This window comes from Macaca mulatta, chromosome 1 (genome assembly GCF_049350105.2).
Source record: "Macaca mulatta isolate MMU2019108-1 chromosome 1, T2T-MMU8v2.0, whole genome shotgun sequence".
NCBI classification, from domain to species: domain Eukaryota; kingdom Metazoa; phylum Chordata; class Mammalia; order Primates; family Cercopithecidae; genus Macaca; species Macaca mulatta.
The window spans coordinates 48,923,719-49,067,897 of NC_133406.1; positions in this window are offsets into that span (position 1 = coordinate 48,923,719).

Consider the following 144,179-nt stretch of genomic DNA (forward strand, 5'->3'; position numbering starts at 1 on the left):
GATTTTACTTCTTTGTCCATAAACTGCTTGCTTAGTGATTCAAATGGATTTTGGACATTGGAAATTTAAGGGTGAAATAACGACTGTCACTCACTAGGTGAAATTCTCATTCGAAGTCTCAGCTTATGTATAAAATTGGAAAACAATATTCACCACATAGTAGTGATGTGTGGATCACATGGAATTTTATGTGAAAATGTTTAAAATATTAAAATTGTGTATGTATGTTGTTAAAAAAAAAAAAGGTTATGTGATAGAAATAGTAGTATACACTTCAGTTATAAAATTTAAAAATGTAGTCAACTATAAAATGTCTTACCAGTTATTTTGTGTGAGTACCTGTCCTGGGTTAATTCTACTCCCTTTCCCAAGTCACGTATTGATATCCTATTCCCTATACACGAGAATGGGACCTTATTTGGGAACACATTTGTTCCAGATACATTTAGTTAATGTAAGGTCAAACTGCAGTAGAGTGAGCCCTACTCAAATATGACTTATGACCTCATAAAAGAGGGAAATTTGAACACAGATAAAGACACGAGGTGACCAGCATGTAAAGGTGAAGATAAAGATTTGGGTGAAACTTCTACAAGCTAAGGAATGCCAAAGGTTACCAGCAAACCACCGGAATCCCTCAGAGGCAACCAACCTTGCCAACATTTTAATCTTTGACTTATAGCCCCCAGAAGGGTGAGGCAAAACATTTCTGTTATTTATGCCAACCTGTGTTGTGCTACTTTGTTAGGGTAGCCATAGGAAACTAATACGGTGCCTATTACCAATGCATTGTCTTCTGTAGAGCTGGACAAGCCTTACTTGAAATTTCCATACTTTGCTAAAATTTACCTAATCCATCCTTCAACAATTTAAATTACTGCTATACTGTGATTGTTTTCTTAACATTTTTGACTTTATCTTTGTAAATAGTTGGTTTCTATGATATAATCCTCTCTGACCTCTACTACAAATTTATTTTTCTTATAACTTAATTATTAGAACAAAGTTAATCTTTAGTACAATCTTTGCTAACTTATAACTCCTTTCTCAAAATCCTCTCTAATTATATATTCCCTCAGGATGTTTTATTTTCCTAAAAAGCTTCTCTAATTACCACTCCATGTAATCATCATCATTATTTATTCATTCAGCAGTCATTATAATTCTTTTAAAAACAATAATGGGATTACGCTACTCTCCAAATCAAAAAAGTTTCAATAATTTCTTTCACACTAGGACTAAAATTAGGCCTTAAAGTTGTCCTCAAGACCCTGCCTATTCTGATCACTGTAACTCTCTCCAGTTTTCTCTCTTGCATTTTTTTACATCCGTCTAAGGCTCCGACTCACTGTGCTATATTTTAAATGCACAAAGCTCACTTTGCCTCAGTGTGGAGTTGCCAGATTGAGCAAAGAAAAAACAGGATGCCCTGTTACATTTGAATTTCAGAAAAACAATGAAAACTTCTTTAGTCTAATTATGCCCCATGAAATATTTGGGACATTCTTCTCTTAAAACAAATGTTGTTTTTCTGAATTTCAAATATAACTGGGTGTCCTGTATTTGATTTGGCAACTCTAGCATCAGGATTTTTGCACCTGTTTTTTTCAACCATAAGCTGCCTTTCTCAGATCCCCACGTGACTTGCTTTCTTATTTTGCTTAGGTCTCTTCTCAATCATTGTCTTTTCCAAGAGGTGTTGTTTTGATCACCCTGCTTAAAATAGAATTGCAGTGAAGCAATAGCCTATCATGCTTTATTTTTTCTTTACAGGACAGATATTTAATATTCATGTGTTCACTTTTTGTGTCATCCCACTATTGAAGCTTTCAAAAGATAAGGATTTTCGTTTCTTTAGTTTTATCACCAGCAGCTATAATCATGGGTGCTCCCCTTCAATATTATATCCTTAGCCCAAACATATATGAACTCTAAAAAACCTTCAGTAAGTTATTTTATAATAAATGCATGAATGATTGTCAGTACTCATTGAATAACAGACATTATGCAGATATAATGCATATGACAAAGAAATAAACATGGGTATGATTTATAGCACCATACTCTGGTGGGGAAGATACACGTTGGTTCAAGTAATTTCAAAATAAATACATAAAATTATAATTGACATAAATGCTAAATAGAAGACTTATCATGTTTTATAAAAGAAGATAAAACCAGTAATTTCATCTTTTCAGGGTGAGTAAAAAAGTCTTTTCTAATGTAAAAGATTTTGAATTTAGGCCTAGCGTGGTACCTCACGCCTGTGATCCCAGCACTTTGGAAGGCCGAGGCAGGTGGATCATGCGGTCAGGAAATCAAGACCGTCCTGGCTAACACGGTGAAACCCTGTTTCCACTAAAGAATACAAAAAATAAAAATAAAAAATAAAAAATAAATTAGCCGGGCGTGGTGGCGGACGCCTGTAGTCCCAGCTACTTAGCAGGCTGAGGCTGGAGAATGGCATGAACCCAGGAGGTGGAGCTTGCAGTGAGCCAAGATTGCACCACTGCACTCCAGCCTGAGTGACAGAGCCAGACACCGTCTCATAATAATAATAATAATAATAATAATAAATAATAATAATAATAATAATAATAATAAAAGTTTTGAACTTAAATGTGTCTGAGGAATCCACATTAAAAAAGGACGTAATTGTGTTTCAGTATGAGTGAAAACTATAAGCAGTTTTCCATGGTAGAGGACTGAAAAAAGTTCAGAATGGCTGGAATAGGGAAAAATAAAAAGTACAATACAATTAAAAAGTTAACATTAGATGGAGAATTTGTAAACCATGTTATAAAGATTTGTTTTTATCCTAACAATGATTAAAATTTTTTAATGTATTTGAAGTCCTTGGAGAAGCTTATATAATCAGATTTTAGAGGTGGAGGGAGGGAGAAAGATAACTGGACCTGCAGTGTCAAGAGCAGATGGCAGAGTGAATGCAGATGAAAACGTTGAGAAGGATGTTGTAAATGTACCAATGGGAACTGTTAGTTTGAACTAGGTGACAGAGAGAGAAAGAAGTAGGTTAGATTTGATAAATGTAGAGGAAGAAAAGCAGAGAGGACTCAGTGATAAATTAACTATTGTGGGTGAAGGGGGTGGACATGCCATGGTTTATTGCTAGTTCTCTGGCTTGCAATAATGAATTGAATTGGGCCACTAAGAAATCAAACAGGAAATGTAACAGTTAAGGAGAAGAGGAAGGGAAGTGATCAGTTTGGAATTTTTATATGTTAGATTTGAGTTTCCTTGAACATGTGTAAAATTTCAATTAGACTGTTAGATGAATGGGTAGTACTCAGTGGAAAAACAGGAGTTAGGAATAAAAGTAACGACACAGTTGAGTATAGGTGATGATTGCATTTTTGTGAAGAGATACAATGCTTATGGGTAGACTATAGTATAAAAGAGATCAGATCAGATCAGATCGCTTAACATCCAATCTTGAGTAATTCCAACTAGAAATGGCTTGGTAGGGGAAGATAAATAAGCAAAAACAGAGAAGGAAAAATGACAAAGTAGGCAAGATGACCACTTAAGAGTATCATTGGTATCAAGACAAAAAGTTTTCCAACAAGAAAATATCCTCCACAGGCTGGAAGTTGCTACAGATTAAAATTACACAAGCCAATTAAAATTACTCAAGGTCTATATCTGATCACTGTATGTTAGCTGTGAGTCTCACCCATTGAAATCCCTTGTTTTTGTTGCCATTGCTTTTGGTGCTTTAAACATGAAATCCTTGCCCATACCTATGTCCTGAATGGTATTACCTAGGTTTTCCTCTAGGGTTTTTATGTTATTAGGTCTATATTTAAGTTTCTAATTCATCTTGAATTAATTTTCGTATAAGGAGTAAGGAAAGGATCCAGTTTCAGCTTTCTACTTATGGCTAGTCAATTTTCCCGGCACCGTTTATTAAATAGGGAATCCTTTCCCCATTTCTTGTTTTTCTCAGGTTTGTCAAAGATCAGATGGCTGTAGATGTGTGGAAATGGGATGTAATTAAAATAAAGAGCTTCCTCACAGCAAAAGAAACTACCATCAGAGTGAACAGACAACCTACAGAATGGGAGAAAATATTTGCAATCTACTCATCTGACAAAGGGCTAATATCCACAACTACAAAAAACTCAAACAAATTTACAAGAAAAAAAACGAACAACCCCATCAAAAAGTGGGCAAAGGATATGAACAGACATTTCTCAAAAGAAGATATTCATACAGCCAACAGACACATGAAAAAATGCTCATCATCACTGGCCATCAGAGAAATGCAAATCAAAACCACAATGAGATACCATCTCACACCAGTTAGAATGGCGATCATTAAAAAGTCAGGAAACAACAGGTGCTGGAGAGGATGTGGAGAAATAGGAACACTTTTACACTGTTGGTGGGATTGTAAACTAGTTCAAATATTGTGGAAAACAGTGTGGTGATTCCTCAAGGATCTAGAACTAGAAATACCATATGACCCAGCCATCCCATTACTGGGTATATACCCAAAGGACTATAAATCATGCTGCTATAAAGACATATGCACACATATGTTTACTGCGGCACTATTCACAATAGCAAAGACTTGGAATCAACCCAAATGTCCATCAGTGACAGACTGGATTAAGAAAATGTGGCACATATACACCATGGAATACTATGTAGCCATAAAAAGGGATGAGTTTGTGTCCTTTGTATGGGGTGGGAGAAAAGCATGAAACATGAACTCTTAATAGGGACATGGATGCAGCTGGAAACCATCATTCTCAGCAAACTATCGCAAGAACAGAAAACCAAACACCGCATGTTCTCACTCGTAAGTGGAAATTGAACAATGAGATCACTTGGACTCGGGAAGGGGAACATCACACACCAGGGCCTATTATGGGGAGGGGGAATGGGGGAGGGATGGCATTGGGAGTTATACCTGATGTAAATGATGAGTTGATGGGTGCTGACGAGTTGATGGGTGCAGCACACCAACATGGCACAAGCATACATATGTAACATACCTGCACATTGTGCACATGTACCCTTGAACTTAAAGTATATTAATAAAAAGAAAAGTCGAAAAAAAAGAAATCCCTTGTTTTACAAATTCTTAGAAGTTGTTAAACTCTATGATTAATATATTATTTTATTAGAAAAAATTGCTAATTATTATTTATCTATATCATGAAATTCTTGGGAAAAGCAAGTTCATTTGCATTATCACAGTGAAAATTTGTTTCCTACAGAAAACATTGTATATATTCTGTGTGTGTGTGTGTGTATATATATATTTCAAATATAAAAGTATCTATTAAAACAGATATTTTGAGACAGGTGCATTTCTGCATAATTGCATGGTTTACTCATACGTGTACAGTTTCAATTGAACAGAATCTCTTAAGCTTTGAATTCAAAACCAGGCAAGGCAGAAAAGTATGATCAATTTCATTTCATTCATTTCAGAATCTAGAAATGTGAGAATAAGTGACCTACACAAGACATCATGGCACACAATATGAGTAACAGCTATGCCCTAGGAATAGAAACAAGACTAAAACAAAAAAGACCTGAAAACTGAAATACAACCTCTGAGAAAATTGAGGTGATCTAACATTCTATCCATCTTACAGAAGGAAAACTTAACCTGAACAACACGACTTACTTTAATGACATTTTCTCAGCTACTAAATACCCACTGTTCTTTTTTTTTTTTTATAATAATTATTATTATTATTTTTAATTTATTTATTATTATTATACTTCAAGTTGTAGGGTACATGTGCATAACGTGCAGGTTTGTTACATATGTATACTTGTGCCATGTTGGTGTGCTGCACCCATCAACTCATCATTTACATCAGGTATAACTCCCAATGCAATCTCTCCCCCCTCCCCCCTCCCCATGATAGGCCCCTGTGTGTGATGTTCCCCTTCCTGAGTCCAAGTGATCTCATTGTTCAGTTCCCACCTATGAGTGAGAACATGCGGTGTTTGGTTTTCTGTTCTTGTGATAGTTTGCTAAGAATGATGGTTTCCAGCTGCATCCATGTCCCTACAAAGGACGCAAACTCATCCTTTTTGATGGCTGCATAGTATTCCATGGTGTATATGTGCCACATTTTCTTAATCCAATCTGTCACTGATGGACATTTGGGTTGATTCCAAGTCTTTGCTATTGTGAATAGTGCTGCAATAAACATACGTGTGCATGTGTCTTTATAGCAGCATAATTTATAATCCTTTGGGTATATACCCAGTAATGGGATGGCTGGGTCATATGGTACATCTAGTTCTAGATCCTTGAGGAATCGCCATACTGTTTTCCATAATGGTTGAACTAGTTTACAATCCCACCAACAGTGTAAAAGTGTTCCTATTTCTCCACATCCTTTCCAGCACCTGTTGTTTCCTGACTTTTTAATGATCGCCATTCTAACTGGTGTGAGATGGTATCTCATTGTGGTTTTGATTTGCATTTCTCTGATGGCCAGTGATGATGAGCATTTTTTCATGTGTCTGTTGGCTGTATGAATGTCTTCTTTTGAGAAATGTCTGTTCATATCCTTTGCCCACTTTTTGATGGGGTTGTTTGTTTTTTTCTTGTAAATTTGTTTGAGTTCTTTGTAGGTTCTGGATATTAGCCCTTTGTCAGATGAGTAGATTGCAAATATTTTCTCCCATTCTGTAGGTTGCCTGTTCACTCTGATGGTAGTTTCTTTTGCTGTGCAGAAGCTCTTTAATTTAATGAGATCCCATTTGTAAATTTTGGCTTTTGCTGCCGTTGCATTTGGTGTTTTAGACATGAAGTCTTTGCCCATGCCTATGTCCTGAATGGTACTACCTAGGTTTTCCTCTAGGATTTTTATGGTATTAGGTCTAACATTTAAGTCTCTAATCCATCTTGAATTAATTTTCGTATAAGGAGTAAAGAAAGGATCCAGTTTCAGCTTTCTACTTATGGCTAGACAATTTTCCCAGCACCATTTATTAAATAGGGAATCCTTTCCCCATTTCTTGTTTCTCTCAGGTTTGTCAAAGATCAGATGGCTGTAGATGTGTGGTATTATTTCTGAGGACTCTGTTCTGTTCCATTGGTCTATATCTCTGTTTTGGTACCAGTACCATGCTGTTTTGGTTACTGTAGCCTTGTAGTATAGTTTGAAGTCAGCTAGCGTGATGCCTCCAGCTTTGTTCTTTTGACTTAGGATTGTCTTGGAGATGCGGGCTCTTTTTTGGTTCCATATGAACTTTAAAGCAGTTTTTTCCAATTCTGTGAAGAAACTCATTGGTAGCTTGATGGGGATGGCATTGAATCTATAAATTACCTTGGGCAGTATGGCCATTTTCACGATATTGATTCTTCCTATCCATGAGCATGGTATGTTCTTCCATTTGTTTGTGTCCTCTTTTATTTCACTGAGCAGTGGTTTGTAGTTCTCCTTGAAGAGGTCCTTTACATCCCTTGTAAGTTGGATTCCTAGGTATTTTATTCTCTTTGAAGCAATTGTGAATGGAAGTTCATTCCTGATTTGGCTCTCTGTTTGTCTGTTACTGGTGTATAAGAATGCTTGTGATTTTTGCACATTAATTTTGTATCCTGAGACTTTGCTGAAGTTGCTTATCAGCTTAAGGAGATTTTGGGCTGAGACAATGGGGTTTTCTAAATATACAATCATGTCATCTGCAAACAGGGACAGTTTGACTTCTTCTTTTCCTAACTGAATACCCTTGATTTCTTTCTCTTGCCTAATTGCCCTAGCCAGAACTTTCAACACTATGTTGAATAGGAGTGGTGACAGAGGGCATCCCTGTCTTGTGCCAGTTTTCAAAGGGAATTTTTCCAGTTTTTGCCCATTCAGTATGATATTGGCTGTGGGTTTGTCATAAATAGCTCTTATGATTTTGAGGTACGTTCCATCACTACCAAATTTATTGAGCGTTTTTAGCATGAAGGGCTGTTGAATTTTGTCAAAAGCCTTTTCTGCATCTATTGAGATAATCATGTGGTTCTTGTCTTTGGTTCTGTTTATATGCTGGATTATGTTTATTGATTTGTGAATGTTGAACCAGCCTTGCATCCCAGGGATGAAGCCCACTTGATCATGGTGGATAAGCTTTTTGATGTGTTGCTGAATCCGGTTTGCCAGTATTTTGTTGAGGATTTTTGCTTCGATGTTCATCAGGGATATTGGTCTAAAATTCTCTTTTTTTGTTGTGTCTCTGCCAGGCTTTGGTATCAGGATGATGCTGGCCTCATAAAATGAGTTAGGGAGGATTCCCTCTTTTTCTATTGATTGGAATAGTTTCAGAAGGAATGGTACCAACTCGTCCTTGTACCTCTGGTAGAATTCAGCTGTGAATCCATCTGGTCCTGGACTTTTTTTGGTTGGTAGGCTATTAATTATTGCCTCAATTTCAGAGCCTGCTATTGGTCTATTCAGGGATTCAACTTCTTCCTGGTTTAGTCTTGGAAGAGTGTAAGTGTCCAGGAAATTATCCATTTCTTCTAGATTTTCCAGTTTATTTGCGTAGAGGTGTTTATAGTATTCTCTGATGGTAGTTTGTATTTCTGTGGGGTTGGTGGTGATATCCCCTTTATCATTTTTAATTGCGTCGATTTGATTCTTCTCTCTTTTCTTCTTTATTAGTCTTGCTAGTGGTCTGTCAATTTTGTTGATCTTTTCAAAAAACCAACTCCTGGATTCATTGATTTTTTGGAGAGTTTTTTGTGTCTCTATCTCCTTCAGTTCTGCTCTGATATTAGTTATTTCTTGCCTTCTGCTAGCTTTCGAATGTGTTTGCTCTTGCTTCTCTAGTTCTTTTAATTGTGATGTTAGAGTGTCAATTTTAGATCTTTCCTGCTTTCTCTTGTGGGCATTTAGTGCTATAAATTTCCCTCTACACACTGCTTTAAATGTGTCCCAGAGATTCTGGTATGTTGTATCTTTGTTCTCATTGGTTTCAAAGAACATCCTTATTTCTGCCTTCATTTCATTATGTACCCAGTAGTCATTCAGGAGCAGGTTGTTCAGTTTCCATGTAGTTAAGCGGTTTTGATTGAGTTTCTTAGTCCTGAGTTCTAGTTTGATTGCACTGTGGTCTGAGAGACAGTTTGTTATAATTTCTGTTCTTGTACATTTGCTGAGGAGTGCTTTACTTCCAATTATGTGGTCGATTTTGGAGTAAGTACGATGTGGTGCTGAGAAGAATGTATATTCTGTTGATTTGGGGTGGAGAGTTCTATAGATGTCTATTAGGTCTGCTTGCTGCAGAGATGAGTTCAATTCCTGGATATCCTTGTTAACTTTCTGTCTCGTTGATCTGTCTAATGTTGACAGTGGAGTGTTGAAGTCTCCCATTATTATTGTATGGGAGTCTAAGTCTCTTTGTAAGTCTCTAAGGACTTGCTTGATGAATCTGGGTGCTCCTGTATTGGGTGCATATATATTTAGGATAGTTAGCTCTTCCTGTTGAATTGATCCCTTTACCATTATGTAATGGCCTTCTTTGTCTCTTTTGATCTTTGATGGTTTAAAGTCTGTTTTATCAGAGACTAGTATTGCAACCCCCGCTTTTGTTTGTTCTCCATTTGCTTGGTAATTCTTCCTCCATCCCTTTATTTTGAGCCTATGTATGTCTCTGCGTGTGAGATGGGTCTCCTGAATACAGCAGACTGATGGGTCTTGACTCTTTATCCAGTTTGCCAGTCTGTGTCTTTTAATTGGAGCATTTAGTCCATTTACATTTAAGGTTAAGATTGTTATGTGTGAACTTGATCCTGCCATTATGATATTAACTGGTTATTTTGCTCGTTAGTTGATGCAGTTTCTTCCTAGCCTCGATGGTCTTTACATTTTGGCATGTTTTTGCAATGGCTGGTACCGGTTGTTCCTTTCCATGTTTAGTGCTTCCTTCAGGGTCTCTTGTAAGGCAGGCCTAGTGGTGACAAAATCTCTAAGCATTTGCTTATCTGTAAAGGATTTTATTTCTCCTTCACTTATGAAACTTAGTTTGGCTGGATATGAAATTCTGGGTTGAAAATTCTTTTCTTTAAGAATGTTGAATATTGGCCCCCACTCTCTTCTGGCTTGGAGAGTTTCTGCCGAGAGATCTGCTGTTAGTCTGATGGGCTTCCCTTTGTGGGTAACCCGACCTTTCTCTCTGGCTGCCCTTAAGATTTTTTCCTTCATTTCAACTTTGGTGAATCTGGCAATTATGTGTCTTGGAGTTGCTCTTCTCGAGGAGTATCTTTGTGGCGTTCTCTGTATTTCCTGGATTTGAATGTTGGCCTGCCCTACTAGGTTGGGGAAGTTCTCCTGGATGATATCCTGAAGAGTGTTTTCCAACTTGGTTCCATTTTCCCCCTCACTTTCAGGCACCCCAATCAGACGTAGATTTGGTCTTTTTACATAATCCCATACTTCTTGCAGGCTTTGTTCATTTCTTTTTCTTCTTTTTTCTTTTGGTTTCTCTTCTCGCTTCATTTCATTCATTTGATCCTCAATCGCAGATACTCTTTCTTCCAGTTGATCGAGTCGGTTACTGAAGCTTGTGCATTTGTCACGTATTTCTCGTGTCATGGTTTTCATCTCTTTCATTTCGTTTATGACCTTCTCTGCATTAATTACTCTAGCCATCAATTCTTCCACTTTTTTTTCAAGATTTTTCGTTTCTTTGCGCTGGGTACGTAATTCCTCCTTTAGCTCTGAGAAATTTGATGGACTGAAGCCTTCTTCTCTCATCTCATCAAAGTCATTCTCCGTCCAGCTTTGATCCATTGCTGGCGATGAGCTGCGCTCCTTTGCCGGGGGAGATGCACTCTTATTTTTTGAATTTCCAGCTTTTCTGCCCTGCTTTTTCCCCATCTTTGTCGTTTTATCTGCTTCTGGTCTTTGATGATGGTGAAGTACTGATGGGGTTTTGGTGTAGGTGTCCTTCCTGTTTGATAGTTTTCCTTCTAACAGTCAGGACCCTCAGCTGTAGGTCTGTTGGAGATTGCTTGAGGTCCACTCCAGACCCTGTTTGCCTGGGTATCAGCAGCAGAGGCTGCAGAAGATAGAATATTTCTGAACAGTGAGTGTACCTGTCTGATTCTTGCTTTGGAAGCTTCCTTTCAGGGGTGTACTCCACCCTGTGAGGTGTGGGGTGTCAGACTGCCCCTAGTGGGGGATGTCTCCCAGTTAGGCTACTCAGGGGTCAGGGACCCACTTGAGCAGGGAGTCTGTCCCTTCTCAGATCTCAACCTCCGTGTTGGGAGATCCACTGCTCTCTTCAAAGCTGTCAGACAGAGTCGTTTGCGTCTGCAGCGGTTTCGGCTGTGTTTGTTATTGCCCTGTCCCCAGAGGTGGAGTCTACAGAGACAGGCAGGTTTCCTTGAGCTGCTGTGAGCTCCACCCAGTTCGAGCTTCCCAGCGGCTTTGTTTACCTACTTAAGCCTCAGCAATGGCGGGCGCCCCTCCCCCAGCCTCGCTGCTGCCTTGCCGGTAGATCACAGACTGCTGTGCTAGCAATGAGGGAAGCTCCGTGGGTGTGGGACCCTCCCGGCCAGGTGTGGGATATGATCTCCTGGTGTGCCTGTTTGCTTAAAGCGCAGTATTGGGGTGGGAGTTACCTGATTTTCCAGGTGTTGTGTGTCTCAGTTCCCCTGGCTAGGAAAAGGGATTCCCTTCCCCCTTGCGCTTCCCAGGTGAGGCAGTGCCTCGCCCTGCTTCAGCTCTCGCTGGTCGGGCTGCAGCAGCTGACCAGCACCGATCGTCCAGCACTCCCCAGTGAGATGAACCCAGTACCTCAGTTGAAAATGCAGAAATCACCGGTCTTCTGTGTCGCTCGCGCTGGGAGTTGGAGACTGGAGCTGTTCCTATTCGGCCATCTTGCTCCGCCCCCCATACCCACTGTTCTTAAGTTCACATGGAAATTTTTTCCAAAATCGGTCATAAGCTGAGTCCAAAAACAAGCCACAACATAATATAAGTAATTGGAATAAGACAGACTATAGTAAATAGGAAAGAAAAGTTATCAGAAAAATAAACAAGAAATTAAGCAAAATAGTTTTAGATAATTCATGGGTAGGAAAAAAGTAAATTAGAAAATACTCTGAGTGAAATAAAAATAAAATTGCAACATATCAAATTTTGTAGTATAGCTAAACCACAACTTAAAATAAAATTATAGCTTTGAATACACATAAGGTGACAAAAGATAGGTTGAAAATATTCTAAACCTTCTAACTCAAGAGCTAGAAAAGTAATGACAAATCAAGCTCCTTACAATTATGAGGTAAAATTCTATGGATTAGAACAAAAAGATAGGAATGAAAAATATGGGGTGGGAGAAAAGCATGAAACATGAACTCTTAATACAGCATTTACCTCATTTGATTTATGTAGATGCTGGAAAATTGATCTTACCGATTCATATACAGTGAAAAATTTTCACCCATAGCTGCACTCTGGATAACAAGATTCCTAAACCTAAAAGGAACTGAAATCTCCTACTTCAAGTAAGCAAAGGCTACTGACATGTATATGTAACTGGCACCAGAGTCTTATACAACATTGAAACATAATTTCACAAATATTATAATATATAATAACATATGATATTTAATACCATATTAAAATTGTGATGCATGATTTTCATCAAAATGAGGGAAATACTCTGAATCTGAATTTATATGCAGTAATATTCTCAATTCAAGTTTGGCAGTAGGCTAAATATAAAAAAGGCAAGAACTCAAAAGTTGTACGTTGCTTATACTCTTTCTAAAGAAAACAAATCTAAAAGCTTTGAATGAGAGAATATTTTAACACCACATAAAAATATAGTAAAATGGTATCTAATAAGCTGAGAATCTACAAAGTATCATAATAAGAAATAGTAGGCTGTTACACCATAGGAATTCAAAGAAATTAGGGAAAGTATCTTCAAGCAAACCACCTTAATAAACAGTAAGAATCTGGAAAATATTATTGGATGCAAGTTGCCAGTGTACAAACTAAAGAATAATGAGCAATTAAAATCCTTGGAATGAAGTCCCATTTCTAGTAGCATGGTTGTTTATGTATCAACTCTAACCAAAAGTCAAAACATAAAAAATGAGCCTTCAGAAATATAAAAGTTCTTGAAAGAGAATAGGGAAGCAGCAAGTTATAATCTCAGTGAAACAGGAACTCACAGAAACATATTTTTATTTTGACAGTATTTTCTAAGTCTTATAATTTGAACTTTAGTTTTCATGGCTTTGTTGAAAATCGGAGCGTACATAAAGTTCCGTGCTGCTACAAGGTGGGTGACTCTTCCAAATAAAACAGAAACACCAAAAGCAAACACCCTTGGTGTGTGGTGGAAACAGAAATATATTTTTTCTAGCCCTTATACCAAGAAGACTGATGTGAGGCTTACCATGGCAGTGAGCAAAGGTGGAGGATTATAAGTTATAGCACAAAGTTATAGCACAAAGCTCACCTTTGCCTGCATTTACAGATCAAATTTATGTGATCTGTGTTCAAAAATACAAATTTTTGTATTTTTGTATTTTGTGTAGCACAAAGTTATAGCACAAAGGAGATTATAAGTTATAGCACAAAGCTCACCTTTGCCTGCATTTACAGGTCAAATTTATGTGATCTATGTTCAAAAATACAAATTTTTAATTAAATATAAAATATCAGGTAGGTAATGTTCCCCAGTGCCTGGCATAGCATTGGGTCCTCCTCTATATTGGAAATGATCTTAAAATTAGAATCTAAATATAAAGATTTTCCAAAATAATTTCCCAAGAGAGCACATGGCTCATATTTTTAAAAAAGAAAGAAAGCACTACATGCTATCATCCACAGGGTATAGCAACAGACCTGGAATATACATATACTGTGATAATCAGATACAGAAAGAAAATAAAAACTATGCTGACTGTACTTAGACAGACAGATAGACACACACACACACTCACAATACATAAATTTAAAAATATTTTCAGGAAATCATTTAATATATAAACACATAAATTCTAAATGTATAAGAATGTAAGAATCTGGGAAACATTAGTGATAAAACAGATATACTTTTCAAGGAACAAACTAAAGAAAGATAGCAATTAAAATCCCGACAATGCAAATCCACATTTACAGTTTGAGATATCAACATTCATATCTCAGTTATTAATAGAATAAATGAAAGAAATCAGAAAAATAGAAAAGACCTAAATACCATTAACAGTCTACCTTAGGTGTTTGTTTATAAAACCTTTAACCAACAAAAGAATACAGAAATAACAGTCATAACAATAGATCATATACTGTGACAGAAAACAAAAATAGCCCCAATGATACATAATATAATATTGTATCATAACAGTATTAAACATGAAGGAATTATTAGAAATATATCTGCAATTTGCCTATATTTTGAAAATTAAAGAACACACATCTGAATAACCCCAAGGGCAAAGAAGAAAGTGTGTTAAATTAGAAATATTTTGAATTGAACAAAAATGAAAATATACTGATACTTGTTATATGCAAACAAACAGTGTTTAGAGAGTGATTTATCACATTAAATACTGATATTAGGCAGGAAGAAATATGTTAAACTAATGATTTATGTTGCCACTTTAAGAAATAAGCAACTAAAAAATTGAGGAGCAAAAAAAGCAAATTAAAACAAAGAGGTAGTAAAAACACATGGTCAGTAGTAGGGATAAAATGGTGTGCATATGGGAAAATAATTATGATCTTGAGAACAGAAAGATAATGAAGAAGAGGCGGATTACACCCAAATCTGATCTTCGTAAAGATCAGTGTAGTAGACAGAATCTTAAGATGTCTTCCTTCCTTCAAGTTTCTATTTTGGTTATTCAACCAGGCACTAATCTATATAGTGCTATGAAGGAACTTTGCAGATATAATTAAGGTTAATAATCAGGGAACTATAAAATAAGGAGACTATCCTGAATTATCCAGGTGGTCTCAGTCTAATTCCTGAGCCAATTAAAACAAAACATGAGGCTGAAAGAGTCAGTCAAAGACATGCAGCAACAGGAGAAATCAGAGGAACTCAAATATGTAGCACACCATCGGGGCTCTGAAATAAGGGCCAACATGCAATGATCAGAAAGAGTCATTTAAGGAGCTAATGTCACCTCCCAGTTGAGAGCTAGCCAACAAGGGAATGGAGATCTTAGTCCGAAAACCACAAAGAATTGGATTCTGCCAACAACCTGAACATGCTTGGATGGGGATTTTTCTCAGAGCCTCCTGATAAGAGCTCAGCTGGTTGACAACTTGAGTTTAGCCCTGTGAAACCCAGAACAGAGAAAGCAATCCAAGCTAAGCCAATTTAGACTTCTGATCATCAGACCCGTGAGAAAATAAATGTGATGTTTTCAACTGCTCAACTGTGTAATTTTTAAGGCGTCAATAGGAAGCTAATATGATGAATATAATCATTAAACTTCCTGCAGGATGACAAAGAAAGAGAACAGAAAGAAATTTCAAATACGAATTCCAAAAAAAAAAAAATGGATATTACAATAGAGCCCACAGAATTTATTGGAAAATAGGAAATGCCATGAGAAGTTCTTTGCCCTTAAATTTAACAACTTCGATGAAATAAATGAGTCCTTTAAAAAACATAAATATCCGGGCCAATGTAAAAGAAATACATAATTTAAGATGTATTATATCTATTAAATAATTATTTTTATAATTAAAAACTTCCAAACTAGGAAAGGAGGAAAATGTCAAATCCCAACAATTTTACTGGTGAATTCTACCCGACATTTAAGAAAGAAGTTGTTCCAAATGTACAGAATTTCTTCCAGAATATAGAAGCGAAGGGAATGCTTTCAAATTAATTTTAAGAGGCTAGCATTATTATGACTCCATAAACAAATTATTATAAAAATTGTAATCTGCATGTTAATATTTCTCAAGAACATAGACATGAAAAATTCAAATTTAGTGCAACAAGATTTAAAAGTAGATCATAGAAAATAAGTTTACCCTGGAAATAAAAACTGCTTCAGTGGCAAGAATTAATTAATAAAACTCACTGTATCTACAAACAAAAAAATAAAAACCATATGATCACCACAATAGATGCGTAAAATAATTTGATAAAATTCAACATTTATGATAAAAAATCTAAGCAAACTGAAAAGAAAATACAATTTCTTAGGCCTTTTAAGGTAGACTAAAAATGCCTGCAGATAAAAATATACTTAATAAAGAAAGATTTTCTTCTAAGAGCACAAAGAAAGTAAATTTATCATATGTCATTATTGTCCTGAAGATCTTAGCCGGTGAAATTAGTCAAGAAAAAGATAGGAAATGCATAAAATGTGAACATAAATAACTTGTTTATATGCAAAAGTGACATAAAGATTTACAAAGAATTAACCGATCTATTTGTAAATACCTTCTAGATCAAATAAGTTTACCAACATTGCAGAATATGAGGTACACACACACACATATATATATACACACACACACACACACATATGCTGTATATGTGTGTGTATATATACACATTCTGTATATGTGTATATATATGAAATACATAATACATATATTATAGACATATGTACAATACATTATACACACATATTATATACGTATGTGTATGTATCTATAAAGCTATGCTGTGACATAAAACCAAAAAACCCAAAAGATACATAATACAATATTAAACATGAACATATAAACATGAAAATATATTTATTACATATACATACTATATATCTGTTTGTGTGTGTATATATGTATGTACATATATATGTCATATATATGTATGTACATATATGTCATATATATGTATATATGTACATACATATATGTGTGTGTATATGTGTATATATATACATACATACATATATACATATACACACAAACACATGCATATATGCATGTATAATGTATTACAGCAATGAGTAATTGAAATTAAAATTTAAAGTACACATTTTCAAAGGTAACAGAAAGCATGAAAAATGTAGGTATAAAACTAACGCAATATTTTTAGTACCTGTATGTTGAAAACTACAAAACACTGCTGAAACTAATCAAAGAAGACCTAAATAAATGGGTAATTATGTAAATAAAATGGAAAACTGTTTATGTCTCAGAATGCATAGTATTTTAAGATGTCAATTGTAAATAATTGTATTGATTCAATAAATGTATTGATTCAAATTTATAGTTAAAATTCTACTAGAACTTTACTGAAATTAACAAATTGATTCTTAAATTTACGTGGAAATGAAAACAAATAAGAATATCCAAAACAAGTTTGATAAAGTACAAGATTAGAGGTATCACACTACCTACTTTCAAGATTTTCTGTAAAGTTACAATCATCAAGACAGTGTAAGATTACAGATATATACACAGATGACTAGAACAGAGTAGTGTGTTCAGAAATAGGCTCATTCTTTATGATTTATTCATTTTAAGTACATTTAAATAATAATAGATAACATTTTTAACAATGGTGTTGAAAGTTTTTGACATTGACAAACAGTAAAATAAAGAATCTTGATCCATACCTTGCATCATATAAAAATTACTCACAAAAGGACATGAACTTAAATTTGAATACTAAAATTATAAGCTACTAGAAGAACACAGAAGAAAATATATTTGTGATCTTTAATATGACAAATATTCCTTAGATATGTCACCAGAAACACGTACCATAAAAGCAACAGCCAAGGTAAGAATCTCTGCGCTTGAAATGTACTGTTAAATGATTAGAAAGACCATATAAACTGAGAAATACTGTGCAATCACTTCTCCAGTAAAGGGCTTGTATATATAAAGAACTCCCAAAACTCAATAAAAAACAAACAATTCAATAAAGAAAGGTAATAGAGTTGAACATATGAAAATATCCCCAACATCATTAGTTGTTACGGAAGAAACAACATAATCTGGCAATAAGATATCATTATATACTTAATAAAATGGTTAACGTTCAAAACAAACAAGCAAATCATCACCACAACAGTAACAATGAACTAAAAAGACCATATGTTTGCAATTAGGAAAGGCAAATGAAACTCTCATACATTGATTGTGGGAATGCAAAATGGTACAGCTATGTTAGAAAAAAAAGATTTGGCAGTTTCTTACAATGTTAAATATACATTTACTAAAATATCCAGCAGTCTCACTTCTAGGTATCGAACTAAGTGAAATGAAAGCTTATGTTTATGCTAAAACATGTATGTGAATATTTATAGAAGCTTTACTTGTGATTGCCCAAAACTATAAATAATTCAAAATGCCTTTCTCTTGGGTGATGGATAACAAACTGAGGTGCATCCACACAATGGAATTCTGCCTATCAATTTAAAAGTATGACACATTGATAAGTGTTAGATCATATATGGATCCCAAATGAAAATTGCTAAATGAAGGGAGTCTGACTGAAAAGGCAGTGAGCCATGTGAATTCATTTTTTTGACATTCTAGAAAAGGCAAATACATAGGAAGAAAACAGATCGATGGTGATGGGGCTGTGGAGGAGGTAGCTGACTAAAAAGTGGCATGAAGAAATTTTCTCTGGAAGTCTTCCATATTTTGATTGTGATTCTGTTCACTCAACACCCTCAGAAATGTAAACTAAAATGTAATTTATTGTTTGTAAAAAATTGAAAAGAATATAATAGTATTTTTTTCTTGCTGTTATTAACCTTAATGTTAATATGGGACTATAATTGTATATAAAAATATCTTAAATGCTGGATTGTTTGATTTAAACAATATTTGCATTAATTTAAAAATTACAAGAAAACCAATCCTGTAATATACAAAGCAATATTTTTAAAAGATGTTAATTTATATCATTGATTATAGAGATCAAATAAACTTGTTACATTTAAGCATTATTCTTTGCCCTTGGTTTCTATTCTAGTCAAAATACAGTAGATCCTCATGTTTGCAGATTAAGTATTCGAGAATTCACCTGCTTGCTATAATTTGTTACTTCAAAATAAATGCTCATGGGCTTTTGTGATCATTTGCAGGCAGGGTGGTAAAGTATTTGAGTCACATGATGCATACTTTCCCAGCCAAGATAGATTAAGAGCACACGCTACCTTTCTGTTGTTTTTTGTTTTGTTTTGTTTTGTTTTGTTTTTTTAGCTATTATATTGGGGGAAAAAAAAAGTCTTATTTGAAATCTATTCAGCCTTTTAGGTTTGTGTGTGTGCGTGTGTGTGTGTGTGTGTGTGTGTTTGTTTGTTTGTTTTGTTTGATTTTGTGAAAAAAAATGGCCCCCAAACATAGTGCTCGATATGGTTTGGCTGTGTGTCCCCACACAAGTCTCACCTTTAACTGTAATAATCCTCACATATTAAGGGCAGAACCAGGTGGAGGTAATTGAATCATGGGGGTGGTTTTTCCCATGCTGTTCTCATGACAGTGAGTGAGTCTCATGAGATCTGATGCTTTATAAAGGGCTTTCCCCCTTTTTGCTAGGCACTTCTCCTTCCCGCCATCATGTGAAGAAGGACATGTTTGCTTCTCCTTCCACCACGATTGTAAGTTTCTTTAAGCCTCCCCAGCCATCCAAAACTGTGAGTCAATTATACCTCTTTTCTTTATAAACTACCCAGTCTAATACAGTGCTGAAACACTGCCTAGTGTTCCTAAGCACAAGAAGACTGCAATGTGCTTTAAGGAGAAAATAACATATGCTACAGAAGCTTCCTTTGGATATAAGTTATAGTGCCGTTGGCCATAAGTTTAATGTTAATGAATCAACAATGCCATACATCAAGAAAAAGGTGGAAAAAAATTTGTTGATCTATTTATGAGGCTACTGAAGAAACTGCTAACATAACATCCCTAGTATATGCTGAAGCTATGGAAAACATGGAAAAGTGACTGCATTTATGAATTAACAAATGGTGCAAATTTTTAAAAAACATACCAGACGGCATTCTTCTGAGGCCGAAAGCCAAATAAATTTATGGTTATGTTACTCAGGAGCAGGAGAATATGAAGTCCTTCTTGGCTAGTGCTGGCTGGTTCACATGTTTCAAAATGTGATATGGCCTTTCTTTTTAGTGTCACTATTACTTATGCTGTATAACACCCTTTAGTACAAAAGCCAACAGAGCCAAACTCAGAATAAATCATGAGTTTGAGTAGATTTTGTAAATTGAGAGTAAACTAAAAAATAATACCTAAATGAGAAAATATTGCATTATGTGCTATAGCCTGAAGGGAAAAACAAGTGCCCTACCTTGATAAATTTATCAACTCTAAATATTTGAATGTGTCAGTTGTCAGGAATACATCATGTTTCTTAATTTTTAAAAATAGACTCAAATATTACTTTAACCAGTGGAGGAACCCATCTCTAAATTTTTTATCATACGTCTTAAAATTAAACAACAATAACAACAATAAAACATCTATAGAAAAAGAACTCAGTATACTAACTCTTTATCATTTTATTGTAATCAATACATAATGATACCATAAGTACTTCTAGAGTACTTGATCTATTCATACTTCACGTAATATAAAAGGCAAGGCTAATAACTCCATAGTATTTAAACAGTGCAAATATTCTTATGAAACTATACTTGTACACAATTGTGATTTGAGGTTATTGTGAAGATTGTCAAGCATTTCCTCTTCATTATAATCTTCCCAATAGTCTTTTCTATGTGAAATAAGATAGATCTCAGGTTTTATTAAGTATACTCAAGTTATTTCAAAATAAATGCTCACAAATTTTTGTGATCACTTGAGGACAGGGTGGCAAAATATTTGTGTCACATGATGCACCCATTCCCAGCTGAGATAAAATAAGATCACATTCTACTTTTTTTCACCTCTTACATTGGGAAAAAAAAAAAAAAATGTCCGATTCATAATCTATTCAATGCTGTGCTTTCAGCAACTTTGAGCTTTAAATATATGTAGTAAAACCTAGGACATATCTTATTTCATTTATGTAACAATAGCATTGTATTGATAGTTGTTAGATAATTATCCATGGACCCCACTGTCTTTTTCTGTTTTTCTGCGTTAGTTGTTTTTACCTCTCTTATGCTTTATTTTATATAATGTTCTAATTTATCCTACATGTACTTAGAATTATACATCTAAGAACTTTGATTATAATCCGCATTTAAAAGGGTCATGTAAAGCTTTGAATTAGTAAACTGATTCAACAACGGAAGAGCAGAATATTGGAAAAAACAATGCTTTTATAGCCATTTGATTGAGTATCTACATGTTTCTGTAGGATTTTAAAAATCTATGCTCAGTAGAACTCCATGTTGTAAACCTTTGCATTGGAATTGAGCTGTGAGAGGATATTTACTCTTAAAAATTGGTGCACAATAAGAAAATCAGTATATACACTGATGTATGAAGACTGGGCAAGGATAAAAACAGCATTACAGGAAAAGAGGGAGTAATCATTTGCTTTTTATAAAGGATTAGTTTGGAAACCCCTCATCATTTGTATAATCTTCTTTGTATGCCTAAGTGACATAGAAAATTCCATATAGATTTTTATCTAAGAGAAAAAAATACAGTAAAAGCTAAGATGTTTTTGAGATTTTTATTTAACGTAATCAATTTGAAATCCCTTCAAAAATTTAAACAAAATGCTGAGTTCTTCACTGTAGTGATAGTGTGAGAATTATCTTAGCAAACCATCTTCTTTCCAGGTAATCTGTTAATTTTTCACCCATTAAAAGATAAAAGTTCTGCTGCATTTGTGTGCTGTGTTAGACAATTTGCAAAGTTCAACCTGATTTTTTTTGTGGATTCTTTTATTTTGTATTTGACATCAGTTAATGCTCTAGCTGTTTTTCTAAAGACCTGTCATTAACAAAATAATGAATTTTTGTTATACTTCAAACTACTTAATAATTTCATGCATATCACAAACCTGAAGATTAGTTAAGAATCAATAATGCTTAACTTTTTTCTCAATGCATCTGCATGTAATTGTCATTCTTTCCAAAACATTAACAACCTCAAGCTATTTTATTCATCAACAATTTGTGTCTATAAACTCTGCTTTACTGAAGAAAAATGTTTATTTTATTTCAATTATTTAAACAATACAGATGCACAAGACATGGTCAAAAGGTTGGGCTACAGGGCAATCTCCTGTGCCTCACACTCAGTGGAAGGGGGAGTGACATATTAAGTACACTTCTCAAGTATTTCACCATAAAAAATGATAGGTAAGTGAGGTACTGGATATGTTAATTGGCTTGATTTAATCATGTCACATTGTATACATATATTAAAATACTCCATAAATGTACAGAACTATGATTTGTCAAGAAAAACATAGGCACAAATGCCCTGGATAGAGGTGATCCTTGCAGGTGTCTGTAGATCTATTCTGAGGAGCAACTGTCACCCAGTACTTCCATCTCAGATATTCAGCAGAAATAAACATTTCAAAATTGTATTATATGTTGGGGCTAGTCCTATTAATATTCTAACTGGCTCTCCTCTCATTAGTTTCAGAAGACGGGCAGGGCAGCCTGAAGGTTATTAGGTGCTCATTAAGAAAAAGCTTTAATGTGATAAACCAGGAGCATAAAATAATAGTACTCCGATGTTGTGACACAATATTTAATGATCTTAGTCTACAAGCTGATGTTAAGCAAGAGTTTTTAAATTATCATGCTTCATCAGGGCATCAGAAAGTAATTAAAAGGCTGTTAATGTGCTGCCATTTTTCATTTCTCAATAGATACAGAGAGAAATTAAAAAGCAGAAATAAAATAATTTTTAGTCTTATTTAAGCTTCGACTACATAAATCAAGAACTAAATTTGCAATCCCTAGGCTTTCTCACTAGCAGTTAATATTCTGTTTCTAAAATATCCCACATATCACTGATTTCCTAAAAGTTCAAAATTTATTTGGTCCTGATTTTACTGCAAGACTTGGTTGTAAGAGTGCAGCAAAAGAATCACAATATCAACTAGTATTCTCTTAAATTATCATGTGTAAAACCATAGAAAATAAAACAACATCCTCATCCTTTGCCTTCTACCTTTCAAACTTAAGAAAAAGAAGGTAGCATATAGACCAATATATATCCCAACATGGGCTAAAAGATTCAAGCTTAAAAAGAATGATCCTTTGCAGGGGGTAGGATGAGGGCGAAATATATAAATCACACCATATTTAGAAGACTTCATTGGTTGTTCTCCAGGTAATGATCAGAGTGGACACCCTCATGAGCACCCTCCCTCAACATAGACCAAACCCACCACCTCAGAGTCCATTTATTCTTCAAAAGGATGACAATTAGCACAAAACTGGACCTCTGGTGTCCATTTATTCTGAATGCATATTTAACGTGACTTTATTTCAGTTTCTGGTTTACTATTTGATCCCCAGCTTAGATACAGCTTCTGTTATTTGTATATTTCCTAAATTAACTTTTTGAGATATTTATTATTATTGAGACTATTATAACATTCTCTATTCAAGGAGCATAACGGAAGACTACAGTTTAAAAATCCCCAGACATTTTGGATGCATACATAATCAGAGAGTAAAGTTTTCACTAGTTGAAGAATTTCTGAAAGAATACAGCTGTAAAATGCAATTACGTACTGTTCTATAAATTAGTGATAAATAATTAAGGATAAAAAATAGAATAATAGTCACCAATGATTATCTGTACATGTCACATGTGGCTTCAGCAAATTAACTGATGATTAGATCAACATTTTCTTCCTAAGGTAAAAATAAATTAAGGTGCTTGTAATATATACCCATAGCAGTGTTAAAGACAAATCTTAATTTGATTTATAATTTGCTGAAAGCACCTTCTTTCTATAACTAATCTGATGTCTTCTATCTATGCACTTTGTCTGAAATTCAATATATTTTTTAGCTTCTGGGATCGATAAGCCAAAATTGGATCATCCAGGATGGAAAATCAGCGTTCTATTAACAGACTGTAGAAACATTTCTTACATAAGAACAATTTAGTGAGTTACAAAGATTCTTCACTTTTAATGCATTATATGGTTTACCTTTCAATCACATACATGAGAATTGTTTTGATAAATTTTTAAAAATATTTTCTGAAATTAATCTCATCATGTTATTGCAAAAAAATCAATGGAAGAAACATGACCATGTTTAAATAGTGCAAACTGCTGCTGCTTCATGAAAGTGAATTACAAGTCTTATATTGTTTCTTTAGTAAAGATACTTAATATTAATCACATAAGAGGACGGATGTAAAAATGCAAGCCCCTGTTGAAATGCAAAGCATAAGTGTTTCATTTCCTGTCTTAGTAGAGCAGTGGATTGAATAGTGCTTTTTCAAAATTCATCTTCACCCAGAACCTCAGAATATGACTGTATTTGGAAATAGGGCCTTTACAGGTGCACTTAAGGTAAGGATTGAGATAAAGTTGTCGTGGTTTAGGGTTGGCCATAAATCTAATGAGTATCCCTTATAAGAGACAGAAGAGTACACAAAGAAACTGTATAGGGAAAGGAAGGCAATGTGAAGACAGAAGTAGAGATTGGGATTATGCTGCCACAAGCAGAGACACACCTGGGACCACCAGAAGACAGAAGAGGCAAGTAGTGATATTGCCCTAGAGTTTTCTGAGGGAGTATGACCCTGCTGACACCTTGAATTCAGACTTCTAGCTTCTAGTCTCTAGTAATGTGAGGGAATAAACTTCTGTTTTTGTTTGTTTGTTTGCATAGATTCGCTGGAGTGCAGTGGTGCCATCTCAGCTCACTTCAACCTCCACTTTCTGGGTTCAAGCGATTCTTGCCTCAACCTCCTGATTCTCAATCTCCACGCCTAGCTATTTTTTTATTATTATTTTTTATTTTTGGTAGAGACACGGTTTCACCATATTGGCCAGGCTGGACTCAAACTCTTGGCCTCAAGTGATCCTCCCATTTCTGCCTCCCAAATATTTCTGTTGTTTTAAGCCACCAGATTAGTGAAAATTTGTCTGTGGGGTCTGTGAAACTAACACAAGTTGAAATTTACAGTGGGGTCTCCACTCCCTCTAAACTAAGGGTGGTTGTTAGTTTGGAGAAGTTTCAGAAGACCAGTTTTGGAAAAAAAAAAATGTTGATTCTAATATAAAGTCATTAAGATGAGATTAATTTAGACTATAACCAAAAATCTGAGCCGTAAATTATACATTTATAAAGATATAAAAAGTTATATAAATACTATGCAAAATATAAACCGTATGATAAATGCAGACATCCCTTAGCTTATGAGAAATAAGAATAGAGTTTATGAAGACAACAGTGAATTTACTAGATTGTTTCCATAAAGTTAGAGAGTGTCTTGATTAGAAGGAAGCTTTAAGGTTACGTAGTTTTTACCTAGTTTTCTATTTCAGTATCTCATCAGATAGTTGAATCTCCTCTTTAAAATTATTTCTAAAGTTCCTTCAGCTTCTTCTTGAAGTTTAGGGGCAGAAAAAAATCATTCCATTTTAAGACAACCTTGTCAGTATCTTCTTCATTATAATAAGCCCAAATCCCTGTTCTGCATAGGAGACCTTCAAATACTTACGTCTTATTCAGGCAAAAATGCACACTTCTTCATAAAATTTCTTATATGATATGATTCATTTTCTAGTCTTCTTGTCATCCAAATCAAAATCCTAAGGAAACAGTATGACTCATTTATGGATTTCTTAAAATAAGAATATCAAAATTAAAAACTATTCTTCTGGTGATTCTAATCAAGATAATAGAATCATATTGTCTTCACTATGTGTATCTTTATATTAATTCACTTTAGATTGCATTAGCATTGTTGACAGTCAACTTACTCCTTTAGTGCAAAAACCACCATTAGTGTTTATTGCTTTATATTTCTGCTTCTAAGTTATGTTTTCATGAAGTATTATTTTCTGCACTTGAGGACAAAATTTTACATTTTTCTTATTTTTTATCTTGTTAACTTATAAGGGCTCTCTGTCTGTATTCTAACTTTTCAGCTTACCAATTTTGTAATGCAACATGTCTGTTGCTCTCTCTCCCAATTTAATTCATGAAAAGGTAGAAGTGCATCTTTTATTTTAACATATGGTTATATTTATAATGTTATTAACTTTTACTGAAATTTTAATTAAGCTGGAAGCTGAATTAATGTAAATATATTAATGAGGGTGAAAATTCAAACCATCTTTTAGTGCAAAGCAGTCCTGAAAATAAAATGATTGAAAGCTAGTGCTCCTGCACAACCTCCAAATATTACTTTGCCCCCAGAGTCTGGATTTCATCTTTTTGTTTTCCCCTTTTGGCTTATTAGTCCCTAATGCTTAGAAGTTTCAAAATAAATTGCTAAGTTAATAAATGAATTTGACTTATCTTAATGGTTCTCTTCTGATTTTTGTTTTTAGGCCTAATACCTTTTTTCCCTTGTGATTATAATTCCATTTATCCTGGAAAGTCAATTCCTCATTCAAATAATTAGCATACAGCATTATTTCTGGATGTACAGAGAGTGGCTCATCCACATAATTTATATGGGACTTTATCAACAATAATTTTGGTCATGTAATATGTAAAAGAAAAATTGAACAGATTGCTGCATATTAATTAAATAATAAAGTTATTAAGTAACCTCTCTCAAAAATGTAAAATTTACCTCTATTGATGAAGATTTACCTAATGATGTTTGCCAAGCTATACAGGATGAAGTATTTCTTAGGAAGACTACCCGGCTGGTCAGAGGATAGACATTTTCTTAAAATATTCGCTATAGAATAATGTCTTATTAGAACTGTAAGGAGGAAAACAGTTATTTTTTGTTGTTGTTTAGGTCTCCAGCTGATTGAAACCAAGAAGACTCTCCCACAATTATCCACTACATAAGAAATTGATATATAAACTAGATTGCACTATTTATTAAACTTATAAAAAATAAACTGGATTAACAGGTCTTTTCCTCAACATTTTCTCTTCCACTGTCTATTTGTGAGTTTAAATTATAGTCACTGAGATATAAATGAGCCTTAAGTAAGAGTGAGAAGTCAGCTGAATAATTTATATAGCTAGAAAGTATAGTTATAAAATATGAATTATTACTAGTATAAAATTATTTTGGCCTTCTAAATTTGGCAATGGTGATCTAGACAATTTGGGCCAAAATTTCTGATAAGGAATTAGAAAAAATTTCCAATATAATAAGATAATTCTATAATAAAAACATAAAATCAAGAACTTAATAATGGTTTAATAACATGTAAGACACAGGTTGAGATACAAATGAGGAACTTGTACATAGGTTAGGAAAACAAATCAAGAGTGGTCAAAGAGGAACAAGAATTCAGACAAAGGAGAAAGAGATAAGATTAATGGAGGACATTCAATTGGAGTCAGAGAAATAGGACTCAGGCAATAGGACACAAGTCACATTTTAATACCTAATAGGTAAGACAGATTCAGAATTACGAAAATTCTTTAACTATACTTTTTCAACAGTCACTATGAATCTTAAACAGGACAAATAAAGAGACAAACGTACCAGGTATTGTCATAGTAACAACTATTAAAAAAACTGTATGCCTATATAAAAATATCACATGTACCTCATAAATTTACTATTACTCATAATATTTAAAAATAAAACAATTTTTAAAAGGTAAAATCTTGAAATTACATAGTGATTAAGGCAGATGATGTTCAAAGTAGAAACATTCAATAGATAACTGACTCCTAAGAGAGAAAATGAAAGTAATAAGAAAATGGAATGGAATTTTCAATAATAGAAATAAACAGAAATCGTAAAGATATCAATACAATAATAAGGAAATATTATGCAAAACTCTATGTCAGTCAATTCAACAACATAGATAAAATTGTCAGACCCTGTAAAACACAAATATTACCAAAAATATTACAAAAATAAAATAAAAATTTGATTAGTTTTATCTGTATTGAAAAAAAATTATAAAAATTTAAAATCTTTCCACAAACACAACACCAGCCTCATACAAATCCACTGATTTATTCTGTTATATTTATGGAAAAAATAACACTAACTCTCCACAGAATTGCTCAGGAAATACAGAAGGTGGGGCCATTCTCAACTCATTTTATGAGGACAGTAAGTCCCTAATACCAATATCAGTGTCTTTTTTCCCCTCCCACCTTCAAGGACTATCTTATATAAAAAAGTAAATCTATCAGTCAATATCCCTCATAAACATTGATGTCCAAAAGTATGAATAGCAATAGGATAGTCGTTAGAGCCCATCAATTATAAAGTGAATGATGTGTTATAAGATAAGGAGTTTATCTATGGAATGCAGTTTTCTTTTTATTTAAAATCGATCAATTAATCAATGTTAACTTACCATACTAATAGGAAAAGGAGAAATATCAAGCAATAATTTCAGGAGATTCATTTTGAAACTTTTACACCTATTTATGATAAATTAAACGGAAACTTTCAGCAAATTGCAATAAGAAGGGAACTTTCTCAACTGATAAAGACACCTATAAAAAAAACTAAAGATAACATCATGCTCCCATCACACTCCCAATATTTGGCCCAAGACAGGAATGGGTATTTTCACTGCTTCTGTATTGCATTATAATAGAGGTCTTACCCGTTTCAAAAAATTAAAAATACCTAAATAAATGAAATATACCAATTTGAAAAAAAAGTTAAAGCTATTATTATTTGAGCCCTTCTGATTCTGTTCATAGACAATTATAAGGAATCTACAAAAAAAGCTATTTGAAATAAGTATTTAGCAGGTTGTAAAACACACAGTCAGTTGCATTTCAAAGTTGTTAAAATACACTTGGAAATAAAAATGATTCAATTTACAATGGCATGAAGATATATAAAATATTCACAGATTTAACAACATCTGTGCCAGATCTCTACACTGAAAACATCAGAGCGTCATAGAAAGAAGGGTGAACACCTTAATATTTGCCTAGATATATCATGTTCATGCACTGAAAGGACTTAATTTTATAAGTTATTGATTTTCCTTTAATTAATTGGCAAATTTAGCCAAGTATCACTCAAATTTCCATCAGGTTGTCTGCAGAGTTCAATAAGCTCATTCTAAAATGTATACTGGAATGCACATTATCAAAATAATCAAAACAATAATTAAAAAGTTATAGGATTTACACTACCCAATTTTAAGACTTACAATAAAACAAATTAACACAGTGTGATACCAGGGCATGTGTGTGTGTTTTTAAAGATGCCAGAAAGTTCAATGAGAAATGATAACCTTTTCAACAAATTTTCTGAAACATATAGACACTTATATGGGATAAAAATGGCATCTCTCCCCATTAATTGCTCCAGAAACGTGGAGGCTTACTCAATTAAGAAAGGTGAGTCCTGCTTCTTAATGCCCAAAGGCAAAACACAAGCTCCCACGTACCTGCTGATATCAACTCTAATACTATCCCTACTGACTGTTATCCTGAGTCTCCTGTTGGTCTTGTAGTAATGTTTTACAGTCTTAAAAGATAAGGAAACAAGTCTTATTCACAGTGTAACACTCATCTGTGGTAGTTAAAAATCCCCATGGTCTTAGGCTTTATTAAATATTTTTAACTACAGGTATTAATGAAGCATTCTACCTAGACCAGGGTACTACTTTGAGAGAAATTTTCCCAAATTTCTCAGTCTTATTCAAGGACAGGTATACTCTGTGTTTACAGTTCCAAATTATTACTTGCATTACAATAATATCCTCTGACATTTTCCCCCGGAACATGACTACATATGTAAACTAATGAACCTGTGGATCTTGGTGTAGGAAACATCTCAACAAATTAGAAGTTCTAATAGTCCGGGACCCCAAAAATTGAGAGGCTGGAGTCAGATTATCCATGTTTTCTGGAAAATTTCATGTAAAATTATTAATTTTCGTTAACCAGGTCCAACTAATAATAAGCATTTATTGATTTCTTACTATATGCCAGACCTGTTTTAAGCCTGCTTTATAGATTATCTTCTTTAATTTTTAAAGAAACTCCATGCCATGGTTCTTATTATTTCATTTTACCAAATCACATGAAAGTTTAAATAATTTGCCCAAGATCACACAGCACATATTCAACAATACACTAAATTTATCTTCTACCAAGAAGAAGGGAATCAATCCATCCTTAAACACAAATAGAAATTTTTACAATTTTCTTCTCAAGAGAGTGTTTACTTGCTATAGTTTATTCAATTTCCCTTGTGTCCATACCCTTTTAACCGCTTTTTTAAGCTTCCCCTTTTAAGAAACAGAAAATATCTCCATCAGCCTTAAGTCCATTTGTCTTTGTGACATGCTTTGGCTAATATGACATTAGCAGATGTGATGCAAGCAGAGATTTGACAACGTAGCTGTACTCTTTGATATGCTCTCTTGCACTCCTGTCACTGCCGTTAAAAGGATGTGTTCACACTGGCCAGGTGGTTTCAGAAGAGGATGAAACCCAAATAGAGCCAAGATACCCTATGAAGTTTTCCTGGTCAAACCCAACCTACAGCAGAGCCCCAAACCTTGCCTGAGTGAGCCCAGCAGAAAACAGCCTGGCCTAGAGAAGTCACTCCAGCCCATCCAACTAACCACAGATCCATGAGCTATCATACCTGATGGTTTTTTTCAGTTTACTCAGTCACATGGCAAAAAGTAACTGAAAAACTTGATTTGTGTGTAAATCATAAGGGCCATTTCATATATTTAAAAAATAAGTTCGTATTCCTGAGTTTACCTCCATTCTGATAATAAACTTAGCAACTTTCAATTGGCATTTATTTTCATTAAGATGCTATCTAATGTAGACATATAATTTACATAAAAAAGTAAGAATAATAAATATTTTGTACTCTTTTTATATGTGTCAAGGAGTTCACATGTGTTTTCTATCATCAACCTCTCACAATGCTCACAACTAGGTTTAAAGTTTAAGGTAAGCTCTATCATCCTCAATTTACAAAAGCAAGAAAATTCAGGTGTTGAAGGATTGAGTTTCTTGCATACAGTAAATAACCAGTAAGTAATGAAGTTAAGATTTAAAACTAGGACAGTTAGACTCAACAATTACTTTGCTGTACAGAAAGGTGAGATTTTTATTCACAGGGTGTGGATTTGGAATTCTAGTTCATGGACTCAAATAACTGAAAAACATATTTTATCCCAGAGAGCTTCATTTTCACTGTCTGTAACATGGACATTATCACAGGCACCTGACGAGTTAGAGTGAGTATTTTCCATTTCTTGAGCTGGCTTTGAAAATTTGCTTTACAAATAGCATCCTTGTGTTTGCCCAGCACATCCTCTCCAGGGAGGCAGTATGTCATGATGTCCTGATTAGGAGTATGATATATAACTTTCAGTTGGATTTCAAGCTTTGTAAAGAGGGAGAAAGATGTTTATCATCACCCTCACCTGGAATTCCTATCTCTGACACATCATCAGATAATTTGTCCTGGAAAATCACGTACACTTGACCCCTTAGACCGGGGATATTTATACTGAGATCACAGATCACAGATAGGGCTCCCAACCCCCCTCTTCTATCCCCATTTTGCAACTGCCCTGCATCACTATCATTTTATGCACCAAAATCTCCTCTCTCTCTTTGTGTGTGTTTTGTTATTGCTGTTGTTTGGTGTCTCTCTCTCTCTCTGTGTGTGTGTGTGTGTGTGTGTGTGTGTGTGTGTGTGTGTGTGTGTGTGTTTAAAAAAACCAAGCCCTGGGCCGGGCACGGTGGCTCATGCCTGTAGTCCCAGCACCTTGGGAGGCCGAGATGGGCGGATCACGAGGTCAGGAGATCGAGACCATCCTGGCTAACACGGTGAAACCCCGTCTCTACTAAAAAAAAAATACAAAAAAACTAGCCTGGCGAGGTGGCGGGCGCCTGTAGTCCCAGCTACTCGGGAGGCTGAGGCAGCAGAATGGCATGAACCCGGGAGGCGGAGATTGCAGTAAGCTGAGATCCGGCCACTGCACTCCAGCCTGGGCGAGGAGCGAGACTCCGTCTCAAAAAAAACCAAAACAAAACACCAAGCCCTGCTTGAGGGCCAGGAGACTGAGAGTCAAGGGCTTAGGAGAATTTCTATGTCTTCATAAAGAAAAAGGAAGACGATAACAACAACAAACACATACGTACACACACAGACACACACAGACACACACACACACACAAACCTCTAATGGCACTCCTGCTACTTTCCTCCGAGAACTGATCTTTTAGTGAAAGTTTACCATTAAGTAGGGGAGACAAGAGGTGCTGAAAAGGGAAATCTATGTGGAAAGAACTAGGAGAGCTTAGAAAGAGATAAAGAAATAATGATGAGGAAGTAGCAATGGCAAGGCCATGAGGAAATAAGATGTGGAGGAAAATGGTGTGATGGAAGGAAACTGCTAGAGTGTGTACTGTGGGTGGAGGTGACAGGACAGGGAGGTGGTTATGCCATCATTTATTTCTCAAAAGCAGAAAGGCGTCCTAATGACTATTAAAAAAAATTATATTTTCCTATTTAGATGGTTAACATGCACATTCTTATTTTCTACATGTCTCCCAGACATGTGTTAGCTACTTTAATTTAGCTGATGTTTATTTCTAAGTCATTCTTTCTTTTCTAGAGAATAACCAAAAGTAAAATCAGTTTCTTGTTGATTGTGGAGAGTGTTGTCTCAGAAGTAGAGCCTCAGTCTCCAGATATCTGCTTAGATCCTACCTCCTCACACAGTCCTACTTTGTGCTACTTTATTTTCTTTTAGATACTTAATGGTGTCTGAACTTTATGTATTTATTGACAATTTTCTTCATTAGGATACTGTATAAGTTCTTTGAGACCAAGAGCTTTGCTAAGGTTAATGCTGTTCTGATTCAGAGAAGACATTCAGTAACTATTGACAAATCAACTGACTTACAAGACACCATGAGGAGTAACTACTTACACAAAGACACACGTTTTTCTTCTCTCTGTTCTCTTCCTAGTCCAATTTATCCATGTATAATTGAGAAAAAAACACAAGGTGCAATTGGGTGGAAATCTTATTTTCCCTTTGGAGTTTGAGGAAACATTTTGTTCAGGATATGTGGGAGAGGTATCAGTAAAACTAATTTTGACAGAGATGTAAACAGTATTTTGTGTAATTATTAGATTGCACTGAGACACACAAGATCACTGTGTATCGTTTACCAAAGTGAGGCTCTTCAATCATTGCAATAATGGAAATTGCTTGAAAATTGACAGAACAATCCCTATGTGGATCTCAGAACACATCCAATAGAGAATCAAACAATAAAATAGTATTATCCAAGTTTCTTGGACTGTGTCTCTTCTCCCTGACATCTCATCAATACCAAAGTTAATGTTGCTTTAGATAATAATATCAGTTCCTTTTTACTTATTTGTATTTTTATGTTGGCTTGAATAGCCTGAGGTTGAAACCGTGTATTATAATAAACACTCCAGATTTCAGCTGCCTTTCTGACTAAAGGCCCATGACACTTCTCCATAATCAGCTTAATTGGTAGCAATTCTTTGAACAAAAGGAGCAATATTGGTTAATTAAAAAATAGAAATATATTAATGGATTGGTGTCGTTGAATGTTCACTTTTATCTAACAAAACAAATTATTTTGTTAAAACTCAGGCCATTATTGCAACATCCATGAAACCAAACAGAACACAGAACGTTAGAAATCTAGGTTAAGAAAGAGGAACAAAAAAAATAAAATAATTTTGATAAAGTGCTCGTTGAGTTCAATTTGCTCTGAAATTGTATTTAACATATCTCTTGCACCAACAGGAAGGGCACATGATGTCAAAGTCTATGTTCTGACTAGTAACTCGCACCTATTTTGTGAATTAGAATATATAAACATAATATTATGGATTATAAAGTTAGCAACCTAATATTATTAATTGTATAAAGTCTTTACTTAAAAGGTGTTCACATAACAGTCACTATTGTATGATAAATTCTGTGTTCTCAGAATATCTAGCTATTTACCAAGCCCATTTTGTCTTTGTCATGGAGAGTGGGACTTCATTTTCCAGCCTCCTTTGTGGTTAGTTGTGGCCAAATGACTGAATCCTCCCCAATGGGAAGTGAGCAGAAGTAATGTGTACTAAAACTAGTTATGCTCTTCCTACCTCTGACTCACTAATAACCATTTAAATGTAAAAACATATGTTAAAGATAAAAGATAAGGGCTGTTCTCGAAACACATTGGATGTGTTCTGAGATCCACATAAAGATTGGTCTTGGTGGCTAATACCTGTAATCCCAACACTTTTGGAGTCTGAGGTGGGATGTTTGCTTGAGCCCAGGAGTTCAAGGTTACGGTAAGCTATGATTGTGCCACAGCACTCCAGCCTAGGTGACAGAGCAAGACCCTACCTCTAACAATAACAATAACAAAAAGATAAAAGCCCCACAGATGAAAAACCCAATGTCTCTGAATTGTTACATTGCCTGACAACTAGAAATGCCTATACTTTTACTTTAGGTAAGTCAGAATTGGACTTCTATTGTCCTGAGTCATTATATGATATATATTTTATTTTCCATGAATGTTAAGTTTAACATTATTTGATAATTAGATTAAACTATATGTGATACTATTTCTATAATAATTTATTAGACAAATATGAAAAAGAAGATGGCTAAATAAACTGAACGAATGGAAATAAATTTGTTTAAATTGCTGATTTTAATAATTGACAGGAATATTCATTCACTTTCCACATGTAAGAGCTGCAAATCACATTGATTTCTATCTTCACAATATCACCATTGTGATAGAGAGAAAGTAAGGGAAGTACCTGGGAAGTCATAGATAAACATATCAAAATAACTACCATTATATGAAAGGCCATTATATAAAGGACTCCATTTAAAGTATTTCAGGACTGTTAACTTTGCATATGTTATGCACATATGCAATTCTTATTCTGTAAGTGAAAACAAAGATTATAGTAAATATCCTTTCTTGCTTATGCAACTCTTATTCTGTAAGTGAAAACAAAGATTATAGTAAATGTCCTTTACTGCTTCCTAAAGAAAGATATAAAAAATAAGAGTTGTGGCTCAGAGAAGAGAGCTGTGTAACATAGAACATAGTGTATAAGCTTTACATTTCCTCCAAAGACTACTAGTAAGATTCTATTTCAAAACCTTAGACAAGTCTCCATGCAATGACTCATCAAAGGGGGCAAAGATTGGTGAAAATTGGGATGATAATTTAAAAAATAAAAACAGAGTCTTACTGAGAAAGAGAAAAGATCATCTTATAGTAAGAATTCTTTAAAAGCATTTCAGTTGGTATATATTTTGCATGTTACTATTTATATCTCGCTCTGTTGCTCAGGCTGGAGTGCAACGGCATGAACACGGCTCACTGCAGACTTGACTTCATGAGCTCAAGATTCTCCCACCTCAGTCTCCTCAGTAGATGGAACCACAGGTGTGTGCTGCCACTGTTGGCTAATTTTTAAACTATTTTGTAAAGAAGGGGTCTTGCCATATTTCCCAGGCTGGTCTCGAAACCCTGGGCTAAAGCTGTCCTCCTGCCTTGATCTCCCAAAGTGCTAGGATTACATGTGTGAGCCTCTGCACATAGCAGAAATATCATTCTGGCTAGACTAATCCATTGACTGTATAATTGACTCACTGAATGTATTTAGTAAATGCTTATGGATGTAAATGTATATATTATTTTATAATTCTAACAGATATGCAAGAAGAAAAATATTTGATATATAGCAACTAGAACCTACATAAGTTATGAATTCTAGTATTTGGCATTCAATTTAGGCAAAATTAATAAATGTTATATATTTTTAAAGAGAAAAGCATATTGATTTAAAAACTGATAAAATCTCACAGGAAAACAAATCCATAAACCTTTGAATTGCCAGAAAAAGACAAAGAAAAGATAAAACCTGTAATCCTATATTCTACAATAATTTCTATAAACATTTGGTGAAATTCATAAGAATATAATCATCATATATACTATTTTCTTCTATGTATCAACTTCACTTATAAAATAATTTTCTATTGATATGCAAATATAAGTTTTTTATTTTGGTAAAATTGCCCAGTATTACATCCTCAGGACTTTTCCTCTTTAGTTTGTTTGATTCTGTACTTCAGAGGTCAGCACACTAAGGTCCATGGGCCAACCCCAGCCTCTGCCTATTTTGGAAATAGTTTTATTGGAACAAAGTCAATGTTACTCATTTATATATTGTCTGTGGTTGCTTTCTTGCTGCAAGGAGAAAACTCCAGTAGTTGTGACCAATGCATATTTTTGCAATAGAACTAAAATTATTTGCTATTTAGCCCTTAACAGAAAAATATTTCTTACCACTCAAGAGGTAAATAATGGACAGGAGACAGGACTAACATGCAGCTCCCACTTGGATGGGCAGAACAGTATGTGGAGACTCACATCATGAGCTTTTGCTCCAAGAACCACCACAGGAACATACCAAGAATACCAAAATAATTCACAGACTCTTCAAAAGAAATGGCTTGCTACTGCAAACTCTTGTCTGTGAGACAGTTGAAAAATTGAGTTCCCAAAGTGCGAGAGGGGGAAAAGTCTGCCTCTGAACACATATCCCTACTGGGGAACCTGAAAATTCAGATCATAGCAGAGGAATTTAATCTTACCTAGAGCTGAAATGGATTTAGGGAGCCAAGCAAAATATAAAATTAGAAGAAGCAGCGAGAAGAGCCCTGTAGGCACTCCCAGTACCCAGCTTGAACCAAGGGAAACCATCTCTGAGTTTATCTCAAAGGGGTCCTAAGGGAAGTACCCAGCAGAACTGTGGAGAAGACATAGGGTAAAGGAAGCTTCTAGCTGAACTTGTAATATTTTGATTGAGCATGAATTTTCCTGAGCAGAATCCAGGGGGATGAATGGCAAGTGCAGATACGAGCACAGAAGCTGCAGTCAGGAGTGAGGTCTGAGCGCCTGCTTGCTTTCTCAGTGGAGAGGCTTGTAGCCTGGAGCAAGATCTCAGCCTTTTGTGCAGGCTGCCTGGATATAAACTCAAGGTAGTTGGCAGAATACAGCAGGAGTGAGACTGGATTGTTGGCTGCGTGGGAGCTGGGTGAGGTTTGTCACTGCTTGCTTTCTCCCACTTCCATGGTGACCTGTATGACACATCAGAGGCAGCCATAATCCCCCTTGGAACATAACCCCATTGACCTGAGGACCAAACCCATCCTCCACAGTGGGCACAGCAAGCCCTGCCTAAGGAGTGTCTGAGCTCAGACCTGCCTAACCCTGCCCCGACCTGATGGTTTTTCTTTACCGGCCCTGGTAGCCCTAGACAAAAGACATAAACTCTTGAGAGCTCTATGGCCATTCCTTTCGCCTGAGAAACCTGAATACTTATCCCAGGTAACATAAGGCAAGCTTACATCCATCTTCTACTATTGCAGCTGGTGATCTCTTGAAAGTACCACCTCTGGACTGGAGGCCAACCAACTCAAGCCATTACAGAAACTCATAACAAAACAAACCGTATCCAAAGAATGAGAAAACAACAGCTAATTCCACTGCCTGCAACATCTTGACTAGCCAGAGGTCCTGAGTCTGTCCGTGTGACAATTTCACTGCTAGCATAAGAAGCATTCAAGAAAACCATTACACTCAACAAAACTACTACAATCAAGGACTCTAACAAAGTCCACTTAACTCCCCGGATATCTCCACTGGAGCAGGTACTGGTATCCACATCTGGGAGACTTGAAGACAGATCACATAACAGGACTAGTTGCAGACATTCCCCAGCAACAGCCCAGAGCCTGGTAGCCATGCTGGGTGGTAAGACCCAGAAGGGTAATAACAATCACTGTAGTCTAGCTTTCAGGAATCCCCATCCATAGGGGAAGAAGAAGAGAACCACATCAAGGGATCACTCCATGGGACAAAATAACAGCAGCTCTTGAGTTCCAGATATTTCCACTGAAACCGTCCACCCAATTAAGAAGAAACCAGATGAATAATTCTGGTTGTATGCCAAAAGAAGGTTCTATAAAACCACCAAAAGATCACACTAGCTCTCCAGCAATGGATCCAAACCAGGAAGAAATCTCTGAATTTCCAAATGAAGAGTTCAGAGGGTTAATTATTAAGCTACTCAAGATGATACCAGAGAAAGGTAAAAATGAACTTAAGGAAATTAAAAAGGAAAAACAATACAGGATATGGATACAAAAGTCTCCATAGAAATAATTATCATAAAGAAAAGACAATCACAACTTCTGGAAATGAAAGACATACTTAAAGAAATAAAAAATACACTGTAATGTTTCAACAATAGACTCGAACAAGTAGAAGAGAAAACATAAGAGCTAGAAACAGGCTTTCTAATTAACCCAATCTGACAAATACAAAGAAAACAAAGAATAAAAAGAAATGAACAAAACCACCAAGAAATTTGGGATTATGTAAAATGAACAAATATAAGAATAATTGGTGTTCCTAGAAAAAAGAGAAATCTGAAAGTTTGGAAAATGTATTTGAGGAAATAATCAAGGAAATTGTCTCTGGATTGCTAGAGATCTAACATCCAAATAAAACAAGCTCAAAGAATACCTGGGAAATTAATTACAAAAAAAAACACAAAATCACCTAGGTACATAGTCATCAGTTTATCTAAAGTCAAGACAAAGAAAATAATCTTAAGAGCTGGGAGGTGAAAGCATCAGGTAACTTATAAAGAAAAACCTATAAGATTAATAGCAGATTTTTCAGCTGACACCTTATAAGCCAGAAGGAATTGCAGTTCTATATTTAGCCTCCTTAAACAAATTATCAGCCAATAATTTTGTATCCAGCAATGCTAAGCTTCATAAATGAAGGATAGATGAAATCTTTTTCAGACAAACAAATGTTGAATTTGCCACTACCAAGTCAGCACCATAAGAACTACTAAAAGGAATTCTAAATCTTGAAACAAAACTTGGAATACACCAAAATAGAACCTTTTTAAACCATAAGTCTCATAGGGCCTATACAACTATAACACAATTAAGAAAACAAAAACAAAAACAAAAACAAATAAACAAACAAAAAAACCCCAAAATATTCAGGCAACAGCTAACATGATGAATGGAATAGTATCTGACATCTTAATACTAGCATTGAATGTAAATGGCGTAAATGCTCCACTTAAAAAATACAGAATAGCAGAATGGATAAAAATCTACCAACCAAATATTTGTTGTCTTCAAGAGACTCACCTAACACATAAGGACTCATATAAACGTAATGTAAAGGGATAGAAAAATATTTTCTATGCAAATTGAAAAAAGTAAGCAAAAGTAACTATTCTTATATGAGACAAAACAGACTTTAAAGAAACAACAGTTAGAAGAGACAAAGAGAGACATTATATAATGATAACAAGATTTTCCCAAAAGGAAAATATCACAATCCTAAATATATATGCACCTAACACTGGGGATCCCAAATTTCTAAACAATTGCTACTGGACCTGAGAAATGAGATAGAAGTCAACACAGTAATAGAGGGGGACTTCAATACTCCACTGACAGCACTACACAGGTCATCAAGACAGAAAGTCAACAAAGAAACAATAGATCTACACAGCCAGATACGATGGCTCACTCCAAAGTGCTGGTAATCCCAGCACTTTGGGAGGCTGAGGCAGGTGGATCATGAAGTCAGGAGATCGAGACCATCCTGGCTAACATGGTGAAACCCTGTCTCTACTAAAAATACAAAAACAAAATTATCTGGGCATGGTGGTGGGCACCTGTAGTCCCAGCTACTCAGGAGGTTGAGGCAGGAGAATGGTGTGAACTTGGGAGACAGAGCTTGTGGTGAGCCAAGATTGCACCACTGCACTCCAGACTGGGCAACAGAGTGAGACTCCATCTCAAAAAAAAAAAAAAAAAAAAAAAAAAAGAAGCAATGGATCTACACTATACACTGGAACCAATGGCCTTAACAGACATTTACAGAACATTCTACCCCCAAACTGCGGAATATACATTGTTTTTATCAGCACTTGGAACATTCTCCAAGATAGACCATATGATAGACTACAAAAGAAGTCTCAATACATTTTAAAACACTGAAATTATACCAAGTACTCTCTCAGACCACAGTGGAATAAAATTAGCAATTAACTCCAAAAGGAACCCACAAAATTATACAATTACATGGAAATTAAGTAATCTGCTCCTGATTGATCTTTGGGTCAACAATGAAGTAAAGATGGAAATTTAAACATTATTTGTACTAAAAGATAATAGTGACACAACCTAAAAAAACCTCTGGGATACAGCAAAAGCAGTGCTAAGAGGAAAGTTCATAGCATTAAATGTCTACATCAAAAAATCTGAAAGCAAACAAATAGAAAATCTAAGCTCAAACCTCAAGGAAACAGAGAAGCAAGAGGAAACCAAACAGATACCCAGCAGAAGAAAATTAACATATCTCAGAGCAGAATTAATGAAATTGAAACAAAAAAATATAAAAGGTAAGTGGTGCCAAAAGCTGGTTCTTTGAAGAGATGAACAAAATAGATAGACAAATAGCGAGATTAACCGAGTAAGGAAGAGAGAAGATCCAAATAAAATCAATTAAAAACAAAATGGAAGTTATTATCATCAATACCACATAAATACAAAGGATAATTTAAGGCTATTATAAGCACCTTATTTATACAAACTAGAAAACCTAGAAGAGATGGATAAATTCCTGATACTATACAACCCTCCAAGATTAAATCAGAAGAAATAAAAACTCTGAACAGACCAATAACAAGATTAAAACAGTAAAAAAGAAAAAAAAAAGAAAAGAAAAAGAAAAGAAAAAAAAATGTCAACAACAAAGTCCAGGACCAAAGGGATTCATAGCTGAATTATATCAGACATCCAAAGATGAACTGGTACCAATGCTACTGAAACTCTTCCAAAAGATAGAGTAAGGGGGAATCTCTCATAAATCATTCTATGAATCCAGTATCACCCTAATACAAAAACCAGGAAAGGACATTAAAAAAAGAAAACTACAAACTAATAGTACTGATGAACAGAGAAGCAAGAATCCTCAACAAAAAAAATAGCTAAGTAAATTCAGCAGCATACCAAAATGATTATCCACCATGATCAAGTGGGTTTCATAACAGGGATGCAGGGATTATTTAACATATGCAAGTCAATACATGTGATACACCACATGAACACAATTAATAACAAAAATTATGTTCATCTCAATAGTGTACAAAAAGCATCTGACAAAATCCAGCATCCCTTTATGATTAAAACTCTTAGCAAAATCGGCATACAAGGGACATATTTTAAGGCAATAAAAGTCATCTATGACAAACCCACACTCATTATATTAAGTGGAGAAAAGTTGATAGCACTCCCCCCAAGAACTGAAACAAGCCAAGGATGCCCACTTTCATTACTTCTATTCAACATAGTACTGGAAGTATTAGCTAGAGCAATCAGACAAGAGAAGGAAAAAACAGCATCTAAATCAGTAAAGGGAAATTCAAACTGTTGCTGTTTGCCAATCATATGATGGTATACCTAGAAAACCCTAAAGACTCATCTGAAAAGCTTCTAGATCTGTTAAATGAATTTGGTAAAGTATCAGAATACAAAATCACTGTACATAAATCAGTAGCAATGTCATATAGCAACAGTGACAAAGCTGAGAATCAAATCAATAACTCAACTACTTTTACAATAGCTGCAAGAAAAATAAAATACTTAGGAATATATATACTTAACCAAAGAGGTGAAAGATCTCTATAAGGAAAACTACAAAACACTGCTGAAATAAATCATTAATGACACAAACAAATGGAAACAGCTCATGCTCATGGATGACTAGAATCAGCATTGTGAAAATTACCCCACTGCCAAAAGGAATCTACAAATTTAACGGAATCCCCATCAAAATACCATCATCATTCTTCATAGAACTAGAAAATGTAATCCTAAAATACATACAGAACCAAAAAAGAGTCTGCATAGTCAAACAAAGACTAAGAGAACAAATCTGGAGGCATCGCATCATCTAACTTCAAACTATATTACAAGGCTATAGTTACCAAAACATCATGGTACTGATATAAAAACAGGCACATAGACAAATGGAATACAATAGAAAACCTAGAAACAAATCCAGATAATTAAAGCCAACTGATCTTTGACAAAGCAAAGCAAACAAAAACATAGAGTAGGGAAAGAACAACAAATAGTGCTGGGATAATTGACAAGCCACATTGTGAAGAATGAAACTGGATCCCCTCTCTCATCTCATACAAAAATCAACTCAAGATGGATCAAAGACTTAAAGACCGGAAGCCATAAAAACTTTAGAAGATAACATTAGAAAAAACTGTTCTAGACATTGGCTTAGGCAAAGAGTTTATGACCAAGAACCCAAAAGCAAATGTAACAAACACAAAGAAAAATAGATGGGATTTAATTAAACTGAAAAGCTTTTGCACAGCAAAAGAAATAATCAGCAGAGTAAACAGGCAACCCACAGAGTGGGAAAATATATCTTCACAAACTATGCTTCTTACAAATGGCTAATATTTAGAATCTACAAGGAAATCAAACAAATCAGCAGGAAAAAAAATAATCCCTTCAAAAAGTGAGCTAAGGACACGAATAGACAATTCTCAAAAGAAGATACACAAATGGCCAACAAACACGTGAAAAAAAATGCTCAACATCCATAGTGATCAAGGAAATGGAAATCAAAACCACAATGCAATACCACCTTACTCCTGCAAAAATGGCCATAGTTTAAAAAAAAAAAAAAATTGAAATACTACTCAGTCAAAAAACAGAATGAAATAATGGCATTCGCAGCACCCTGGATGGAGTTGGAGACCATTATTCTAAGTGAAGTAATTCAAGAATAGAAAACCAAACATAATATGTTCTCAGTTATAAGTGGGAGCTAATCTATGAGGATGCAAAGGCCTAAAAATAATAGAATAAACTCTGGGGACTTGAAGGAAAGGGTGGGAAGGGGGTGAGAGATAAAAGACTACAGATTGGGTACAGTGTACACTGCTCAGGTGATGGGTGCATCAAAATCTCATAAATCACCACTAAAGAACTTAGGTATGAAACCAAACACCACCTGTTTTTCCAAAGCTATTGAAATAATAACAATAAAAAAATTTTTAGGAATTTAAAAAAATGAAAATATTGCTTACCTTGCCTAAAAAGACCTAAAAATTACACTATCATTTTTATCTTTCTAATTCTTTTTAAACATATTTCATAAAAGTAAAATGCATAGCAGAAATAGAAATATATCCATAGTGAAGTAAAATACATAGTATAACTATAAAGATACTTTTAAAATAAATCCTTTTTTAAAAACCTTTACTTGACAACTAGATCAAAAATATATATTACATTCAGAAACCCATTTGTTATTCAATAAATGTCTGGTACATTTTTCTGTAATAAGACTGATCCGAGTTGCAACATAGTAATCCATAATACGGTCATTTCATGATTTATTTAATTATCTGTTAATGATCTTTCTTTCTTTCTTTCTTTCTTTCTTTCTTTCTTTCTTTCTTTCTTTCTTTCTTTCTTTCTTTCTTTTTCTTTCTTTCTTTCTCTCTTTCTTTCTCTCTTTCTTTCTTTCTTTTTCTTTCTTCTTTCTCTTTCTTTCTTCTTCCTTTCTTTTCCTTCTTTATTTTCTTTCTTCAGTTCTTTTTGTTCTTTCTTTTCTTTCTTATTTTCTAAGTTGCAACTAATGGTGCAATAAATATGTAACAGTTTGGTTCACATTAAAGGAGGGTTTTTGTGGGAGGGTAATTATTAAGGAATGGAACTACAGATAGAGTAGATATCCATCATTACATTTAACTACTCAATATGTCTATCCTAAACCTGTGTTTGGAAATCCTCCACCTCTTAAGATAGATCCTACCTTCCATTAAACAATCTGTAAAGTTTAGATAGAAGCTTTTTCTGCCATTCCTGAATGTGGGGCTTGGGAAATCAAGTGGTTGCTTAGACTTTGAATTAAACAAGGAAGAAGACAATGAAGAGAAAGAAAGAGAAAGAGGAAGAGGAGGAAGAATAAAGGGAGAAGAAACAGGAGGAGAAAATGAAGAAAAAATGAAAAGAAGTAAGTGAAAACAGAGGAGGAGGAGAAAGAGAAGGAAAAAAGGTAAAAACAAAATACCTCCACATATACAGAAAAGAGGAACCACGTAGTACATTTTATGATAGAAGAAGGAGGGCAACTGAGGCAAACACATACAAATTCCCTAGTCCTATTTGTGGAAGTGCACAGACTTGGCATTGATGGTTTTGTTGGAGCAAGGCCCACCGTTACTCTCTTATGGTAGCAGCCAGTGAGAACTTCAAATAGTTGTGAGGGAAAATGTGAACATTTTTTTCCTGCTTGTTTGGCCTCCAAGACTGGTTTTCAGAAGCTGGCTGGGATTCCCAGAGGCACTTAGTATATTTTTACTGAATTGTACTATGCAGATATGGTTTTTGTTTCTTGAAATTAGGAACTATGGATCATAGAGATATTTTACCAGAAATGATTGTAGGCAACTGACTCTCAGGGTAATGGGTAGAATTTTGGATTGCTTCTCTGTCCTGAAAAGACTAATAGCAGTGAGTACAATTAAGGGCCTATAGCTCATGACATGCAATGTCCACATAATTAAACAATTGCCTGGATCCATTGTGATAACTGTAGGAGTCATTAAAGCCAAGTGTTTTCACACTATCAGCAAAGTGCTTGAGTTTTGCAGAACTGGTGTGCCTTCCCTATCCTTCCAACTACAACATACCCAATTCCAAAGATAAGTTTAACTGCAAAGAACAGAGTCTATATAATAATTTGTGATCCTCTGTTAGCATTTCTGTGAAAAAAATCCTATATTATACTATTTACTTACATTTGCTTCTTGAGATTGTGGGGCTAGTTTGGGTGTGTGTGGCTGAACATATTTTGCCAGTAGCTAGACTTATGGATTATCTCTATTCCTTTTGGGTATAAGTCATTTTCTATCTCACTTTTCCTGTCTCCCTAATGCAAACATACCTATTCTAAGTTCTCAACTGAAAGCAAACATCTCTGCTGATCAGATTTTCTCATAAGCGAGACAGAAAATAACAAATTTGCCAGTTTTGTTCTTATTGGCAGAATCCCAAATATTTGTCCCGATAGTGACCCTGGAAGTCTTCCATATTCCACGAACATTTGTAGCAAACCTACTTTATCTTAACCAAGGACTATGACTTCATTATCAAATACAATTAAATCTGTCTTTAATCTTTCTGTGATTTCTAGACATGTGTATGATATTTCAAAATTGTTAGTTAACACAACTGCTCTCTGAGAGTTGGAGCAGAACAGCAACACAAGGCCATGGGCAGCATCTGTATCTTGATCCAGTGAAGCTGGATTATGAGCTGTTTGGACAAAGCGATGTAGTTTTTTTTTTTTTTTCCTGTCTTGTAATATTTGCAGATACAGACCTCAGCTACTTTTGTTTCTTACAGATATATATTTTTGTCATTGTTATTTCCAGAGAAAATATTATTTTCATATGAATAATTTAGCATCATTTTTATGATGTACATTCTATACTTACAATCATGAAAGTGCTTATTTGACCTCCATGTGGTAGAATTAATACACTCTGTATGTTTTCAACTGTCCTGCTTCAATTTTAATTTCATCAACAAGTACTGAATCTTTAGTGAGCACTTGTTTTAAATTATAATTTAAAAATTTATATTGTAATACATATAGAAATACGTATGTATACATATTGATATAATACATTACATACATATACATAATACATATACAATTATAATTATAACCAATCAACACAGTAAAACTTCAATTCACTCTAACTTTTGGCTTAACTGGCTATGTAAAATGTCAAAATGTAGTTTACCACAATGTATTCTAAACTAGACAAATTTATATATGGAGCATCCAGAAAAACATAAAATATATCAATAAAACATTAGAGGACCAAGATATTTAATCAGAGGCAATGAGGAATGATATTTCATTGAGGCACTGGTATTATTGCTTCTGGGCAAATAGGCTAGGTAACATGATGTATATACCTTCTGTAAAATAAAATTACACTTACATAACTTGCCAGACTTCTTGAGGAAAAAATACTGAATATAAGTTTTTTGTCTTTTGAAAGTTTAGTTTTAAGTCAATCTTTTTCTTCTCTTTATAGTTTAACAAAACTTAAAATAATTGTACCTATAATTGAATCAGCTTAGAAATACAAGAACACCATCATTTAATTTTCCATGCAGTATAATCTTTGTTATGAAGATTATCTTGCAAATTTCTGTTATTAAATAATGTTAAATTATAGCATGTATGCTCTAGATAAGAAAATAAGCTATGTTCTATGCTTAACTAAAATAATACTCCCCATAATAAATTTATTTCATCTATTTTTGAATAATGCATTCACATAATAACATATACTTCTAAAGAACAATTCTGATATAAATATGTATTTACCACTCTTCAAGTTTGAAATACAGAGTGTTAAATACTTTTAGAAGTTCCGCTTTTTCTGTCTAATGTGTCAGCATTTTCACTCCACCTACAATATATTTGTTCAATTTGTATCGAAGTATTTTTTCTCATCCTTTTATCTCCAATTGTTAAAAATATTACTGCATACTATATAAGCAAGGTAGCAAATATTATGTATCTAAAATCTAATTTTGTTGAAATAAAAAATTCAAGATAAGCATGTACCATACTAAACTGTAAAAAGTATGGCTTCTCTAACAGTCAATATTTTTAAATGTGCATCCATATTTTTTTTAACTAATGTTAGAGGGATCATTGGTTTCTGACTGTCCCTTTTCAAGAAGACCTATCCCAAGGAAACTCCATGTTAAATATTTTTTCTCTGGTACATTTTTTAAAATTCTTTCTTCATTTTCTTACAGAGGAAAATGGAGAGACTTCCAGCTGTGACCAAAATATCCTAATGAACTTACTCTCCCACCTAAAAACAAAAAATATCTATAAATGCCAAATCTGGTTAAAAACACACACAAAAACTAACAGAAATATCTGATGTCACTGAAGGGCAACTAAAACAGGCAGGACTTGAGGGGCTACTATATATGAGAAACTAAGATACTATAGCCTTCCGTTCACCATGAACTTTTCAAAGAGGATATTTACTAACTCTTTGAATAGAGTCCAAACAGAAATCACATTTACATTGGCTGAAGTGGCAGAATTTATATCTTAGGAATGCCAAGCAGTTAGAACTTGAGGATCAGAATCCCAGGAAAGAGGGAAGCTCAGTGACTGGCTTCATATTCTGTGAAGAATTTTCCCTTGAGGCTGTAAATTTCTTTTCTTTTTTTTTTTTTTTTTTTTTTTTTTGAGACGGAGTCTCACTCTGTCACCCAGGCTGGAGTGCAGTGGCCGGATCTCAGCTCACTGCAAGCTCCGCCTCCGGGGTTTACCCAATATGCTCCTGCCTCAGCCTCCCGAGTAGCTGGGACTGACTACAGGCGCCCAACACCACGCCCGGCTAGTTTTTTTTGTATTTTTAGTAGAGACGGTGTTTCACCGTGTTATCCTGATCTGGTGATCCGCCTGCCTTGGCCTCCCAAAGTGCTGGGATTACAGGTGTGAGCCACCGCTCTCGGCGAGGCTGTAAATTTCTCCAAGTTTTAATGAAAAATACCTGGTATCCAAACAAAATTTTGAAACTGTAAAAATTAGAACAAAAATAGCAGAATAAAACAAACAACAGGGAGCGATTTACAGTCAATTCAGATCTTGGAGTCATCAGGATTGGACTATGAAATAACTGGTATTAATGTGTTTAAATATATGTAGAATTCCTAAGAAACTGGAATAAATCCAAAGGAATTAAATAAAAATTTTAGAGTTAAAACTCTTCAGCTATAACAAAAAATTTAACATATAAGTTTAATAAAATATTAGGTATAGTAGAACAGAGAAGAATGAACTAGGAGTGATAAAAATATTCATGTTGAAACACAAAGAAAAAATCATGGGGAATATAGAAAAGATGGAGATAAATGGGACACGGTAAAAAGTTCTAACATGCATGTAATTGCTGTACAAAATGTATAACACAAAGGGAATGAGAAATAAGAACTATTTGAAAAAAATAATTCCTAAGAATTTCCCTAAACTGATGAACGCCATCAAAAGACACAATTAAGAATTTCTATAAGAATTTCCACAAATTTCAATGAGAATACATAAAAAGGCAGCCTGACCTAAGTATATCACAAGTAAACTGCTGAAAATGATGAGACAGAATAAATATTTTAAAAACAACCTGAAAAAGACAGAATAATATTATCAATGAAGAAAAGAGGTAATAATTATGGACTTCTGACCAATATCCAAAATAAATATTGTCAAATAAAAATTCCACTGTATCTCACTTAATGGTATTGGAGTGTCTCTGAAGCGTTTCAGTTACATTACATGGGTCAATATGACAGAAAAGGGGTGAGTTTAGAGAGAAAAAGTCAGACAGGAATTCAAAGTGGCAGCATAATTGACATTTTACTCTGAGTGGAATAGGTATACATTACAGGATTTTTTGCAGAGTAAGTAGTTCTGAATTAAACAGCATTATTCTGACTTTTGTGAGTTTCCTAACACAAAAAGATATAAAGACAGAAAAAAAGAATGACATGTTGGGTAACCTTTGTTATACTCTAGACTAGAAATGACGGCAAATAGGTTCAAGTTTTAACAGTAGAGTGGAAGAGAAGCAGTTTGTTTCTGGCTGTAATTTGACAGCAGAGCTCTCAGTACTTGCTGAAGCAGCAGATACAGAGAGTGAGAAAAATAGAGGACTCAAATAAGATTTTAGATGACAGGCTGGTAAAGGGAAGCATCATAAAATAAAATTGAAATTGAAATTTGGCATGGATGTATAGGTCTTTTCTCATAGTTGTGAAAAAATATGAAATGTGCATATTCCAATTTTTAGAACATTTTACACTTGTTTTAGCTAAATTTAACTCAAAATATCTCTAAGTTAAAGAGTATCAGTTAAGCTCGGTTATTGTTAACTCCTCATAAAGCCTTTTTTGTTTACTTCATGATAAGTTAGAATGTGAATTTCTCTAAGAGTGTGATTTTTTAAACTGTGCAAGTTAGATCATTTTATGTTTCATGGTTTCAACAAAACTAAAGGGAAATCGACTCAAGCTGTCAGCACATAGCACATTTGATGATCAATAATTATATGAACTTTGGCATATAAATTAGAAAGACTGCAAATAATTCATATTTCTATAACAAAACTCATTTTATTTCTATTTATTTATATAAAATATTTCACAGCAATCAAATTAATAAAAGGAATAGAATTGATAATAATTTCTGATTTTACCAACTGATAGTCATCCACAGATATATAAAATAATTCAGAATAGTAAATCTCACACATTTCACTGATGTCTTTTTAATAGAATATTATGTTCATCTTTAATAGCTAATCAAAATTATTAGATACATATTTTTGAGAATTGTATATTGTTACAACTAATAAGAATATTTGTCAATTGTTTATAAACAGTCTATAAATAGTTTAATTCTCAGAACCTACTTATTTAAAGAAATTAAAATTATTATGTGATAGTTTATACCACATAGCAAAAATGTGTTGTAAGGATCAAAAGTTAATGTTAAATATGTACTGCTTTATGTTTTACATATCTATTCTTCTGCATAAAATTCTTTGCAAGAAGTGGAATGGAAATTTGAGCTTCTTCATCATATAATTTTTTTTTTTTTTTTTTTTTTTTTTTTTTTTTGAGACGGTGTTCTGTCGCCCAGGCTGGAGTGCAGTGGCCGGATCTCAGCTCACTGCAAGCTCTGCCTCCGGAGTTTAGGCCATTCTCCTGCCTCAGCCTCCCGAGTAGTTGGGACTACAGGCGCCCGCCACCTCGCCCGGCTAGTTTTCTGTATTTTTTAGTAGAGATGGGGTTTCACCGTGTTAGTCAGGATGGTCTTCATCTCCTGACCTCGTGATCCGCCCGTCTCGGCCTCCCAAAGTGCTGAGATTACAGGCTTGAGCCACCGTGCCCAGCAATCATCATATAAATTTTTAAACATTAAAAAACGTTTAACATGTGTCTTTTAAATATTGTCAGGTTTAAAATCCATATGAAAATTACATTCCATTGGATTAATTTTAACAGTTGATAATTCCAGATTCAATTTAAAATATCATCATATAAAATGTATGTAAAGTTCCATAGTTTGTATCATTTAAACTTACTATAAAATACGGTATTTGTCACTTAAAGTTTTTACCCCAAAATTTTATTGTATAATGAATGAGGGTAATATTTTTTTCTACCTCACGTAGTATAAGGCATTTTATGATTTCAGAAATTAAATAAAGGAAAGGATGATCATTATATGTTAGAAACTGTTTAAACAGAGAAAAGGGAAATGTGCTTTAGAGGTTTTGTCTTAGCTAGGACCAGAGCATACATTTTATCTACTGAGGAATAATGTCAGATAACTAGACTTAGGTAGCTCAGACGGCATTGAAAAATTAGAAATACACATTTTTGAGTTATTTGTTTTTGTTTTGTGTGTTTCTGAAGTGGAAAATAATGATTTGCTCTTTTTAAAACTTGATTGAAATGGTGATTGATTATTTTTTTTTCAGAATATGAATCTCAGATAAAAATTTGATACAGTAGTCGGGCCTCTCTAAACAACAAGCATCTCTTCAGAGCAGAGATAAATGCGGTGGACTCTGATGTGATCTGTGATGGGCCAATTTGGACTGAACAGCTTAGCTCGAGGAGATACAGGCAAACTGCTGGGTTTATATTTCCAAATGCTACTAAGTAATCAAGGAAATGATCTGCAAAATGTTTTATGTACTATTTTCTGTACTGGCTGAAAACAATGCTATAAATAATACTTTAGCGGTGTATATAAAATCATGAATATTAAATGATGTTCCAAATCTATGAATCTCACATTGGATAGTAGCACGATTGTAAGAAAGTTTTTCTTTAGAAAACACGACTTTAACTTCTTTTGTTTATATTGGTTCAGACTATTATTTTAAAATTTCTGCTCACTATACATGACCCTTGTTGATGTATAGTTATTTGTAATATAGTTGTTGTTTTTTAATGCTGTCTTGGCCTAGTTTTGAGACTCTGGGTAGAGACTGGTCTATTTCCATTTTTGAGGAGTTGATTAAATCTACATTCCAACCCCTTCCCTCATTGGGCTTTCTCAGTTTTTGTCACTGTACACTCACCCTCATAGCCCTAAAGTCAAGTACTAGACAACTAGAGACAGCTCCTATGTCCCTGGTGCCTATGAAATTATTCAAATGAGCTAGTGCACAGGGAGCCCAAGAAACTTCCTAACTCCATCCTGCAAGTGTTGTACATAAGCTGCCCTCTGCAGCTTCAGCTTGCTGTCACCCTTTCCACAGAGTTCAACATCTTGTGTGATCCTGCCTGATGGACTTCTCTCCTCTGGAGGTATAAGTAACAAATAATTTTGCCTTTAATCCACCCAAATCTCAACCTGTGTCCACTATTCAGATAATTGTAAAAATCCTATACAATATTATTTAACAAACATTTATAGGTATATACTAGTGACAAAAGAGCAAAGACCACTGACTTGTTGAGGCATACATTTTATCTATCTTCCTATTTCTATCTATATTGCACATAATTTACATATTTGTAAAATTATAGCATTTCCTTTCTTATGTGTTTCTTTCTGCTATATAGTTTTCTTGTGAAAAATGTCTTTAATCAAGAGTGAAACTTTATTGACAATATGACTGGTCAAACTGGCTTAAAAAAATAAAAACTAGAATCATATATATATATATAGAGAGAGAGACAGAGTCTCGCTCTGTCAACCAGGCTGGAGTGCAGTGGCGTGATCTCCACTCACTGCAACCTCTGCCTCCCAGGTTTAAGTGATTCTGATGCCTGTCTCAGCCTCCCAAGTAGCTGGAACTATAGGCATGCACAATCGTGCCTGGCTGATTTTTGTATTTTTAGTACAGATGGGGTTTCACCATGTCAGTCAGGCTGGTCTTGAACTCACAACCTCAAGTGATCTGCCTGCCTCAGCTTCCCAAAGTGCTGGGATTACAGGCATGAGCCACTGTGTTTCTTGCTTTTGATCTTAGTAGGGAAGCATTTAAATCTTTCTTCTTTTACCATTGTGTGTGATGTTAGCACTGGTTTTTTTTGTTGTTGTTGTTTGTTTGTTTGTTTTGGTATCCTTTATCAGGTTCAGAAAGTTTCCTTTCATTACTAGATTACTGTTTGTTTTTCTAGTGATCAAGTACTGAATTTTTTTTCTAAATCTATTGAGATTATGTGTTTTATTTTCCTTTATTCTATTACAGTGGTATATTTCATTAATGGATTTTCAGGTGTTAAATTGATTTTGCATTCCTCTGATAAATTTCCACTAATCATAGTTATATATTTCTCTAATTTGCTAATATTTTGTTAAAGTGCTCTAAATGTGGGTTTTTGTTTTTTTTTTTTTTTTTACTTTTTATGCTATATTTTTACTGTAACATTTTTGCTTAGTTATGTTTAAATATGCAAAATCTTATCATTGTGTTACAATTACCTACAGTATTCAGGTCAGTCACATGCTATATGGTTTGTAGCTTAGGAGAAACAGGCTATACCATATAGCCTAGGTGTGTATAAGCTATACCATCTAGATTTGTGTAGGTATACTCTGTGATTGATGTTTGTACAAGATAAAATCACCAGAGAACAAATTTCTCAAAACATATCCCTGCCATTAAGTGATACATGACTGTAAATTAATATTCATTATATCTTCTTCATGTATTGACCCTTCTTTCGTAGGAAATTGCCTCCTTTCACTGTAATATCACCGTGAATTGAACTGTATTTTATTTGATATTGCTATGGCCACAGCCAGTTTCTTATGAGTTTGTTTGCATGATATATTGTTTTCCCTTCTTTTTTCAATCTGAACGTTTTTGTATTTTAAGAACATCTCTCTGCATGTCTTTGTATTTTAATTTACATATACTAATTGTTGCATTTGAATCAATTCTAACAATTCTTTTAAAAATTGGAGTATTTTGTTATTCACATATAATACTGGAACATAATTATTCATGTGGTTGGATTAAGGTCTGCATTTTGCTATTTGTTTTTAATTAAATTACTTTAGGTAAAAAGGATGAAACTTACCACAATATATTTTAATCTTTCCCCACACTGTCCTTATTACTATTGTTATCAATATGCATTGCATATCTATCAACTTTTCTTAAGCCCATTGGTACAGTGTTATATTTTGTTATAGTCTTTAAAGAAGGTGAGAAAATAGTATCTATTTATAAATAATATTTTATATTTTATATTCTTTATACCTTTTGTAGACATGAGCTGCCATCTGGTATCATTTACCTTCAGCTTGAAATTTCTTTACTATTTTTTTTTTCTAGTGCATATCTGCTCTTCTCAAGGACTTGGTTTTACATATCTGAAAATATCCTTGTCATCTCTACATTTTTGGAGGATTGTATTGCTTGATGCAAAATTCTTGACTGATTTTTTTTCTTCAGCACTTTAAATATCTTCTTATACTCTTTTCTAGCTTCCATAATTTTAAATATGAAGTTCAACATTGATCTCATCAATCAAATTAGCACTCTTTGCCTGAGATTCTCCTAGAGAGGATTAGTCATTTTCTAGGTGTGGGCAACACTTTAGTTCTTACTCTCATTTTGCAGTATGAGATCGGAATACTCTAAATAAGTGGATTATTTTCCAATACTCCAAAGATCCTTTCAAATTTTGTATTACCTCAATAGGGAGTGGAGACGTAGAAGGGGATAGGTTCACATGCTTAGGCTACTATTATTTAGAAATATTGATATCTGTTTTTTACTACACCTTTTGACTCATAATTTAGGCTCTTATGAATTCTTGCTTCAATTGTTCAATGTTCTGTTAACTAATTCCCTGCCTTTAATTTCACGACCTATAATTTCCTATCTAACCTTCTAGCAATGAGATCTTCCTGAATTGCAAATCTGCAGTGCTATAGCTCTACTTAATTTTTCACTGACTGCCATTTGTTAAGATCGCATTATGTAAAGCCTAAACTGCAATGACTAGAATTAAGTTCTACCCATGCTCACATCCTGCATGCCCCACTACTGACATACCAGCCCTTCTCCCACCTCTTAGCCATTCTGAAATGTGGAAGGCTTTCTCAGGATAACTACACAGGTTTCCCTCTTGTCCCATTGAATAAAGTGTTATACTCCACTCAGTTCTACTCATTCATTTATTCATTCACATTTTAACATCTACTCCTAGAGTTTCTATTCAACAAGAATCCTTAGAGGGACTGGAAATAAGGAGCTGAATGAGTAAAAGAATGGGTCCTTATGAGGACTAGTGGTTCAGAAGCCTTATTTCTGCTGGTAGACACTCAAAAGAATGCATGTATGTATATGTAAGTATATATGTGTTTCATTTTTGTTGTTATTAAAGAATATCTGAGGCTGAGTAATTAATAAAGAAAAAGGTTTATTTGACTCATGATTCTGACGGCTAAAACTCCAAGATTGGACATCTGCATCTGGTAAGGGCCTCAGGGTGATTCTACTCATGGAGGAAAGTAAAAGGGAGCCACTTTGTGAAGAGATTATACGCAGGAGAGGAAGCAAAAAAGAGAGAGGGGAGGTTGCAGGCTCTCTTTAACAACCAGCTCTGCAGAAAATTAGTAGAGTGAGACCTCACTAACCCTCAAGAAAGGTCATTACTCTATTCATGAGAGATTTACCTTCATGAACCAAACAGTTCCTATTAGAGCTAACCTCCAACATTGGGTATCAAACGTCAACTAGTATAGCAAGGAGATTTTGCATAAAAGTGAAAATAGGATTATCATATTATCCCGCAATCCCACTGCAGGTATTTATCCAAAGGAAAGTCAATCAGTGTATCAAAGGGATACCTGCACTCTCATGCAGCACTATTCACAATAGCATAATGTGGAATCAACCTAAGTGTCCATCGATAGATAAATAGATTAGAAAAAGTGCGTGTTCTCTCTCTCTTTCTCTCTCCACACACACACGCACATACACACAGACACACACACCATGGAATGCTAAGGAGCCTTAAAAATGAAATTATGTCATTTGGAGCAACATGAGTGGGATTGGAAGTCATTATGTTAAGTGAAATAAGCCAGGAATAGAAAGACAAATATCATACGTTCTCATTCATATATGGGAGGTAAAAGTTGATCTCGTGGAGATAGAAGGTAGAATGATAGATACTGGTGACTGGGAAGTATGTGTGGTTTGGGGAAGGGATAAAGACAGGTTGATAAATGATACAAATATACAGTTATGTAGACATAACTTGATACAGTTATGTAGAAATTATCATGACTTGATAATTTCTTAGTCTATGTAGGTAGCAAATTATTACTTGTACCCCAAAAACATGCACAGATAATTGTATCACTAAAAAATTTTAAGATGAAGTTTGAAAGTGACAAACATCTAAACCATAACAACATGTGTGTACTTATGTCTATATGTATATGTGTGTACTGTATATACATACACATATAACATGTCAGGTAGTGAGAAGAAATGTGAATTATATAAAGTACAAGATATAGAGACTTAAGGAAATGTTTATTTTAAATTTGTGAAATAAGTTATGAAAAGGTGCAGGGGGAAAATACTCTAGGTCATGAAAAAAATAATAAAAATTAGGGAAAATTTCCTGACACAGCAATAAGCATTGAGAATCAAAGGAATGGAAGATAATCTATCTCTCACCTTGGGGAATGTATTCTGCACTCTCACTATTCACTTTGTGACAGTATCCCACAATATAGCAGCCTTTTATGGTTAATAAGTCTGCTGCACCAACAATAATAAAATATCTGTATCCTCTATTTTATCAACATTCAAAGTGACTTACATGAAGTCTGCCTACATGAGGGATTGACTGGAGATTGGAGGCTATCTATACACAATACTAATCCTATTTTCGTGTTAACTATTATTATATGAATTCAAATATACAGCAGAGAGAATCTTTACCAGTATGTGGCAGATCTAAGGTGAAGTTTCTGGACATAATACGATTTTCTTGTAATAACCTTGCTCATATGTTTTGCAGTAAACCCTGCTATTATTTGAACCTGATTTGAGGACCTAGAAATTTAAAATATATTTTTTTCTCTAAACTAAATCCTTTGGTGTATAGTAAAATCATTTCTATTGCTTAGCTATACAACCAACAAATAACAATTACAACCTAACTTCCTATTTTCAATAAAATCTTTGTTACATTTCAGGAAATATGAGGAGTGACATAGAGTTCAGGGGAATAATTATGATTACCATCTCTTGGCAAATACTATACCATACTTATCCTTACAGGCTGATTTATACTGTTTTGTTAAGCAACACTATATAGAGTTATTATATTACTTTTACTTATCTGATAGTATCTATGCATGGTTTTATAAAATATCTGAAATAATGCCAAAGAGCAAACTATTTCTCAAAGTAATCTATAAGTATAAAATAAATAGTAAACAATGCCTTAGTATTTCATACATGGTTTTATGTATATATTTTTGTTTGCATTGTTATTTTGCAGAGTGCTTCCAGAAGCTTTGAAGTCTGGTTATTATTGGTATACCATTTGGCTTTGATAAAAATAATTCTAGAAAGCAAAAGATTTTGTGATCATATATCATTTTAGTCTAAAAGAAATGTTCTGTCTTTTAAGAGAAAAATAATTAAAATGAAAATCTCTAATTACCCAGAGAAAACTGTTAGGTTATTACACTTTTTCTTCAATCTGTTTAAGTTTTCTGGGCACACTGCATTTAGGAGAAAATAATTTTCCCCTAAATTATTTTGCTTTATTTCTCATTTGTTTGATCCTAGCAGAATACTTATACATATATTTCATATTGCTTGTCTAAAGATCTCATATGCATGTAAGATTAAGTTAGGGCCTAGAATACAGACTGGGCTAATTTTTGTTGCAATGAAACACATATTTTCTAAATCATGTTTCTATTAATTAGAATATCACATATATACAGCATATGACTGTTTACCAAGCATTTTTAAAAACTGTGACTCAATTATCTTCAGAACAACTCAAGAAAATAAGCTTAGAGTAATAAAAATAAAACCTAGATCTTTTGTTTCCAGTTCTTTTGTTCTGTACTCATGGACTCTATAAAGAAAATTAAAACTCATTTGCATATTGTTAATGATTGAAGCTGGTATGGGTATTACAAATGCATTAATATGTGGATATAAATGCATTAATATGTAGATATATATGTATATATGTATTTCTCAGTCACTGTATACAGATATATATTATGTGTATGTGTAGATATACTTCTCAATTATAAAAAAGTATAACATCATGTTTTCTTTAAGTGTACTACCCTTCTTACCGTGAATTGGAATGACTGAATGTGTGTATGAAATGAGCCCATTACTTGATTAAAAATATTAAACTTAATAGAAAATAGAATTTCATATATTATCATTGAAAGCCCTTTCAATAATAAAAGTAGATTTTATATTCAGATAAAATAAAATAATTAAGCCTGCAGACGCCAGCTTAAAATAGGATTTAAATAGTCTCTATTTCAACTAAAGAATTGTTGAAAGCCAGCAAAACTGCTGAAGATATGTAGCAATTGTAGATATGGAAGATAGGATTAGGGAGATTTAAATAGTAAAACTGATGATGACATTAAGGGTAATGTTGAACTTATTTTAAAACTCTCCAAATAGTGGCATTAGTTATATAATCATAAAGTAATTCCATAAATAACCATGAAGCTAAGCCTCTGAAATTCTACGTGACATGTCCTTATAGCAAAACAAAACAAAACAATTTTAAAAATTAAAACTTCAGGTAACAAAGAGTTTGCAAATGTAATTTTGACAAGTTTAAAAATAATCACATCCAGAGGGAAAAGGTACCGTGTAATAGAAGATTGTTTAGAGAGCCATATCCCAGAAGGACTAAGGGGGAAAATAAAATAAATGGAAAAGGAAGCAATCAAGTCTTTAATAGCTGGTAAAACTATTAAACCAGGATGCCCTTGTGACTCATTAGAGTAAACACGAGGAAATGAAAACATGTATATAGATAGTCCAGTCAACAGTTTTAATCCATGGAAATTAAAGCTACAGAGAATATTGTAAAATAAATTTACAGAAATCCCTGACAAAACATTTTGGATTACAGTGTCTTCAATTTTCTTAGACCTTATTTGCCATGTTATCTGTCTTCTACCATCTAACACTAATATGTTAAAAAAGTAAGAAATAAAAAGACATGAAACCAACATTTATAGGCCAAATAATCTCCAAATATACATTATACTGGGAGCCTCCTATTTTTACCAGTACTTTTGGACATTTTATGTATTCCTTCAATAACTACTATCCCTAAAGTCATACTCATTATTCCATGTCACTATGTATCACTGTATCTTTTCTGGTTGTGCTAAAGACAAATAATATTCAGTGAAATAGACTTAATTTTAAATAAGTGGTTGGTATTTCATTTTTTTGTCATTCTGACACTCTATATTTATACATTCTTTTGAGTTTTTCTTCAGAATATAGAATTTAGCTATCATGTCTTCTACTTTTTTTCTTCTACCTGAACTCAAAACACTATATATTTAAGTTTTATTTTGTACAAGCTACAATTACAATATTTTAAAGGTACATTAAAGGTGCTTAAATTATGTTTGAGTCCTTAACGATATGCCAACTGAATTAGGAAATACTAATAATGTATTTTATATGATTTAAAATATTATTATAGCTCTAAAATTCTTAGCATTGTTTATGCTCCATAAACAATTAAAACTGAAGAAATCAATATGAAAATAGCAATTGTGCTGACTATATAAATTCCCTGGCATAACTCCAGTGTTAGAGTTTGTGTGTTTAAGGATGTATGCCTTTATGGGATGCATACATTTAGAAAAATGTAAAAAATATGAACCACCAGGGATGCCAGTGCACTGTAGAACCTTTAAAATTAGCCTCAAGCCTGAACAAGTTCACTTCATGAAAATTAATTAGACTAGGCCAACATTTTCTCATCAGCCATGCCCAATGCCCTCTCCTGTTGCTTCTTGTGCCTGTGTTTTTGATCCTTCATCTTACTTATTTCTTGGTGATTTTATTTGGATTCCTTATAACTGCCCTTGGCATCTTTCCTCTATTCTACTCCTTGTTACTATTCTTAATGTATCACACTTCTGCCTCTAATTCTATTAACTGATCTCATTTGGAAGTTTTTCATTTGATTATTTTACTACACTCTGCATCACCGTGTGAAAAAAACAATATCTGAAACAAATGAAATGAGGAGTAGCTTTGAGGTGTGTAAATGAACTTTCTTCCACTGAAATAAGTTATATAATTGTGAATATATTTTCTCACACCTCAATAGATGGAGCAAGGTTACAAGTGTTTATATCAGGAACACAGCCAGCTCTCTGCAGCAGCAGCAGAAGCTTCTTCTCTGACTTCATTACTGGAGTACACGAACTTTAGACGATTGAAAATGGTAGCACAGACGGGTTTTTTTCCCTTATAGGTTAGAAGTAATTTTAATGAGGCCTAAAATTTGTCACTTTCATAGATGAATGTATTTAACATTTTTCTTATTGATTCACTTATAGCTATCTCTAAATCAGACAGTTCCTCTTGTCCTCCTGGTAGTTTTCTTGATAATGCTTTATACTTACACAATTCTCTATAGTTTGGAAAAAAAAATCCTTATTCTGCATTCCTGTTTATTTTCTTAACACCTGAAATAAATAATAAATATTTTATACAAAATTAAATCATCTGATACTAGGGCAACTTTCTGGAAATTTTATTTCTAGTAAATCAGGAAAAAAACTCAAATGTCCCCATTTTTGGTTTGGTGAACTCTAGTGTATATATATTATATTTATATTTATATATTATATGTGTATATATAAGATATTTATATTTATATGTTGTATGTATATATGTATTATGTGTGTGTGTGTATATATATACACACACACATATATATATATTTTTTCAGATGGAGTTTTGCTCTTGTTGCCCAAGCTGGAGTGTAGTGGCACGATCTTGGCTCACTGCAACCTTCGCCTCCCGGGTTCAAGTGATTCTCCTGCTTCAGCCTCCTGTGTAGCTGGGAATAGAGGCGGTGTCACCATGCCCAGATAATTTTTTGTATTTTTAGTAGAAATGGGGTCTCACCATGTTAGCCAGGCTGGTCTCAAACTCCTGACCTCAGGTGATCCTCCCACCTCGGCTTCTCAAAGTGCTGGGATTACAGATGTGAGCCACCTTGCCCGACCGCTTTAAAATATTGTACTTCGTTTCTCATTAAAATGTTTCAGTTTGCTCTTCTATTGATTATTTTAACCTAAGTTTGAAGACTTGCTTGTTCCTTATTCTACTTCCTGGATTGAATTCTAGTAGGATTCTTATAAAGCATTTTACCCAACATTGACTTGATCAAAAGAGAAAAAAAATTAATATATTAGAGGTATAAATGTTTCCCCAATGCCAGAGTGTCCTAATACAGAATGTAACCTTTTAAATTACAGCATGGTACTGGTACAAAATAGGCACATAGACCAATGGAACAAAATAGACAGCCCAGAGATAAGGATACACATCTATGACCATCTGATCCTTGACAAAGCTGATAGAAACAAGCAATGGGGAAAGACTCCCTATACAAAAAATGGTGCTGGGATTGGCTGGCTAGCCATGTTCAGAGGATTGAAGCTGGTCCCCTTCCTTACACCATAGACAAAAATCAACTCAAGATAAATTAAAGGTAAAACCAAAAACCATAAAAATATGGAAGACAACCTAGGCAATGCCATCCTGGACATAGTAATGGGCAAAAATGTCATGACAATGATAGCAAAAGCAATCACAACAAAAGCAAAAATTGACAAGTTGGATCTAATTAAACTTAGGAGCTTCTACACAGAAAAAGACATTACCAACAGAATAAATAGATAACCTACAGAATGGGAGAAAATATTTGCAAACTATGCATCTGACAAAGTTCCAATATCCAGCATCTATAGAGAACTTAAACTAATTTACACGAGATAAAACAACCCCAGTAGAAAGTGTTCAAAAGATATAAACAGACACTTGTCAAAAGAAGACATACATGCGGCCAAAAATCATATGAAAAAAAGCACAATATCACTGATCATTAGAGAAATGCAAATCAAAACCACAATGCAATACCATCTCATATCAGTCAGAATGGCTATTATTAAAAAGTGAAAAAAATAACAGATGCTGATGAGGTTACAGAGAAAAGGAAATTCTTACACATTTTTGGTGGAAGTGTTAGTTTAATCATTGTGGAAAGCAGCATGGTGATCCCTCAAAGAATTTAAAAGCAGAACTACTATCCAACCCAGAAATCCCATTACTGGGTATCTACCCAAAGGATTGTAAGTCATTCTGCCATAAAGACACATGCACGTCAATGTTCATTGCAGCACTATTCATAATAACATAGACATGGAATCAATCTAAATGTCCATCAATGACAGATTGGGTAAAGAAATTGTGGTACATTTATACTGTGGAATACTATGCAGGCATAAAAACAAATGAGATCGTGTCTTTTGTGGAAACATGGATGGAGCTGGAAGCTATTTTCCTTAGCAAAATAACACAGGAACATAAAATCAAATATTGCCTGTTGTCATTGATACATGGGAGTTAAATGATAAGAACTTATTAATACAAATAAGGAAACAACAGACACTGAGGTCTATGAGAGGGGTGGAGGGTGGGAGCAGGAATAGGAGCAGGAAAACTATTGAGTAATGGGCTTAATACCTGGGTGATGAAATAACACGTACAACAAACCCCTGTGACACATGTTTACCTATGTAACAAACCTTCACATGTGCCCACAAATCTCAAATAAAAGTTAAAAAGGGATTAAGTCACATAATACTTTTGTGACTTCTAGATTGAGATCTGAACTAATATTCATGTATATTTTCTTCTTTTCTGTTTTCTTTATTTCTAAAAGAGTTCTTGGCACATACTAGGCATTCAATACATACATATTTAAAAACAAGTGAATAAAATGTAAATAAATGTGCTTCCATTTCTCTTGCAATGGAACTAAAATTAAATTAGTATGTCAGAGTAACAAAATTGGCAAATTAGGCACAATAAAGAGAATATAAGGAGTACTTACAGTAGAGAAGGTGTAGATTTAAAGATTAATATTATTAGACAAACTTGGTGAAGATTAAACTGGTAGAAAAATATCCATCTGCCATCAGCAAGCTTTTATTCAAATGTTATTTTCTCTTACAGTTTCAAGTAGTTGTATGTGCCATTTCTAGACACAGACAGAGAGAGGACCCCTGGATGTCTTGTGTTTCTTTCTTGGGGATAAGCAATCCCTCTTTAGATGTCCTCAGGAGATCTCTTTCAAGTTTCTCTGGGCATGATTAGGCCACATGTTCACGCAGCCGGAAGGATCTCAAAGTACAGCCCTATACTCAGGGTCTCCTGAAAAACTCACTCCTCCCAGTAGCGAAATATGTGTCGAACTCCATGGTGCCACATTTATTCAGAGTGAGTTAATAATACATGATGAGAATGAGATTGACTGTACATTTTAACCTCAAAAACATACTATGTCAAGTGGAAATATCTTGAGGTTTCAGCAGTGCAAACATCTTCTATAACTTTTGAAAACAATAGAATCCTTCCATTATTCTAGGGCATATTTCACCAGAAATATTGGAAAAAAAAATAATTTTAAAATGAGCACACAAGCCATCTGACTTAGAAATCCTTAGATTTTTTTAATGCTATGACTTTTGTTGTTAATCAAATATAAGCAACCTGATGTTTTTAATAATGTATTGTGAATTCAGCTAGAAATCAAGCTGGTATTCTTCTTACGTCCACTCTTAAAGAGAACAGTGGAAGATTATCAGTAATTTGTTAAACCGCTGTTCAAACAAATATTTTTAATGGATATATAAAAAAAAATTTGTATTTCAAAATCATAATATTATGGCAATTTGATCAAGATTTTATTCTCTGTGTTGGAGTGCAATGAGAACTCAAACTTTCTAAATATTATTTTAAAGAATATTTATGAAATGTGCCCCATTATGAAATGTGTTCCATATAAAACTAAGAGAAACTGTTCATTCTTACAGATCCTCATTTCCTTGCGAGGATAAAAAAAGAAGGTGGAAATGATATTAAGTAATTTGAAATATATCTCATCAGAAAGTTTATTTCCTAGTGTCCTTCATGCTGTCCTAATTTACATAATATTCAGAAACTGTTTGTAACTATTACACCAAAACTGTAACATATAGAAAAGATAATTTTGCTATATACATGTTTTTGATTACAGACAAAATAAACATTTCATGAGAAAAATAGATATGAGATCATTCCAATCTTTTTGTACTGGAGAAAATTTCTTCAAAACACCAGATATGAGATTGAAAATGAACACATAAACAATAGTAACATTTATTTGGCTTACATAATGTTGAATCTGGGTAAATAATAATGAATTGGTCAAGAAGATTCATCTTATTTTATCAGTATAATTTTAATAAAGTTACATTAGCAATGGACTACATGAAAAAAGAATACATCATCAAACTATATACATTTTAAGCACTAAAATATGCAAAAAGTATATTTATGAAATCTCTGAAGACAAAGACTCTCACTTAACCTTTGAATCTTGATTACATACAACAGTACTTGACAGTCATACTAAATCCCCCAAAATATTTGTTCTATAAATAGGTATTGAACAAGTTATCTATCACAGGGCAACACTGCTCAGCAAATAATTACTTGGAGAGTAAATTAATTAAATAAGTTGAATAATATAATTAATGCAGATAACTTTTAAAATACATATGAAAGTTTTACCCTAACTATAAGTCACATACAGAAAGAGTATAAAAATTAAAGGTAATTATATACCTTTAATTTTTGTAATGTGAATACTTATAAAAACTTCTCCCTGCTAATGGTATAAATTATTGTCAACAATCAAGAATTCTCCATTTACTTTGCCCCCACCTCCAATTCTCTCCTTACTAAATTTGATCAATATTGTAATTTATGTTGACTGTGTTTTTGCATATTTTAGGGTTACCTTCTTAAATATGTATCCCTAAAGAGTGGATTCAGTTTTGCCTGTGTTTGAGCTTAGTATAAATGGTATTACGCAATATACGTCATTTTGTATTGTGTGTCTTTCAATGTGTGTTATGTTTGTAAAATTCATCCAGGTTGTATTTATCTATATAGTTCATCTATTTTCAAGCGTATATTTTATGTCACTGTATAAGTTAATATAACACAATTCATGTATTTTCCTGTTGTTGCTATTGTTTTATTTTCCTGTTTGCACTTCTTTTTAAGAATGCAGTTATGCATATTCTTATACATGTCTTCTGATATATATGTGCATAGATTTCAGTTAGATGTATGCTTAAGAATGAAATTGCTGGACGATAGATCATGTGTAGTTTAGCATTAGTAATATTAACTAAATAGTTCTGCAATGATTGTATCAATATTTATTCTCACTAGTGACTTACAAAAGTTCAATTGAATGTGATATTGTCAATCTTAAAGTTTTAGTCACTCCTGTAAGGACATGCTTCTGTTTCACCTTTTTTAAGTTTATCTGATTATTAATAAAGTCAAACACCTTTTCCCTTGCTTACTTGCCACCTAAATTTCCATTTTAGTAAATTAACTAACTGTTCAAGTTTCTTGGTCATTCCTCTACTCATGTTTTTAGCTTATCAACACGTGATAGTTTGTTTTATATTCTTAGGTATATGTTTTAGGTATATATTTTTTAGGTATATGTTTTGCTAATATATTCTTCCCATTTTTTTTTTTTTTTTTGGCTGTCCTATTTATTTTGCTTAAAATTATTTACTGGTCAACACTAAGTTCTTCATTGTAATATGGTCATATTTATCTGCTGTTTATTCATGAATATTGATTTTTTTCCCTATATAAGAAACAATCAGAAATCAGGATGATATTATGTTCTAAAATAGTCTAAATATTTGTATTTGTTTTTATACTATTTCTTCCCCATTTAGAAAGTGGCATTGTCAACTTGGTGCATGTCATGTGAGTGTAATAGAATAGTATATAACACAAAGAAGATATAGAACAAATATTTACAGAATGGTATTCATTTATATCTATCTGTCATCTATCTACCTATCTACCTACCTATCTATCTATCTAATCATTCTATCTATCTATCTATCTATCTATCTATCTATCTATCTATCATCCACCAAAGAACCATTGAATTTATTTTAAAATATAATTTGGTAATACAAATTAGTGAAATTATTGTCATGATTTTAGAGAATATATATTTTTTGAAAGATTATACTTAGGTCTCTGTGCTGCCTACCTCTGAGCCAATCATTCTAATCTGAGTTTAAAGTAATCCAATAGACCAAGTCTTGATTAAATGTTCTTCTTGGTGACAGGGTTTTAACTCTAATGCAGCCAGCCATATGCCTGTTTTAGAGGAGTCCTTTGTCATAATTTGATGAAAAATAATATATTATTAATTCATTCAACCAAAATTTATTCTGCCAGGTTCTATTTAAGTTCATTTTAGGCTGTCTAGAGGAACTTGTACAAAATTATAATTGAATAACTTGCTTTAATACAAGGCAACGATTTTCTTAATAATTATAAATGTAAGTGGCCTAACTTTGTTGCAGTGGAGGCAACGATTTTCTTAATAATTATAAATGTAAGTGGCTTAACTTTGTTGCAGTAGATAGGCAGATATGAGCAGGGCAGGAAAAGCTCCCCACCCCAACTAACAACCAGGAATTTCAGGCGATGATCGGGTGATGGTCTGGAAGTTGTTAACTGTTTCTCTAAAATAATAATTGGTTGCAGCCAACTCTGTAGAAAGGCAGTCTCCTTCTACATAGAAAAAAAAAAAATCTGAAACCGATGATCATCGGCTTCCTGATAAGATACAAGGAGTTGGGCAAGTGGGCTCACACATGTCCACTAAGAGGCAAAATGGTGGAGTTTAACCGATGTATGACCGTACAGTGATATTCCACCTGCAAAGGGAAGGATGCCTCAGGTGAGCATGCGTACAACTCCAGTAAACACACTGCGCATGCTCCCCTCCAAAGCGCTCACAGGCCATTGCGCATATGGACAAACCACTCCCAAGGGAACAATCAAGGAAGAAGGGATGCAAGACCCCAGAAGTATATCAACGTATAAAACCCCAACTCAAAAAGGTCAAACCCCAACTCGCACTTCAAGTCGCTGCTTGAGCCTCTTCCAAGTGGACTTTCCTTCCTTTTATTCCTGCTCTAAAGCTTTTCAACACATTTTCACTTCTGTTCTAAAACTTGCCTCAGTTTTTTCTTCTGCTTTATGCCTTTCAGTCAAATATTTCTTCTGAGGAGGATATAATTGAGGTTGCTGCAGACATGTACAGATTTACTGCCAATAACTCGGATACCTGCCACTGATAGCAACTTGACTAATTTTAACCCCAGAGAAATTACCGTACTAACAATGCCCAAATTTTCCAATTTACTGCATACTATTTTGGCTCTGGGCTTCATATTGTGCTATAGGTAATATGTTGCACAAAAAAGCATTACACAGAGTAGTTAAGCATTGACTGTTCTGTTTGGAAAGAACATGTAAAGGGAGGACTAGAATCTAAATGATTCTACACTTATTAAAAAACAAAGCAAAATACAGGGACTCCTAAAATGTAAAACGAGGCTGGTCTTTAAATCTGAGTATCTGAATAGGCATGCCAAACTTTTCATATCATTAGTTAGTATTTATGCATACATGTGCATATATATATACATATATTGATATTAAAATGAGACACTTAAGTATTTTTTTGAGTACTACCAAATGATGGATTTATTTTATTTTATTTATTTATTTTTTATTATTATTATACTTTAAGTTCTAGGGTAATGTGCATAACATGCAGGTTTGTTACATATGTATACTTGTGCCATGTTGTTGTGCTGCACCCATCAACTCGTCAGCACCCATCAACTCGTGGGATTGCACTGGGAGTGATACCTGAAGTATTTTTATAATTATCAAATTGCTTTATTTCAGTGAAGCCTAAGAACAAATTTTGTTATGTCCTCAGGAAAAATAAAAGATAACAAAATTACCCTTCATGGGTACCTGAAATTATGGCCTTACTAAAATTATGTCTGTACATGCAAAACAACATATTCATGAGCGGTTGATTAAAACCTGAAATTATGGAGATGGCTGGATTGACATATATAGCATTATTGGCAAAAGCCTTCACACACTCTGGGCCCTCTAAAATGAGGCTTTATATTCCGTTTGAAATGTTGACAAGGGATATTCAATATGGGATATGCCAATGCATATTCATTTATCTGTCATGCATTTTTCTTATGCTAATTTCTCCACAGGGCTTAGCAGTCATGACTTTTGTGATTATTATTGCACTGTTCCCTCCATTTATATAAAATTATAATTTCTCTTTATTAAAGCAGGCAATCTGGCTAATTCATATTTAATGCTTATATACCAATAGTATAATATTTAGCAGATTGATATAACACCATAATTCATGATACAGTATTCCATATATAATACTCATAATCAGAAGAGAGGACTTTCAATTTTTACTTCTCTTGATAGCACCTCAGTTACATACTAGGAAATTGAGGATAAGAGTTTATTGAGATTCAAATATCTGTGATATGTAATTTAAAAAATTATTTCAAGTATACTAATATAGAAATTAAACTATGAGTGTTTCATGTGAACATGTTACCTTAAAAAATATTAAATATTCACATCATCATTTGTTTTTTATGTAATATTTTTATACCTAATAGATATTAGAAAATGAACTGTCAGAAAAAAATTCATATGAACTAAAACTTTTAAAATGCCAATATTAAATGGTAAAGTAAATATTAAGGTAAAATGCAATGTAAAAAAAAATCAACATTTATAAATATGGAAATCAACAATGGATAAGACACCCCAGGAAAAATTAATAGAAAAAGTGCTAAAATAAAACTTTAAAAAGGATAATATTTGGATGGGTATCAGTAAGAAATAGTCTTAAGACATTAAAAAACAAATCAGGTGAAAGAATGAGTGACAAATTAGTATTTTTAAAATATTTATTGAGACAATTACTAGAAAATCTTACAAAAATTACTAGAACATACTTGAGTTATAAGAAATGACTTTGGATTAATCTACAATTATTTTTAAACGTGTCTTCAAATACACAAATTTGGATTTAATGCAATTGCCAAGATAAAAGACAATAAAGTAAAAATATAAAATTTTTCATGCAAGTATGAAATTATTTTTAAAACTCAGACTACTGTGTAGCAATAGAGACACATAAAAAATACATGAAGATCATGGAATTAAACTGAGTTCAGGTTCAGTTAGATCCAGGAATCAAATGCCATCAAAAGCATACTAACCAGATGTCATAAAAAGAATGATAAATATTACATCAAATAACAGTTTAGTTCATATCCCTCTGAATAGGGTACATTATGTAATTACTAGCTCTGTGAACTTGGGCAAATTATCTTACTTCTGTGATTTGCAGAAGACCTGGTAAACAGTTCAATAAACATTATTTTTCATTATCTTCCACTTTCTTGATGGTAATGTTAAAGTGTAGAACAAAAATAAAATTATAAGTCACCAACCAGTTGAATGGATCCCCCGCTCTCAGCCAAAGGCATTCAAGTAAACCTGAAAAACTACCTGAGGTCATGATGGGAAAGGAGTGTGGACATGCCTCATTAAATGCTTTTTTTTTTTTTTTTTCTTCAATACGGGCACAACTGACCAACATTAACATTAAAATAAAGATCTATGACTGACCAAGCCCACTCTTTGTGCAGTAAGATACATCATGTGACAGACAGTAGGTCCTGAAAGAAATCAAAGTATTTTACACCAAAATACATTTCCTTGAGATATTTTTAAATGTCACTGCAAAGTTGTCTACATTCACTGAAAATTCTACTTCCCTTTTCAGGCCTTTCTCCTGAGCTAGGAGATAATAATTAAGAGTAATAATTAAGAATAATTAAGAGTCTGGCACCTTTTTACATCTAACAAACATTTACAATCTATTCTCTTTGAAGCCTGCTACTTGAAGTCTTTGTGTAATAAGAACCTTGATATCCATAACCTCTTACCTTAACCCAGACATCCCTTTATACTGATTCCAAGCCTTGATATAATAATTTAACTCTTTCAACCATTTGCCAAACAGAAAATATTTGAATCTACCTATGACCTAGAAGCTCCTGCTTCAAGTTATTTCACGTTTCTGGACCAAACCAATGTATACCTTACATATATCAATTGATGTCTGCATGCAGCATCTGTTCTAATAAATGTACAAGATCATGCTGTAACCCACCCACTTTAGCACATATTCTCAGGCCCTCCTGAGGCTGTGCCACAGGCATGTCCTTAACCTTGGTAATATAAACTTCTAAATTGATTGAAACTTGTCTCAGATACTTTTTGGTTTACAAAAGTTAAAAAGAAGACATAACAGAAGCTGTACATGCATAAATTAGGAGATACAATATTATTTTTAATTACGAAGAAGTAAGATTTGCATATGTCAATTGCATCTATATTTTGAGCTTTTTCCCATAAGTCAAGAGCAGCAATTAATCATATTTCTAAAAACATTTGTACAAAATCACTAGATGAATTCTAATTGATAATAATATACTATCTAAAAATGTTGTTTACAATGTCTTTATATTTGTTGCATCTTTTATTTACATAAGTAGAAATGTTTACATTACAAAGCAAATGTTTAATGAAACTGCATGATAGGCACTTTATGCAAAATGTTAGGTAACGTTTATTTCCACTTACCCAATGTCACAAACATATTATGATCCAACAATGCAATTAAATATATTGAAACAACAGAAGCATGTCAAAAATTAATTAAATTATGTGAGTTTGAAACTCATATGACTACAAATATTTCATAAATTTTAAGTCGAATGATAAAAGCAAATTTCATCTCAGTCATTAGAGAAAAATATATATATTTTGTGCAAAATTAAAATATTGTTTAACCAAATCAATTGAGAGTATTATTACTATAAAATAAATTAACAAACAACATTAATTTACATCTCAATGGTATGAGATTTGAAAAAAGTGCATAGAGTCATTTTGCTAGCAAAGCAAAGAAACAACATTAAGATAAACACTGAAAAGTATTAGAGTCATCAACAACCATGTTAGAAAAATGTGTTGATAACCTTGTGCATCTACTAATGGGCAAAATAACCATCTAGCATTATAATGACAGGATCGAATTCATACATAACAATATTAACCTTAAATGTAAATGGGCTAAATGACTGAATTAAAAAACGCAGACTGGCAAATTGGATAAAGAGTCAAGACCCATCATTGTGCTGTATTCAGGAGACCTATCTCACGTGCAGGGACACACATAGGCTCAAAATAAAGGGATGGAGGAATATTTACCAAGCAAATGAAAGGTAAAAAAAAGTAGGGGTTGCAAACCTAGTCTCTGATAAAACAGACTTTAAACCAACAAAGATCAAAACAGACAAAGAAAGTCATTATATAATGGTAAAGGAATCAATTAAATAAGAAGAGCTAACTATCCTAAATATACATGAACCCAGTACAGGAGCACCAGATTCATGAAGCAAGTACTTAGAGAGCTACAAAGAGAATTAGACTCCCACACAATAATAGTGGGAGACATTAACGATTCACTGTCCATATTAGATCAACAAGATAGAAAATTAACAAGGATATTCAGGACTTGAACTCAGCTCTGGACCTTGCAGACCTCATAGACACCTTCAGAACTCTCCATTCCAAATCAACAGAATATGCATTCTTAACAACACCACATAGCACTTATTCTAAATTGATCATATAATTAGAAGTAAAACACTCCTCAGCAAATCCAAAAAAATTGAAATCATAGCACACACTTTATCAGAGCGCAGTGCAATCAAATTAGAACTCAGGATTAAGAAACTCACTCAAAAGTGCACAACTACATGGAAACTGAACAACCTGCTCTTGAATGACTACTCTGTAAATAACAAAATTAAGGCAGAAATAAAGAAGTTATTTGAAACCAATAAGAACAAAGACACAACGTACTGGAATCTCTGGGACATACCTAAAGCAGTGTTTGGAGGGAAATTTATAGCACTAAATGCACACATCAGAAACTAGAAAGATCTCAAATCAACACCCTAACATCACAATTAAAAGAACTAGAGAAGCAAGTGCAAACAAATTCAAAAGCTAGTAGAAGGCAAGAAATAACTAAGATCACAGTAGAACTGAAGCAGATAGAGACACGAAAAACCCTTCAAAAAATCAAAGAAACCAGGAGCTGGTTTTTGAAGAGATTAACAAAATAGATAGACAGCTACCCAGACGGATGAAGAAGAAAAGAGAAAAGAATCAAATAGGCACAATAAAAAATGATAAAGGGGATATCACCACTGATCCCACAGAAATACATACTACCATCAGAGAATACTGTAACACTTCTATACAAACAAACTAGAAAATCTAGAAGAAATGGATAAATTCCTGGACACATACACCCTCCCAAGACTAAACCAGGAAGAAGTTGAATCCCTGAACAGACCAATAACAAGTTCAGAAATTGAGGCAATAATTAATAGCCTGCCAACCAAAAAAGCCCAGGACCAGATGGATTCACAGCTGAATTCTACCAGAGGTAAAAAGAGGAGCTAGTACCATTACTCCTAAAACTATTCCAAATAATAGAAAAAGAGGGACTCCTCCCTAACTCATTTTATGAGGCCGGTATCATCCTGATAACAAAACCTGGCAGAACACACACACACACACACAGAAAATTTCAGGCCAATGTCCCTGATGAACATTGATGTGAAAATCCTCAATAAACTACTGGCAAATCGAATCCAGCAACACATTAAAAAGCTTATCCATCATAATGAAGTTGGCTTCATTCTTGGCATGCAAGGCTGGTTCAACATGACACAAATCAGTAAATGTAATCCATCACATAAACAGAACCATTGACAAAAACCACATGATTATCCCAATAGATGCAGAAAAGGCCTTTGATGAAATTCAACACCCCTTCACGCTAAAAACACTCAATAAAGTAGATATCAATGGGCCATATCTCAAAATAATAAGAGCTATTTTTGACAAACCCACAGCCAATATCATACTGAATAAGCAAAAGCTGGAAGCATTCCCTTTGAAATCTGGCACAAGACAAGGATGTCCTCTCTCACCACACCTATTCAACATAGTATTGGAAGTTCCACCCAGGGCAATCATGGAAGAGAAAGAAATAAAGTGTATTCAAATAGGAAGAGAGGAAGTCAAATTATCTCTGTTTGCAGATGACATGATTGTATATTTAGAAAACCCCATGGTCTCAGCCCAAAAATTCCTTAACCTGATAAGCAACTTCAGCAAAGTCTCAGGATACAAAATCAGTGTGCAAAAATCACAAGATTCCTATTCACCAATAATGGAAAAACTGAGAGCCAAATCATGAGCAAATTCCCATTCACAATTGTTGTGAAGAGAATAAAGCACCTAGGAATACAACTTAAAAGAGATGTGAAGGACCTCTTCAAAGATATCTACAAACCATTGCTCAAGAAAATGAGAGAGGACACAAACAAATGGAAAAAATATTTCCTGCTTATGGATAGGAAGAATCAATACTATGAAAATGGACATACTGCCTAAAGTAATTTATAGATTCAATGCTATTCCCATCAAGCTACCATTGAGTTTCTTCATAGAATTAGAAAAAAAAGACTTTAAATTTCATATGGAACCAAAAAGAGCCCTTATAGCCAAGACAATCTTAAGCAAAGAGAACAAAGTTGGAGGCATCATGCTACTTGACTTCAAACAATATTACAAGGTTACAGTAAGCAAAACAGCATGGTACTGGTACCAAAATAAATATATAGACCAATGGAACAGAACAGAGACCTCAGAAATAACACCACACATCTACAACAATTTGATCTTTGACAAACCTGGCAAAAACAAGCAATGGTGAAAGAATTCTCTATTTAATAAATGATGTTGGGAAAACTGGCTAGTCATATCAAGAAAATGGACACTGGATCCCTCCCTTATACCTTCTACAAAAATTAACTCCAGATGAATTAAAGGTTTAAATGTGAGACCTAAAACTATAAAAACCCTAGAAGAAAACCATAGGCATGGGCAAAGACTTCATGACTAAAACACCAAAAGCAACTGCAACAAAAGCCAAAATTAACAAACGGGATCTAATTAAACTAAAGAGCTTCTATACAGCAAAATAAACTATCATCAGAGTGAACAGGCAACCTTCAGAATGGGAGAAAATGTTTGCAATCTATCCATCTGACAAAGGGCTAATATCCAGAATCTACAAAGAACTTATACAAATTTACAAGAAAAGAAACAACCCCATTAAAAGTGGGCAAAGAATATGAACAGACACTTCTCAAAAGAAGACATTTATGTGGCCAACAAACTTATGGAAAAAAAAACTCATCATCACAGGTCATTAGAGAAATTCTAATCAAAACCACAATAAGATACCATCACACGTCAGTTAGAATGGTGATCAATAAAAAGTCAGGAGACAACAGATGCTGGTAAGAATGAGGAGAAATAGGAACGGTTTAACACTGTTGGTGGGAGTGTAAATTAGTTCAACCATTGTGGAAGACAGTATGGCGATTCCTCAAGGATCTAGAACCAGAAATATCATCTGACCCAGAAATCCCATTACTGGGTACATACCCAAAGGATTATAAATCATTCTACTATAAAGACACATGCACATGCATGTTTATTATTCACAACAGCAAATACTTGGAACCAACTCAAATGTCCATCAATGTTAGACTGGATAAAGCAAATGTGGCATATATGCACCATGAAATAAGATGCAGCCATAAAAAAAGTGAGTTCATGTCTTTTGCAGGGTCATGGATGTAGCTGGAAACCATCATTCCCAGCAAACTAACACAGGGACAGGAAATCAAACACTGCATGTTTTCACTCATAAGTGGGAGTTGAACAATGAGAACATATGGGCACAGTGAGGGAACATCACACACAGGGGCTTGTCGGAGGGTGGGGGCAAGGTGAGGGCTAGCATTAGGAAAAATACCTAATGTAGATGATGGGTTGATGGATGCAGCAAACCACCAAGGCACATGTATATCTATGTAACAAACCTGCATGTTATGCACGTGTATCTCAGAAATTAAAGTATTTAAAAAAAGAAAAACAAAAGAAATAAATAAAGGATTTTTTTTTACAAAGTGAATATCACCAGGAACCACCTTCATAGTTTGACATTTGACATTTGACACTACCCCTACACAAGGCAGGATTTAAACATCCCTGCCATCTATACTCTACCCACCAGTAGCACTGCTATGTCTACAGCAATCAGAAATGTCCTCAACAATTTCCAAATATCGTTAAGTAGCAGTGTTAGCTATACTTGAAATATAGAAGTATTAGCTATACTTGAAAATCATTGAGACAGAAGATGATAGTTTCCCATGAAGCATGAGCTACTCATTATCAATTTGCTGTTGTCAAAATGAAATTTCTTTGTATCTCATTTTCGTCTTTACACTCACACCTTAGTTTGAATTGCCAATGAGAATGAAATATTTGACCTAAAAGAGAAAAATAAAATACTGCTAGTGCAAAGAGAGAGAGTAAACCAAATGTGACTTTTTGGTGCAATTTAAAATAGATATTCTTTCTGGAAGTTTTACATATGGTTAGTGTTATGTCACTAAAAATTCCTGTAATCATTATTTAAAAATCCTTCCTAGCTAATCTTCTAGACAATGATTAAACTAAAAATAGAAAATTTATAATTCACTTGAATAACTTTTATTTGTTAACTAATAAATCTAGGAGGGAAAACTATATGTAGCAAATTTACGAGATATTGAAACTGTTTTACCTACAGTGTGTCATACCCCTGAACTTCATCTACCTTACTTTAATGATTCTGTACTCCTTGGAAATGTATTGATGAAATGGGAGAAAAATTATTCAAAATAAAGGGCCAAAAGAATAAATTAAATTTATTATCAGAGGAAATAGAAAATGTCTGTAAATTACAGCATCTATAGACAGCTATGTTTGCAACATCCCTTTAACCACGCTATGATATTTGCTAACCATGCTTGTGCTATTTGTTCTTATTATAGACCCAGATGGCCCAGGTTGATCTTTAATTTGTTAGGCTCAAAATAAAATATTGTCCTCTCCAGAGTTTAACAAAGGTTGTCCAACTTTAGAGTTTAAGACATTCCAAATAAATCTGTTTCACGCTGCAATTTAACCAAAGGCTGGCTATAAAGATTACTACTTTCTCCTGGGTCTTCCCAGCTGCTCAGATTTAAATACCTTATTGCTTGACCATCCTTCTTTACTTGCTGGAAAATGTTCCAGTTTGAGTTATTAGGGAATTATACGTGTGTGTGTGTGTGTGTGTGTGTGTGTGTGTGTGTGTGTGTGTGTAAGAACTTCATAACTGCAATGGCATACATTAATGACAAAGCCCCACAAAGCTTGCAATATATACATATTGGGATGAAAAATTATGCTTCCTTTTTCTCTCTCCCCTCTATGGTATTGATTCATTTCAAGCACTGCTTCTCTTTGATTGGATTTCTATGGTCAGTAAGTATAATTCTATTTTGAAATTGTATTTAACTATTGTGTCCTGTAGGTGTAGTATATTTAGGTTAAAGTATCACATTTGTATAAGTTCTTTGGTGCCAGACATTTAAAAATCTCATTCAAATGTTAAAATCATATCAGATAACTTATGAACAATTTTTAAAATACATGAAATGGATAAGAAAAGTAGGCTTCCTGATAGTAGAAAACTCTACTGTTGGGGTAGTACTGTTTTAGGAATACTGCCACATTGTGCTTACTTGTAATTGTGTGATGTAATTTACTTGTAATTGTGTGATTTATTCAATATATTTTTGTTAAAAATCTGCCATGTTCCTAAAGTTGTAAGAGGTGTGCATCATAACTAACAAGCAATGCTGAAATATTCAAAAAAAATACTTAATTATAAGAATTTATACATGAAAAATAGACTAGCGAGAAAACGAAATGCTGGCTGAATTAAAAATTATTGTGTGGATGAATAAAATAGAACAGATAACTAGGAATTTTAGGAAGGGCACACAATGAAGAGAAGTAAAATCATATGATTAATACACAAGTACTTTTGCCTTTTCACATAGGCAAATGAATGTTCAATTTTTTTTTGACAATATGGTATTTTACTAATTTTATTTGTTGTCAACTGTGGAAAAGCCCAGTGAAGAAAAATTTTCTTACTTTAGTATCTTTTTTAGAGATACTATCTCTAATATCTATCTTTAATACCATCTTTAATACTTATCAATGGACAAATCTATGCAAATAACTCTATGAATTAGATAAAAATAATCAATTGCTGGTAAAATATGTGACAGATCTAATGTGGACATAGAGGTAAATTGACAATAAAAGGTAAATGTCTTCCCCCCTTTCCCCCCACTACAACTTTTACTTTCTACACCATTGCTTTTACTGTTTAGATCCCACATAATAAACATTCTGTTGCAGTTCCTAATTTTCTGTGTAACAGTATTATTTCCCTCATTTATAGTTATAATTTCTTTAACAGAATTTATTTATACTTGTTTTCACTGAGGTAGAATTTTTAAAGCATGCTACTTATGACTATTATTATTATTAGAATTTTCCTAGTTATTATTATTCCACAACAGGTAGAAATACTTGACACGTCTCTCATCACAGAGACTAAATAGTTCTCTCACTCACCAAACTCACCGCTTTTATCTGTACCATGCAGTTCTAAATAAGATAATTAAGAGCACAAACAAATTGTAGGAGAAAAAAGCCCCACAAAGCTTGCAAGAAATTTTAAACATTGTAATCAATGTGTTTATTGTGAATTCACTTGTTTTTATAGGTTTGTTTATAATGGTATTATAAAAGTGCAAAAATACCTGCCATGCCCACCAGTCATACAATGAAAATCCTTCCACATATATACACTGTGTTAGATCATGCTAACCCTTAGTATATGGAGTGGCTTATCCACAAAATATGATGTATGTGTGATCAATTACATGCTAAACTATACAGAAACCAAAAGAAATTTATCAAAAGTAGCATGGGAAACAATAAGGAAAAACTCATAAGAAACATAGTAAAAAAAGGCATAATTATTGTGAGATTGCATGAAGTAAAGAGAAATTGAGGTACTAAGTAAGGAAGCAGGGATGACAAACAGCTTTAGCATCAGTATTTTATCAGAATGTAGTCTTTAGCCTCTTCAATTTCAGCCTTGGATGTTGGAAAAACAAATAGTTAAATGTCTTCCTCAATATCACTTTTAGCAATCTCAAATATTTGTGTAATCAAGTCATTTATTTTAATAAATAACCACCATAAGACAGTAATGTAAACAAATTATATTAGGATTTATTTTAAATAAATAAATAAATATTTATTTAATTGTAAGTACTAGTAAGCATTCAAGATATAACTTGTAGTTACATAATGGAATAGTCACGTTTTAATGGCTTCAAAAGAAGACCATTTTACTGTATGTTTCAGATAAAGACACTAATAAAGCAGAACTAAATTATGGTTGCTTGCAGATAAAGTAGTTCCTTTGCTGGAACCTGTTGGATAACTAAACTGTCCTTTGACAGTACAAGGATGTTTTACACGATAGCAGGGGGAAAAAAATTACAATCATTCTTGTCCAGGGAAGATATTAGAATAGATACATATCAGTGAAAGATATGCAAATGGAAATTCAGAAAATATTTCCTTGGCTTGAAATCGAGACCATCCTGGCTAACACAGTGAAACCCTGCCTCTACTAAAAATACAAAAAATTAGCCAGGTGTGGTGGCAGGCGCCTGTAGTCCCAGCAACTCTGGAGGCTGAGGCAGGAGAATGGCGTGAACCCGGGAGGCTGAGTTTACAGTGATCCGAGATCGCGCCACTGCACTCCAGCTTGGGTTACAGAGTGAGACTCCATCTCATAAAAAAAAAAATAATAAATAAAAATAAAACAGTTACACTGCCCATTGTCATATTTCTAGATCATTTTTAAGCAGAATTATTTGCCAAGTAATTTTGTGAAGAAGCAAGTAAATTTTTTGTTTTTGTACCTGGCTGATTTCCCTTAACATAATGTCCTCCAGATTCATCCATGTTGTCAATGTGGAATCTATGAAAAATCTGATTTCATAGAAATAGAGAGTAGAGTGATGGTTAACAGGGGCTGGGAGGGCGGGGAGTTGGGAATATGTTGGTCAAAGGTTACAGAATTTCAGATAGACAGGAGGAATAAATCCAAGAGATTATTGTACAAAATGGTGACTATAGTAAATGACAATGTACTGTAGTTTGAAAATAGCTAAGAGAGTACATTTTAAGTATTCTTACTATCAAAAATGATGAGTGTGAGGTAATGAATGCATATGTTAGCTCTATCAAGCCATTCCACAATGTACACATACTTCAAAACATCATGTTGTACTCAATAAATATATACATATCAGAATATCCTATTTTTAAAACTCTCTTCTTTGTTCATTGTTTTTGTTTTGTTCTTAGTCATGTATTAGCCTCTGCTCTCCTTTTTCCACCAGACATGCCCTTGTACAATGTTTTCCTTATCTAATTAATGATTGCTGAGAAGTTCCAAGGACTGACTCTTGAGACAATCTAGGCAACTTTGGAATTCTCCTGGAGATTAACTGAAGATTACAATTAATTTTTACACACAGGCTGTACCTGATTGTGTCAACCCCGACACCAGATGGGAAAATAACTCAAGATAGTTGTCAGAACAGGATATGTAGACTGGCACCTCCTCGCCACTCCTGCATTCCCCTCATGTCAAATTTCCTTGCTTAGACCACGCACTCAGTCCAAAATCTGAAATGGTTTCTTTAAGGCATGAGCTTGGTCATTTCCCCAACTGCTAGCTTTTGGAATAAAGTCATTTTCCTTTCCCTGCATCTTTTTTGTTGTTGTTGTTGGCTTTACAAGCTGTAAGCAGCCAATCTTGCACTCAGTTACATAGAGTTTTTGTTAATTAAAAAAATTAAAAATTAATTTTAAATAAAATTTAAAAAGGAACAAGTATTTATTTTTTTAAGTAGAAATGGCATTATGATAGGGATAAAAATATTAAGTCTACTTGTTTTTGATGACCTTAAGAATTTGGAGGCGTACTGGTCAGCTACTTTGAGAGTTTGGGTACATAAGCTTAACTCTTAATTACCATCTAAACTCCTAAGCTCATTGATTTTAATGCAGAATAGGGTACATATCATCTGTTGAGAGTCTATATAAACTATATAACCTCTGTTGACCACAACAACAGGTCCAAGAATAGATGAAGAGATGTATATTAAGTTGTCATTTGAGAGAAAGGAAAGATTAATAATATACTATCAGCATTTTCCTGAGCATGATGCTGTATTGGAAAAGTATAATACGGATCAATAAATAGGTAAGTAGTTGATTGAATAGATAGATAAATTATTAATAGAGTGGTAGATCATAGATAGATGATAGATAGATAGATAGATAGATAGATAGATAGATAGATAGATAGATAGAGATGTCTTATGCTATTCTCTATAGTGAACATTTATAAAAAGCTACAGTTCAGAGCAGTGGTTCTGGGGAAAATTTCTACTTATTAATCTATTTTGTAGACTTCACAGCATTTACTGAGTGCAAAGAGATTTCCAGTTTTGCAAATAATGGAGCTGAGAGCAGAAGATATGTTTTTAACCCAACTCACACAGCTAAGGAAGGGACATTTTTTGAAGATTTCCTAGGAAAGTGACCTAAGCATTAGGAAACTCATAAACATCTAATTATATAATGTGACCATCTGGAATCTATATTTTATCTCATTAAGAATCAAGTGTCCAAAATATGACACTTATTTTCTCCCTATTACTGAGAATAAAATTAAATGAATAATTTTATATGGTTTGTGATACAATATAATTAAGTATCAATCAAATTTTTCAATGCTGTAATCTTGAAAATTCTGAAATAATTCATGGAATTTAAGGTTTGAAATTAGAGAGGTAAGTAGAAAGTTTTAACATATATTTCTGAAAATGCAAAAAGTGTATATTGATTAATAAAGAATAAAACTCTTAGAGCTTCTAATGTCTACAGCTTGATTAATGCATACTAGGGCTTGATCTGTAAAGTACATATCAAAATTTGTAGATATCTAAAATAAGACTCTGTTATCCAGTGGAATCATCACTATGTATAGCTAGATCAGTAGCATAAGCCATACATTAAACTTGAAAAGATAATTCTATCAGAAATATATATTAAGCCAAAAAACTCAATAAAAATCATTAATTATTGATATCAAAATCTATATCTTGAACATTTGTTTTATCAAAATATATTACTGAATTCCTGAGATGTGACACCTAATTGGTAAAAATTATTACATTAAGGGTTTTTGTTTGTTTTGTTTTGTTTTGTTTTGTTTTTGAGAGGAGACAAGGTCTCATTCTCTTATCCAGGCTAGAGTGCAGTGATGCAGTCACTACTCACTGCAGCCTTAACCTCCTGGGCTCAAGTGATCCTCCCACCTCAGCCCCGCAAGTACCTGGGACTACAGGATTACAGGCACACCCTACCATGCCTGGCTAATTTGTGTATTTTTTCATAGAGACGGGGTTATGCCATGTTGCCCAGGCTGGTCTCAAACTCCTGAGCTCAAGTCACCCACCTGCCTTGGTCTCCCAAAGTGCTGGGATTACAGGTGTGAGCCACTGCACCTGGCCTTAAGTATATTTTAATATTGGAAATAGTAAAAGGGTGAAAAATTAAACTTAATTTCTTCTCAAAAAATAGAATACAATTATGTGAACACAATTTTAGAGTGTAAGATATATTTTTGTATCTTCCTGAATATCCCAAATAACTATACATATACACACACATTTTATAAAGAGAATAGTGGCTGCTTATAAGATGTTGTAGCCGGGCGCAGTGGCTCACGCCTGTAATCCCAGCACTTTGGGAGGCCGAGGCGGGTGGATCACGAGGTCAGGAGATGGAGACCATCCTGGCTAACACGGTGAAACCCCGTCCCTACTAAAAATACAAAAAATTAGCCGTGCGTGGTGGTGCGTGCCTGTAGTCCCAGCTACTCGGAGGCTGAGGCAGGAGAATGGCGTGAACTCAGGAGGCAGAGCTTGCAGTGAGCCAAGATGGTGCCACTGCACTCCAGCTTGGGCGACAAAGTGAGACCCCGTCTCAAAACAAACAAAAAAACAAACAAACAAAAGATGTTGTAGTACTTATTAAGTTGCAAAATATGACTGCATCTGAATCCTATTAATTAAGTGGACTTCTCTATAAAACTATCATATCCTGTTTGCCTGTGTGTGTGGCAGGTAGAGTTCAAAGATGGTCCCTAAGATTCCTTCTCCTGAGGTACATATTCTCTCAGCTACTCAAACACTGATCAACGTGCTGCTGCTAATGGATTTTGAAGATGTGTAAATCCCTACTCTGTTAAGTTAAATAGATCATCCTGAGTAAGTTTAGCAGAACAAGGTGAGGTGATTTGAAAATATGTCTGGAGGCTACAGATGAAAAAACTTAGTTTTTTTTCTTCTTCTTTGCATAAATTTATGGCATTTGGTGCTGCAGCAGGTGTTCTGGTACTATTTATGAAGAAAGAAACTGCTGTGTCATAGGCCACAGGGCCGGTTATGGTGAACAGTGTCTAGGAGTTATGAATTGTCCCAGGCTGACAGCAAGCAAGAATGTAGGGACCTCAATTTTGCACCTGCAAACATTGAGTGCTTCCAATAATCATTGACCTTGAAGAAGGATCCCAAACTTCAGACGAGATCACTGTTCTAGCAAACATCTTCATTTCAGCCTGGTGAGACCCCGAGCAAAGGACTCCCAGGCCTGTGAACTCATCCCAGTACTCCTGGGAGTATGTAAGATATAAATTTGGGGTACAAGATATAAGATATAAATACTGGGAAAATGTAAGATATAAATTTGTGTTGTGTTAAGCCATTAAATTTTCAGTAAGTTGTTGCAGAGCAATAGAATACAAAAGCAGTATATATGTACTGAACAAAATAAATCCATTTGTGAATATCTTTCTTAATATCCCTTATTAAATGCAAATATGTACTTCAAGAAGAATTAAATTAATTCATGAAGAACTGGTACAAGTTTAGTTTATAATTCATAAAATCACTATAATTAGTCAATTTTCTCTAACTATAGATTTTGAAAAAATGTATAGAAATTTAATATGATCACTGTAGACATTATTATCAGAATATTTGCTTTAAAAGGTTTTGACATATTTATCACTTGCACAAAAGATATATTGAATAAATGATAAAGTATACAATGGTTTTCCCTATTTATAGTAACTAGCAAAAATACATGCAATTTTCAGTTAATAATTCAGTTTGATAATTCTATGCATATAACTTCATTAAGATGTCAATATATAATATTAAAATGTAAATGATTAGCTGGACGTGGCACCAGTCTATAGCCCTACCTACTCAGGAGGCTGAAGTGCGAGGATTGCTTGAGCCCAGGAATTTGAGGCTACAGTGAGTTATGATTGCGCCACTGCGCTCTCACCTGGGTAACGGTAAGACCCTGTTTCTAAAAACAATAAATAAATAAATAAAAATAACCAAACCAAAATTTATGTAATTCATCAATATGAGTTATAACAATTTTAAAATACATTATGCACAATGAATGATAATATATATTTAGATAATGCATTATTATATTTTAAATACTCTACAATATATTCTAAATATGCTAAATATATACAGTCATACCTTGGAGATATTGCTGGTTTGCTTTCAGATCACTATAGAAAGTGAAGTTTTTGGTTTCCCAGTTCATATTAAAGTTTTGTTTATTCTATATTGTAGGTAATTACGTCTTGGACATATAATTGTGTCTAGAAAAACTGAAGTACGTTTCTTAAATTAAAAACATTTTATACTAAAAAATGCTAACGATTGTTTGAGTCTTCAGCAAGTCCTAATCCTTTTGCTGGTGGTGGGTCTTGTCTTTATGTTAATGGGTGCTGACTGATCAGGGTGGTGATTGCTGAAAGTTTGGCGGTTGTGACAATTTCCTAAAATACAATAACAGTAGAGTTTGCCACATTGATTGATACTTCCTTTTTACTTTGCTCAGATCCATCAGAGGAAGCACTATCTATGGCAGCTATGGCCATAAAATATACATTTTCTAAAATGTATTTCTTAAATAATAATACTTGAAAGTTGAAATTACTCTTTGACCTATGAGTCCAGAACAGATGTTGTGTTAGTAGGCATGAAGACAACATTAATCTCCTTTTGCATCTCCATCAGATGCTTGGTTGATCTGGTATATTATTAATGAGCAGTAATATTTTGAAGGGAATCTTTGTTCTGAATGGTAGGTCTCAATAGTGAGCTTAAAATATTCAGTACATAATGCAGTAAGCAGATGTGCTGCCATCCATGCTTGTTCTTTCATTCATAGAGCACAGGCAGAGTAGATTTAGCATAATTCTTTAGGCATGTAGGAGTTTTCTAAATGAGCATTGGCTTCAACTTTTTTTAAATTATACTTTAAGTTCCAGGGTGCATGTGCACAACATGCAGGTTTGTTATATATGTATACATGTGTCATATTGGTGTGCTGCACCCATTAACTCGACATTTATATTAGGTATATCTCCTAATGCTATCCCTCCCCCATCCCCCCACCACATGACAGGCCCTAGTGTGTGTTCTCATTGTTCAGTTCCCACCTATGAGTAAGAACATGTAGTATTTGGTTTTCTGTCCTTGCAATAGTTTGCTGAGAACGATGGTTTCTGGCTTCATCCATGTCCCTACACAGGACATGAACCCATCCTTTTTAATGGCTGCATAGTATTCCATGGTGTATAACTGTCCCATTTTCTTAATCCAGTCTATCATTGATGGACACTTGGGTTGGTTCCAAGTCTTTGCTATTGTGAATAGTGCCTCATTAAACATACATGTGCATGTGTCTTTATAGCAGCATGATTTATAATCCTTTGGGTACATACCCAGTAATGGGATGGCTGGATCAAATGGTATTTCTAGTTCTAGATCCTTGAAGAATCACCACACTGTCTTCCACAATGGTTGAACTATTTTACACTCCCACCAACAGTGGAAAAGAGTTCCTATTTCTCCACATCCTCTCTAGCACCTGTTGTTTCCTGACTTTTTAATGATCACCATTCTAACTGATGTGAGATGGTGTCTCATTGTGGTTTTGATTTGCATTTCTCTGATGGTCAGTGATGAGCATTTTTTTCATGTGTATGTTGATTGTACAAATGTCTTCTTTTGAGAAGTGTCTGCTCATAACCTTCACCCACTTTTTGATGGGGTTGTTTTCTCTTGTAAATTTTTTTAAGTTCTTTGTAGATTCTGGATATTAGCCCTTTGTCAGATAGGTAGATTGTAAAATTTTCTCCCATTCTATAGGTTGCCTGTTCACTGTGATGGTAGTTTTTTTTTGGCTGTGCAGAAGCTCTTTAGTTTAATTAGATCCCATTTGGCCATTCTGGCTTTTGTTGCCATTGCTTTTGGTGTTTTAGTCATGAAGTCTTTGCCCATGCCTATGTCCTGAATGGTATGGCCTAGGTTTTCTTCTAGGGTTTTCATGGTTTTAGGTCTAACTTTTAAGTCTTTAATCCATCTTGAATTAATTTTTGTATAAGGTGTAAGGAAGGATCCAGTTCCAGCTTTCTACATATGACTAACCAGTTTTCCCAGAACCATTTATTAAATAGGGAATCCTCTCCCCATTTCTTGTTTTTGTCAGGTTTGTCAAAGATCAGATGGTTGTAGATGTGTGGTATTATTTATGAGGACTCTGTTCTGTTCCACTGGTCTATATCTCTCTTTTGGCACCAGAACCATGCTGTTTTGGTTACTGTAGCCTTGTAGTATGAAAAGAATTTTCAACCCAAAATTCATATCCAGCCAAACTAAGTTTCATAAGTGAAGGAGAAATAAAACCCTTTACAGACAAAAAAATGCTGGGAGATTTTGTCACCACCAGGCCTGCCTTACAAGAGCTCCTGAAGGAGGCACTAAACATGGAAAGGAACAACTGGTACCAGCCACTGAAAAACATGACAAATTGTAAGGACCATCAATGCTAGGAAGAAACTGCATCAACTAACAAGCAAAATAACCAGCTAACATCATAATACAGGATCAAATTCACACATAACAATATTAACCTTAAATGTAAATTGGCTAAATGCTCCAATTAAAAGATACAGACTGGCAAATTGTATAGAGTCAAGACCCATCAGTGTGCTGTATTCAGGAGATCCACCTCACATGCAGAGACACACATAGGCTCAAAATAAAGGGATGGAGGAAGATCTACCAAGCAAATGGAAAAAAATAAATAAATAAAAGCAGGGGTTGCAATCCTAGTTACTGACAAAACAGACTTTAAACCAACAAAGATCAAAAGAGACAAAGAAGGTCATTATATAATGGTAAAAGAATCAATTCAACAGGAAGAGTTAACTATCCTAAATATATATACACCCAACACAGGAGCACCCAGATTCATAAAGCAAGTCCTTAGAAACCTACAAAGAGACTTAGATTCGCACACAATAATAATGAGAGACTTCAACACCACACTGTCAACATTAGACAGATCAACAAGAAAGAAAGTTAAAAAGGATATCCAAGAATTGAACTCAGCTCTGCTCCAAGCAGACCTAATAGACATCTACAAAACTCTCCACCCCAAATCAACAGAACATACATCATTCTCAGCACCACATCACACTTATTCCAAAATTGACCACATAGTTGGAAGTAAAGCACTCCTCAGCAAATGTTAAACAACAGAAATTATAACAAACTGTCTCTCAGATCACAGTGCAATCAAACTAGAACTCAGGATTAAGAAACACAATCAAAACCACTCAACCACATGGAAACTGAACAACCTGCTCCTCAATGACTACTAACTACATAACGAAATGAAGGCAGAAATAAACATGCTCTTTGATACCAATGAGAAAAAAGACACACCATACCAGAATCTCTGGGACACATTTAAAGCAGTGTGTAGAGGGAAATTTATAGCACTAAATGCCCACAAGAGAAAGCAGGAAAGATCTAAAATTGACACCCTAACATCACAATTAAAAGAACTAGAGAAACAAGAGCAAACACATTCTCAAGCTAACAGAAGGCAAGAAATAACTAAGATCAGAACAGAACTGAAGGAGATAGAGACACAAAAAAACCCTTCAAAACATCAATGAATCCAGGAACTGTTTTTTTTTTTAAAAGATCAACAAAATTGATAGGCCACTAGCAAGACTAATAAAGAAGAAAAGAGAGAAGACTCAAACAGAGGCAATAAAAAATGATAAAGGGGATATCACCACTGATCCCACAGAAATACAAACTACCATCATAGAATACTATAAACACCTCTACACAAATAAACTAGAAAATCTAGAGGAAATTGATAAATTCTTGGACACATACACCCTTCCAAGACTAAACCAGGAAGAACTTGAATCCCTGAATAGACCAATAACAGGCTGTGAAATTGAGGCAATAATATAATAGCCTACCAACCAAAAAAAAGTCCAGGACCAGACGGATTCACAGTCAAATTCTACCAGAGGTACAAAGAGGAACTGGTACTATTCCTTCTGAAACTATTCCAACCAATAGAAAAAGAGAGAATCCTCCCTAAATCATTTTATGAGGCCAGCATCATCCTGATACCAAAGCCTGGCAGAGACACAACAAAAAAAGAGAAATTTAAACCAATATCTCTGATGAACATTGATGAAAAAATTCTCAATAAAATAGTGGCAAACTGAATCCAGCAACACATCAAAAAGCTTATCCTCCATGAGCAAGTGGGCTTCATCCCTGGGATGCAAGGCTGCTTCAACATACACAAATCAATAAATGTAATCCATCATATAAACAGAACCAAAGACAAAAATCACATTATGATCTCAATAGATGCAGAAAAGGCCTTTGACAAAATTCAACAGCCCTTCATGCTAAAAACTCTCAATCAACTAGGTATTGATGGGACGTATCTCAAAATAATAAGAGCTATTTATGACAAACCCACAGCCAATATCATACTGAATGGGTAAAAAACTGGAAGGATTCCCTTTGAAAACTGGCACAAGACAGGGATGCCCTCTCCCACCACTCCTATTCAACACAGTGTTGGAAGTTCTGGCCAGAGCAATTAGGCAGGAGAAAGAAATTAATGGTATTCAGTTAGGAAAAGAGGAAGTCAAAATGTCCCTGTTTGCAGATGACCTGATTGTATATTGAGAAAACCCCATTGTCTCAGCCCAAAATCTCCTTAAGTTGATAAGCAACTTCAGCAAAGTCTCAGGATACAAAATCAATGTGCAAAAATCACAAGCATTGTTACACACCAATAACAGACAGAGAGTCAAATCATGAGTGAACTCCATTCACAATTGCTTCAAAGAGAATAAAATACCTAGGAATTCAACTTAAAAGGGATATGAAGGACCTCTTCAAGGAGAATTACAAACCACTGCTCAACGAAATAAAAGAGGACACAAACAAATGGAAGAACATTCCATGCTCACGGATAGGAAAAATCAATATTGTGAAAATGGTCATATTGCCCAAGGTAATTTATAAATTTAATGCCATCCCCATCAAGCTATCAATGACTTTCTTCACAGAATTGGAAAAAAACTACTTTAAAGTTCATATGGAACCAAAAAAGGGCCGGCATTGCCAAGACAATCCTAAGCTAAAAGAACAAAGCTGGAGGCATCATACTACCTGACTTCAAACTATGCTACATGGCTTCAACTTAAAGTCACCAGCTGCATAACCCTTAACAAGAGAATCAGCCTGTCCTTCAAAGCTTTGAAGCACTGACTTTTCCTCTGTAGCTATGAAAATCCTAAATAGCATCATTTTTGTATTGAAAATTTCTTGTTTTGTGTATCCACTTTTATGAATTATCTTTAGTTACATCTTCTGGACAAGTTGCTGCAGCTTCTACATTAGCACCTACTGCCGCATCTTGAACTTTGATGATATAGAGATGGCTTATGTCCTTAAGCATTGTGGACCACCTCTCCTAACTTCCAAGTTTTTTCTGAAGCTTCCTCACCTCTGTCAGTCCTCATAAAATTAAAGAGAGTTAGGGCCTTTCTCTGGATTAGGCTTTGTCTTAAGGAAATGTTGTGGCTGGTTTGATCTATTCAGACCACTAAAACTTTGCATATCAGCAAAAAAGGCTATTGAGCTTCCTTAATATTCATGTATTAATCAGAGTAGCACTTTTAGTTTTTTTCCAGAGCTTTTCCTTTGCGTTTATAACTTGGCTATTTGGCACAAGTGCCTACGTTTCAGCCTATATTGGCTTTCTAACCACTAAACTTAATTATTTCTAGCTTTTGATTTAAAGTGAGAGACATGGAACTGTTTCTTTCACTTGAATACTTAGAGGTCATTGTAGGGTAACCAACCTCATTCAATATTGTTGTATATCCAGGAAAGGGGAAGCTCAAGGAAAGAGAGAAAGATGGAGAAACAGATGGGTGGTAAAGCAATCACAGCACACATAATATTTATTGATTAAATTTGTCATTTTATATGAGTGCAGTTCACGGTGCTTCCAAAAATCAATTAGTAACATCAAAGATCACTGATCACCAATCACCATATCAGAGATGACAGTAATGGAAAAGCTTGAAATACTGCTAGAATTATCAAAATGTGACACAAACGTGTGAAGTGAGAAAAATGGTGCCAATTGACTTGCTAATACAGGGTTTACACATTCAGTTTGTAAAAGAATGCAGTACCTTGGAAGTACAATAAAATCAATCATAATAAAATGAAGTGTGCCTATATGTATTATGTTATTTATATGTATCACTATATAAATACATTTTTATTTTCTTCCAGTTATTTTGAGGCTTGTCTTTATAAATTATACATCAATATATATTAATATAACATGCAAATTTATTTCCTTAGTTATATTTTAATAGTTGTCTTTGAATTTTTTTCATAGATCAGTTTGTCTGAAAATTATTGTGTCACATTTTAATATACAATGGTAAAGGTACAATTGTCAAAAATTTTATGTTGTGACATTCAGAATCAGTAGTATTGATAGCAATTAAAGAGCAATTAATTATTACACATAAATTTAAATATTCTAGAGGAAATAAAATTATTGCTAGTTACTAATATGGTTTGGCTTTGTCCCCACCCTAATCTCATCTTGAATTTTAGCTCCCATGGGGAGCAGGTCTTTCCTGTGCTGTTCTTATGATGGTGAATAAGTCTCACAAGACCTAATGGTTTTATAAACCTCTCCTGCACAAGTTCTCTTGCCTGACGCCATATAAGATGTGACTTGCTCTTCCTTTGCCTTCTGCCATCACTGTGAGGACTCCCCAGCCATGTGGAACTGTGAGTCAAATAAATCTCTTTCCTTTATAAATTACTCAGTCTCAGGTATGTCTTTATTATTAGCCTGAGAACAGCCTAATACAGTAAATTAGTACTGGTAGAGTAGGGTGGCACAACAAGGATACCCGAAAATGTGGAAGTGACTTTGAAACCCCATTGTATCTAGTAAGTAATGAAATTGCATTTTATTTTACAGGCTTATAGACTCAAGAAACTTGCCTTGTCTCAGATGAGACTTTGGACTGTGGACTTTTGACTTAATGCAGAAATGATTTAAGACTTTGAGGGACTGTTGGGAAGGCGTGATTGGTTTTGAAATGTGAGAATATAAGATTTGGTAAGGGCTAGGAACAGAATGATATGGTTTGACTGTGTCTCCACCCAAATCTCATCTTGAATTGCAGCTCCCATAACTCCCAGGTGTCATGGGAGGGACCTGGTGGGAGGTAATTGAATCATAGGAGTGGGTCTTTTCCATGCTGCTCTCATGATAGTGAATAAGACTCATGAGGCTTGATGGTTTTATAAAGGGAAGTTCCCATGCCCATGTTCTCTTGCCTGTCACCATGTAAAATATGACTTTTCTTTTCCTTTGCCTTCTGCCATGATTGTGAGACCCCCTAGCCATGTGGAACTTGAGTCAATTAAACCTCTTTCCTTTATAAATTATCCAGTCTTGGATATGTCTTTATTAACATCATGTGAACAGACTAATACATTTACCTTTTCCATTGTAAGAATTTACCTACATTTTATGTTTTTGTTTTTTTTTTTTTTTTTTTTTTTTTTTTATAATAGTTCCTATTCCTTGTACTGAAATGTGCAGGACTGTGAAGCTATGAAAGCTAAAGAATATTCAGTCCTTTCCAGCCTGTGGATATGATTCCTTCTCGTCCAAAAACTAAAAAACTAGGTAGACAAAGCATCTGCCCTCCTACCTCATTCACACGCACGCATACCAAACACAATGTACCATTGTGGAGCTGGGGGTGGATGATCTGATTAAGAGCTCAATAAGATAAAAGAAATACATAGAAGTGAATGGTGCATGGTGATGTTTTGCTACTTCCCAGTAAACATTGAGATGTCCGTCTCAAACTTCACAGAGGGGGACCTTTTTTGATTTGAATTGATTCTGTTTACTACAAGGCAATGACTTGTCTACTGCTTTTTGGTGGCAACACAGTATGCTTCTGGGATGATGTTATTTCCGTTTTCATTGTAGCCACTTTTGAAGTGTTGTTGTGGTATGGCATAAGTCACCTTTATGACTCAGAGTGCCTCATACATTTTATAGTACTCTTTCCACTGCTATAAACCTAGATCTTTTTTTTTTTTTGGCAATCTAATCTTTATTAATTCAGGATTCTCATTTTCTTCACAAAAACAAATCAAATCCTTAATATATTAGAAAGCATTTGGTCTAATTTCTCACATATAGTTTCATAGGCCACTAACTACTAATACTGAAAGTTCCTTACTCGACATGTCTCATAAATCCTTCATTTTTTTGTTTCCTGCATCCATATACTATCTTTGTCTCTCAAATAGATGGCAGGACATAGAAGCTGTATTAGTCCACTTTCATACTGCTGTAAAGAAATAGCCAAGGCTGAGTAATTTATAAAGAAAAAGAGGTTTAATGGACTCACAGTTCCACATGGCTAGGGAGGACCCACAATCATAGTGGAAGGTGAAGGGGAGCAAAGGTATGTCTTACATGGCAGCAGGCAAGACAGAGTGTGTACAGGGGAACTACCCTTTATAAAACCATCAGATCTCATGAGACTCATTCACTATCACGAGATCAGCATGGGAAAGACCCGCCCTCATGATTCAATTACTTCCCACCAGGGGATTATAGGAGCTACAATTCAAGATGAGATTTGAGTGGGGACACAGCCAAACCATATCAGAAGCAAAGTGAAACAATAGGCCTGGATGTAAATAACATCTGAACTCTAAGCCTTGTGATGGGGCTAAGTTTTTGTTGTTTTGTTTGTTTTTGTAAATACCTTTGATACATTTATTTGCATGTATGGTATATTTCACAATGTAGTTTCTTAAAACATGACTTTGGATCATTTGTAAGAATTTTTTTTTTTTCATTTTCTTTTTGTAATTTTTTAACTTATTTTAAATTCTGTGGTACATGTACAGGTTTGTCACACAGGTAAATGTGTGTCATAGGAGTTTGCTGAGCAAGTTATTTCATCACTCAGGTATTAAACCTAGCACCCATTATTTATTTTTCCTGATCCTCTCCTTCCTTCCACCCTCTACTGTCTGATAGGTCCCAGTGTGTGTTGTTCCCCTGTACGTGTTCGTGTGTTCCCATTATTTACTCCCACTTATAAGTGGGAGCATGTGGTGTTTGATTTTCTGTTCCTGTGTTAGCTTGCTAAGAATAGTGCCCTCCAGCTCCATCCATATACCTCCAAAGGACATAATCTTGTTCTTTATTATGACTGCATAGTATTCCATGGTGTATATGTACCACATTTTCTTTAATCTATCATTGATGGGCATTTAGGTTGATTCTATGTCTTTGCTATTGTGAATGTGGCTGGAATGAAAAAAAACACATGCACATGTCTTAATAATAGAATGATTTATATTCCTTTGGGTATATACCCAGTAATGGAATGGCTGAGTCAAAGGATGTTTTTGTCTTTAGGTCTTTGAGGAATTGCCACACTATCTTCTACAATGGTTGAACTAATTTATACTCCCACCAACAGTGTGTAAGTGTTTCTTTTTCTCCACAACCTCACCAGCATCTGTTATTTTTTTGATTTTTTAATAATAGCCATTCCGACTGGTGTGAGATGGCATCTCATTGTGGTTTTAATTTGCATGGCCAACTAGAAGCAGCTACAATGTGTGGCTCTTACAAAGAGGAATGAAAGGGACGAGTAAATACAGCACCTTCAATTGAAACATCCTGGTACCTGCATTGGGACTAATCAAGGAAACAACTCAACCCACGGAGAACAACAAAAAGCAAGACAGGTCTACGGCCCACCTAGGAGTGACATGGGGCTGTTTCAATTTATCTGAGAAGTATTGAAGGCTTTGTTATGGAAAGCTGTTTACAGTCTAATTTCTTACCCTTTGGTGTCTAAAACCGATTCCAACTCAGCGAAACACAATTTCTATAATTCTTGTATTCCCTTAAATGTATACCTAAAATTGGACTTTTTTCCCCCCCAGAGCTCATCTCTTTCTTTTAATATACATTTACTGAATCTTGTCAAACAATTCCCTGAAACTACAGGATCAGTAGGAACCTGGCCCACTCCCACCATGTGTGATAATATTGCCAAATGTTTACTGGCGAATAACAAGGATATACATCTTTCCAACATACCTTGTCTATTTTCTCACCACCAGTCTATAGGTCCACTGGCCCATAATTTAAATTATTTTACTTCAACCACCCATATCAGGGTACACATTTCTACATCATTTAGATGGTTGAATTTCTACCAACAGAAAAGCTCCAGGATGTCTACAGGCTAAGGCATGGTAAGACTATGTTTCTTTCTTTTGCAACAATACTGATCTGGTAAAGAAGTTGCTGGGGTAGCCTGCTTATGTTCAGTTGTTATTGGATAAAGGCTTACCATGGCTCTTCCATCCTCTTCAAAACATGGCTTCCAAGTTGTCATTAGTATCATCTGCACTCCAGTCAGCCAGAAGGAGAAATAATAGAATGGAGCATATGTGGGAGTTTTTATGAGCCCGCCAGGACCAGAAATAGTTCAGATTATTTCAGTGTTCAAACCCCACTGACTGAAACAGTCCCATGGCTATAATTAAGTACTCCAAATGCTGGGAAATGCTAGGTATACCCAGGAAGAAGAAGAAAAATTACTTTGTGTTGAGCAATTTCTAACATTAAGAATGTTAAGTGAACATTTTGTTGTCAGAGGCAGAGCTTGCACAGATTCCAAGAAAGTGTTAGAAAGCTAGGCCACTTTCATACAAATCTAACATCTGCAGAAACCCAGAAGTAATGCAGTACACTTTTAGATAATTTTGAAAACAATGAAAGGTTAAAAAAAAAATGACATAAAGGTGAAATGCAGGCAAACGATATGCTTATAATTTCAATGTTCATTCACAGTCTTTTAAATGCTGACAAATACAGACTCCGTGATGATGAACTTGACACAGGTGGCTTCATTGGACTGAGTAAACTGTAAAGGATCTTGGTGAATTTCAATCGTGGTTGACACAAATCTCCCTTTGTTTGTTAAAGTGAGAGAGGCAATGTCTAATTCTGGGCACTAGTACATATCCACTCTAAAACACAAGCATTTTCTGTCATCAAAATACATTGTAGAAATTGATTAAAGGCTCAGCTTCCATTCAGGTTGCTAAACCAAATATCAGTTCAAATTTCAAGTTTTATTAAAACTACTCACTGTTTTGATTCTACTTGCAACATTTTCTTAAGAAATGTGGTCACTGACTTTTGTGTAAAAGTATAATAAAAGAGACTTCTATTTGTTATTTTATAGTCTTTCTCTGTGAAATACGTTAATTCCAAGACAATGAACTAAACCTAAATATCTGTAAATGTTAAAATATAATTTCTTCTGGAGATAGGGTTTATGTATATTTTTGTAAAGCATGTAAGAACCCTAAATAACTGAATAACTCTGAATCTACATTTTTGCCAGTATTTGAGTTCTTAACTAAAATTTATTTTCAAGAGCATATTTACTTTAGTATAAGTGCATCATTTTCTAAATATATACAGTAGATGGATAGAATTTAATATAGACAGACTTTGTATATATTTATGATTTCCATGAAAATTTGGTCATTGTTTTCCTAAAATATATTCTGTAGCCAGGGATAGCATGAAATTCAACACAGGCAAGTTTTCTTGATCTCATGCCCACTTTGTTCTGTGTTGTTCTATCTCCTAATGTTACCATATTGTAGTTTCCCAGCGTTCAGCAATCATGATGTCTTTGACCTTTAATAACCCCTCTGAAAAGTCTCATATTCTTTCGATCGTTTTTCTCCATTCTTTCTTACATGTGCATTGTCTCTTATGTGTTGAGGTACATTTTCTTGTCTGCTCCGCAGTTTACTTTTTTCTGCTGTCTCGTTATTTCCTCTGAGGGCTCTCATTGAATTCCCTTTATACCCATGCTTTCTTCCTGCAATGCTCTCTAACCCCCAAGCACTACTTCTGCTTCTTCGTTGAACTCCCGTTGTGCCCTCACTTTCCAGAGATGCACTGGTTCGCTTCAGGCTATTTTTAGGATCTTCACTGAAAGATGTATCCCAATACTTGGTTTGGTGCTGGAATCTGTCTCCTAATGCTTGGCCTACCTCCATGCCTTAGAGGAGAAAGACAAGCTCCCCAGAAAACAAATGGAACATAGAACCCAAGTTACAAACAAAGCCTATTATTCAATGTAATGTATGACTTTCTAAATTAAAAATAATATTGTTCCCAGTTCACTTAAATAGTACTATAATCATATTCTCTGCAGTTATTAAGATCAAATCAGAAGAAAACTTTGGCTTTCTTTTAACTTACACTTTGTATCTATTTTTGGGGTTACATTTTGACAACCTCCTTGCAACACTTCCTGGAATAATCTACGTGGCCCTTCCACCTGGAAAGTCTACCCTTCCTTCTAGATCTACACTAAAAAAAGTCATTTTTTTCTCTGATTATTTCCTCAGATTAGTAACTAGCATTATATATAAAATATATATATATATATATATATTTTTTTTTGAAATGGAGTCTGGCTCTGTCGCCCAGGCTGGAGTGCAGTGGCGCAATCTCCGCTCACTGCAAGCTCCGCCTCCCAGGTTCACGCCGTTCTCCCTCCTGAGCCTCCTGACTAGCGGGGACTACAGGCGCCCACCACCACGCCTGGCTAAGTGTTTTGTATTTTTAGTCGAGACGAGATTTCACCGTGTTAGCCAGGATGGTCTCGATCTCCTGACCTCGTGATCTGCCCACCTCGGCCTCCCAAAGTGCTGGGATTACAGGCGTGAGCCACTGCGTCCTGCCTCATCCTTGATATATTTTGACCTGCATAATTCTAATAAAAGCCTCTGTTATTCTCTGTGTTATATAGTACATAAATGTCATTGTTTTCCCTTAAGATATTTCAATGAGGGCAAGAAACAAAACATATTCCACCTAGTATATGAAACACTGCATCTGAGTATGTAATAAAGTAACATGTTTGTTGACTGTTAAAGACTACTTATTTTAAAAGTCCTCCAAAAGAGAAAGACACAGCCAATACTGCAAAGGTAAATACCACTATGTGCATACATATTTTTAAATTTTTATTTGCATATTATTGATTTATAGCATATAAATATAATGTTTTATGACATGTTTCTTTGGATTCTTTCATGAATGACATCCCATGTGAATTCAAAGAGACAAAGGTTTCTTTATTTATTTTGCTGACATCAAATGTTTGGAAAAGTGCTTAATTATCAAAAAATTCTAACATGACTTTAAAAAAATATAATTTTCAATTATTCCTATAAGATTCTCTTGTTTTTCCAACTTTACTTTGTCATTCCTATCACTAAAACAAAAGTGTATATTTCTGAGATTCTGCTGCTAAAGCACATGAGATTTTAAAATAATTTTATATTTATTCAATTTGGAAGATATTGAATCAATTACATATTTGTTGATTACCAGGAAGTAGATATTTTGGCATTATAAACTGTATGTTTTTAAACTGAGAACTCAAGGAATAATGTGATATAAAAATAGCAATGTTTGAGTGATAATGTTAAAAGATATTTCTCAACTGTACACATTTTGTAAATATTTACTTGATTTTCATAAAGAATTTAGCAAGTAAAAACATTGTTAATGTAACTATTGAAAGTGTGGTATATAATTCAAATATATTGTTATAGATGTATAACCAAAATAATTAATGTAAAATTTTAAAATATTTATATTAATATTATTTTAATAAAATTATTCAAACTAGTAAATAATTTTTCTGTGTTATATTTTTAGAGGTAGTAAAATATGACATCCTGCTATATGCCACTTTGGGTATAAGGATTATTTTTAACTGAAGGCACTTGAGGAGAGGCAAATACAAGAAAAGCTCTCAGCTGTTATATTTGCCTAAAAGCAGGATACAAATTTGCAAAGACCAAGAAGGACAAAATTCAGTTGCTGGGACAACTTTACACCCTATCAGTCTGAAGATGACACCGAAGGAATCTATACCACAAACTTTGCTAAATAGCCATCTACTACTCATTTCCCATAAATTTACCTTCTCATAATTTGTTGCCCTAGAAACCTAGTCATTTTCCTTTTTCTTGTTACTGCTCTAAAAATGTAAGATGTTGTAAACCCAAGTTCTAACTAAGCTTTTGACTTACTCATCTCTGGGTACTCCAGTTTGTAAGCACAATGCACATGATAACAAAATTCTATTTGTTTTTCTCTTATTAATCTTTTGTCAGTTCAGTTTACAAGGCCTCAGCTGCAGAATCTAGGTAGTTGTTTTATATTTTGCTACATGAATATATTTACATATTAAATATTAATCATTTTTGGAATGTTCCACTAGAAATGTTTCTATAACCAAGCAAATTTTACAGTGCAAATGTACAAAAAGTTACAATGTTTTTGACATGATATCAGAACAGTAGTTGGTATTAAATTTTAACTGTTCTTATTAGACTTATGGATATATATACATATGCGACACATGCATTTAATAGTCATAACATTATTTAAATATTTAATCTAAATTATATATTTGAACTTTTTTTATCAATGAAATGCTTTTCTCATTTATTTTAATAGAGCTCTATCATATGACTCATAATTTTTTTACAATATAAAATTATGTGATTAAAGTTCTGATACATGCTCATTATTACTATGAATCATACATTTTAAAACCCCAAATTTTCTTTTATCATAAGCAACACGTTTTAATTATAAAACAATTAAAAAATATAAACTAAAGAAAACTAACTTTTTATTGCCAATCTATAATAATCACTATGAATATTGTGGTGGATATTATTACTTCTACCTTTTCAATGCCAAAGAGATACGTACACTATCTAAACTGATAGCCTTAGTTCATCATAATTCACGTGTATGATATTTATTATCTACTAAATCTTTGGCCAGATAGGTACACAAAACTGCCTATAACTGTGCCTTACAATGCATATGGACCTGTTTTTATATTCTGCAGTTAAGCCTGGCAGAATTTAGCTCCCAGTGTTCTTAGAGTCTCAATACTGCAAGTTTTAAAGGCAGCTAAGAAAAATAATCGTTCTCCAGGATAAAAACCTTAGGCTGCAGAGGTTCACAATTCCTGTGCTCTTGGTAATATCATTGTTCCTAATCTCTCCAAAATGATACTACCTGCATTATCATGAAAATATGTCTAAGAGCAAGTGCCAGGGGAGGCTATAATTAAAACTGCCCACCAACCTTCTCTAAGAGGATATCAAAACTAATGTTCCTAGACCCTACATCCCTGCATACCTAGATGACACCAAAAATTTAAGTCTTTAGATCATCTACCATCATGTAGAATTTCATCTACATCCCGCTATGGACTCTCCTATTTGCAGCTAATCCTTCATCACTACCAGACACATTTGTGATAGATTATTAAAATGGCCAAATGTTCTTTCCCTCCTGCATTCATGCCCTTATAGTGTGGCATTACAGATTGTTCCATTAAGAAAATGAATCTGTATCTCTACCCCTTGATTCTGAGTTGGCCATTTGATTTGTTTTGTCCAAAAGGACATTAAAGAATGTGATGCAAGAAGAGATTCATAATGTGTGTGTACCATCACACTAGAACACCTTTGCTGCTCTTTGGATTCCTGAAGCTGCTATATGAAAAACAAAAACAAAAATAAAAACCCCAACTACAATGCTGGAGGAAAAGACATTATGTCAATGAACACCACAAACTTCCTAAATAAAATGTTTAACATAAAAACAGATATAACATTAAAACTTAGGTAATATTTTATTTTATTTTGCAATTTTATTAAAAACCCAATTCTAAGAAGTCTGGGATAAACATTTTTAAGGAACACACTTTCAAATAATTAATGACTCATTTAATTTCTAATTATATTTATTATTATAAAAAGTACACTGTAAAATAACAAACTTTTATATTAAAGTTGATACTTTACATGCACATATTTTTTCAAAAATTTGAATTGATTAGTGAAATTTGTAGCAATAATTCCCTCTATTATAATATTCTGCTAAAATGTTTGTAAAAGTCTAAAGAAAAAGTGTATGCTATAAAAAAGGTATTAATAACAAGGAACATAATTTCAGAGTTCTTACAGTATGACCATCAAATTATTATTTTTTGTTTATCAAAATAGCAGGTCAGAAGTAATTTAACAAAATGAGAAGAAAATTTGTAATAATGGTGAAAAGTGTAGAAAAAAAAGACATTACCTACGGAATAGGTTGAGTTTGGGGACATCAATTAACTACTTGTTTTGTATTTTCATCCCTTTTGCGGGGATGGGATAAGAGAAAGTTTATTTAAAATATGTAGTCCCTAATCCCATTCATTTAAGGAAGTATAAAAGCTATATTTGAGTATCTAATGCCAATAAGAATGCTTTAAAAAGAAAATACTTTACAGATAAATAAACATGTATACATATGTATATATCACCTTTGTTTTGTGAACTACCTGAAAGTTTCCAAAAGGGTTTATTTTTATTGTTTTAAATATATACCTTAACATATGTCTATCTCCATGATATGTAGTGTATATATATATACATATATACAGAGTAATAGTATTCAAATAAAAACAGTATAAGATATAATGTGAAAAAGAATAGATCAATTGTCTTATTTATGTGTACAATTTGTAATAAAGTTTAATAGAGAATTAAAATTGTATTTAAAGTAACATAATTGAGAACACACAGTAAAACCATACCTGACCACTTTATTTTGATAACATATGCTTTCTTTTGAAAAATCTGCCTAATCCATCCTCTACAAAATAATATTCTATTCTTTAGTGCAACATAATTAAGAATGTTCTTCCCTATCAGATACTGTATTTATGATAACTAATGCATAGCCATAGAAAGAGAAAAGGTTAAATACAGGATGAATTTTCATATAAGTACTGGATGAAAATATACATATAATGTATTTATTATGCATCAAACTTTGTACTTGGTATTCTCCATATACTATACATATTTCACCTTTGTATGGGTAAAATTTCAAATACATATTTCACAGACATTCAATAAACTATGTGAAATACTTCACAAGTATTTTGTTATATTTACACAGGGGCCATGATAATTTCTTCACTATTGTTCCAATATTAGGATATGTGCTACTGCTGAAAATAATTACTGCAGTTTTTGTATGTTTTATAATGTAATATTTCAACAAAAATGCTTAATATATTGAATATTCTTCAAAGACATGATTATTTATTAGTGACGGTTTGGAATTCTATTGCCCTTACCCTTCTTTATGCTTAATAGTTCTTTTATTTTTTCTTCTTTTATTAATGTTGTTGTGGATATTTCTTATTACCTAAGGAAACTCGTTCTGCAATCTGCTAATTTTCCTTTTATGTTTAAAGAATATGGGAAGTGGCTTAATGCCAAGAAGGAGGTGATGTAGCAAATCCCATTGTGAAACGATTCCTCAGAGTCTCAGAGGAAACAGAGTCTAGTTATTCTAAGACTGCATATCTTTGAACTATGTTGTCTCATTCACTCCCCCATGTATTCTATCAGGTAGAAAATTATAAAAATATAAAAAAATAAAAAATATAAAAAATATAAAAAATACTAGAGACTGAGTAATTAGATAAGTCTCCAGTTTGGGTAAAGTTTTGTCATTTTTTATTACAGGAAAAGATCTGAGAGTTGTAAGCATATGCTGTATTTAAGTACCAGAATTAGTCAAAATCATGCAATTCTTCTTTTTAGATAATGAAGAGACTAGGACTGAAAACATGTTTAGAGACTATAACACACTCTGATCTGAAGAGAGAGCAGTTACAGGAAAGGAAACCATGAAGGAGCATTCAATGAAGTGACAGGAAACATGGGCAAGTGAGCTGCAATAGAAACCAGAAGAAAGTCTTTCAAAACAAAGATAGTGGCCAATTTTACCAAATGTTACTCACAGGCCAAATAATATAAAAAATGAAACTATTTCATTTGACAACATCAACATCTTTGATATTCTTGGATAGTATTAAACTCTTATTTAATGATATTAAGATAAATCAGCTTAGTGAATATAGTTTTTATTTCTTGCTCTTGAGGTTAATAGATAGCAATAATGGGACAGGACTTCAAACCTACTAAGCAATTAATGATGCAGTTCTAGTTGTATTGTCTTTTACTGTGTCTTATAAAAGTTATTAATATCATTAAAATAGCTGAAGAAATAAGATCAAGGCCTGGTCTTTCATACAGATTTCCAGAAGCATTCTGAATCCCCATTAAATTCTCTCTCCTCTATCTCCCTCCTCTTCCTTTCCTTACCCTGTCCTTCTTTTTCTCTTTTCTCTTTTCCTTTTGTTCTCTTAACTTATTTGCTCTCTCCTACCTTCCATTTATCCCATTATCCCCATACATTCCTCTCACTCCCATTTGTTAGCTAGAATACAATGTAAAACTTCCTCTCTTCCTTAGGAGACTCCTTCTAAGGAAGACTTAGACTAAATCTTCTTGGACTTAGTCTTCTAAGCCTCCTTAGACGACTTCGTCTTCTAGGACTCCTTAGAAGACTTAGACTTCTAAGACTCCTTCTCTTCTCTTCTTCTGTCGACTTCTGTATTTTTCTACAGATTGTCCAAATATATGTAGCAATGAATGTGACTTAAAGTCCCTCAGTCAGATTGTCAGATACGTTTTATTTCTATGTAATAAAGGAAAATATTCATTTTTTTCTTCTACCATACAACACTCTAAATAAATACATAGGGAATTTTGTTATCAGAGTTGTAAAGACATAGGGAGCCAATCAGAGATTAGGCTGATTACTACCAGCAAAAAGTAAGAACAAATATGATTCTCTTAGGTACCATGAGGACCTTCCCCGTTATCCTTGTATCTGAGCAGCTACGAATATAATTTTCATCCTGAAAATGAGGGTTAAAGTAATCAGAAAATGCAGGCAGTTCCTATTTTGTAATATACAATCCTTTAGTAAACCTGAAAGACTTTCCTCTACTATATTTAGTAAAACTTCCTTATTTTCATATGTTGTACATGGTTCAAGTTTTGTCTAAATATTGCATTGAAGTGATTATATTTCAGCACTACTCAAATAAGGCAGAGAAAAGTAGCACTGAAAATAGAAAGTGACTGAGTTGTATTTATGCTTGAGTTAATCTAGGGTTTTATTTTATTTCCTAGTTATTTAAAATTATTGTCAAAATGAAAGTTCTCATAAGCAGCAAATCTAGCTGTAGCCTATTATACATTAGCAATTTTTTCTTTAACCTGAGATCCAATAAGTTAATTTTGCATGTGCCAAGGGAAATATATTCCGATGAAAGTGCTTAAATCTTAGAATCCTGAACTTCAGGGGGTAAATTAGGCCAATAGTATATTTTATTATGATAGTTACCATGGCTGAGTCCTTCTTGACGCCAGCATTTGAGTCTCACATAGAACTAGCAGCATCGTCTCTCAGCATGCACAATTCTAAGATTTGACAACAGAGCTAGATTGAATTGAGCAAGATTCTGGGTAACTCTAGCTGCCAAACTTTAGAATAACATCTTCTAGGGGTAAAAACAGGGTAATCACTGTCAAACTCAAGGACCTGACAGATATAGTTTTATACCTACAACTTTATAACTCTATGCTGTAACTCTAGCAGAGATGAAACAGAGCAGGAAAAGATCAGTACTTTAAAAGAAAATGAGCTCATTAATAAACTTTATGTGGGAATTATTTTGTTAAATATGGATAAACTTTCAAAATAAGTCAAATTTTTATTACATTTTTGTTTTCCCCTAGATTTAAAGTTAATCTTTTTAACCTGAACAAATTAGTTTTATATCAAGTGATTCATTTTCTTTCCAGTTTTCTTAAGAACTTGCTAGGAGGAAGGCTAATACGTGTGAAATACTAAGGTTCTAATGGTTAACATGATGCCATATATGTTCATTGTTTTTTCATATATTAGAAACCATACAAAGGAAGGAAAATTGACAATATAATTTAAGACAGATGTCCTGTTTAACTCTCCAATATTTTTGCATCTGTAAAAGCAAGTACATTATTGTACATTTATTTATTCAGTCAACAGCTGTTCTTTGAGCATATATCGTATGTGAGTCATTTTTCAAGGAACCATGTATAGGATTTAACTCAATGGAAAACGTACCTGTTTACATTTAAGATGAAGGAACTACAGAAGAAGATATAAAACATTTCAGGTAAACATCAATTAGAAGGAGAATAAAGCAATAAGACAACAAACATTGATGGTGGGAAAATGTCAAGTGTTGTTGAGGATGAGGAGCAGCTGGAATACTCATTCACTGCTAGTGAGCGCGAGGTGGTAAAGCCATTTGAAAAACCATTAGGCATTCTCTACTAAAACTGAACATGAGCACATTCCATGATCCAGTAATTCCATTCCTAGACATAATTCCAAAATCAATGTAATTTTATGTTTACCAAACATATATAGTAAAATGATCCTAGCAGCACTATATGAAATAAGCATTCAAATGAAAATAAACCATTGCTCATCAACAGTATAACAGATAAACAAATTGTGGTTATTCATACCAGAGAATATTACACAGCCATGAGAATAATCAACAACTGCATGACCTAGAGGAGAACATAACAGAAAATGCCATTTATATAAAATCCTAAAGTAGGTCATACTCCTCTATGTTGTCAAATGTCAAGGCCAATACATTTTGGAGTGGTAAATACCGAGAGTACAAGAATGGTGAGAATGTTGTGCTACTGATAATGTTTGGTTTCTTGATTTGGAACTGGTTTCCTGATGTGGATTCCTTTTTTTTTTTTTTTTTTTTTTTTTTTTGAGACGGAGTCTCCCTCTGTTGCCCAGGCTGGAGTGCAGTGGTGCGATCTCAGTTCACTGCAAGCTCCGCCTCCCGGGTTCGCGCCATTCTCCTGCCTCGGCCTCCCTAGAAGCTGGGACTATAGGTGCCCGCCACCACGCCCGGCTAATTTTTTTGTATTTTTAGTAGAGACGGGGTTTCACCGTGTTCGCCAGGATGGTCTCGCTCTCCTGACCTCGTGATCCGCCCGCCTCGGCCTCCCAGAGTACTGGTATTACAAGGCGTGAGCCACCGCCCCCGGCCCTGATGTGGATTCTTTACTTCACTCTGACTTTATGTCAAGCTGATATTTTGCTTTCTTTCACAGTATATCTGTCAATACTTTCCGTTTTCTAAGTAGTATAGCAATGGGTTATAAAATGTCTCTTTATAAAGTTTTGGGAGGTGATTTACTTTCATTAATGTTCACAACAGGAGATAAATAGAAAGTGGTTTCGAATAAGAGACTAATTGAAATTCAGTGAGATGGCATCCCCAAAATATGAGTGGGTAGCATTGACAACAAAAATAGTTTCTTTTCCTGGATTCCAGTCTATGAATTTGTAAAACCTGCCAAAATATGGAGGGTATCCAACCATTACAGGCATTAGTGACCTTCATTACCACTTTTAGTTTTAATGTAACATCAACTTATATTTGAAAAGCAAACCCTTCCTAAATATACACTCAAAAGTAAAGCATTCTATCCACTGCCTGTAATATAAAAGGTATCATTGGAGGTTTTGTTAAATCTTACCAACAAAAATTATTCCTGACATTTCTCTTGATTGGATATATTCACAGTACATTACTATTGCAATGGGGTTTTCCTCATATTTTTATTTTATCTGATTATTTATTTTTGAGACAGAATCTCATTCTGTTGCTCAGGCAGGACTGCAGTGGCACGATCACAGCTCACTGCAGCAGCCTCGACCTCCCAGTCTCCAGTGAGTCTCCCACCTCAGCCTCCCAAGTAGCTGGGTCTATCACCATGTGCCAACACACCCAGCTAATTTTGCTTGGTTTGTTTTTTGCAGAGACAGGGTTTCCCTATGTTGCCCAGGTTGACATTTTTCTTTTGTTTCAAAAAATGTATATGCCAAAGTCAGTTTTCGTTAAAAAAAAAAAAAAAAAAAAAAAAAAAATTTGCTTTTCAAGATTGAATGTTTCTTACTACTAAAAGTATTTAATGTTCTAAATGCTTAGCAACATAAAGTAAAATTAAGATTTGTGATAATGATTGGAAAGAAGTATGACTAAAATTACACGAGATTATGAAAAATAGAGTTCATTCCAGTTCTTATAAAGACAGATTTAAGAACATGCGTATGTTTATTGCAGCACTATTCACAATAGCAAAGACTTGGAATCAACCCAAATGTCCATCAGTGACAGACTGGATTAAGAAAATGTGGCACATATACACCATGGAATACTATGCAGCCATAAAAAAGGATGAGTTTTTGTCCTTTGTAGGGACATGGATGCAGCTGGAAACCATCATTCTCAGCAAACTATCACAAGAACAGAAAACCAAACACCGCATGTTCTCACTCATAGGTGGGAACTGAACAATGAGATCACTTGGACTCAGGAAGGGGAACATCACACACCGGGGCCTATCATGGGGAGGGGGGAGGGGGGAGGGATTGCATTGGGAGTTATACCTGATGTAAATGACGAGTTGATGGGTGCAGCACACCAACATGGCACAAGTATACATATGTAACAAACCTGCACGTTATGCACATGTACCCTACAACTTAAAGTATAATAATAATAAATTAATTAAAAAATAAAAAAAATAAAAAAAGAACATGTGCCTATAATATTGATGTCACAATATACTTGAAGAGCATTTCTACATGTAGTAAATATATACATAATATATATAACATATATAAATTAATACATATATATATGACGGAGTCTTGCTCTTGCTCTGTCGCCCATCCTGGGCGATGCAATGGCAAAATCTCCACTCACTGCAACCTCTGCCTCCTGGGTTCAAGCAATTCTCCTGCCTCAGCCTTCCAAGTAGCTGGGACTACAGGCATGTGACACCACGCCCAGCTAATTTTTGCATTTTCAGTAGAGACAGGGTTTCACCATGTTAGCCAGGCTGGTCTCAAACTACTGACCTCAAGCAATCCACCTGCCTCGGCCTCCCAAAGTGTTAGGATTACAGGCATGAGCTACCACATTCGGCGAAATCTAGAAGTATTTTGAAAATGATTATTTGGTATTTTGACAATTGCAACTAATAGATAATTTAATATTTCTGAATATATGGAAAATATTCACATAAAAAAGGAATTTGTATTGTCACAAAAAGGTGCACTCAGAATTTTATGAAATCTATGCTTCAGGTTTGTATTTTAATATGTCTTTGCCTAGGTATTGTGCAGAATAACTAGGAGATTAATACCAGGTTGTATTGCTATTAAATATACACATATCCATTCCTCCAACTAAGCGATGTATACCTTGACAGTCACTGCTATATTTAATTCAAGTCTTTCTTTCTGTCCACAATGAGTAATTGATAAATGTTTGTTGAATACATAGATAGATGTACAAATGAATGAACATAAATACATGCATCATAGCTTGATTTTTGATAAAAAGATGTTTGTTAACTGGTCCTGTATAATTCTTTAAAAAGTGGAATCTTACATGATATCACAAGAAGTGTTGTCCTGCTTTATCCTCCCACCATTGTCCTAAATACCACAGAGCACGGAATTAGATACTCTCACAGTTACATCATAAGCCAAAATAATTTTCAGCTAGATAAAATCTTCAAAGTTGCAAAATGTTAAGGCTATGCAAAATAGAACATAAATACTTATCTGATTTGGAAATGAGATATAAAATTATAATGATTAACAAAAGAGTTCCACAGAAATAGATTGATTACCTTAATTATATTTAAGTGATAGGAACCCCACACTTCCCTACACTGTCAAGTTTTATAAATGAATTTAGGAAATATGACTAGGAACATATATTACAGAGTAAGGACTACCATCCTTATGAATTATTATTATAAATTAATAAACAAGAAAAACTTGACATTAACAGAAGTATTAGTAGGGTACTTGCATGAATAGGATGTAACTTTGTATGAACAATATAATCAAAATTTCCAAAAGCCAAAAAGGAACATATCTGTCTGTGCATCTTTTCCCCAGGTGCATACGTTAAGGATATGTGTTCACTGCAACTGTTAATTACCACATTTTACCTTCAGTAGACTATTATTAAAATCTGGTGCTCTTAGGATATGGTGAAATAGAGTAATATTGGTATTTTAAGCATTTGGCTGACTGTAGTGAAAACATTTGTGATAACTGTTATAACAAGACATCTGTGAGGAAGACGATTGGTAGAAAGATACGAAGAGAAGAATTTATCTTTCATGAAAATCCTGAAAAATCCATGTAGGGACAATTTTAAGATAAATGTTAGAACTCTTTGTCTCAGGCTTACTATTGCAATGGGGGTAAATATCAGCAACAAGCAGGTGAAAATTGGTTTGGGATGGTGGAAAGTATTTGTTATTACAGCTGTTTGTCTTCCCCCAAAGGACCACAGGACATAAACAGCATAAGCAGCATAAATCGTATTTATTGATGAGGGTGAAGGGATGTGATTACGCAGGAATATCTTTAAAAGGTAGCTTTTTGGAGCAATAATAAAAAAAGAATCGAGCAATACTTCGTCTAGTTATGATAACCCTAAACAAAGTTAAAAATCAAATTAAAATGTACCTTCTTACAACCTTAATCCTTTTTATTTACTTTACTTTGAGTCCACAATCTTACAGCACTGAAATTCAGTAAATTACAAAGTAATAATTGAAAAATCCTACCGTAAATTAAAAATCAAAGAAATAATTAAAAGTTTAAGATGAATGGTATAATATATGCAAATAATAGTAATCATTAATCCTTTATACATACACAAAAGTACATGTATGCATTTTAAATCAGAAAAGTAAATGTCAGCGAGGAGAATCTGCAATCTACGAAATAAAATGACATAACATTAAATGCTAAATTTTATTGCAGTATAAAGAACAACAATTGTTCTTATGACAAATACATATGATCTGTTAGTACTAGAAATCATAAACTTTGTTCAGTGTGAGACAACAAATGAAACAATGATCAGTATAAAGAAGCAAAAACAGTAAGAGGAAAGTATTCCCAACAGCTTCTTAAGCTGAGAAGAGGGGCCTATTGCCTTAGCACATCACACAGAACTACATTTCCTGAGGGAAAGGAAAAGAGGTCTGGTTACTTGTACTTTGGAGGGTAACATTGTCAAAAAGGAAACAAAATGTAGGCTTGACAAAGTTGTGATTTTCCTATGAGATTAGGAAATCCACTTGGATGGATTATTAGACAGCATCTGGTTTATTGAAAACACTCTCTAGAAGAGGATTATAGACACAAATATGATTACACACATCTAGTAACTGAAGGCCAGTGATTACTGTGGGAACTGCAGACATACCAGTTAGGCATCCTTATTGTCAAATTGGAAAATCCAATCTCTGGTATCACTTGGAAGAAACAAGGTATAAAGAAAAAATTTAAAAAGCAAAACAAGGCAAACAGAATTGTAGAAAACATCGCAGCACCCTTACTTGAACACTTTAAGTTTGAGACAGGGTATAAACTCAATACATAAAATGTAATATGAATTAGAAAAAAGGAGTTAGAGATGTCTGAGTGGTAAATCCGAAGGAAAGTAAATAGTGTGAACACTCTTCTATAATTTTTGTACCATTATAAACATAATTATTTTGTTATTTAGTATCCTTTGAAATAATTTTTAGGAACCAGATTAAACATACAGTTCAGTGTTGTATTTTTTCAGTAATTGAGTGTTAATACTTGATTTATGAAGTATTAGCATTCATTAAATTAACTTATTTTGTCAGTAAATGTTAAATACTAGAATCGCCAGCATTCATACAACATGATTTCAAAAATCGGATTTATATTCAAGTGGACTTATTTACTTTAAAATGGAATACTTTGGATATGTTGGTGGCCTGAGTATAATTTCTGAAGTTGTTTTTTTTTTTTCTATCCAACATTGCATCGTTGAAAATTGAATTGAAATAAAATGGGCAATTAGTGGAAATGTGAAAATATCTAAGGCCATTTGAAACCATGTCTTTCACAGAGGAGAGATTACATAGAGATATGCATTTGTTTTAATGATGCAAGGAAATACCTTGTTGGAGAAAAAAATGTTTTCTCACTGGAGAAAGTTAAGGATAAGAATACTTAAGAACACTTACTTTGGCCGGGTGCGGTGGCTCAGGCCTGTAATCCCAGCACTTTGGGAGGCGGGCGAATCACGAGGTCAGGAGATGGAGACCATCCTGGCTAACACAGTGAAATCCCGTCCCTACTAAACATACAAAAAATTAGCTGGGCGTGATGGCGGGGGCCTGTAATCCCAGCTACTCAGTAGGCTGAGCCAGGAGCATGGCGTGAACCCAGGAGGCGGAGTTTGCAAGTGAGCCGAGATTGCACCACTGCACCCCAGCCTGGGCGAGGGTGATAGAGCAAGACTTCCTCTCTAAATAAATAAATAAAAAGCACACACACAAAAACTGTTACTCCATTGCTGCCTGAAAGGCCTAAGTGGTTCTCTTGGTTCTCTTTAGCATACCCCTCCCCCTAAGCAAAAGGGTTTCCCTGCACACTAATGGCATGGAATGGCATCTTTCTGTGATCACAAATACTCCTAATTAAGAGACCATCACAAAAAACTTTCCTATAGAATGAGTTAATTAATTAATTTATTTATTTATTTTGGGTCATGCTCACTGCTAGGAGAGTACCATATAAAAATTCAAATGTTGAGACATTTTTTCAGACTAGAACATACTAGATCCATAACAACAAAACATATGTGTTAAATCTAAATAAATTCTGATTAAAAAACACTGGTAGGAAATACATTTTGGAGAAAAATTGGATAAATTTGAATATAAATAGAATATTTGATTATACTAGAATTTTTTTTTTTTTTTGTATTTTCTTAGAGTGCTACTACTATTGCATTGCATTGATGAAAGATGATTTCCTAATAGGGAGGTTATGCAGTATTTTAAAATCAAGCATCTGATTGTCTGCAATTTAATTTTATTTAATTAGCAAGCAAAATATTTTATATATAGATATGTATCTAGCTATATAACTGTACCTATATATTTTTCTCTGTATCTATCTATATTTCTATATTTCTCATCCATCTATTTATCTATCAATCTATATATCAGAGTTTCTCGAAATTCGCACTATGGATATTTTGGACCAAAGCTTTGTTTGTTGATGGTGGCAAGCTGTCTTACTCATTAGAAGGATGTTTGAGCAGTATTCCTATCTTCTACCCACTAGACAACTGTAGCAACTTTTCCCTCAATTGTGACAACCAATACTGACTGCAGGCATTGCCAAAATCATTCATTTTGAGGGTCAATTATCTAAACACATATTGAAATATTAAAAAAATATAAAATAATATGGCAAATGTAAAATGTTAAATATAAGGATCAGAATATATTGTGCTTACTGTACTCTAATTACAAATTTATTGAGCCTTACTTTATGGACTGGAGCATGCTGGCACATGGCAAATTTGTGTGTACATTTTCCAGCACAATTTTCATTACATACTTGAAAAGAATGTGTTCTTGTGAGGAGTAAAATAGCTAAAACAATCAAGCTTGTTAATAGGATTGCATTTCAAGTCTTCTTAATTAGTGTTCATCTTTAAATGGTCTATCAATTACTGACAGAGATAAGCTAAAATAGTCTATTTTCTTGATTGATTTGCCAGTTTTTTCTAAGCTTACACCTTTGCAGTTTTGATGGTTACTTTTATGTCTCAACTTAACTGGGCCACACAGTACCCATATTTGGTTAAACATTGTACTGGTTGTGTCTGTGGGGGTTTTTAAATGAGATTAACCTTTGAATCGGTTGACTGAGTAAAGCAGATTTTCCTTCTAATGTGGTGGTCCTCATCTAATCAGTTAAAGGCATGAATAAAACAAAAAGCCTGACCCTTTCCTGAGTAAAAGCAAACAACTTTTGCCTGATTGTCTTGAGCAGGGATGTTAGTCTTTTCTTGACTTCAGATTCAAACCGAAAACACTGTCTCTTCCTGGGTTTCCAGCCTGCCAGATTTCAGACTAAAATTTACACTATGCGCTCCCCTGGTTTTCCATCCTTTGGACATGGACTGGAACCACACCATCAGCTCTCCTAAATCTCTGGCTTTCCGACTGCAGATTTTAGGACTTCTCAGACTCCATTATTTTCTGAGCCAATAAATACATCCTGCTACTTCTGTTTCTCTGGAAAACTCAGGCTAATACACTAATTGTATCAAATATCCTTTATTTATAGCCGTAAGACTTACTGAATACAAAACTAAATCCATTACTCTTTCCTGATAAAATCAAGTTTTTATTATTATTGTAACTCTTTTTATCACTAGTCATACTTAGAAACTTCAGTATATTTATCAGATGGTAATAGGCATATCCTTACTTTGACTTAGGTATATTATACTGTCATATCTTTTTCCATGTTTTAATTTTAATTTTATTTTATTATGCTTTAGATGTGTCTTTTAATATAGAATTTATTAAATTGTGCTTTCATTTTTTATAAGCTAACAAATAAAAGACAAAATTTATTCAGAATGATTAACAATATATAAAATGTATTTTAATCAGATTATTATGAACTTTTCCCTCTTTATTTGTATTATTTTTCTGTTTTCCTGTTTTCTTTTTTCTTAATTTCTTATTTTTCTTGTTCCTGTCTTTTTCTTTTTGTCTAATTTTAAAAATTTGTTGTTTTCATTGTATTTTTTCCTTCTTGCAGCTTTGAAGTTACAATAGCTACTCTTTTTGTTTTCACTCTAGATAGCAAGCTCTAAGGTTAATCATCGTTAGCTTACAGTAAAATATAAGAAATACAAAATACTCTAATTTTGATGATTCCTCTCAAATTATTTAAATAGTTTGGAAAAATTCAAATCAAATATTTTATATATATTTTCTTGTTGATGTTTATTCTGATATACTCACAAATTTGCAAAAAATTTTTCTTATTGCCTTCTTGCCTTAGAAGTTCCATCTGAGGTAATTTTCATTTCCTCTCAAATATATCCATTAGCATTTTCTTTTATGATAGTCCATTGGTGATAAGCTTTTCATGCTGTAGTTTCTTTTTTTTTCTGAATATGTCTTTATTTTACTGTTACTCTAGAATCCAATTATTTTAGATTATCACAGGGAAACATTATTCCAGTGTTTTCTAGATTTTGTGCCTGCTGTTAACAAATTAGTAGCAAACCTCATTTATACATCCTTTTTTTTTTAAGGTAATCTATATTTTACTCTTTAGCTTTTTTCAGGATCTATTCATAGTATTTCATGACCTAGAATTTTGTCTATAATGAGTTTTATGTTATTTATAGTCCTTTACTTTTCTTAGTAAAGATTTGTTAGGGAAACAGGAGCCTGGGAAAGCCAGAGTAATGCCATTTTAAGTTCAACTTCATTTTGAAATTAGCAAAGTACATTGGTTGATGGTCATGACCCATATTCATGAGACATTTACAGTATAGAAAACAGCCTAAAGATACTTGAAAAGACACATTCCTACAACAATAGAGAGTCCAGATGTCCCAATACCCATGACCATATGTGTTTTTGAGATAATAATAGTTATGCTTTGATGTACTCAAAAACAAGACTGTCAACGCTAGTTCTCTTTAAATCAATAGAGTAATCAATTTGTCATAATGTCAGCTGACTGGCATGTAGACACAAATTAGCTTAGTCTTTACATAGACAAAACCCCTGTCTAAGAAAAACTTAAAACAAGGCCCAGGCATTGTTTCTCTTTCTTTCTGAGGGAGCCCTACTCTGTAATGGAGTAGTTTCTAATAAAATTGCTTCTTTAGTTATGCTCTGTGACCCACCTTGATTTCCTGCCTGTGTGATATCCAAGAACCTTCTCCAGGGGTCTAGCTCAAGACCACTTTTCTGGTAACAGATTCATGAGGTCTTCTAACTTAAATATTGGTGTCTTTAAGCCATTCTGAAACAAATTATCAGCCATTATCCTTTGAGATATTGCTTTTAACTCTTTATTTCTAATATCTATCTCATAAATGCCAGCTAATCATATTATAAATTCTCTTTTCTTGTCCTTAATGTATCTAAACATTTTTTCATAGTGTGCATTCCATCGCCTTTTGGGGTTGCATTTCAGGTAATTTTTATGGGATATGTTACAGTCTACAGATACTTTTTTTCAGCTGTGTCTATAATGTAGCTAACAGACCACTGATACATTTAGTTTTACTTGTTGTATCTTTTCTTTTTTTCTGTCATTTATCCCTAAATTTACATGGCCATGTTTTATAGTATGTGGCAAGAGGCAAAAGGCAAAAATGACCATGAGTTTGCAAGTTTGCACCATCCAGATACATATACACACACACACACACACATACATATATATACATATATATATATATGCCCTTTATATAAAGTAACAAGACTTTCAAGAACCTCTCATCAAAGATTGTAATCTATTTTTCCAAAATTTGAAACCGGGCTGGTCTTCTGAATTGTTTTGGCCAGTGAGACAGTGACAAACATCATATAAGCAGAGACTTGAGAAGTCCCTCTTTCAAGTCTTGTTAAAATTCTGCCATGTGAATAAATTGAAGGTATTCTGCTGGAAGTTAGACAACACACTGTTGAAAAAAAGCCCCCAGATTGGGGCCCTGAAGATGGAACCAATTTTCAGAAGAACTGAAATCTGACTGCAGATGCATGACTAAACCCATCCAAAACCAGAAAAAGAACTGCCCAACTGAGCCCAGTCACAGTTGCTGACCTACAAGTTAAATGTAGTTCATTGAAGCTACTAAATTTTCAAGTAGTTTGTTTGGCAGTAAAATCCAACTGATGTAAGTCTTTGTTTCTTGTTTACATAACTTGCTTTCCTTCCATTTCTTTAACAGGGAACACTAGATATATTGCAGTCTATATATGAGAATTTCAAAGTTCACTACATTCTTATCTATTATACTCCACTGCTTTGTATTCCCCACACTGGTTCCTACCTATGGGGCTGTTATTTTTTTTTTTTTTTTTTTTTTTTTTTTTTTTTTTTTTTAGACACAGTGTCATTCTATCTCCCAGGTTGGAGTGCAATGGCATGGTTTTGGCTTACTACAACCTCTTCCTCCTGGGTTCAAGCGATTCTCCTGCCTCAGCCTCCTGAGTAGCTAGGATTACATGCCATCTGCCACCACGCCCGGCTAATTTTTGTCATTTTAGTAGAGACAGGGTTTCACTATGTTGGCCAGATTAGTTTTGAACTCCTGACCTCAAGTGATCTACCCACCTCAGCCTCCCAAAGTACTGGGATTACAGGTGTGAGTCATTGCATCTAGCCACTGTGATCTATTTTTGTTTCTTTGTTTGTTTGTCTGTTTTATTTTTAATTGTGAGTCCATGTTCCTTGAACTTTATAAGTGAAATGCTCTGAAGTCTGGATTTAAAAATTCATTCCTCCAAAGAGAATGTGTGCTTGCTTCTTCCAATTACCTGAGAGACTTACAATAAAAGAATACTTTAGATAAAAATTTAAACTTGAAATTTTTAAGAATCACACAACGGCCATTGTATCCTTATGATTTGCTGGGGAGATATTCTATTTATTTTCTTTGTTTCTGTGTGGTCTCCCAACATTAAAGTTAAGATGCAAGTTTTGTATTTCAAGTATGTTTATTTCTCATTCACAATTATACTGAGAATGTTATATTAGGAAAAATCATATCTATGTGGGCATCTGCTATTAGACTTCCTGCATTGTACAGGTACTGGGCTATATTTTTTTATCATCTGTAACTCATGCAGTCCTCAAAACAGAATTTCATTGTATCTTGGGTGCTATGGACTGAGTTTTGTGTCCTTCCAAAATTCACATGTTGGAACCTCATCTCCATAGTGTTGACATTTTAAGGTGGGGATTTTAGGAAGTGATTAGGTTATGAAGTTAGAGCCCTCACAAATGGGATTAGTGCCCATTTAAGAAGAGCTATGAAGAAAATGATCTCTCTCTCTCAGCCATGTGAAGATACAGTGAGGAGGTAGGTTGCTGTCTACAAGCCAGGAAGTGGGCCCTCATCAGAGAGGGGATATGCTGGCTCCTTGTTCTTGGAGGTCTCAGCCTCCAGAATTCTAAGAAATTAATGCTTGTCGTTTATGCCACCCAGTCTATGGTAATTTTGTTTCAGCAGCCCAAACTGACTAAGACACAAGGTCCATAGAGAATCTCTGATGGAAACTGTCTTGATGATTGATTACCTCTTAGAGTTCCTACTTTTGCAATATTTTTAGCCTCCGCAAGTTTATTCTTTTGTGACAACACAAAAATGCACTTAAATGTATTCATAGGAGGATAGTTTATGATTTATTTTCAATAGTATTGTCACTAATGGGTAAGTCATTCTCATATAATATGCTCTGCTAGCTAATGTATAATAGAAACCATTGATTTGTTCCATTACCTTTGCATTCTCATGTGTTCACTGTGTACATCCAGTTTTCTCTACAATCATATTATTTAGGTTAGCATATTTCACTTATTATATATTTGTGATAACTCCATGTACAAACTCATTAGACAACAACCTTGTAAAAGGTTGATATGTTCCAAACTCTCATGTCATTCACTTGTAGTGATGCTTGAAAAGCCAACATTGTAATCAACCATTTTGTTTAATAACTTTTCTATAGGTTTCTTCCTAAATATAAGAGAAGAGCAATGTACAGAGAAAAAGTGAAGGCACATTAATTTCCTTAACTATTTTGCTTAGGGCTGGCACTACATATAATAGTGTATATATTTCATTAAGTAGAATAATAAAAAATCAAATGCAATTAACTGAACTAATATGAAGGGACAAGATAAATGCTATATCCTAATAGAATCCCAATGCTAACAACTTCAAGCTCTAGCTGTCTTATTTGTGGACTAGAGCAAATAAAGTTAAGCTAAAGAACCAACTAATAGATGATTAATGTCCCTTATTAAATTAGATGAAAGAATATAACAATGTTAGTTGTTAGCAAGTCACTGGAGTGGAAAAAAAATAGAAACTTTGACAAGGATAATTTTTCTGGAGTTTTATTTTATAAAGATAGTGAATATAATTACCCAGAGAAATGGAACTTTATCCATTATTGACTTATTTTTTCTATGATTTTATATGAAACTATAGTTTATTATTTAGGTTGCTTCTGCAAATTGATAGTATGCTGCACCTAGGTTACACTTCCGTGTACACAGTACACATTGCATTTAAGATATTTTTATGATCTCATTAGAAAAGCCTTTATAGGTAACTTTGATTTAAAATAGATGTTTGGCATAGCATTACCCAAATAATTTGCCATTTTCCTTTATTAACATTATCTTTTATAACATTATAAAATAATTCTCTTCTTTGTAAAATTGATCACATGAGAAAACATAGAAAACCAAATTTTCCTCAATATTATATCTGAGAATCTACAATAGTGCATAATTATGTGTAATCAAACAAATAATTGAGAGTGTCCCAGAGGGTGATTAAGAGGTCTTGGTGCTGGAACAGTCTCCAGGTTTATAGTATAGGACAGATATTATAATCCACATTAAATAAAATGAAACACTACCCATGCAAGTACTTGAATGTTATTTGATTCCTCTGCTTTCACTCATCCTCCAATCTTCTGGAGACTATGAATAAATGGTACAAGAAAAGGGGATTACATCTTCTTTAGTAAACATGAATGCATACTGAGTAAACAAGTTTTTACATTACATCATATATATGTATAAGTGTGTGTGTCTGTGTCTGTATGGAGAAAGAAACAGCCAATGCACCATGACTGTTATTGCCTTGAAGTTAGTTATCTTTTATACATTTAATTTTTAAAATTATCTTTAAAGTTAGTTATTTTAAGAGCACTATTTTATATATATTATATATAAATGTATGTAGAGAGACATGTATGAGAGTATATATACATGGACATATGTATGTGTATACACACATATGTAAACATACACAAATTAAGTATAACCTTCAGACATTCACTTATTCCATTCCAAATGATCTTTATTTCTCTGTGTTTATCCAGGATTCTGATGTTACAAAAATTATTTTGCCAAGAGAACTTTAACCCATTTTGTAGGGTAGGTGTCTTAGTCCATTTTCTGTTGCTATAAAATAATACCACAGACTAGGTAATTTATAAAGAAAATAAATTTATATCTTACCCTTCTGGAGGCTGGGAAGTTCAAGGTCTAGAACCTGCATCTTGTGAGAGTCTTCTTGGTAACTAGGACTCTCTGCAGAGTCCCTGAGCAGGACAGGGCATCACAAGGCAAAGGGGCTCACAAGAAAGCCAACCCGACTTCTATAACATACCTAGCCTCTTGATAACTAACCCACATTGAATGATAACCCATTAATTCATTAACCAATGAATCCATTAATTCATTAATTCATTCATGAAAACAGAGCCCTTATGACCCAATCTCCACTTAAAGGTTCCACCTCTCAATACTATTAATTGGGAATTCGTTGTCAACCTGAGTTTTGGAGGAGACAAATATTCAAATCATAGCAGACATACTGCTATGAAACTTACATATAGAAAAATTTACGTATAAAAAAAATTCTTCAATAGTAGAGAAATAAAGATGTTTTCAATTTGTCTCCCATTTTATTGTGTGTGTGGGTGTGATTTTTTCTCAGATTCTAATTACACGTTATGTCATTTACTATTGTCTCATAGCCCTTGAATGTTCTGTTCTTTAGTTATACTCTTTTTTTTTTTTTTTTTTTTTTTTTTGAGACAGAGTTTCACTCTGTTAGGCAGGCTGGAGTGCAGTGGTACAATCTCAGCTCACTGCAACCTCCGTTTCCCAGGTTTAAGTGATTCTTGTCCCTCAGTCTCCAGAGAAGCTAGGATTACAGGCGTGTGCCACCACACCCAACTAATTTTTGTATTTTTAGTAGAGTGTTTTGCCATGTTGGCCAAGCTGGTCTTGAACTCCTGATCTCAAGTGATTCACCCACCTTGGCCTCCCAAAGTGCTGGGATTACTGGCATGAGCCACTGCGCCTGGCCAGTTATACTCATTTTTTTCTTGAATTTCAGTTTCAGTAAATCTGTTGATCTGTCTTCATGTTTACTGAATTTCTTGAGCGTTGTCAAATTTACTGATGAGCCTTCATGTGGTTAGGTTTTACATCCCCATCCAAATATTATTGGGACCTGGTGGGAAGTGATTGGATTATGGGGGCTGTTTTCCCCATGCTGTTCTCATGATAGTAAGTCCTCAGGAAATCTGATGGTTTTATAAATGGTAGGTTTTTCTGAGTTGACACACACTTACTCTCGCCTGCTGTCTTGTAAGACATGATTTGCTTCTCCTTTGCCTTCCACCATGATTGTAAGTTTCTGGAGGCCTCCCCGACCATGTGCAACTGTGAGTCAATTAAACCCCTGTTCTTTCTAAATTACCCAGTTCCAGGTGTTTTTTTATAGCAGTGTGCAAATGAACTAATACAAGCCTGTTAAAAGACTTTATTTCTTGTACTGTATTTTCATATCTAGTGTTTCTATTTATTCTTTGTTATAGTTTCCATCTCTGTGCTTAAATTATCTATTTGATTTGGCATATTACAGACCTTTACTATCAGTCTTAAAATAGACATTTTAAAATAGACATTTCAAATTCTCAGTCTTTTAATTTCAATATATGTATCATACCCAAGTCTGGCTATAGTATATTTTTTCATCTTTTCAGACTGTGTTTGCTTTTGTTTGTTTTATTATTTAGCATATCTTATAATTACTTGTTGAAAGTCAGGTATTTGACATAAGACCATATATATATTGAGGCAAACAAGATTTTTGTTAGAAAGTCAGAAGTAAAAGATGTAATCAAGGACAAAGTATATGGTAAATATGTGAGTACATCCTATGGCTACTCACTGCTGACTGTATAAAAAGTAATAATATATGTTTAGATTTTAAAAAATAAAATTATATTACCCAGTAACATTTCATAAGATGAGAGATTTAAAAATAAAGTGATCTAAGAGACTGATGTTGTTGGGAAGAACATGAAAATGTATTGAGTAACTTAGATTATATGTTAAATAGGCATAATGTAGTTTCTGTTGTTACCACTAGAGCAGAAACAGAGTATAAAGATTCCAAACTAGTGAAAGAGAAAAAGTAGGAAAAAAAAAGAAGAAAGAAAGAAAGAAAAAGAAAAGCTCATTTGATCCCTAAAGGGGCAAGAAAACAGGACAATAAAAAGTAGAATGTGTGAGGCAACTGAAAGGCCAAAAATAAGTTGGTAAATATGACCCTCAAATATCTACTTACATTTAATGGACTAAAATTCCACTTAAAAAACAGATACTCAAGTAAATAAAAAATTAATCCAAGTTCTCTATAAAACCACACTCTATTCACAAGGACAGAGAAAAAAGTTGAGTGTAAAAGTAAAAGAGGGTGAAATACGAAAACACTAACCAAAAGAAAATAGCATAGCTTTATTAGTAGCAAACAAATTAGATGTTTGTATTAAAAAAGTACTAGCTAGAAGAAGCTAAAGTTCACAGAACAAGGATTACAAATAGATAACAAACTTAACAAATTTTAGAAAGACATTCAAATTTTAAAAAGACATCGAATGTCTTTTTAAAATCTTTTTCTTACGAATAAGGGAAAGGTAAATTGTAACCCCAATTAGAGACCATTTTACATTTATCTAATAGCAAAATGATAGATTCTGAATATGTTGTTGAGAATGTTAGCAAATGAGATGTTCCTTAGTCTACAATGAGGGGGGGTGTAAATCGAATGACCATTGTAGAAAAAATAGTCTTCTTTCTTTCTTTCTTTCTTTCTTTCTTTCTTTCTTTCTTTCTTTCTTTCTTTCTTTCTTTCTTTCTTTCTTTCTTTCTTTCTTTCTTCTTTCTTTTTCTTTCTGGTTTGTTTGTTTGTTTGTTTTTTCCCCTTGGGACAAGGTCTCATTCTGTCACCCAAGCTGAAGTGCAGTGGCAAAATCTCAACTCACTGCAACCTTGACCTCCCAGGTTCAAGCAATCCTTCCACTCAGCCTCCCCAGTACCTGGCACTACAGGTGTGCACCACCACGCCTGGCTAATTTTTGTATTCTTAGTAGAAACAGCGTTTCACCATATTGGCCAGGCTGCTCTCAAACTCCTGACCTCAAATGATCTGCCTGTCTCAGCCTCCCAAAGCACTGGAATTACAGATATGAACCATGGCACACAACCAGAAAACAGTTTTTTTTGTTTTTTGTTTTTTTTTATCCTGAAAAGTTAAGGTTAATTATATTACCATTATTTTATGACTTAAAAATTCCATAGCTAGCAATATTTATTGGAATAAACCTCTTGAAACATTCACCTGGAATTAAATGCCATTAAAATAGCAGACTGTTTATATTAACAAAAAAATAGAAACAACCAAATATATATCCAGAGTAGAATAAATAAATATTTTGTGCTTTTATATATAATAAAATGTTACAGAGAAATAAAAATTACAGCTATATTCCAAAATAGCACTTCTCAACCCGTGGTCTGGGAACCTCTGGAGATTTCTGAGATCCTATCAGGTGACCACAGAATCAAGAGAAATGTTTTCTTAATAATACTGAGAATATTATTAGTTTTTTTTTTTTCACTCTCATCTTCTAATGAGTATAATGTGGATTTTTTAAAAAGTACACAACATGTGATTACATCATTGCTTTGAAAGCTAATGGAATGTGCTCACGTATTAGGTCATGTGTGTTTCTAAATTTCTGTTTTTATTTACAGTATTACCAATTGTCGATTAAAAAAGGAACATCTAAGAACTTTGTATCTAAATTGTGTTCACTCTACTGACTGCTTAAGGGACCACTGATCAATGTTTTCACTGCCTGTAACTTACCATGTTTTACTTTAAAATAGGGTGGGTGAGATCATCAAAATACGTGCATTCTAAACATCAAGTCAATCATTAGCTTAGCTCAGCCAAAGTGCTCAAATATAGAGAACTGTATACAGAATGCCTTCAATTATTTTCCCCTCCAAGCATATGCTTTATTTCTAGCAACGAAGGCATTCTTAACTTATGGAAAACAAGCACCATTAAATTTTCAAATAACATAAATTAAGGTTGAACTCATCAAAAGGTATGATTCACTATGTGAATATTGTTAGAGCTCCAACCTAGTAATGCATTCACATTAAATTTTCAGGGAAGCTCACTAGTTTAAAAATAACATGTTTGCTTTCTACATACTTCCTCACTCTTATGTTGGTTGTTCAATCTGAGTTCACGATATTGCTTATTTAAAATGTTTCTGGCATTCTTATGGAGTATTTTTTTTATATATAGATGAAAGGAAGAAATATCTGTCATGTTATTTATTTAAAGACTGAGTATTCAAAAGTCGGTACAGATATATAAATTATTATATGAATTATACATTTTAAACATAAGATTTTTGTAATAAACATGCTTATGAGTTCTGAACTTTATTTGTAAGCAGTGTAAAATAATAGAAATTTTACTGCATTATTTAAATTATGACCTTGAATCTTAGAGCAAGTTCATTAAACTAATGATTCAAATTACTTAAGATAATGTGTATGAAAGAACTTAACACAGTATCTGACACATAAAAGTACTTAGGAATTTCCTGTAAAAATTGAATGTTAAATTTATGATTTTAAGCAAAGAAAGACACCAAAGAAATTATTAAGTAATTGTTATTCAGTATTAGGCTTTTATGTCTATATTTACTTATTTATCTTGAAAGGGTACAGAAGGTCTCTGGATCAGGGAAAAGATGATTACTTACAGAGCAATGTAGTGCCAGTTCTCTGAGTGATGTGATGTGACAAAAGCTTGGTATTACCCTGCATGAGCCCTGAAGTCGATCCACAGAACAGGAACTGCAGATCATGAGATCCAACGCTCATTTGGAGAAACTGTCACGTCTGCTCCTTCTTCCTTCTAGAGAGAAACAGACCTTAGCCATGAAATATAAACAAACCATCTGGAGAAAAGGTGGGAAGGTCTCCAGGTTCTTATTACCCTTTTGGTAAATAAGGATAGGAGAGATAATCCTTTATATTCTAGAGGAATTTACTATCTATTTCTTACAAAATGTTTCCTCTTTAAATATCTGACCATTTATTTTGCTAAATAAGCTCTAACTATGCAGAAATATGAAAATACCAGGAATAATTTTCTCTTAAAAATTATCTTATAAAACATTAAAAATGCTTAATTATATTTACAAAAGCTGGATATTTTCATCATTGTTAATTAACTCTTAATAAGTTCAAACATTTTATGATCTAGAAAAAAAAAAAAACAGTAAAACCACCCATTTAGACCCATTGTTCATAAAATAAACTGATATCCAGAGTTGTATGAGAACAAAAAATTAGAATAGCCCAAGTTAAATATTTACAAGGCAAATCCACACAGGTAAAATAAACATAAAATTCTGCATGCTTATTATTACCAAAATCAAAATTATGCATTGTATGGACAATTAAAATTATGTTAATTCAGATTACTTTATTCTAGGAAGCTCTTTTACTCTGCCAGCGAGCTTAACAGATAATATGAATGCAACAAAATTCGTTGTAATTTTTGCTTAAATGTGCTAGCACATGCTGTAAGTATATGAACATTTTTCATATTTAAAAATAAACATTACTCTAAAGAGAATTTCCATTTACTGGATGATATTTTTGATTGATTACCTAAATTAGCATTTTACACCAACGTAAATTAATTGAAGCACAAATGTCATATAGGCTTCTTTGCTTTTTGTTTCTTTTTTATACTTTAAGTTCTGGGTACATGTGCACAACATGCAGGTTTGTTCCATATGTATACATGTGCCATGTTGGTGTGCTTCACACATTAACTTGTCATTTACATTAGGTATATCTCCTAATGCTATCCTGGCCCCCTCTCCCGACCCCACAACAGGCCTCAGTGTGTGATGATCCCCTTCCTGTGTCCAAGTGTTCTCATTGTTCAGTTCCTACCTATGAGTAAGAACATGCGAACAGAGCCTTCCGAAATAATGCCACACATCTACAATCATCTGATCTTTGACAAACCTGACAAAAACAAGAAATGGGGAAAGGATTCCCTATTTAATAAATGGTGCTGGGAAAACTGGCTAGCCATAAGTAGAAAGCTGAAACTGGATCCCTTCCTTACACCTTATACAAAAATTAATTCAAGATGGATTAGAGCTTCTTTGTTTTTAAGACTAGAGAAGATTTCAACCAAGTGAATCTTGTTAAGCTTAAAAATTTGTTAAATTGTTTTCTATTTAATAGAACATTAGAACTTGGTGTATTTTCATTTAGTATTTTTTGAATATTGTTTTCCCATGTTTTAAACCCTCTAAAAAATGTAGTTTTTAACTATAGTAAAATAATATTCAATGTTTATTTAATAACTTTAAAAGTCCAAAAATTTCTTCTGAATTATCAGAAATAGTTAATCAATATGCCATATAATGTTAGTATTAAAGTAGCATTCTCATTGAGTATTTATATTTAATATATGACACAAACAAATATTTAATTAATCAGAATATCTTAATACCTGATTTAAAAAACAATGAAAATAAAAGAGAAATTTTGAAAAACATTTTAGTATTCAAGCTTATCAGAGTTTTAAAACTTTAATTATAGAGAGAAGCTCATGATAAAAATGTGATACTATGTTTAATTTGCCCAGGTGCTTAGAATTTCATCAACTTTCTTTTTATTATGTGAACATTCTTGTATCATTTTCTCCATGTTTTATTCGGGCAATGCATTTTGATACTTATCTATCACAATGACAGTGGGCATTTTAATTCCAATTAGTCTGCTTCTCTGTTATTTTCCACAGGATATAACAATGGATCCTCCTGAGATATATTCTCCAAGTGTATCTTTTTCTCTCTTATACCTGTAGGGACTTTGTGGGAGGCAGTTTAATTCCATCATTCCCATAAAATCACAGAACTTCTCCCTTAGGTTAAATATCAAGTAAATCATTAAAAAGATAAAGACAAAGAGTGTATGCATACTAGAGTCGGTGCATAAATAGATGTGAAGAACTTAAATGGAAAACCCTCGGGTACTCAGGATGTTAGGAAGTGTTTAACAATAAAAACCTGTTAATAACATAGAAAAGTCCCTTAGAACAGCAGGGTAGCCTATTTGAGTTACCCAATTGAAAATTGTTCTCTATCAGCAAAAATTAAAGCGGTCTATAAAAACTGTTTCTACAACCAGCATAGTACTTTAAAGAGTAGGAGAGAAGATAGAGGAAAGGAACGCAGATCCTCAAAATAATAATAATAATAATAATAATAAGCAGATATTTTATAGGTCATGGCTTGAAGAAGAGCTATACCTTTCTAAATTTCAACACTTATGCAAATTTGTGCAGTGGTAGTTGGCACAAAGACAACCATAGCAATAGAAAGCTTTTTGAAATTCCACAAAGCAGACCACATTCTCTTTTCTTAGAGTTTTGATTCAGTAAGAATGCACACATAGTTATTGCTCTTAAGCAAGCAATTTCCATGTGGCAATTTGTTTATTAGTTACAACACCTTATAAGGTAGGTAGTACTTTGATTATTTTGTTCGTTTTTGAGATGAAAAGCTAAAATATAGTACACTTTCCTGGGTCACACAATAAAAAGGGGAATATACGATGTCTGCATTTCACAGTACAATGTAAATACTCAGAGTGCCTTCACATTGAACAACATGTAGACTCTAGATAAAGTATACAGTAAAGCATGATGCACTTGTATTGAAATCATAGTAAAACCTTAGATCACAATGCAACAACATAGAATTAAGTAAAAATAATTACGAGTCTCCCTTTGAAAACCCAGTAAGAATCACCTTCACCCCCAGCAATCTAACAAACAGCAAAGAACAAATTGAGGAGAAACTTGAGTCAGAAGCAATGTGAAATAAGGAAACACTAAAGGTGAGGTTTCCGAGAAGACAAAGGCCAATATCAGAAATGTTCAGAATTTTTTAAAGAAATTATACTTCCAATAATATAATACTTATAAGAGAGCACATAAATCATTGGAAGAAAGAAAATTTCTAAAGTGTAAAATGATGCATTAAGCAAATACAATCCAAATTGTATAGCTCACGAGGTAAACTACATTAATTAAAAGTATAAACTATAAAATAGAAAAACAGTGTTATAAATAGGATTACTAAATTATGATAATATTTATCAGGAAAAAATTATAATTATTAACTGGTATGAATCTAATAAAGTAGTTTCATGGATCTAATAGAGTAGTTTCAAAATATATAAAGCAAAAATTGATAGAATTCAAGAGAAAATTGTAACCTATCAAGATAGCAAGAAATTTCAACATAATTTATCAATCATTCATGGATTATTTGGAAAAAATACTGAAAGATACACATAGAATTCTGAATTCAAAAATCAGATAATCTATATACTTATCTGTGTAAGAGTACACAATGCAAAAGTCTTCTTTACAAATACCAGATTTTTATGCCAAATAATATATTCTTAGACCACTTTGCAATGGCAAATAATACAAATAAATTAATTAAATTTACCATAGAGTTCTAAATAAGTCATGTATCAAAGAAGGAATTATTGTGGATATTAAAAAATAATTTGCTTAGTCTTATTGACCATAAATAAAAGAGAGAAGACTTAAAATAATAGGTTGAACATTTTTCTAGTTCTCTAGTTTTCCTTAGTTCCCTCCAACCTGCCTTAACCACTTCATTGTTATACCCAGAAGTGGGTTTCAATTTTGTTACTAGAATTCTTGATAAGACAACATCATGATCAGGATATACATGCACACACAATTACATAGGCACATATATATGAAAGAAAGTTCATTAAAATCACTCCCAACAGCAAGAAAACACAATTAAAAAATAGGTCAAAGATTTTAACAAGCAACTCACCAGAAAGATACACAGATGCTTCATTAACATATAAAAAGATGTTCTATATCATATGTCTTCAGAGAAATACAAATTAAAACAACAATGTGGTACCACTATACACCTATTAGAATGGTCAAAATGTGGAAGACTGAGAACAGCAAATGCTGACAAGGATATGAAGCAACAGAAGTTCTCATTCATTGCTGATAAGAATACAAGATAGTAGAGCCACTTTGGCATTTTCTTTTCTGTTTGTTTTTTGAATAAGGGTCTCACTCTATAACCTTTGCTGAACTGCACTAGCATGATCACAGTTCATGGCAGCTTGACCTCCCAGGCTCAAGAGATCCTCCCATCTCAGCCTTCCGGGTAGCTGGGACTACAGGCATGGACCATCACACCTCACTACTTTTCTTTTTTTTTTTTTTTTTTTTGGTATTTTTTGTAGAGATGGGTTTTCACCATGTTGCCCAAGATGATCTTGAACTCCTGGGCTCAGGCAATCTGCCAACCTCAGCATCCCAAACTACTGGAATTATAGGCGTGACCCATAGCCGTCAGCCTTGGCAGTTTCGTACAAAACTAAGTTTGTCTCACCATACAGTCCACAATTGTTCTTGTTATTTACTTCAAGAAATTAAAAACTTGTAGGCAAGGTATGGTGGCTCACACCTGTAATCCCAACACTTCAGGTGGCCAAGTTGGGAGGATCACTTAAGCCCAAGAGCTCAAGACCATCTTGGGCACCACAGTGAAACCTCCTCTCTACAAAAATGAAACAAAATTAGCTAGGCATGATGGCATGCACCTGTAGTCCTAGCTACTTGGGAGGCTGAGGTAGGAAGGATCGTTTGAGGCCAGGAGGTGGAAGTTGCAGTGAGCCTAGATCATGCACTCCAGGCTGAACAACAGAGTGAAACTCTGTCTCAAACCAAGAAAAAGAAAGGAGAGAAAGGGAGGAAAGGAAAGAAAGGGAAGAAAGAGAAGGAAGGAAGGGAAAGAAAGGAAAGGAAAGAAAGGAAGAGAAAATTTAGGTCTACACAGAAGCCTGCAGAAGGATGTTTGAGGCAGCTTTATTTATAATTGACACAACTTGGAAGCAACCAAGATTTCCATAATAGGTGAATGGATAAATAAGCTGGTACATCCAGAGAATAAAATATTATTCAGTACTGAAAGAAATGAGTCTATCAAGCCATGTAAAAAAACAATGGAGAAATAATAATTTCATATTATTAAGGGAAAGAAGGCAATCTGAAAAGGCTATGTGCTTTATGAATTCAACGGTGTCATATACTGAAAAAGACAAAGCTATGAAGACAGTTAAAAGATAAGTGGTTGCTAGGGGTTGGGAGGAAGGGAAGAATGAATAGGCAGAACACGGTGGATTTGTAAGGCTGTAAGGTATTCTCTACGGTGCTTTAATGTAGGATACATTTCGTTACACATTTGTCCGAAACTAAAGAATGCACAACACCAAGAGTGAACCCTAATGTAAACTATTGGCTTGGAGTGATTATGATGCATCAATGTAGGTTCCTCAATTGTAACAAATGTAGTATTCTGGTAGGAATTGTTGGTAATGGGGGAAGCTTTACATGTGTACGGGTAGAGGGTGTGTGAGAAACCTCTGTACCTTCCTCTTAAGTTTGCTGTGTATCTAAAGTTGCTGTTAAAAAAAAAAAAATGCCCGAACGTGGTAGTTCATGCCTGTAATCCCAGCACTTTGGGATGCCGAGGCTGGTGGATCACTTGAGATCAGGAGTTTGAGAGCATCCTGGCCAACATGGTGAAACCTTATCTCTATTAAAATATCAAAATATTAGCCAGGTGTGGTGGCATGTGCCTGTAATCCCAGCTACTCAGGAGGCTGAGGTAGGAGAACTGCTTGAACCTGGGAGGCCAAGGTTGCAATGAGACGAGATCGTGACACAGCACCCCAGCCCGGGCGACAGAGCAAGTCTCCATCTCAAAAAAATAAAAATAAAAAATAGAATAGAATTGCTGTAAAAAACAATTTATAAAAACAAACAAAAACACTTATTCTTAAATTTACAATGTACTAAATTTTCTATTCTATTCACCAATATTCTGTTCTATTATATTTTAAAATGCTAGCAATGACCCATTGAATTGATCTTAAAACATACTAAAAAATATGTTATAGCTCTTATTTGTATCTCTTCTACAATCTCAGTGGCAAGTGTTCCACTCTTGCTTCTCCAACCCCCTCCCCCATTATAGCTACCGCTTGAACAATCCTTTGTGCAATCCTCCAAAAATATCTCATGGATTTTACCACCCATCCATCATTACCCACCACCCTCATATCTTCATATCCCACCATGCTCAAATTTGATCCCAGGGTCTATCTTTCTAATCATACTCTTGCAGGTATAATAAACACTCTTGCTACTCTCTCTTCTTGATATCTGTCTGGAAAGATCCCAAATCTTACTAGAAAAAAAAACTTTCCACCTATTCTATTCCTGCATCAATGCAGATGTATTTGCTGGGCAAAACCACGTAACTTTTGATTGGGGTCAAATGTAAAACCACTAACTTCATGCATGACTTGATTAGTATACTATCAAATGATAACATTTTTCTCAATTAATAAAGAAAGCAGAAACTCTCATATAACAGCACTCCAAAACTATCACCAGCAAATCTGTGTGCTTACTTTCATACACACCTATGGACACTGCCTTCTCTCCAAATATTGCCTATAACTAGCACATTTTTTAATCTCATAAGCAAAACCTGACACTTGTGAACTAGATTCTTTCTCTCACTTAATCAATGGTAGGCTTTTAGCAGATTTCCCTTTCCTCAATCAAAGAAGAGTGGCACATAGTCTCATAATGAGTATTTTTGAAAAAAATGAATGTAATTCTTACTGGCTATAATCTACAGTTAATAAAATGGATAGAATAGTGTTAACATTTATTGCTGAGTTTTCAATATTTGTGTATATTGGGGTTTTCAAGTCAAAATATATTATTTAAATATGCATAACTCGGCTCAATATTATATATTCTAATTTTGGAAAGGATGGATTAATGCAGTGGAATGCCCTCTTTAGTTGAACACTTTTCCCCTGGAGCTGTCTCATCAGTTCATTTTCATAATGTCACAGCAAGCAATCAATGTATTGTCTCCATGTTAATGGACATAAAACTTGTTCCACCTCCATAATGCATGCATAAGGTTTTATTATTTGAAATTTACTGAGAAAATTGCAGTAAAATTATTGATGTTCCTATCAGTTTGGGTCTAAGCCCATAATTAATAGTTGGTTCCTGTCATTTCAGTGGAGAAAATCAAATTCTAAGCTAATTAGGTAGGGGTAAGCCATAAATTATTGTTAAACTTAATAGAAAATCCGGTTTTAAGACAAAGACATTCAGAAGTCTAGAAAAGAAAATGCATCCACAGTACTTTAGCTGACATTTAGAAATGTGTCTCTTAAACGTATGAAATACATTGCTTATTTTATCATACAAATACGATGCACTAGCAACCATAATTTATCTTCAGTCAAAATAGTCAGTAACTAGCTGATGCATTCTCCTGATAACATAACTAAAGGTTTTGGTGTGTTTTTTCATTACAGAAAATCGTGTGGTTTCATTGGGCAATGTGTTAGGAAAACCTAGTGTTTTGTCATCGTTGGAAAAACCTAATGTTTTGTCAAAAAGCCATATTTGTTTTGCGTACTATGATTACAATACTCACAAATAATTGTATTCTTAAAAATTCTAAAACTTTTCACTACTATTTAATCTGTTGTTATTTTATATAAAACAGATTAGATAATACTGAAAATTGACATTTTAATAAAAGATGATTAATAAAAGATTAATGCTTGATTCTCTTGCTTCTGAGTCTCCTGAATTATAGATTTCTTTGGAATTATTTTATGTTTACCAGAAAAAACAAGTGTGCAAGGTTTGTACTTCTTTCCCTCTCTCTCACTCTCTGTCTCTCAGGAGTTTATTGGCCTCAATTCTATTTAAGGGATTAGATGTGCATATGTTTTAAATAACCTTGAAACATTACTTTGCATTTTTATTAGTCTTTGCTTTATATTGGGTTTACTAAATTAGTCATGAGGTGGTGGGGAAACCAATGTTCAGGGGTGGAAGTACCAGCCTTGGATCTACTGAACGACTTATAATTGAAGAAACACACAACATCTAGACACATGTGCAGACACACATATCGTATGGTCCACCACTTTCCCCTGCTTTATTCCTCTGTCCTGACCACGAAACAAGGAGTGTCCTAATGGCCTTGTAAACCCTCTAAGCTGCATGATTTTTCTCACAGGCTTGAATCCAAGCCAAAGCCTTAAACATTCCCAGGCCCTGAGAAAGGTATCCAGGTTATTGCCCAAAGTACCAAAAGAAACCAACCCTGAGCCAAATTATTTAAACTCTCATATAAACTCCATACTCCGACCTCCTTTTTGGGACACATGTAGGTAGAACGTCCCTTTGTCTGCAGCCCACATGAGGATATCTGCAGCACTTTGTAAGTTACCCCCAAACAGACATATCTTGCTTTATTGTGCTTTGAAGATTTGTATTTTTCACAAATTGAAGGTTTGTGGCAGCCGTGTGCCAAGTAAGTCTACTGGTGCCATTTTTCCAACAGCATATATTCACTCCGTATCTCTGTGTCACATGTTGGTAATTATTGTAATATTTCAAATATTTTTCTCATTATATTTGTCATAGTGATGTGTGCTCAGTGATCTTTGACATTACTAATGTAATTGTTTCTGGGTACCAAAAGCCACATTCATGTAGGACAGCAAATTTAATAAATATATGCGTTCTCACTGCTCCATCAACCAACCATTCCCCCATCTCTTGTACCCAGTAGAACTTATTCATGGGAACCTACTTATTAGTTAAAATTTAGTTAAAATTAGTTAAAGATTAGTTAAAATCTAGAGTTAAAATTTTAAATGTCCAGATAATCACTATTTACATTCCCAATATTCATATACATATTTTTATTTAACAAATTTACTCTGTAAATTATTTAATTTATTCAACAAATGAGTATCAAGTTTATAATATAAACTTGATTCATTGCTGTTATCTTTTGATTAAAAATGATAAATAAAACATACAAATTTGTTTCTATGATGCAGTTTCCATCCTAATAGGAAAGTCAGGCAACAAATAAATTTAAAAGCAAATATATAAAATGTTACATGGGAATAATTGTATGATTAAAAATAAAGTAAGGTAAGGGAATTGAGAGTAATGCTAATGACTATTTTAAACATGTGTGGCAAGGCAATTCCTATCTAAGGAGATGTAATTTGTACAGAATATGAGAAAACAAAAAGTGTAAACTGGGTACATTTGTAATGTTGTACCAGATCAAGTGAGTAACAAGTATAAATGATCTTCGGTAGAAATTAGTTTGTCTTGGTAGATGAAAACAATGTCACTGTAATTAGAGTACAGTAGATCAGGATAATCAAGGGTGATTAGGAAGCCAAGGCCACATTTTGGGGATGCAGTTGGCATTGGAGATAGGATGTTTCCATTTTGGGACACCTCATCCTATCCATTATGGCATTTTCATTATCTCATATTCTGCTCACTAAATGTTAGCGGAGGACCTCACACTGCAAACCAATGTCCCTACATGTCTCTAAACACATTATCAAGTGTTAGGATTATTCCTTCTTGGCAGCCACCAGATCATCTTTAAGTCACCATTGGATTTGGAGCTATATAATATAGAAAGTCAGTGGTGGGTTCTGCAGCACTAATGTAACCATTTATGTTTATATTTATATTTTGTCCTTTATACTTCATTTTCTAAGTTTAAGAAAAATTGTATTTTTATATTTTGAAAAATTGAGCCAGGCTTTTTATAGGGATAGGCTCTGAACAAAAAACACTGAAAAGATAAGTTAAGAAGTCACTACCATGGTACAGGGAAGAGACAAGTAAACTTAGATGGTAGCATTGGTGGTGGCAAGAAAAAATGCACTGAAGGAAGAGCAAATGGATTTACTAATTATCAGGATACACAACATGAAATGCAGATTTAACTCGTGTATAACACCTCAGTGTTCTATCTGAGCAATCAAGTGAGTAGTAGTGTCACTTACTGATACTGGCATAATGGGAAAGAAGTGATTTGGTGGAGAAAAATCAAGAATTAGTGTTTTGTTGAGATGTCTATTAAGCATCTACTATGAACATCAATTTGTTCTGAATAGAAGAACCTGGAATTCCAAGGAGAGGTCAAGAAGGTAGAAATTATCCTGGATGTTTCAAATGGCACAATACTATTTTTCAAATGGCACATTTGAATCCAGGAAAGTGTAGTGGCAAACTCAGGGATGCATGAAGTAATTCAAGGAAGTGCACAAAGGCAAAAGGGGTCTTCAGATAAGAGCAAGTACAAATTCCTCATTGTAGTAGAAGTGAAGACAGTGTATGGCTACAGTTTTAGAAGGGTTGTTATTATCTATCAGTAAAAAAGAAAATAATTGTATTTGAGACTGCTTTAAATATCTCATCAAATGAGTAGCCAAACCATTCAGCTGGAAAAAAAAAAAAAAGGAGAACTTCAGAGATTTGAGAAGTGAAAAGTTTTGAAATAGTCAGCAAGGAGAGTGAGAAAGTTACTCAACTATAAAAACGCAGATACCAGGGAGTTCTGAACAATTATTTGAATTTGGAGTCATATATTTCAAGAGACGTTCCTTCAGCCATGTTTGCAGGTACATAGCTGATGGACAGTTGGCTTTAAACTAGAGATAGAGTTTTTCCAGGCAAGTGTGATATAAAAAAAGGAGGGTGGCAAGAAAGCTGAGGATTTAATGCAGGGTACTGATTAATAATGGTCGATCAGAAAATCTAAGCTGTATAATAAATGAGAACTTGATTTCTTTTTTTTAAATATTATACTTTAAGTTCTAGGGTACATGTGCATAACGTGCAGGTTTGTTACATATGTATAAATGTACCATGTTGGTGTGCTGCACCCAATAACTCATCATTTACATTAGGTATCTCCTAATGCTATCCCTCCCCTCTTCCCCCACCCCAGGACAGGCCCCGGTGTGTGATGTTCTCCTTCCTGTGTCTAAGGGATCTCATTGTTCAATTCCCACCTATGAGTGAGAACATACTGTGTTTGGTTTGCTGTTCTTATGATAGTTTGCTGAAAATGATGGTTTCCAGCTGCATCCATGTCCCTACAAAGGACATGAACTCATCCTTTTTTATGGCTGCATAGTATTCCATGATGTATATGTGCCACATTTTCTTAACCCAGTCTGTCATTGATGGACACTTGAGTTGGTTCCAAGACTTTGCTATTGTGAATAGTGCCGCAATAAACATATGTGTGCATGTGTCTTTATAGCAGCACGATTTATAATCCTTTGGGTATATACCCAGTAACCCAGTAATGGGATGGCTGGGTCAAATGGTATTTCTAGATCTAGATCCTTGAGGAATTGCCACACTGTCTTCCACAATGTTTGAACTAGTTTACAATCCCATCAACAGTGTAAAAGTGTTCCTATTCCTCCACATCCTCTCCAGCACCTGTTGTTTCCTGACTTTTTAATGATCGCCATTCTAACTGGTGTGAGATGGTATCTCATTGTGGTTTTGATTTGCATTTCTCTGATGGCAAGTGATGATGAGCATTTTTTCATGTGTATGTTGGCTGCATAAATGTCTTCTTTTGAGAAGTGTCTGTTCATATCCTTTGCCCACTTTTTGATGGGGTTGTTTGTTTTTTTATTTTCCTGTAAATTTGAGTTCTCTGTAGATTCTGGATATTAGCCCTTTGTCAGATGAGTAGATTGCAAAAATTTTCTCCCATTCTGTAGGTTGCTTGCTCACTCTGATGGTAGCTTCTTCTGGTTTGCAGAAGCTCTTTAGTTTAATTAGATCCCATTTGTCAATTTTGGCTTTTGTTGTCATTGCTTTTGATGTTTTAGACATGAAGTCCTTGCCCGTGCCTATGTCCTGAATCATATTGCCTAGGTTTTCTTCTAGGGTTTTTATGGTTTTTGGTCTAACATTTAAATCTTTAACCAATCTTGAATTAATTTTAGTATAAGGTGTAAGGAAGGGATCCAGTTTCAGCTTTCTACAAATGGCTCACCAGTTTTCCTAGTACCATTTATTAATAGGGAATCCTTTCCCCATTTCTTGTTTTTCTCAGGTTTGTCAAAGATCAGATGGTTGTAGATGTGTGGTATTATTTCTGAGGGCTCTATTCTGTTCCATTGGTCTGTATCTCTGTTTTGGTACCAGTCCCATGCAGCTTTGGTTACTGTAGCCTTGTAGTATAGTTTGAAGTCAGATAGCATGATGCCTCCAGGTTTGTTCTTTTGACTTAGGATCGTCTTGGCAATGCAGGCTCTTTTTATGGTTCTATATGAACTTTAAAATAGTTTTTTCCTATTCTGTGAAGAAAGTCATTGGTAGCTTGATGGGGGTGGCATTGAATCTATAAATTACCTTAGGCAGTATGGCCATTTTCATGATATTGATTCTTCCTATCTATGAAAATGGAATATTCTTCCACTTGTTTATGTCCTCTTTTATTTCACTGAGCAGTGGTTTGTAGTTCTCCTTGAAGAGATCCTTCACATCCCTTGTAAATTGAATTCCTAGGTATTTTATTCTCTTTGAAGCAATTGTGAATGGGAGTTCACTCATGATTTGGCTCTCTGTTTATCTGTTACTGGTGTATAAGAATGCTTGTGATTTTTACACATTGATTTTGTATCCTGAAACTTTGCTGAAGTTGCTTATCAGCTTAAGGAGATTTGGGGCTGAGAGGATGGGGTTTTCTAAATATACAACCATGTCATCTGCATACAGGGACAATTTGACTTCCTCTTTTCCTAATTGAATACCCTTTATTTCTTTAACCTGCCTGATTGCCCTGGCCAGAATTTCAGAATTGAACTCAGCTGTGCACCAAATAGACCTAATAGACATCTACAGAATTCTCCACCCCAAATCAACAGAATATACATTCATCTCAGCACCACATCACACTTATTCCAAAATTGACCACATAGTTGGAAGTAAAGCACTCCACAACAAATGGAAAAGAACAGAAATTATAACAAACTGTCTCTCAGACCACAGTTCAATCAAACTAGAACTCAGGATTAAGAAACTCGCTCAAAACCGCTCAACTACATGGAAACTGAACAACTTGCTCCTGAATGACTACTGGGTACATAACGAAATGAAGGCAGAAATAAAGATGTTCTTTGAAACCAATGAGAACAAAGATACAACATACCAGAATCTCTGGGACACATTTAAAGCAGTGTGTAGAGGGAAATTTATAGCACTAAATGCCCACAGGAGAAAGCAGAGAAGATATAAAATTGACACCCTAACATCACAAATAAAAGAACGAAAGAAGCAAGAACAGACACATTCAAGAGCTAGCAGAAGGCAAGAAATAACTAAGATCAGAGCAGAACTGAAAGAGATACAGACACAAAAAATCCTTCAAAAAATCAGTGAATCCGGGAGCTGTTTTTTTTAAAAGATCAACCAAATTGATAGACCTCTAGTGAGGCTAATAAAGAAAAAAAGAGAAAAGAATCAAATAGACACAATAAAAAATGATAGAGGGGATATCACCACCAATCCCACAGAAATACAAACTACCATCAGAGAAGACTATAAACACCTCTATGCAAATAAACTAGAAAATTTAGGACAAATGGATAAATTACTGGACGCATACACTCGCCCAAGACTAAACCAGGAAGAAGTTGAATCCCTGAATAGACCAATAAGAGGCTCTGAAATTGAGGCAATAATTAATAACCTACCAACCAAAAAAAAAGTCAGGACCGGACAGATTCACAGCCAAATTCTACCAGAGGTAGAAGAAGGAGCTGGTACCATTTTTTCTGAAACTATTCCAATCAATAGAAAAAGAGGGAATCTTCCCTAAATCATTTTATGAGGCCAGTATCATCCTGATACCAAAGTCTGGCAGAGACACAACAAAAATGAGAATTTTAGAGCAATATCCCTGATGAACATGAATGCTAAAACTCTCAATAAAATACTGGCCAACTGACTCCAGCAGCACATCAAAAAGCTTATCCACCATGATCAAGTTGGCTTCACCCCTGGGATGCAAGGCTGGTTCAACATATGCAAAACAAAAAGCATAATCCAGTTTATAAACAGAATCAAAGACAAAAACCACATGATTATCTCAATAGAGGCAGAAAAGGCCTTTGACAAAATTCAACAGCCCTTCATGCTAAAAACTCTCAATAAATCAGGTATTGATGGGACATATCTCAAAATAGTAAGAGCTATTTATGGCAAACCCACAGCCAATATCATACTGAATGGGTAAAAACTGGAAGCATTCCCTTTGAAAACTGGAACAAGACAGGGATGCCCTCTCTCACCACTCCTATTCAACATAGTCTTGGAAGTTCTGGCCAGGGTAATCAGGCAAGAACTTGATTTCATACTGGATAATGGAAAGTGACATAATTATAAGATCAAGTGTCTGGATATCCTGTTGGGGAAAATTTGCCGAGGTGTCAGTATTAAAAGAAGTGGGGTAGGAAGATGGAAGATAGTAGTCAGACAGAGCAAGAATTGAAAATAAGATCTGGGATAGACTGGACGCAGTGGCTCACGCCTATAATCCCAGCACTTTGGGAGGCTGAGGTGGGTGGATCACGAGGTCAGGAGGTTGAGACCATCCTGGCGAACATGGTGAAACCTCATCTCTACTAAAAATACAAATATTAGCCGGATGTGGTGGCGGGAGCCTCTAGTCCCAGCTACTAGGGAGGCTGAGGCAGGAGAATGGCATGAACCAGGGAGGCGGAGCTTGTAGTGAGCTGAGATCACCTCACTGCACTCCAGCCTGGGCAACAGAATGAGACTCCAACTCAAAAAAAAAAAAAAAAAAAAAAAAAAATCTGGGATAAATTGTAGTTATTAGCAGTCTTAAGGCTTAGAGTATGACACTAACGTAGGTTGCTGGGATGAGTAAATGAATCATTAGGGAAGAAGGGAAGAGGAGTTCAAGAAACCAGAAGTCTGAGCAATTCAATACAGATGAGGAAGGAAACATGCCACATGTATACACAAATTCATGCACATGCACACACACTCACACATACATACACTTTGAGCCAAACGATAAGATTTAATAATAAGAAACAGAAACTGACTATAGACAACTGTGGCCAGTAAAAGTAGCCAAGGTACTATGAGATCATCTTCTTTTAAAAGACTTATTTTCACAAGGCAAAGGGAATAACAATGTTGTTGAAGAACTGGTGATTATCAAAGTGAACATCAGCTTCACCTCCAACTCTTATAGAAAATTTGGTGTAGGAGAAAATAATATAACTCCGACTTAATAGAACTTTAGAGCAAACAGTATCCGTTAGGAAATAGGATATCACTTAGAAAATTAACTTGGAAAGTATTCTACAGGGCTTATGAGAGATTATTATTTGGCTATAATATTTTACACCTATCTAGAAGTGACAGAACACATCATCAGACATTGAAAAACATGTTAAAATATGCTGCACATCTTCTCTCATGGTCTCTGGAAGCTCAGGTTACTCAGACACCAGAAATTCTGGTATTTATATTTTTGTTTTGCAAGTATGTTTTTAAGTATAGTCATTAACTAGTAAAGCATCTTTTGGAGAATTATGTAACTCTTAACCTCATAAGAGTGATTATGTTTAGAATGACACCTAAGTCCTTGCATTTCAAACCTGGATTTATAGACCAGAACCATCATAATCAAGTAGAATCTTACTTAATTGGCATCTGAATTTTAACAAGATCTCCAGGTGATTTCTTTGCATTTTAAGAATTAAAAAGCACTGTTTTAGTATGTTCTCTTAATGTAACATTGTGACCATCGTTAAGACTCTTGGTTACCAGTTCATGCATTCTCCTCTGCCTGTTTTTGAGAGCCAATAACACTTCACCAGAAGTAATCCAAATATGAGATATGAAATATTGAAGTAGCTTTCACCTAACACATTATGATTCAACATCTAGACATACCTAATCTTAATTAGCTTGGATATTTTACTCTTTAAACGCAGTGACAACTGAACAGTTGTGTTCTTTCCATGATATGATCCAATAATATATAGATATAATGCATCAGTCCTTATTGAGGAATCAACTGTAGCAATGGTCCCCAACCTTTCTGGCACAAGGCACTTGTTTCAAGGTGAGTGGGGGCATGGTTTTAGGATGAAATGATTCCACCTCAGATTCTCTGGCATTAGTTACATTCTCATGAAGACAATTTGTGACTAGTTTGTGACTAGTTTTAAAATACTGTATATCACTATATTGAAAGTATGAAATACTTAGGGAAATATATGAAAAGAGAGGTACAAGATTTGCATAAACTGTAAAACATGGCTGATACAAGTTTATAATTACCTAAATAAATAGGGAGGTATATACTAGGAGACTAAATATTTCTATCAATTTTTCAGAAATCATTCTATAAACGTATCATGATTCCAATCAACATATAAGCGAGCTTCTTTATAGAAGTTGACAAGCTTATTTTAAAATGTATATGGAAATTGAAGGGACTTACAAGAGAAAAAAAAAAAAAAACTTTGAAAAGAAGAATTATGTTGGAGGACTTATAGTACGTGGTAACCAAGACGGTTTGGTATTGGTGCTAAAGTATATAAATAAATCAACAGAAGAGAATAGAGACTGTTTAAATGGATCTCCACATATATGGTCAGTGAATTCTTATCAATATCAGGTGGAATGATGTTAGTAAGACTGGCAGAATAGGAGCTGCTCATCACCTCACTGAAGCATACATTTGAACAACTATCCATATGTGAAAATACTTTAACATGATTTAAATAATTCAGATGAGAGCTTACAGCACCTGGGTCTGGCACAGAGATAAGAAAAGGTGCATCCAAGAGGGTAGTTTCACATTATTCATATTATGCTGTCCCCAGTCTTACATAGGATAATGTGGAGAAAGAGACCATTCAGATGGAAAAAGAGAGTAAAATGAATGCTCAACCTTATAATCGACCCCATTACCAGCCTCCCCGCAGCAGCCCCTATTGCCAGGTCAGCACCCAGTGACCCCGGTTCCAGGACCACCTCAGCATCAGGCCAGCCCTGACACCCTGTCTCCAGAACTGCCTCCGTGAACACAGATCCCGGGACTACACCTATGAACTCCAGGGCCAGGCTGGCACCATCAGTCTCAGGCTTCAGCCTAGCCTCTGCATACCAAGACTCCAGGATGAGTCCTGAAGACTCAGGTTTCTGGCTGGACCCAGTAGACGCATGTTACAGACCCACCTCAGTGCCAACCCAACCCACACAGAACCAGGATTCAGCCATGCCCCTGCTAACCCAGAACAAAGGCCTGCCCCAGCATAGTCAGGCCCAAATCTGCTTCCACTGAAGCCAATCTGTAAATACTGGAGAAGGTAACTGATTCTTCTAGTGTTCAGATAACATCACAAGTTCACAAGGATTACTAATCAGGAAAATGTCAATGTCAAAAGAACAAAATTAAGCACCATTAAGCATCCCTAAAGAAATAAATATCTATAAACTATCTGACTAATAATTCAAGTAATTTTGTTTGTTTTGTTTTGTTTATTATACTTTATGTTCTAGGGTACATGTGCACAACGTGCAGGTTTGTTACATATGTATACATGTGCCATGTTGGTGTGCTGCACCCATTAACTCATCATTTACATTAGGTATATCTCTTAATGCTATCCCTGTCCCCTCTCCTCCACCCCACAACAGGCCCCGGTGTGTGATGTTCCCCTTCCTGTATCCAAGTGATCTCATTGTTCAATTCCCACCTATGAGTGAGAACATGCGGTGTTTGGTTTGCTGTTCTTGCGATAGTTTGCTGAGAATGATGGTTTCCAGCTGCATCCATATCCCTACAAAGGACATGAACTCATCCTTTCTTACGGCTGCATAGTATTTCATGCTGTATATGTGCCACATTTTCTTAAATAAGCTCATTGGACTACAAGGGAACACAGAGAAAACTAAACAATATCAGTAAAACAATACATGAAAAATTTCAGAAGTTGAGTAATAGAAACCATTAAGAGGAAATTCTAGAGCTGAGAGCACAATGACAAAGCTGAAAAAATCCGTAGAGAGCTTCAACAGCAGACTCAGTTAAGCAGAAGAAAGAATCATTGAGTTTGAATACTTCCTTTTTGAAGTTACCCATTCAGAGGATCAGAAAGAAAAAAGAATGAAGATGTGTGAAGGAAAGACTACATAGTTTATGGGACATCATCAAGTGCATCAATATATGGGAGTGCGAGAAAGAACACAGAAAGAAAAAAAGGGCAGAAAGCTTATTTAAGGAAATAATGACAAAAAAAAATCTACAGGGACAATGAACATTCAGGTCAATAAAACGCACAGAAAACTAACTAATTTAAATATAAAGATACCTTCACTGAGACACTTCCTAACCAAATTCTAAAATCTCAAAGATAAAAATAATTTTGAAAGCAGCAAGAGAAAAGCAACCCATTACAAACAGTGGATTTTCCAAAAGATTATCAGTGGATTTTTTTCAGACGACCCTTCCAGGCAAGGAAAGGACAGGATAATATATTTCAAATTCGGGGGGGTGGGGGTGGGGGGGGTGGGGGAAAGTCTGCCAATTAAGAATACTGTAGCTAGAAAAGCTGTCCATCAGAAATGAAAGAGAGACAGATTTTCCCAGACGCCCACCCCCCACAAAAAAAATGGTGAGGAAGTTCAGCCCAACTAGATCTACTTTATATGAAATGCTAAAGGGAGTTCTTGAATGTGAAATGATGAAAAGCTAAGTGACAATCTGAAAACATATGAAAGTATAAAACTCACTGTAAAGGTAAGAATATAGTCATATTTATAATACTCTAATATTGTAGTGGTGGAGTATAAATCACTTTAACCTCGAGTATAAAAGTTAAAAAACAAAAGTACTAGCAGTAGCAGTAGTTATAGCTTGTTGTCAACGTGTAAAAAGTTTCAGTTGGATAAGAGGAATGTTATGAGATTTATTGCACAATAGGCTGATTATAGGCAATGATGATGTAGTATATCTTTCAAAATAACTAAGACTAAATTTCAAATGTCCTACCAGAAAAAAACAATGGTAGGTAAGTGAGGTAATGGATATGTTAATTGGTTTGATTTAATCATTGTACATTTCGTACATATGTTAAACCATCACATTAAACCCATAAGTATATATAATCACTTAATTAAAAACAGTATTAATACAATTATTTAAATAAAATAAAAATATAAAAGGCAAATAAAATAAAAATGACTGTAGCTATAATGATTTATTAATGCACACACAATACTTAAAAGATGTAAAATAGCATAAAATGTGGGGGAAGGAGAAGTTGAAATGAAAGTTTTTGTAGGTGAATTTAAGTTCTTATCAGCTTAAAATAGACTGTTATAATTATAAAATGTTTCGTGTAAACCCCAGAGAAACCAGAAAGAAAAAACCTGTAGTAGATACAGAAGAGATGAAGAGGAAGTAATCAAAGTATACTATTATAAAAAATTATCAAAACACTAAGGGAAATAGCAAGAGGAGGCACATACAAGATATGAATGTAAAGTGGTAAAACCACTTTGGAATAAAGGAGTTTGGCTGTTTCTTAAAAAGGTAAATATACATATGTCACGGAATCCAGACATTCTCCCACTAGATGTTTGTAAAAAAGATATAAAAGCAAATGCCTATTCAAAGACCTGTACATAGACTTACTACTAGCTATACTTGTAATCGTCAAGACCTAGACACAACAACAATATCCATCAACAGGTGAAAGCACAAAGAAAGTGTGGTATAATTTCATCATAAAATGTAATAATAAAGTAATGAACAAGTGATATATATTATAACTTGGATGGATCTGAAAAGAAAATGCTGAGTGAAAGAAACCAGGTTTCCACCTCTCCTTTCTCTCAAGAACCCAATTACATACTGTGTATTTCCATTATGTACATTTTTTTAAAAAATGAAAACTAGTCTATAGTGACAGAAATTAGATCATTTTTGCTTGGGACAGAAAGGGTTGGGGGTAGGGAATTTCAAAGGTCAAGAGGAAACTTTTAGAGGTGATGAAGATGTTTATTTTCTTGATGGGATGATGGTTTCAAGAGTGTGGTGGTTCATAAATCAACCTTTATACACACATGTTGTCTTTTTAAATTAGAAATGCAGTATTTTCCAAATCAAAAGGTTTAATGACCTTTTGTAAGTCATTGATATTATATAATTTACTGGAGAATATAATTTTGTGTCTAGAGTTTTGACACTGCCTAAATTGTTAATTATATCTTTTTTTTTTTTTTTTTTTTTGAGACAGAGTCTTGCTCTGTCGCCCAGACTGAAGTGCAGTGGTGCAATCGGGTTCATGCCATTCTCCTGCCTCAGCCTCCTGAGTAGCTGGGACTACAGGTGCCTGCCACCTCGCCTGGCTAATTTTTTGTATTTTTAGTAGAGACGGGGTTTTACCATGTTAGTCAGGATTGTCTTGATCTCCTGGCCTCGTGATCCGCCCGCCTCAGCCTCCCAAAGTGCTGGGATTACAGGGGTGAGCCACCGCATCCGGCCAATTATATCTTTTTTGATGTGTGCTCTATACTTTGTTTTCTTTTTTTCTTCACCTTTGGGATTGAATTAGGCAAAGCTAATTGTTATAAGAAACAAATTCCATGTTAGTAGCTAAACTCAAGCATAGTTAATATCTCACTCATCTAATGATACCGGGTGGGTGAACAAAACAGAGGGCAGCCTCCTCTATGTACTCATTCAGGCCCCAGGGTTACAAAAGCTCTGCTATCTTCTACATATGTTTTCCAAAATCTTTCTGAAAATATTCTCTATTGTAGGTTAGCCAGGGGTGACAGAGCATGGAGAATCACTTGTAGGAGATATTCACATATTAAGCTTGAAGTAGCACTTCCTTTCATGGCTAGGCCTCAGTCATAGAAACACCTCTACTAACTAGGAGACAGAGAAATGCAGCCTTTGATAGCCACTCTAAACAACTTCTGTAACAAGGTATACAAATGTGTAGTATTTTCTACAGGGAATGAAACAATTCCTATAAATTTTATAAAACTAATCAGGGAAGAAAAAAGAGGAGAAACAAAAAGAAACTATACTTGCAGCATGTTCAACATTAATCAATAGGCAGCTTGCTCTCTGACCTACTTCCTCAGAGTGGTCCACTGCCTGTTGTCTCAGACTCACATAGACCTTATCACAAGATTATCGTTCCCCTTAACTGCTCTGTAGACAACTACTTAAGCATTGTAAAATATTCCGTTTTCCCTTTGCGATATTCTTTCAGCTCCTGCATACCAATGAAGCTACTGATGTCAGCTGATCTGAATGACACCTCAGGGAAGCAGATTCACCAAAGAACATAGTTTCCATATCCTGATGACTTCTTGCCCTTTCCTCTAACCAATCAACAACCCCAATTTTACAGCCCCTTGCCCTCCATGATCCCCTTAAAAGCCCCAGCCCGTAATTCCTCAAGGAGATGGCTTTGAGAGTCTCCTCGTATCTCCTTGCTCCGTTGCCCTGAAATGGTTAAACTCTTTCTCTGTTGCAAATCCTTCTGTCTAAGTATATTGATATGTTACTGCACAACAGACATAGGAACATATTGGTTCTGTAACAATGATAAAAATTTTGGTGGGCTGGGTGCGGTGGCTCAAGCCTGTAATCCCAGCACTTTGGGAGGCCGAGACGGGCGGATCATGAGGTCAGGAGATCGAGACCATCCTGGCGAACACGGTGAAACCCCGTCTCTACTAAAAAATACCAA